This window comes from Anolis carolinensis, chromosome 1 (genome assembly GCF_035594765.1).
Source record: "Anolis carolinensis isolate JA03-04 chromosome 1, rAnoCar3.1.pri, whole genome shotgun sequence".
Taxonomy (NCBI): Eukaryota; Metazoa; Chordata; class Lepidosauria; order Squamata; family Dactyloidae; genus Anolis; species Anolis carolinensis.
Window position 1 is genome coordinate 174,243,206 of NC_085841.1, and position 144,179 is coordinate 174,387,384.

A 144,179-nucleotide genomic window follows, 5' to 3' on the forward strand; every position below is an offset into this window, starting at 1 on the left:
AGAAAAACATTGCAGCCACTAATTTTGCTACATGGCTGGAACCCATTTATGTGCTCCTTGCAATTATTTTCACAACCTCTACTGCAGGCACTATTAAAAATGTCTAAATTAATTTACTTAAAACACTAAAAAGTCATTGGTCTTAAATTTTTAACAGGAGCCTGGGCTGACTCCATTAAAAAAATTAATATGCTAGGATGTCTTTAATCAGAGGAACAGTGAGGCAGGTCCCACAAATCGATGCTGTAACTTTAGGATTCCTTTCACTTGGAGTGCTTTTATGAGCATGAAAGGCAGGGAGGGAAGAATCAAACGCAGTAAAACTTACATGATTTCTATCAGTAGCCCCTTTTTCATAAAATGTTATAAAAACAATCTCAGTCCAGAGGAGCAACATAAGCTTCCATTGCAGGAAGTTCATTTCCCCCCCTCTTGGCACATAGCCCAGTGCCATCAGAACTAATTAAAAACAGAAGCATGCTGGTAGGATCTCAGCATTTGGGCTTTACAATAACAGAGTAGCTAACCAGGGGGATGTCTAATGAGAATAGTTCCCGAATTTGTTTTCTAGCATTGGGCAACTACATCAATTACTCAAAACTGCAGCTCAAGGCATGTGACCCTGCTGAGATGGGAAAATCTGTTATTGAAGCAAAGACCAAGATGTTGTTTCAGTGTGTGAGATATGTGATATATGTGTCACCTGGGAATGGGTGTCTCTCCTTGGCTTTGGCTAAAATACAGAAAGAGGACTCTTCATCGAAGGCACCTTGAGCAAATCCTAATAGGCAAGGATTTCCTTCTGGATTGTGAGATCAGTAACAGCAAACACACACACACAAATTGAAGAGAAAGACCCAGAGAAAGAAGAAATGCCTCCTTTTGATCAGCCAAGGAGAGGCCTCTCTTGCAACTGGAAAAGGAACTATAAGAGCAAGGAAACTCAGGAAGCCAAAAAAAAAAGACATACAGTAGAGTCTCACTTATCCAACATAAACGGGCCGGCAGAATGTTGGATAAGCGAATATGTTGGATAATAAGGAGAGATTAAGGAAAAGCCTATTAAACATCAAATTAGGTTATGATTTTACAAATTAAGCACCAAAACATCATGTTTTGCAACAAATTTGACAGAAAAAGCAGTTCAATACTCAGTAATGCTATGTAGTAATTACTGTATTTAGCACCAAAATATCATGATGTATTAAAAACATTGACTACAAAAGGTGTTGGATAATCCAGAATGTTGGATAAGCGAGTGTTGGATAAGTGAGACTCTATTGTATTTCAAGATCTGTCATTGTGAATTGACCAATGAAGCTGGCCTCACAATAGAGATATCCCAGGGAAATGCTATCCAAGGTTCAGTTAGCTGGAACTTTTCTCAATGCCTGAAGTGAGGTGCAAGTAGGAACAGTACTGTACTTCACCATCTACTGTTTTCTCAGAATTTCCTATATGTATTAAACATGAATGCCCTCATCTGCTTTTGCTTGAGACAATACATCATATAGTGTTTAGGAGGGCTTAATATTGAGGGAGTTAACAACCCTAACTGGGTGTCACGACCCAGGCTGCAGAGCACCAATAACCATACACAGAGGCCAGAATCTATCTAATATCTTTATTAAGGAAATAAGTAAAGGCAATAAAAATAAGTGTAGAATATAGTTCAGAAGATGTCCTTTCAGGAAAGGTCAAATATAGTCCAGGAAAACAATGTCCAATATGAAATAGTAAGGTCCAAAGTTGTAATCCAGTAACCGAAACACTCACTTTGCCAAGCAGAGTGAGGGGAGATGACAAGGTCCTTTAATCCATGAAACTTAGGCAAGGCAAGGAAATAGCTTGATTCTTGGTACACAAAGCTTGATTCAAGGCAACAAGGAACGAGGAACAGGGACAAGATCCGTGGTAAATACTTGGCAAGGTCCGGGAAGCAAGGCAAGGTCCTGGAAGGCAAGGCTGAGTCCTAGGAAACAAGGCAAGGTCCGTGAAGCAAACAAGGCTGGGAACGTGAACGAAGGCTTGGAAACAGGAACGAGGCTTGGAAACGGGAGTAGCGCTGTCCACACACAACCTACTCCAGTAGCTGACGAATTGACTCCGCAAGATTCCTTTGGGGCAAGGAACCTAAATAGGGTCTCGTTTTCCCACCAAAGAACACTTCTCTGGGGAATCAGAACCGAAAGTCAATCTCTGTGTCCAGATGCATGACTCCCTAGAATTTCTCATGGAAGCAGTCTTAATCAGCTGAATGCCTGGCTGCGATTCTCAGGCTTCTGCGATTAGCCTGCTGAACTCCTTTTTGTTGTTGATAATAACTACGGCGAGAAAATGGGGGAGATTCTGACTCAGGGCTTGTTTGGCAGATTTCTGGAAGGCAAACCTCTTGCAGGTGCAAGGGCTCCAATTCAGGCTGGGAAAGTTCCAATTCTGGCTGAAATGGTGGAAAACCCAAGTTTTCCTCTTCATCTGTCACAACAGCGTTAGGAACGGGACTACATGGCCCATGAGTCATCACACTGGGGCCCTGGTGGCTCAGTGTGTTAAAGCGCTGAGCTGCTTAACTTGCACACCAAAAGGTCCCAGGTTCAAATCCTGGGAGCGGAATGAGCGCCTGCTGTTAGCCCCAGCTCCTGCCAACCTAGCAGTTTGAAAACATGCAAATTTGAGTAGATCAATAGGTACCGCTCCGGCGGGAAGGTAACGGCGCTCCATGCAGTCATGCCGGCCACATGACCTTGGAGGTGTCTTTGGACAATGCCAGCTCTTTGGCTTAGAAATGGAGATGAGCACCAACCCTCAGAGTCGGTCACAACTGGACTTAACGTCAGGGGAACCTTTACATTTACCTTAACAACTTCACATGGGTTTATGTATCCAAAAACAACTGAAACATCCAGGAAGTCAAAAGACCTGCTCATATTTGTCACCTATATAAATTATGGTTCCAATGTCATGTGGATTTCTATCTTCTCAGCAGAAGTTATATGAACAGCGTTCTACCATACCAAAGCACCAGATGATCTTGTGTCACAGGAAAACATGAGTCAAGTGTGATTACTAGTCCCAATGGTTGTCTCTGAAAGTACTGGGATTATATAGGTGTCTGGAGATTATGAGTGTTTGGTTGCTCTAGATCTGTGGTTCCCAACTTTTTTTTGACCAGGGACCACTTCGACCAGGAACCACTTTCCAACATTAGTACCAAAAGGGTTACAAATCAATTTTTGGTCAACTTTAGATTTGGTTTGGTTATTTGGTGCTGATTCAGAAAATTGCATTGGATAGACCACATCAGCTCTAGTTTCTAATACAGAACACATGCCATTCAGTAATCGCCATCTGCTTGCTCACAGAAAACTATATTTAATAATCTAGAGCTGATGTGGTCTATTCAATGTAATTTTTTGAATCAGCACCCTAAATAACCCCAGGGACAGGCCTAAAAACAAAGAAACCAAGGCACCCCCGCTTCCAGACACCACATGGAACGGCTCCACTCAGGGGAAGGGAGGGAGGGAGGGAGGAGAAGCAGCAGCAGTCAGGAGGCTTGTTGTGTGCCTTTCATGGGTAGTCAGCCTCTCCCCTCCCCACATCCCCATTGCCTTGACACTCTAAGAGGGTTTCACGAGACCAGTCACTCTCGTTGCAAGGGTGTAGTAATGACAAGGTCACGGACCATATTTTAGTTCTTGTGGACCATGGACCACATGTTGGGAATCATTGTTCTAGAAATAAGGCAAGCAAGTAGTGTTGAAATCCTGAATAGAGAACTGAGAAGCCAAGTGATTGTTCATGATCTTCAGTTCACAATACTGCTGTCTTTAGGATTAGCTGAAGTTTTTGCGGTGGTGGTGCATTATATTGGCTCCTAGTTCAACAACTTTCAGGCACCTTGTTTTCACTTTGTTAAGCCTTGCTTTGGATGGTCTGGTGCATTAAAATTGTTGGTGATATTGCTTCTTCCATCCCACATTTTTTTCTTCGATTAACAGCATTGCATGTGTATATGTTGAATTATGCTGGCTGCTGCCAGTTTCTCAGAGTGAGTGGCACAGTAGAGATATACTGTACTTGGCTGAGAGAAGGGACAACCCTAATGTGAGTGTCTGTGGGTAAGAGAGCATGCAGGTCCTTCATACCTATCAGCTTGCAGGCTTATTGTTTTGTTGAAGTACCTGGAGGTCTATCAAGTCATGCTAGGCTCCTGTTAGTAAGGTAGAAAAACGGGAAGCACATCTTTTGTATCTCTCCTGCTACCTGAAAATCATTTTCCTTCCATCATTCATAAGGGGAAGGGAAATAATTTACCTGTGGAGAAGTGATAGAGTTGCCTGCACCTTTCTTCCTCTGATGGCTGAGGGGTGAGGATGTTTCCACAAGGGTGGGGGGGGGGGAGTCAATTGGAAGCAGTCTCAGAGTGTGGTTTGGTGTCACTTTTGAGATTTCCCAAGGGCCGTACAATTACAATCCAACATATTTCTGCCTGAGAGAGTGTTCCACTGAACTCAGATTTACATTTGGCAAGACATACACATGATTATATTGTAAAGACATCCAATGATACCAAAGGCTGAGAGTATATACACTCCCTAAGCTCAAAAATCTCCCTGAAGATTATTTGGGAGCAAGCATCTTATGATCAGGCTAATAGTGGAGAATCTGAACAAGTACTAATACTATTACTCTACTAGTACTATTACCTGTTCTCCCTCATTGCACATAGAGAATAGTCAGAAGAGGGTGTCACATAACATAAGCTTCTTTATTATCTACTAGCTTGGGAACCTGGAGATGCCCGGGTTATTTGATAAAGGCATTATTTGTTTGTGATTGTTAGGTATTCTCAGTTTGGAGTAGGTGAACTACAATTCCCAGAATTGTGGGTCAATCCTCCCCAAACCCTGCCAGTATTCAAAGTTGGCCATTTTGGGTCTGTGTACCAAGTGTGGTCCAGATCTGTCGTTGGCTGGTCATCGCCTGGCTGCAGTGCTCTCTGGATGGGGGTAAACTGCTACAACTCCCAGATTCCAGGGGCAATTGTCCCAAAACATCTGCCACTATCCACAGCAGGCAATGTTGAGTCTGTGTGCCAAGTTTGATCCAGATCTGTCATTGACTGGGTTCAGTGCTCTTTGGATGCAGGTGAACTTACAACTCCCAAAATCAAGGCCCATTCCCACAAACCCCTACAGTATGTTCAGTTGGTCATGAGGCTGTTCTGTGCAAAGTTTGGTCCCGGTCCATTGTCAGTGGGGGTCACTGTTTCTCTGGATGCAGGTGAACTATAGCTCCCTTTCCTCCAAACTTGTCCAATATGCTCTTTTGGTTATGGGGGCTCTGTGCGCCAAGTTTGGTCCTGGTCCATCATAGGAGGGGTTCAGAGTGCTCATTCATTGCAGGTGAACTATAAATCCCAGTACCTACTACTTCCAAATGTCCAGGTCAATTCCCCTCAAACCCCACCAGTATTCAAATCTGGGCATATTGGGTATGCATGGCAAGTTTGTTCCAGACCCATCATTGTTTAGGTTCATAGCATTCTGGGTGTAGGTGAACTACAACCCCTCTAAATTCCCTAGTAGGAGTGACAGTGCTCTGACTTGATGTAGGGTGAACTACAACTTCCACCATGTGTAGTCAATCCCACAAACTCCTCCAGGAAGTGTAGTTGTGCTGTGTTTGTTCTGCAGCCAGATTTGAAAGGGAAGGGCAGTAGGTGGGCTCATGCAAATTTCACACCAACGGAGAACCCTGGGATGCCTGCCTGTGGTGGAGGACAATGCAAAATCTAGGATGAAATGATCCCCAAATGAAAGCATTCCTTGAGTGGTGGGCCACATGCTACATGTTCATGGAGCTCGCAGTAACCGCAATGTCAGTGGAAAAGAGTGACTTGCTGGCTTCTCAGCACTGGGGACTATAGCCTGTTTGTGGAGGCCAGAGGCTGTCTGTGTGAACAGACACCCATGCCACATACACACATATGAGTTTTCACTTTTATTATGGATGGATATGGATATAGAATATAGATATATAGATTCTCAGGAGGGCTGGCCAATTTTTGGAAATTAGGCCACTGTGAGGATGGGAAGGAAGGAGAGGATAAAAATGAAGAGGTGGAAAGACTGTGTGGTCCACAGCATGCTGCAGAATGTCCCTGGAAAACATCATAGGACAGATATTATATTGGAGCTCTGGATGCAATAAATATGAAAGAGCAATAATTAGAAATTGTTTAGTACTCTTTGCTTGGAAGTATCCTGAAAGGGAGAACACATTGTTTCAACTCCAAAGCCATTGCTGAAAGAGAGGCCCAGCCTAGGCCTCTAGGAAAAAAGAGAAATAAGCCCCAGCAGCCTCACCTTGGGAGCTCCTAGAATCTTGACAGACGGTTCCAAGTGTTACCAAGTCAAAAGAAAAAAGTAAGATGCGGGAAGTAGCAGGAAAATACAGAGTAGTTAGATGTGGAAGATAATGATGTCTGAATGCACTGAAAAATGTCAGGGCTTTTGCTTGATAAAAGCTGTGCCTGGAAGCAACCTATGCGTACAGACCAATGCGTAGCTGTATTTTGAATATTTATTTCCCTTAGAGCCTAATACTAAATAAGCTTCCTAAGAACTAGGCTCCATGGTAGTCCGTGGCATGGAGCTCCCAGTAAATATGCCTAGAATTGCAGCCTTTATCTCTCCCCAGTCCCTCCTATAATAGCTTTTAGTTTTGCTTTATCTAATAAAGCAAAATATCAGGCCAATTTTTTTTCTAGACAGTACCAAATTGGTCCCATGTCTATTCTGCTAAATGACATTTTATGGCAACAATATATTAGGGAAAATGCTCCAATAAAAGCAATAGGATGCTAGTCTGCTAGATTCAGGAGCAAACAGCAGATGAGTGTTCAGGGTACTATAATGCTGTCAAATAAAGGCAATGGCCATATCTTTGTGAGTGATATTAAAAGTGCAATGACACAGGGCATCCATTTGTAAAACTGCCTGGCTTCACTTCAGCAGCTTATGAAAAAATGAGGTACAAAAAAGAACTTTTTCACCAGAGAATAGGTACAGTGAAAGCTAATGGACGGAAGGTTGAATACAGAAGGGAATTCAAGGTGCTCACTGCCTTCTCCTTTCTGAGGAGTGAAATGACTGAAGCTTCATGTTAGGCACTCTCCATTTGCCTTACTAAGTAAACAAGTAAATGAGGCCTCCATAGTGGTGGTGGTGGTGGTGGGGAGGGGGTAGGGTGACCAATTTTTAGCTAGAATAGAAGAATGTTCAAAACAATGAACTGTTGTGCCCTGGTAGCCTAAAAACAGCAGAGATATCGGAGCTCCTTCAAACACTTCCTATCACGCCGGCACCATCTTGCATCCTACTTTTAATTGTTGGAATTTACAGTGTTTTGAATAGATGTTTGTTTGATGTTGTTTCTGTAAATGTATATGACAATTGGTCAAAGCATTAATAAATTGATTGATTGATATCAATTTTTAGCTATGAATTTAAGGGAGATATAGTTGCGACACATTTTGTACCTAGTTGCACAAATTAATTCCTGTAAATGTTCATGGAATGGATAATATTAAACAAAACAATGTATTATTTATTATCTGTTATTGATTTTTTTTTTATAAAGTAGCCTCACTCCACTTTTTATTCCTTGTCCTCTGTCTAGCTGGATTTTTTAAAACAGCATCAGCTTTGGGAAGATTTTGAAGGAGGCTGGAGAAACACAGACATTCAGTGTCAGGTTGCAGCAGCAGCATTGTCTCTAATAAACATTAAGTGGGAAAGAATGGGTGTCGGAAGGAATGGCTCACCTGCCTTGATTGTTTCATTTCATTTATGCACACTGTTAGATATGAATGAAAAAAAATATATGGGAAGATGGTGAGCATCTCCTTCTCTTCCCTCTCTTCTTTTTCCTCCTTCTCCTCATTTTCTCTGCTTTCATCTTCTGCCATCTTCTGCCCCTCCTCCTCTCCCCTTATTTCTGCTTTCATCTTCTTCCCTATTTCTTCTTCTTGCCTTTTTTCCTTCCTCCTCTCCTCCTTATGCATCTTCTCCAGCCTGCTTTTCCTCTCCTCCTCGGTTCCCCCTTCTTCCATGGCTTTTCTCTTCTCCCACTCTGTTAACTCCCCTTTCTAGAGCTCTTACCCAGCCCTTCCTCACCACATGAAGACATAGTGAGACTGGACTTCAATATATGTGAGAGAAATGCAAAAGGAATATGAGACCTGGGAGGATCCTAAAAAAAATAACTGAAATATGGGAATTCCCAGCAAATATGGGAGAACTGGTCACTCTAGATGGGGATGTACTTCCACCAGCAGGCTGCACTTCAATCTCTCACACCTTTTCTCGTCTTCTTCCTTGCTGCCTGATTTATGCCTTGGGGATCACTGAGGGCACTCCCACACTAGACTTAAATGTGCACTGGAGCAGGTTTTAAAACTCCACTTTGGTGCGCATTTAAGTCCCCTCCCAAAAAAAACCAAGCTTTCGGCGGGGTGTCTACATGCCATCTCAGTAACTACCAGGATGTCATGCACCCCCCCCCCCGAAGCCCCCCAAAATAATCCCTTTAAAAGTTTTAAAATCTTACTGGGCGCCATTAGCTTCCTCCTGGCATGAGGAAATGATGAACCAGGAGATGGGGACGGGGCAAAGAGGGATTTTCCTCCTCACCCACGAGAGCACGAGGAGGAAGATAATGGTACCCGGTACGTTTTACAAACTTTTAAGGGGTTATTTTAGGGGAGGGGGTGGGTGCCCTTTCAGTTGTTTAGGCTAATGGAGCAAAAAAAAAGACCGAGAAGGCTCAGGAATTATGTGACGTGGTTCCCAGGCCCAATCTGCACAGATCCCACATCTGGTAAGGCTTGGATTGTACGTTAAATCCAGGTTTTACCAGGTATCTAATTAATTTGGAACAAAGCAGAAAAACCCTGCTTTGTTTCCAAAATTATTCGGGTTTACCAGAAGGATCATTTGGACACCTCTGGTAAAACTGAGACAGCTCTCAGTTTAAAGGCCTTTCTGGATGGGCCCTAAGATGCTGTTGAATGACTATTAAATGGCAGCCTTGTACCATTTTGGCAGTTGTTGCTAGGAGTATCCTACTCACTTGACAGTAACAGCGCAAAGATGCTCATCCACCGCCATAGCCTCACATGTTTTTGAACTCCAGGCTCTGAACTGTGGCTGAGGCAAAGGTCTAGTTTAGTGGACAGTGAAAGCACTATGCAAACTGTATTTACCTCCCCAAAGAACGAACCGGAGGGAGGGGCCCCTGAATCATCTGGCACAGTGGTTCCCAACCTTGGTCCTCCAGATGTTTTGGACTTTGACTCGCAAGAATCCCAGCCAGCTTATCAGCTGTTAGGAATTGTGTGGGCTGAAGTCCAAAATACCAGGAGGACCAAAGGCTGGGAACCACTGGTCTACCATAAAGACTCTTAGGAGACCAGTGATGGGCCAGAGGTCATAAACATTGTGACTGAGACAATGTTTATGTCTTCCCACAAATGAGAGAAGAGTAGTGATGTTCTTTTTTTGGTCTTTTCTGAATAAGATGAAGTTTTTATGTTTTTATAAGAGTTTCTTTTTTGAATAAGAGGAAGAAGTGAAAATCCTTGGTGGCTTTATTTTAAAAGAAATTTTTACGATTTTAAAAGAAATCTTTTACCCAGAATTTATGGGACCAGAAGTATTCCATATTTCAGAATCTTTTTTTAGGGGGAGCATTGTGGAATACACACACACACACACACACACACACACACACACACAAATACATATAAGGAAACATATTGTAGATGTCATCCAAGTCTAAATACAAAATTCATCTGTTCTTCACACACACCTTATAAACATAGCCTGAAGGTAATATTTCATGCACAACATTTCAAATATTTCTGGGCATGAAACAAAGTCTGTACATTGAACCATCAGAAAGTAAATGTGTCAGTATCTCAGCAGTTAATTTTGGATTTTGGTGTATTTAAGATTTTGGAATTCTGGATAAGGGATTCTCAGCCTGTTATTGTGCTTTGAACATTTGTGTTAGGAATATTCACATATGTTCCAGTGTGAAGGAGAATGAAATCTGACCGATTGCTTTTAAGTTTTAGATTTGGAGGGCTGTGTTCTCTATTTGTGCTCCAGAAGTAGTAACACTGCCAGAGGCATTGTTGGCTACTGTTTATCTGAATTTTATTGAACCCATTTATCCTGCCTCCTACAAAAAACTGGCTTGCTTCTGTTTGCGATTGTATTCTTTTGCCTCAGGTAGAAATCACTGTGCTATTTTTTTGCACACTCTATACAACTTATATGGAGAAATTCCACGTAGTAATAATCCAAAGAGTCTTAGATTACTGCAACAGACACTTTCTTACTTCTCAGCCTTACTAATCCCCCATTGAATTCTAAGCCACTATGATCTGCAGCAAAATAGAGGTCAATAGGGACAAAAATGTACTTTAACTGTTGATATGGCTAAGTAATTCTGTGTGTTCTTCCAAAGGATTTTTCAAGATTCCATGCAGATTCCACAGAACATGCAGAAACTGTGACAAGCCCCCTGCTAATCACAGCTCACACTCCCATTGGCAAATGTTGCATAAAACCTCTTGTGATCCGAAGTCACTGTTTTAGATGTATGAAGCAATCTTGACTGAGCCAGAAATCTTGATCCATTTCTGATGAGCACTGTGTAGTCTGTCAGTGAGTCTTCAGAGATCTTCAAAACTCTTGTGACTGGAATCATGAAGGCCTGAAGCTGTGACCTTCTCGTGTCTGCAGAGAAGTGATGTCCAAATCAAATGCTATCCACCTTATGTGTGATTCAGCAGGTAAGGTGCGCTCAAAATAATACATTTTTTTCTACAAGGAGCACTAATATGAAGCCACTTACATGCATTTGAATACACAAAACTGTGATTTTTGTATCATTAATCAACACCCATTACTTTTAAAACTTAAGGAATTTTTAAAACATAAATATACATAAGCAACTTTGTAAGTTTGGAAGGCAGAGATTCCTGTCTAGCTGTATATTCCATTGAGTCAAGACCATCTGGCATTGTGAAGATACTTCAGCTTTGGAACAGGGAACAAACTCCCAACTCAAGATCGGAAAACAGAATTTTGGTGGACAGGAAAAGAGATTTAAAGATGGGCTTAAAGCTAACCTTAAAAACTATGGCATAGACACCGAGAACTGGGAAGCCATTGCCCTTGAGTGCTCTAGCTGGAGGTCAGCTGTGACCAGTAGTGATGTGGAATTTGAAGAGGCATGAATGGAGGGCAAAAAGGAGAAATGTGCCAAGAGGAAGGCACATCAAGCCAACCCTGACTGGGACCACTTTCCACCTGGAAACAATGTCCTCACTGTGGAAGAACATTCAGGTCAAGATTAGGACTCCACAGTCACCTACATACCCATCACCAAGATTTATCTAGCATCTCTAGTGTACAGTTTAGACACTTCCAGTAAGTTAGGACACCAAACAAATTAGAAATGAAGATCTCCATCTGTCACTCAAATACATTACTACCAAAAGGCTTCTTCTGAGTTTCCTAATAAATGACTGCAAAAGGACATAACTAATATAAATAATATCATTATTTAGCTGGGAACCAATGAAACCAAGAAATAACCTTCAATATCACCATTCTAGTGATATTGAAAGACCTTGTCTAGGAATATTTCCTATCTATAACAGATTATAGTGCTTTTTATGAACTTATTTTAGGAAACAGGTGAGAAAATACACAAACTGCTCTAATAAGGTTTAAACAAGATAAAAACTTACTTTTATTGTTTCAGATAATACATCTCAGATAAAAGAATAGATAGACAAAAGACATTCACCTAATTTTGGTAGAAGATTCTCTAATGCTGACTCTCATGTCTATGTGTGACATCTTGAGGCAGAAAGAAGCCTTGTGAACTCGGCCACATTAACAGGAGCTTACGTTTCAGCAAACACCAGGAAAATCAGCCAAAGTCAATAGTCTGATATAAGAAAAGCCCATATTCTGGAGTCTTGGAAGTCAGGCCAGAATAACAGAGGTATAAATCAGAAAGAGTTATGCGTGAGCCAGTGCTGAGTTTTAAAGTCCAAGTAGCCAAAGTCAAGCTGGTGAAGCAACAAATGAAAGCCAAGGTCACAGTCCAAGGTCAGAAATGCTGGTAGTCCCAAAAGCAGGAGAGTCAGGTTTCAAAACAAGAACCAACGATGTTATCCACCACAGCAAGGCTCAACACAGACATACTTTTTATCCTACAATCAAGGCTGATGCCTATTTGACTATTGTTTCTCTGCTAATCTCTTAGAACTGCCATATTCTGCTCGGTCCCTCCTATGCTGCAAAGGTGGGGACATATTTAACCCATATCTATTCTATTCCAAGTTGCTTGCTTCTGCTTGCTCAGACTACTGGAGACTAATTGCAGCTAGACTAGTTACAGGAGCCATAGAAGTGAGCATATCACACCCATACTGAAGCCACTCCACTAGTGGCCAATTAGTTCCTGGGCAAAGTACAAAGTGTTGGTTTTGACCTTGAAAGCTCTACATGATTTAGGCCCATAATCACCTTGTCCTGTACAATCTGCCCCAAACTGTGAGATCCTCTGGAGGGCAGCTACTCCAGTCAGCCAGAACCCAACTAGCAATTGTCACCCAGAAGGACCTTTTCATCGGCTGCCTTTAGACCAGTGGTGTCAAACCTGTGGCCCTTCAAGTGTTTTGGACTTCAGCTCCCAGAATTCCTGGCCATTGTAAAAGTTGGCTAGGGTTTCCGGGAGTTGGAGTCTGAAACATCTGGAGGGCCATGTGTTTGTCATCTCTGCTCTAGGCTCGAATGATCTGCTGGAAGAGATTTGACAGCTAAATCAGCTGTCAGAATTTAAGACACACCTTACTTATCTCTTCTAGTCAGCTTTAATTTGTGTATTTTAATCTGCATTTTAACTGTGTGAATCTTTTTATATGCATTTTAATTGTGTTTTCTCTCTGTGTGTTTTACCTCACCTCAGCCTCAAGATGAGGTGGGTAATAATAATATTGTTGCTGCTGTTATTATTATCGCTACTGCGGAAGATTCGTCTTCAGCTTCGCCTGAACTAGGCTGGGGAGATTACTGGGCGCTACTGGCCTCCATCTTCCACACTGGCCATCCAGCAACTTCTTGTCTTTACTATCAGAGCTGGCCATGACATGGAGATGGAAGCAATAAAGCGCATGAACAGGGACATGGAAAAGATGCAAAATCAGGTAAGAAAGAGAGTAAAATGAAGACATGAAGTGAAGAAAGGGGATATTATGAAGTTATGCAAGAAAGAGAGATGTGGAGAGGTGGAGTGGAAAGCTGCAAGGAACAAGTAAGGTAGGAACAAAGGAAAGCTAAGCACAAGGAACAAGAATCGGATTACAGATGAGAAGACTTGTGACTTTTCTCAGTACTTTATGACTGAATTTAAACAGGTAGGCTTACTACCATCAAAAGCTTTGGGACCTGAGCTTATTTTATTTATTTCGTGTCAAAATCATTGCGTAATAAGCAAGTTTAAAACTGATAAAATAAAGGGATCACAAGCAGCTAAATAGTTTTGGACCATAAGCGGGCAACAGTGACTGCATTGTCTGTAGCTTTAAACAACTCTTCCTCTGTACATGAGGCAGGACATTGTGGGCAAGCATACAGATGCGGAGTTGTTTGTTCTGCTCCACAGTCACACAAGGTGAAGGATTTCTCCAGGTAGTGCCATCTTACCAGGTTATCATTTGATCTGCCCACTCTGCTTCTGAGTCTGTTCAGGGACTTCCAAGTTGTCCATTCTTTGTTTGTCCCTGGAGGCAGACCCTCGTGGGGGACCATCATGGGGGATCTAAGGTGAAGCTATCAATGTTATTGCAGTCTTTCTTTTCCTCACAAGCTGGAAATGGTGCTTTTTCTTTGACATGAAGTTTCGTACTGTTCATGTTTCTAAGGTTGCTAGACTGAAAACTGGAGAGGGTTTCCGTATCTTTAATTGTTGTGTAGAAGGGGAATGTCAACAAGTGTTGCTTTTGCTTCAAGCTCATAGTATGCAATGATTATGCAGTTTCAAATGAATATTGCTAAATGAATAAGGGTACTCGTGCACATGTGGTATCAGTGATATGAATCAGAAAAAACTGAGCACAGGATGTGCCATGAGAAGGAGAAAAACACACACACACACACACACACACATGTTTTTATTGAAGGAAAGGAAGTGTGCAGGATAATAATCACTGTCTAAATATATGTATTTAGGAAAGGGGCCTAATTTCTTTGGAGAAAGGGGGAAGATTGCCTGGGGCATAATTTAAAAAGATGTTGCTCTAATTTTTATCCTCTGTTGGCTTTAATTAAGTTGTGAATTAAAATAGTAGAGAGAAATAAAATCTATCAGACATCAGATAGAACTCTGTTTTTTCTTTAGGTGCACATTGCTGTCACATCTACAACTAGGGCTTGCGATATCTTCCTGTTAAAGCTAAGGTCGTCCAAAATTCTACTTTTTCTTTTCAAATTAGAAGATAAAAGATTCTACCTAGGAAAAATTTCCAGGCAGTAAAATCTACTGCACTGTGGAACATACTGCCTTGGAAAATGGTGTATTCTTCTTTGTTGAATTTTTAATATTATATAAATGTAACACATACACAAGCTATTTCATATCATAAAAGAGAACTACAGAAGAAAATAAAAAATACGCAAAACAAAACAAAAAAACCCACAAATCTACAAATTACTAAAACACACATAGAAACAAACAAAAGGGGGGAATAAAAGATAATGTGTTTCACTTTTTCTGCTAACTTTGCCACTAATCTTTTCATGTTAACATACTTCCTGTACAGAAATTTATAAATAAGTGTTTACATATTATAATCCTACTAATCTTCATATCCCCATTAATAATTTCCCTCTTAATCCTGCAAGAAAACAATCAATAATTTCCAATCTTTGTTAAAAATACTTAATGGTTTTCTGTAATCAATTTTTTTTGTCTCTGCAAGATCATACAATTTTACTCATTAATCTTCCTGCAGTGGAATAGTCATGTCCTTTCATTTTGCCCATACAGCAATCTGGCTGTTGTAATCATATAGCATCCTTTGTCTATAGTTCTTCTCAATATGTTCATCCATCAGGACCAACAAGAAAAGTTCTTGTTTCAGCTGAAAATGTGGTCTTCAAAATCTTTTCATCAAAGATTTTGACCAAAATATTGTCTTTTCCATGTGCTAATACAGAGTTCTCTCTTGTTGACATTTCACATACAAGTCAACCTTTATGTATCTTAGATAATCGTTCTGGTGTTAAAAACCATCAGCATTTTATATATTTTTCTCTGAGATTGTAACTTAAAGTAAACTTCTAATTCTTTGACCATATTTTCTCCCATGGATTCATTTAGGCCCACCTAATCATATGTTCTTTAACCTTTTCCATTTGCGTTTTTAACAATATTTTTTACATTACCACATCCACCCTTCCTCCCCTCCCTAAGTCACAAACTTGCAAACTATTTCCTTCTCAATCCTATAATGACAAAATTATCCAATATGGAGAGACAAGATAAAATAATAATGACAATTTTAGATTTATTGCTTTAGTGTGATATTGTATATATTGTGGAAAGTTAATAAAATATAGAATCTGAATATTAAAATAAAAAACAATAATATCTATGTATATAATAAAAGGGAACATGTGTATATTGGCAGCGGATATGTGGGCGGCAAAGTGTGTTTGCGGCAGCTTTCCTATTGGTTCCAATTTCCAGAGACCACTGTGACCCCCACTAATGATGGATCTGGACAGAACTTGAGGCACAGAACCCCCACAACCAAGAAAAAATACTGGATATGCTAGAATTTCTCGCTTGATGGTGCTAATAATTGGACTGAGAAATTTGGAAGTTGATATTCAGCTAACTAAATTTTTGAATACATTTCTGTTGGCTTACTTTTTGTTATTCAACTGTCTAAAAAATGCTTTGGGTCTAGTCCAATGACTGCTCATGCCACCGAGTGTTCATTTATTTTTAACTAGCTTGGGTACCCGGCAATGCCCGGGTTATTTGAAAAGGGCATTGCTTGTTTTAGTAATTTGTAATGCTATTTATTAGAAAAAAAGTCAGTCTTTGCATTTCTTTTCCAATATACCTCACAACCTTTGAGGATGCCGGCCATAGATGTGGGTGAAACGTCAGGAGAGAATGCTTCTGGAACATGGCTATATAGCCCGGAAAATGCACAACAACCCTGTGATTCTAGCCATGAAAGCCTTCGACAATATGTTCTAAAATAAACACAGAATCAAAATATATTATTTGGAACTTCAAAAGTTTGAATAGTTTGCAAAAAAAAAGAAAAGAAAAAAAAGAAAATTTCACAACTTGAGTAAATACCAACACGATGCAATTTGTTTGCAGGAGATTCACATTGAAAAAACAGATAGGAGATATTTACACTATCATAGAACTGGAAAGAAATACATTACAGCAACAAAAGACAAAAAGAAAGGCGTGAATATTTACATAAATGTTTCAATAAATTCAGAACAAAATGTTGAAGAAGCGACAAGGAAGATTTGTGGGTGTACAAATTCAAACAGGAGATATACTAAGATCATCTGAATATTTGATAACCTACTTCATTCCTAACGTTAAACAACACTAGACCAAAACTGAACCATGTTCCACTTTTGTTGAGTTCATATTCTCAAGATGTTCTTAAAATTAGGAGGTGTGTGTATGTGTGTACACTTACCTACCTTGTTGGGCTCATTACTTTGCATCCCACTCTGTAGTCTAACAGACAACAAATTTCCTTCACCATCTACTTACAAACTTTGTATATTTGTATATTACCACCTAAAATCAAGCAAATAGTTTTCCTTTAGTGTAGGTTAAACATATAATCATCTTTTCCTCATATAACATGGTCCTGAGGACTTTCACAATCTTCATTGCATTTCGCTGGGCATATTCCTACTGTCAATGCCTGTTTTAACCTGTGGTATCCACAACTGAATACAGTATCCAGCATTGTGACTGATTAAAACAGAATAGAAGTATTATGACCACATCTCAGAATCTTGACACAGTATTTTTATTTTTGCAACCTAGAATTGCATTAATCTCTTAAGTTACTGCTTTCTTAACTAGCATCAAAATATTTTCAAAATGGAAAAAGGTGTAGGGGACAATGACTTCCTTAGAGAAGAAAGGTACATTTTGTTGCAATGGTTTGGAAAAAGATATTTGCTTCCCTTTCTGTTTTGCTGGTAAATTGAAATATAATTCTGCATTTCAGATAGCAAACACTGGTTTCTTCATCTATCTCCTAAAGATAATAATCTGTAATGATATTGACCAGGCTTCTCTGAATGGACTGATGCTCCTCGATGCTGCATGACAGCCCACTAACCCCCATTTTTTCTATTGATCTGTTTGTACTCTGGTGAACTCCATGAACGGTGCCTGAACAATAAAGGTCAGTCTAGTACAAGACATGTTAAAAAGCATGCAATCTAGTTTTTAGTGAGAGGAGGACGTTTACGTCCATCATCTCAACATTTCAAGCACAGCCCTTTTTCAGATTATTGAAGACTTACAAAGCTGAAAGGGACTTTTGCACCAGGGTATGTTGATGTGAAATAGACAGCCAAAGAGAGATTCAAAGGAGCATTTACTGGAAACATAAATATATAATTTATGTATGATGCAGATTATATTTTATAACAACAGATATGAACAAGAGCTGTTTTTAAAACTATTTGGCTGTGGGATGGTGACATGAATCCAAAAGATGATGCTGAGAGACCAGGTGAAGCATCTGAAAAAGGTCCACTTGAAATGGAAAAGTTTTATAACGAGATACTGGACTACATGAAAATATTTTCTTAATCTTCATTATATAATCATAGAGCTGGAAGAGATTTCAAGGGCTATCCAGTCCACAACCCTGCCATGTATTTACTGGAAGAATTAAAATAAAATATACACTTTAAAAATATAGGGGTGGTGGTTATGACTTCTATATGGCTCAGGTTCAGGCTATTTGGCAGATCGCATTTCCCTTCATGAACTTGCCCAAGCCCTGAGATCTTCAGGAGAATCCCTTCTTTTAGTGTCGCCACCATTGCAAGCAAGGTTGGTGGGAACACAAGAGAGGCCCTTTTTGGTGACTGCCCCTTGACATTCACTGTTGTCTTTCTGGCATCAGACTCAATGTTTTTATTCAGGCAGGTTTTTAAACAACACAGTTTTAAAGAGTGAATTGGAGGTGCTCTATGGTGTTTTATGTATTTTGAATAAGTTTTTCATGGTTTAAAATGTTTATTTTAAAATAGTGATTAGTTTAATTCTATTTAGTGTTGAGTCTCTAGGTTTTATATTGTATATTGTACTGTTTTTAGCACTGTTTGTTGGTTTGAGTATCAGTTTAAGGAGAAAACACCAAATAAATAAAAATTATAATTCCTTTTGCTAAGGAGCCTTTTTATCATTTTTATTTTCTCTAGTTAGCTTGAATTCATTCAAATTTTGGTTTCTTTTGAGTCCTCTTATTTTTTTCCTGATTGGAACTATTTGAAATTGTGCCTCCAATATCTTGCTTTTTTATTCATTCCCATATCTGAAGAACTTTTTTTTGTGGCATTCCTGACCATGGTATCACACTCATTTCCCCCCTAATTTTAATGAAGTCTGTTCTCCCAAAACCTGTCTCTGTTTTGTCTTTCCCATTTTCCAGATCATCAGGGCTGGTTAGGATCAGATCTAAAACAATGAAATTGTCTCTAAGCCAGGTGAAGACCTGATATTTTTGAGTTTATCCTCCACAAATATCAGGATATCTGATATCTCTCATTACTGCTATATCTCTCTTTTCTGAATATGTGGTCATCTGTTCTAGGAAGGCATCATTTCAATCTGGCTTGTAGGTTTATAGTAGACCCCCCACAATGACAACACTATTGTTTCTTTCCCTCTTAATTTTATAGTATGGGAGTTGCCTGACATACTATATTAAGCTCTATAGTATGGCAGTGGCCTTGTATTCATCCAAATTGACACATTGGCTTGTATCCAAAGAATGCAGAGCAGAGTTCTGCTTGTTTACTGGATCTTTCCCTTCTGCCTTTCTAATGCAGCCTCCGCTCCTCATCCCTCCGGCATATGCTCCAAAGTCATTCCTGGGGGCAAAGTGCCTTTGGAACAGAAAACATTGTCAGCCGCTCTCTAGATGCTTGCCATTGAGCCTTGACCAACTCCACTGGTGTAGAATTTATCAGGTGCAAGAATAAGTAATGATGCTAAATTGGGACGCCAATCTCCTTTTCCAGGAGAAGCTGCACCTAAGTAAGCCAATGCAAATTAAGTTCATTCTTCTCTGAAAGTTAATATCTCAACGACCTCATCAGATGGTGTGAATTCGGCAGCATTATTTATTTATTTATTTATTTATTTTTCAAACTTATATGCTGCCACTCCCCTAGGGCTCAGGGCGGCTTACAAGAACCGGCTAAAATCAACAATTTAAAAACTTCTTAAAACATCTTTAAAACATCTTTAAAAAACATCTTAAAACATCCTAAAAGCACCTTTTAAAACATCTAACAGATGCTCTACTTCACCTTCCTTTTAGGCACAGAGCCCGCCGGCTCCCATTCTATGATGCACAGCTACTTCCAGCTGGATTCTGTGCTTAAAGAGAAGGTTAATACCACCACCACCACCACTACTACTACTAATAATAATAATACTTTATTTATACCCCCCCACCATCTCCCATAAGGACTCGGGGCGACCTACAAAACAGCACACAAAGATGCTATACATAAAATACATAATACATAAAATAAAATACATCAACATGAAAACAATCCTAACATTACATAAGCCAGATACTGTAGAGTCTCATTTATCCAAGCTAAACCGGCCGGCAGAAGCTTGGATAAGCGAATATATTGGATAATAAGGAGGGATTAAGGAAAAGCCTATTAAACATCAAAGTAGGTTATGATTTTACAAATTAAGCACCAAAACATCATGTTATATAACAAATTTGACAGAAAAAGTAGTTCAATACGCAGTAATGTTATGTTGTAATTACTGTATTTACGAATTTAGCACCAAAATATCACAATATATTGAAAACATTGACTACAAAAATGGCTTGGATAATCCAGAAGCTTGGATAAGCGAAGCTTGGATAAGTGAGACTCTACTGTATATAAATTGGATAAAACAACCACTATTAAATTAGAAACAGTTAGATCCATGAAATCGATATTACTGCCCAGCTGAATGCACATAATGTAAATATAAAGTACTAAGTGACTGGCAATCAGTTCTGATTACTGTTAAACGATATCAAATGTCTTCTGGAAAAATGAAGTTTTTAACTCTTTCCTAAAGTGTTGTAGTGTAGGGGCTTCTCTAAGTTCCCTGAGGAGGGTGTTCCAGAGCCGGGGGGCCACCACCGAGAAGGCCCTCTCCCTTATCCCCACCAACCATGCTTGAGATGGAGATGGGAACAAGAGGGGGGCCTCCCCGGCAGATCTTAGAGCTCACACTGGTTCATAAGGGGAGATGTGGTCATGAAGATCGACTGAACCCAAACCGTGTAGGGGTATATAGATGATAACCTGCACTTTGAATTGGGATCCGAAACTTATCTGCAGTCAGTGGCGCTGCTTTAATAAGGGCATGGTATGCTCCCTATAATTAGCTCCAGTTAGGTGAAGTGGAGCATACAGAGGCTGTGGCAACATGGGAGGCTTTCTGTGTTGTGCCAGGAACATTGGGGGGATGTTGTGTGGTTGAAGTTTCCCCCGTGAGATGTGGACTCGAGTGAGTTGGGCAATGCGGCGTATGAGGTGACGGGTTCCCCATGCCCCCTGATGGGCTGGAATCGCCAGAGTATGTGGTGATTCCAGAGGCCTTTGTGATGAGTTTGCAATGATCACCTATATCTGGCTCCTTAAACAATGATGCAAAATACATACAATGAAAGATTCTCCTATATTTTAGGCTGCATTGCTATGCACATTGTGATGGGAAATAAGCCCCACAGAAAACAATGGGAAATCCTTTTGAGTAGGCAAGTGTATAAAAATGCATAATAAAGAATATAATTTTGGCGACACCAGCCATGCCCCCTCAGGATTCCCAGAACTACCTTGTTGTTGTTCTTATTGTTGTGTGACTTGACTTTAAGTTTTTTTAATTTATGATGACCCTAAGGTGCCCAGAAAGGGATTGCCATTGTTTTCCTCTGAAGCAGAGAAAAAGGCTAATATAACCCAGTGGGTTTCAATGGCTGAGTCAAGATTTGAACCCTGGTCTCTTGAGCCATAATTCAGTGCCCAGACCACTAGGACCATGCTGGCTTCTAAGTAGAAGAGGATATACCTGAATAATGCAGAACATTGTCTCAAGTGGTACTAAACAAAGGTAAAATTCCACCAACGAAAAGAAAAAGAGGTTCCAGAGTTTGTTACTAATGCCATCTAGTTTATTAATCTCTCTTTGCTTCCTTTTAATCCCTTTGCATTTGATTTCAAATCATGTTGTTGGATTTATTCAAAATTTTAATTGATTTTATGGTAGTGGATTCAACATAATTGTGTTCAATGCTAATGCTAAGTGAACTAAAATGTAGTATCAAATCAAAAGACAAATAATATTGGTACATGATTAATACCCCATTGATGTCAAAATAATGTAATGATGATAAATATTCACCTTTGTAATTCATCCAGCCAGGATGGAAAACCCCCCAACCATAACGAAATAGCAGATCACCCCCCACTGCTGCGCAACTCAAAGGTTCTTCATTGGATATAATTTTAATTCAATTTCTTTCAGTTTCTCTTTATTGTTCATAGGAACTGATATTGGCAATCTAGTGTGGGAAAATAGGGTGTATGTGGGGATGGTTTATACTTCTATAAGCATTTATCTCTTTTCCTCAGTAAGTTGTACAAGAATGTTGACTATAAAAAGCTGAACTTTTGAATTGCTTCTTGGCCACTCAGTATTGAGGATGCAGAGTGTGTTAATATATGTTATTTGCATTTTTTAAAAGAAATTATAACTCTTATACAATTATTTGTGTTTATAAATATATGTTATGAATCCTTTACATCTTTTATACATCTGACTTCCCCCTCCCTATCTTAAAAAAGTTCTCTTTTGCTTTAAATTCTCCCGTTGGATTACATTTGAGACTTTGCTACATGGGGCACATTATAGGCTGCTGTCACTGGGAGGACATGGTATAATTCAACATGACACATGGCAAGCAGAGATGTGTTGAAATACCTGAGACTATTAGATCCAGGCAGTCCCCTGTTAAATTTTTTTACTGCCACATAAATATACTCCTAGCTGACTAAAGTCTCAGGGGGATAAATACTCCATTAGAGGAAATACAAGAACACAGGTAGGAAAGTAGAATTGTATGCAGACTACTGAGTAATGACCACCCTCTTAGAGATGTCTCCTTCCCTCTTTTATGCCTCTCTAGCTTTAGGGAGAGACTTGCTTTTATGTGACTAATGTTCGTGGAAATAATAGAAATAACCCATATTGATTACATACAGATTAAGGTGTTCTAAAGCATTTAGACTTGCATTCCCTCTGCATGATTCTCCTACAGATTACTTGTATATGCTTAAACTCATGTCTCCCCCCCCCATCACCGCTGGTTATCCTTTTAGTTGGGCCATACACAGCGCGAAAGGAAATTTGTGGATTCTCATTCTATGAGTTATTAGAACTAAGGAATTTTACTATTTTCTTGTCAGCCAATTAGAAGAAGAAAGCCACAAAGAAAACATGTCATGTTTTATATGTAGTAGTGCTGTGCAATTGATAAAAATGTTTCAAAAATCATTACAAAATTAGGGAGTGCCAGAATTTCATTTCTAAAGAACTGTTTCTAAAGTATCAGGGGATAATTTAGAAGACACAAGATCAGGAGATAATTTCCCCCCAACTTTCAGAAATATTTATACATCTACTGATTATACATCTTTATATATTTATTTCTGATTATACAGAAATATTTATACATCTACTGATTACAGAGATTTACTTATTAGAAGTATCAGTCAATCCTCCTCTTTGCAGATTCAACAGTTTATTGGAACTCTAACTGGTTGCTCCTATGGAAGGACAAATCTCTCCCCTCTCCTGATTGGGGCTTTCTGATGTGAGCAGAATTTTGGGAAATGTAGTTTTAGGGCAGGGCCTTTTGAATTCTCTGGCATAGGACTCATCATCTCCCCAAACAATATTTCCCAGAATTCTGTGCTTTCTCTCTCTTTCCCCATGAACTCTGCTTTCTTTCTGCTGCTTCCTTCTCCTAATGGTGAGAAGCCATTAATTTAAAGAGGAAAGGAAGCCTTTTTGGTTTCGCTTTGCTTGCTTGTGCTAAAAATGAAACTGACTGTGGGAGACTTCTGAGAGTTACAAAATTGGAACAAAAAAGTATTTAGTAGGTTTTTATTTTTAAGTTTTTGTTGCGGGCCACACCCACATGTCAGATATTGCATCATAAATATGAGTTTAACAAATTTGATATGACTGATGACTACTAATGAAAAAAATTGCACATCCCTAATGTGTAGAGGTCATTTAACAAATTTGGAATTTGAAATGAAGGACAAAGTCCTGTACTGAGGTAGACGGAATTCTATAGTGCTAAAATCAAGATTTGGAAGTGCTTTACTTTGCTTGATTGTGCCACATTTAACTTATTTTTATATAAGTATTACAGTAGAGTCTCACTTATCCAAGCCTCGCTTATCCAAGTTTCTGGATTATCCAAGCCATTTTTGTAGTCAATTATTTCAATATATCGTGATATTTTGGTGCTAAATTCATAAATACAGTAATTACAACATAACATTACTGCGCATTGAACTGCTTTTTCTGTCAAATTTGTTGTAAAACATGATGTTTTGGTGCTTAATTAGTAAAATCATAATCTAATTTGATGTTTAATAGGCTTTTCCTTAATCCCTCCTTATTATACAAGATATTCGCTTATCCAAGCTTCTGCTGGCCCATTTAGCTTGGATATGTGAGACTCTACTGTAATTACTTACTCAGAGGGATTTACTTTTATATTGTGTGGTTATAGATATATATGTGTGTGTGCGTGTGTGCGTGTGTGTGTGTGTGCATGTTCTCTTTTTGCTCAGGACAGAAAGAAATGTGTAAAGGCAATTTCATTATAACTCAGATAGTTAGCATGCTATGAGCACCCTTGTGTTGAAAATGATGAGATTTTGAGTATTGAAATGTATTTAAAATATTCAACATTTGAAATTATTTTTTTAGAATCACAAAAAAATCCGGATAGCCATAAAAATGATGGAAAAATGATCTTTGCAAGTTTCCTCATTGGTGCTAATGAAACAAATCTTATAAAAAAAATAACAAAACTCTGGATTTCAGATTATGAATTAAAATGCCCCCTCTGAATCTTCCTAAATCTTCCCCAAATGAAACTGGGGGAGGGGAGGAAATCCAAAATTCGACATGAAACAGAAACAGATTTCTGATGTTTTGCACACCTCTTGAAGTCAAGGGAGGTGCTGACAAGCTGGAAAGCGTCCAGAGGAGGGCAACTAAAATGATTAAGGGTCTGGAGAACAAGCCCTATGAGGAGAGGCTTAAAGAGCTGGGCATGTTTAGCCTGCAGAAGAGAAGGCTGAGAGGAGACATGATAGCCATGTACAAATATGTGAAGGGAAGTCATAGGGAGGAGGGAGCAAGCTTATTTTCTGCTGCCCTGCAGACTAGGACACGGAACAATGGCTTCAAACTACAGGAAAGGAGATTCCACCTGAACATCAGGAAGAACTTCCTCACTGTGAGGGCTGTTCGGCAGTGGAACTCTCTCCCCCGGGCCGTGGTGGAGGCTCCTTCTTTGGAGGCTTTTAAGCAGAGGCTGGATGGCCATCTGTCGGGGGTGCTTTGAATGCGATTTCCTGCTTCTTAGCGGGGGGTTGGACTGGATGGCCCTTGAGGTCTCTTCCAACTCTACTATTCTATGATTCTATGATTCTATGATTCTATGAATTCTGTTTGCTGTAACTCCCTTGCTATTTCTCAAGTGGGCATAGAACTTGAAATAATAATTTAAAAAAACAAAGAACAATTTTGGACCTTGGATCTGTAGTTCCCTAATTATCTTTAAAGACAATTAAAACTGATATGAAGCAAGCCTTCTTCTGACTGAAGCACCCTGTAAATCTAGGACACATTGGTACATTTCCTTTTCTATTTCCACAATTTCTCTTTTTAATATACTGTTAACTAGTGTCCCCTAACAAAGTTAGCCTGAATTGTAAATTGGTAATTCATATGTCACATTTTTCTCCACTTTTCTCATAATTTGTAGACATATTTAGTCATATTCCAATGCTATCACTGCCTATGTTCAGCCTTCTATTTCACATTATTTTCTACTGATAACAAGGGCTGTTAAATATAATGGAGCCATATGGTGATGTGTGCCTAAGCATTCTGGGCAAGGAAGGAAAAACTCATTCTGGGGCATGGCAGTTCACAAATGGCTCATAACATGATGTAACACAGTTTTTGTTCCTGGGTTGTAAATGTAATTTCCTAATTGATTCTATCATAAAAACATGGTAAACTGTGAAACCTTTGTTTTTGCAGAACATCCTGCAGCAAATTTTGCGATAGTTTTTCAATGAATATCTAATTGAATCTCTACCAATACAACATAGTTCATGGCAGCCAAAAAAATGAAGTTTCTGGAGTACAACTACAGTAGAGTCTCACTTATCCAACACTCGTTTATCCAACGTTCTGGATTATCCAATGCATTTTTGTAGTCAATGTTTTCAATTCATCGTGATATTTTGGTGCTAAATTCGTAAATACAGTAATTACTATGTAGCATTACTGCGTATTGAACTACTTTTTCTGTCAAATTTGTTGTATAACATGATGTTTTGGTGCTTAATTTGTAAAATCATAACCTAATTTGATGTTTAATAGGCTTTTCCTTAATCCCTCCTTATTATCCAACATATTCGCTTATCCAACATTCTGTCGGCCCATTTATGTTGGATAAGTGAAACTCTACTGTACTTTCAAAGTAAGTACTGCACAATTAAACAGGAAATAACACTTTCATACCAGAAACAGAATTTTCAAAAACATTTTGTTGCATAGCGTAATTTCACATTAACAATGGAACAAAATCATTTTAAGAACTCTTGCAATCTAAAAAAAAAACTGCCTTAACATAAAATAAAATAAAAGATGGGCTTGTGGAATAGGGCTTAAATGCTTCAGGTACCAGGCCATATGAGAGTTCTCCACTGCTGCTCAAACCCAACTTGTTCCCTTAGGCTAATGTTAGGAACAAAACCATAGGTCAGACTGAGTTCCCAAATATAAAAGTAATTGTGAGAATTGAAAGATGGCTGTGGTGGGAAGAGAATCCTCCTTACTCTCAGGGCTTGTTTCTTCCTCAGTAATTTTTCATTAATAAATGGTGATTACAAAATAACTTTTGCTGATTCTCATTTCCATGAAGCTTAAACATCTTTGAAAAATGATTGCCAGGGGAAAATTGACTGTGTACTCTTCAGCACTTTGCATTGTCAAAATGCCACCTTTTGTAGCTTGGAGTTCTGCACGTGGAATATTCAGAAGGACTGCAAGCATTTTTCTGTTTGAAACAAAGCCTGACCAGAAAAAAAATCTATTTCCCCTGCTACTAACATTTACATTCTGTCATAAACTCACTGCAAATAAGTGGCATCTATCCAACCTAATTCTCTAGTCTTAACATCCCACCCCCCTTGCCATTTTTGTTTTCAAAGATCTACTCCAGTCTCATGATCTCTCTTGCATTCATTCAGTCATTTCAATATCCTGGGCAGTAAAGAGAATAGAAGCAGAAATCAGGATTGCTCTGTTAGATTGATAAACAGATGCTAAGTCGATGTGACACAGCTGCTACTGCTGAGCCAGGAAAAGCAGGTCAAGGTTATTAGGAGAGAGTGCCGAACTGCCTCATAGCTGTAAGCGAAAAGACTCCACGTGGCGTGTTCCTCCCCCTGCCCCTTCCCATTTTTCTGATGGCAAAGAATAGCATTGACTATCTTGGGGACTTTTAAAATTAATCACTAGCAAGAAGGAAATGGTATTCTTATTCATCTCAAATTTGACATGTGATAACATATAATTTTACTCACAATCAATCTATAATGTTAACAGTTTATGTGAAGGATATTAATGTTAATTTTAAGTTTTTGCAAACTACTTCATAGGTTCTGATTTTCTTCTGTGGAATAAGGAAAGTATTGAGGTAGAAAAAAAATCATTGGACTAAAATTACTGCAAAGCAAAGAAGTATTAGAGCGTGTCCTTTAATCCTATCAAACCTCTGCAAATTTTTGCAGAAGCTCTACAGCCGGTGTTATGCAGGAGGTGAGATTAGATTATTCTAATAGTTCCTTCTGACCTTAAATTCTGTGAAATTTGCAATATGATCAACCAGTAGGAGCATTTTTCGTAAAGGCAGTTTTCCTATAAAAAGAATACGGCAATATTTAACTAGGGGTATAAAAAGTTCTATATATATTCAGTGCTATCTATATTCTGCATAGCCATTTGCATACTGCACAAGCATAGAATTAACTACATAGGGCAGAATTTAATATTCAAAGTGCCTTAGCTTTTGCTTTTTCTCATTCCAATTTCCTTGGTTGTAGCAAAAATATGGAAATCTGCCTTACAGTATGGATTCTGACCTCCAACATTTTCAAGCTGCTAATTCAGGCATGATCAGACTGAGCATTGCCTCTGTAAAAAGATAACCAAATTCCAGACTGGGCATAATAGAATCACAAGGGCTGTCTCTAGTTCAACTCCTTACCATGCAGGAATATACAACTATAGCACTCCTAAAGGTTGACCTCCTAACCCGTAATGATTTCCAAAACAGTCTACTCCACCGACCAATAGCTTTTACATTAAAGATCTTCTTCATGGTTAGGTGTGGTCTCTTTGCAATATCTCTTAGGGCACATTTATACATTTATACTAATCGTTTAAGTCACATGGGGCCCAGATCAGCTCTGTAGCAGCCAAATGCTGCAAGGAACTGATCCAGGATAATGCAGGGCAAGGCCACCTAAAATGGCATTGCCCCATGTTAACTGAAGTCTGGGGTTACTCTGGTTCACACCTCTGACTTTGGGACCATCTGATTAGATGAGCTGGTTCTGCCATCCTATGTTTCCCAGGCTCAGGTGGCCCAGGGACATGAATGGCACTTGATGTCCCTTCTTGTATTCCATGTTGTGGTGGTCTCCAGCTGTGACATGGGTACTATCGGTCCGTTGTCACCTGCAATGGCAATGCTGGGGATGAGGACAATTGAGGAAGAGAGTGGGGACACTGGGTCATCCCTGGTATTGTACGTTACCGTAAATCTGCCCTAACTTTATTTTCTCCAAGATAACCTAACCATCTCCCTGGATTGTTCTCCTAAGACTCTTAGAGGAATTCTACTGCTAACTAATGGTACAAGCTTCTGCACTAGGTTTGCATGCTTTTTTGAATTTTGTGATACAATACCTGATTTATATAAATTTGTAATGTGCACATATAGGCGTATGTACAGGGGGATTTCTGGAGAATCTCTAAATACCTAAGAAATGTTTATCTATGCCTGGTAGATTTATGGCTGTAGTTGCAAAAGGGAGGTAGTAATTGGCAAACAGTGCCATCTTTTGAGTTTAGAGGATGTTTTTTGAAATGCATGATATATTGAAAACATTGACTACAAAAATGTGTTGGATAATCCAGAACGTTGGATAAGCAAGTGTTGGATAAGTGAGACTCTACTGTATTTCCATCTTTATCTTGTTTTTGTCTTGTAAACCACCTTGGATCCCTTGTCGGTGGTATATAAATGAACAGGCAAATGCATATATATATATACACACACATACAGTCATACATTCTTGAGAATGTTTTAGAGAAGAGCTTATAAATTTTAGTTGCATCTTACTGAAATTTCCATTATGTAATCATTCCAGCTGGGACCAACACATATGCCCCTGTCTATGGTGACCATTTAACACAGTTCGAAGCTAGCTTCAATGGCCAAACAACAAACTGGTTCCAGGTTTTCTTATGTAATTATCTGTACAGTGGAACTACTTTCCTGAAATAAGTTTGAAACTGAATGAAATGGTCACTGTAGATGAGGCCTATGTGTAGACCCCAGTGCCCTACTTATGGGTAGGTAATCTCTGCAGCCAAGGGAGTAATCAAGGAAATTCGACATGCATACCAAAGCAAAAGTCTTGTGACTTTATCACATGGACCGATTTGCCTGTTGTATGCTGCTTCACCTGCCTTTATGAAATGGAGCCCTTCACACAATGTAAAGGGATTTCTGGCCAGGCTCCATACCAAAAAGGGAGGTGAAGCAGCGCCCGCCACCACCACCACAACACAGGAACCTTCCCGTGTTGCCCTCCCTTCAATGGGGGGAAGTTGGGTGGTGACGATTCTCTCCATGGGATGAGGGAGAAGGTAATGCAGGTGATGTGAGGCATGAATTGGCAGCTTCTCCATGCCTCACACCAGGAACCCATGGATTCGCCCTGACACAGGGTGAATCCATGGGCCTTTATGATAAGCTCATAAGATCATCCAAGTTCAAGCTGGCCATTTCTCATCAAAGAACAATAAGGTCTAACATGATACGTATACAAAGAGGATGGAAAAGGAGTCTCATTATTTCAGCATATGTGTTCATTCACTATATCAATGTTCTTCAGATGGTGACATAAATTATTCATCATGTTACCTGAAATTGTGGCTTCCCCAGTGTGATAGATCTGATCATATCCAATGAACATGCACAAGGTTGAAGGCAGAAACAAAAATCAATTTATTCAGCAATAGCCAAGGTAGATGATAAAATGCCAAATCCAAAATGTTTTCCAGTTACAAGCAAGGGTTTTATATAGAGCATTTGCACACATTTGAGAACATGAAAAACATACAGTTCCATGATTTCATTGGGTGCAGAAGCTTGTTCATTCCTGGCTGGTTTCATTAGGTGTAGGCTTGTCGATTCCTAGCCATTGATTGGCTGAAAGTTTAAAGGTCTGTGAATACCTGCCAAGGATTGGCTAAGCAGCCTGATGGGAAATGTAATAAACTATCATTGTTTGTATTTGAAGCTGTCTGTTGTCCATTTCTGTCAATTCTCTGGGAAGGTGGAAGGTTGGGAAAGAATGTGGGGTTGGTTTTGGGAACCAAGCGTGGCTGATGGGCTTATCTCTGAAGTATGGGTCCCAGGAGATATCCAGATATAGGATACCCTATATCTGGATATCCTATATATGGATGGCTAGGTGTTCCGACATATTTTGAGATCAGGGCAAAAGGCAGCTTGATGGGCTTATAGCTTTTGTCCAGCCTGGGTTTATGTGAGAGAACCGGCTAATGTCCAATCTTTTATGTGAGTCAGGAGATGTGTAGTGACTGTGCACACTTGATGAGTGAATAGGAAAGGTTTGGGAAAGAAGATTTGGTTTGGTTTCTTGGGGATTTCCAGAATTGTGGCTGGGAGACCGCCTTGAGTCATCTATCCAGGTTTCAGTGGTGGCTCCGATTTGGGGTGTGTGTGTGATAACAATCTTAGAGGTGTTACAAAACTCTTTTTTCCTTTCTTCCTTGTTTTTAGATTGAACTAGCTGTGCCCGGCCACGCGTTGCTGTGGCGTATGGGAATTCTTTGTTAGGTAGATGGAATAACAGTGAATAGCTTTGTAGCCTGAAAGCCTGGCCATTTGCTTATGTGAATCCTTGTTTGGTGAGGTGGAATAGAAAGGAATAGGCTTGCTGCTTGGAAGGTTAGGTAGTTGCCTTTTAGGGGAATGTTTTTTTGGGGTGGTAGAATTGTAATGAATAGCCTTGGTGGTTCAAAGTCTGGGTGCTTGCTACCTAGGGGAAATCTTTGGTTGGTCAGCTTCAGAGTAGTATCACTGTTTCAAAGCCTGGTCACCTTTTATGAAGGTTAATCTTTTATTGGTCTGGTTGAATTGCACTGAATATCCTTGCAACTCTAATGTCTGGCTGTATTTATTATTTTGTAATATATATATATATATATATATATATATATATATATTACAAAATATAGAAAGCATGGCAATAAGAATAAGAATAGTAGAAGTTCGCTCCCATGGTAGCCCCCTCCCGAAGAAAGCCCCTCCTGTAATTCCTCGTCCTGTTTTTCGTTGTTTCCTAACCTTGTGTTCTATTGTCGTGTCTTTCCTTGCTTTTGTTTATATTTTGTTTGGAGGGGAGGGAGTGTGACCCCCCCCTTCCCTTCCCTCCTCCCGCTTGGGAAGCCCATTCCCCTTCCCTCTTCCTCCCCTTCTGTCACACACCAAGGCAGCGGAGCACCAAGAACCAGACACGGAGGCCAATAAAACTATCTAATATCTTTATTAAGGAAATATATAAGAAGGATAAAAGCAAGTAGAGAATATAGTACGGAAACAAACCTTTCAAATGAGGTCTAAAATAGTCCAGGAATAGTTTGTCCAATAAATGATATTAGGGTTCAAAGATAAAATCCAATACCGAAACACTCACTATTGCCAGGCAATAGTGAGGGGAATTGTCCAAAGTCTTTCAAGGCACAAGGTTAAATCCACAAGGAAGCTGGGAACAAGGCTTGAATCTAGGAAACAAGGTCCGTGGTTCAAAATGAGGCAAGGTAGTCTAAAAACTTGATTCTAAGAACAAAATCCGTGGCTAGGGACAAAGCGAGGCAATTCTTGGAGACTTGAGCAGGCGAGGCAAGGAAACTGGATTGTGGACTTAGCGAAGTCCACACTAGGCTGGAAACATGGAATTCACTCCCGAAGCTGAGCTGTTGTCTCCGCAAAGAATCAACAGAGCCCGATACTTTTATCTGGGTCTCATTTCCCGCCAAACGGGCGTCCAGCGTTCTCTTTCCCTAGAGAACAGGGAACGAAACCCAACTTGCAGGTGTGAGACTCACTGGATTTTCCCAGGGGAAACATGGCTAATCAGTCTCTTGCTTGGCAGCAATTCGGGCACTCCTCCGAATTCTCTCTCTCACTCCCCTATCTGCCGAGAAGGATTGCTTTCTAGCGAAGGGAGGTGAGCGTTGATCAAGGTCAGTTTTAATTGGTTCTTGGACAAGAACCTCAGGCATCTGGAAAAACTCTGGCTCTGGCTGTGAAAACCCCATGTTTTCATCCTCATCTGTCACGGTGACACTAGGCACAGGACTACAAAACCCATGAGGCATCACACCTTCATTCTCCTTTTCCTCCTCTTCCTTCACTCCTATGGGGCAGCCGAAGGGGGAGTGGTAATTCTTCCAAAGGAAGAAAGAGAGCAGGAGGAGGAGGAGACCCTTGCTTACCTTTTTCTTTTCCTTTTCTGGCCCTGGAAGGGAAGGCCGGAAAGCCCATGGACACCAGTATGGCCCTGGGAGTTGGAAAGCCATGGAGGTGGCGGGGCCAGGGGGTCCGGCGGTGGAGGGATGATCGGGAGGCCCATGGGTGCAGGAAGGTGTGGGCCCGAGGTCCCGGAGGAGACCGGGTGCAGCCTGAATGGCCAGAAGGAAGGGGCCGGGGCCTGCCGGGAAAAGGCCAGGAGGCATCTGGTAAGGGTTCGCAGAGAAGGAGGGGGACCTGAGAGAGGGAGCGAGCTGATCCTGGGCAGCCATGCTGTCCTGAAAAATACTTTGAGTTCCGCGCGCATGCGTACATTACCTGTTGTGGGTTTTGGCCTTTTTTTGGTGTTGTGATTGTGTTTTTTGTGTGATTGTGTTGTATCTTACTGGAGGCAGGGATGATGGATTGTGTTGCCAATTTTAGAGTTTGGGGGGCGTTGGGTTTTGTTGTTTTGTGAGTCGCCGTGATGCCAAAAGCCTTTTATATATAGAGATAGGAACAACAGGGCTACCTCTCTGGAAATGAGAATAGCAAAAGAGAAAGAAGCATTTCAGTTTAAGGCCAGTAACATCTTATCAGGAGGGAGAGGATCCACCATGGGAAATCCTGAGAGAGCGGTTCCAAAGCAGGCTGAAGCAAGACATGAAGGCATATAGCAGAGATTGGTAACTATGGAAAACTAGGGGGTACATTAGTCCTTCAGGAGACCTTGGAAAGCTACATCCTTATCGCATCTGTTCTTGCAGTAAGGACGGAGTAAGTACGTAAGTAACATTTAGGGCAGTGGTTCTGAACCTGTGGGTCCCCAGATGTTTTGGCCTTCAACTCCCAGAAATCCCATCCAGTTTACCAGCTGTTAGGATTTCTGGTAGTTGAAAGTCAAAACATCTGGGGACCCACAAGTTGACAACCTCTATTTAGGGCATGTGGAGGGTATGTTTTGGGATCTTTCTAGATCTCTAGGGAGCATTTTAAGGCAAAGGGGTTTTTAATAGAAATTTTGTAATGAGGCTATAAATGTGGGGTAAAGGGCCTTCACACCTTAAAGAGTTCACATTTGGGCATTTAAGAGCAAAAACAAAAAAAACACCAAACACATTTCCATAATCCTCTGGGCAGCCACACCCACAACACACCCACTAATAATTTATTCATGGAAGAGCTGTGAGATATCTGCAACCAAATTAGTTACTGAATTGCTGTGGGGAAAGGGGCTCATTAAGAGATTATTTCCATTGTGGACCCCTCCCCCACCACCATTTTCAACTATTATCCAATGCAAGAATGCCTGAGAGCAACGGCATTGTGTGATAAGGCTGAGACACAAGCAAGACTAATGTAGTATAACAGCATAGTGTGATGATGCCCTTAGAGAGGAAACATGGGTTCAAGACGACAGTAAATATACACCTTTAGTTTTCTGGGTGTTCTGTACTTGCAACTGTCCCAAAGTCTGATCCACATTTGCAGCATTTCCAAAACAACATATACATTTTCCCAGAGGCTTTCCCCCTCTCCTTCTTTCTCTTTGTATTTTTCAATTAAAAATGATTTAAGCAGTTATTGGAAGCTATAATTTAGATGGAATTTTAGGGGATTTGAATGATCATTCACTACATTAAGACAAAAAGAGACAAAAAGTAGCTTTGAAAGAATTGCCAAACATGATCTTGAAGGGCAGAGACAAGCATCCCTTTCCTGTCCTGCACAAATTCCAGGTTCCCACTTTGGATGGAGAGAGAAAGAGAAAAAGAAAGAGAGAGAGAGAGGGAGGGAGGGAGAGAGAGAGAGAGAGAGAGGACACACACACAGGACTGTTAGCTAGGGGGATAATTGATTTCTCATTAAGTTTTAGTATTTAATCATTTTAATAATCAAACCAATTAAAGCTCACAGTCCCACAATGTAGTTTAAATTCTTCCATTCCTGATTCACACTTTCATAAATAATATGTTGAAACTGACATGCATCATTTTGCCCCCTCCCCAGCAGACTGTTAAGTGCATTAATTTAGTGTTACAAATGGCTCACAGAGCAGTCTCATATACATCAACTCAGAAGTAGGACTCTATCAGTTAAATAAGACTTTCCAAACAACATGTGATTGAATGAAAGGGACAGATGTCTCCAGTCAAAATGTCTCATTTATCTGCTGCCAAAACACTTCATAGAACATAACTTACCATACATCAAGGGAACCACTGACCGCATAGGGAAGCTGATGAAGAAACACAATCTACAAACTATCTACAGACCTACTAAGAAAATCCAACAAATGCTATGTTCAGCAAAGGACAAGAGAGATCCTCTCACCGCTGACCATGCAGCTGTGGACAAGTCTACATAGGGACCACCAAACGCAGCATTGCCCAAACATGAGTCAAGGAACATGAAAGGCACTGCAGACTAACTCAACCAGAGAAGTCAGCCATAGCAGAGCTCCTGATGAACCAAGCTGAACACAGCATATTATTGAGAAACTGCAAGTCACTTTTGGTGTGAGAGAATTGGTTGTCTGCAAAGACGTTGCCCAGGGGATGCCTGGATGTTTTTGATGTTTTTACTATCCTTGTGGGAGGCTTCTCTTATGTCCCCACATGGAACTGGAGCTGATAGAGGGAGCTCATCCACGCTTTCCCCGGGTTGGATTCAAACCGGCAACCTTCAGTTCAGCAACCCAACCTTCAAGTCAGCAGTCCTGCAAGCACAAGGGTTTTAACCCATTGTGCCACCTAAGCTCATTATGTGCTTTAGATTTTCTGACTTTTTCCTTTTTCCATTCTTGTATATGTCCCTTTTAGATCTTAGCTCAATAGACTGATCCTTGATTCTTTAGACATCTCCCATTTTTCTTCCACATTGAAATTATGAGTTCAATAATTCACTTTTAAGAAACTGCCTCCCATCATGAACTTCCTTCTCCTCTAATATTTCTGACCATGGGATTATGTACAGGATGTCCCTATATTTATTGAAATCAGCTTTCTTAATGTCTAAAATATATACATGCCTTATGCCTGTCTTCCCTTTTCCACTATATACAAATTCCAGGGGAATATGTTTACTCCAACCTAAGGTTCCTAGTGCTTCCACCCCGTTAACTAGATCATCACTATTGGTTAGAATCAGATCTAAAATAGATAATCCCCTTGTTCCCTTTTCCATCTTTGTGATAATATAATTGGTTTCAAGGCAAGTCAGGAATTTGTTGGAACTTACATTGTCGGCCCCAGTGGTGCAGCGTGTTAAACCACTGTGCTGCTCAACTTGCTGACTGAAAGGTTGTCTGTCATAGACAGAACGCTCCAAGTAGAATACAACACAGTTTATTGAGGTTACAGAACTAAAAATTGCCCGTAGGAAACAAAGGACTAGGCAAACACTTGTCTTCAGTGTGAAAAGTAACAAAAATAACTTCGTTTGAGTCTAGATAGTTCAAAAGAATAAACCGGATTAAACAGAAGTTTAATCCGGATTAAAACAAAGGTGCTTACTTCAGCCTGGCAATTAAACAAACAAAAACTGGTTAACAAAAGGTCAAAATGAACACAAAACCCAGCAGCAGATTCCCCTCTGCTACTCAAGAGCTACAGAAGTAACTCGGGCTGTTGCTCCTCCGTGCAACGGGCAAAAACCAGGTCCAGGCACTTCAATCAGGGTAACGACGGTCAGCGGGGTCCCAATCCGGTCTGAGGTCGAAAGCCAAATGCAGACGTCTAGGTTCCACAAGTTCCACCGATAGCCACAGAAGGGTTAGTCCAGAGTCGTAGTCAGTCAGTCAGTCCAGCGTCAATCCAGAGTTGGCAATAATGTCCGTCAAAAAGACGACGGAGGTCCAAGCTATCAAGATTAAACACAAGTTGCACAGGAAAAGCCCACACAGTTCCTCCCGCCATCTATGCCCAGTGTCCTTGGTAACTTACGTATACAGCAAACGAATCACACCCGTCTTCAGGAAGTTCCCCAACAAGAGCCCAAGCGTTCGTCCAGATTACCTTGCCCAACGCAATTAGCCATTGATTCTAAACCCCATTTTATGCCAGTTCATAACTCCTCATCGCTGTCAGCTGCTATCCTAATTCCAGGTGCCTCCTCATCATCATCCTCATCAGAACTAACACACCTTTGACTACGCCCCACAGCATCCCCAGCTGTGGATCCCGTTCCATCCCTCCAGCCCGTCCACGGGTCCGATCCTGCAACCCGCCAGTCGCCTCCCATGCTATCATTACCAGGAACACCCAAATCCTCCCTCACACGAGTCCATTCCATGTCATCCTCCTCTGAGCTAACCATCTCTTCCTCCATTCCCTCGGTAAAACCCTCGAAGGAGTCTTCGTCAGTTGGTTCTGCAAATAAGTCCCGGAGCCGCTTCCTTTCACGCTCCTCAAAAGAGTCTGACTCTCGAGGAGTCTTACGACCTCGTCTCCTAGTATCGGAGCCAGAAGGCTCAACCATAACACTATCCCCTCTCACAAAGGCCTCCTCCTCCACAGGAGAAGACACAGCAGTGATCTCCTCGGCTACAGTGTTACGGCGCCCAGAAGTATCTAACTTCAATAAAGAACGATGAAAGACAGGGTGGATCTTAAAAGAAGATGGCAAGCGCAATCTAAATGCCACAGAAGAAATCTTTTTAACAATAGGGAAAGGTCCCAAATACCGTGGCGCAAACTTTCCCCCAGTATGTTTAATATATTTAGAGGACAACCAAACCAGATCCCCTTCCTCCAACTCCTCCCCGGCTTGTCTATGGCGGTCGGCTTGAGTCTTTTGCGCTGCCTTAGCTTCTAATAACAAACGACGAGCAACATCATGTAAGGCAGCCATTTCAGAGGAACGGTACACCGGATCAGAGGAAACCACATTAGTCGATGGCGCCACCCCTCCCCGCGGATGAAAGCCATAAGTTAACTCAAATGGCGTGTGTTGACTAGATGTATGCACAGCGTTATTATAAGCAAACTCAGCCACCGACAACCATTTTACCCAAGTACTTGGTTGTTCTAAACAGAAACAACGCAAATACTGCTCCAACAACCCATTAACCCTCTCAGATTGTCCATCCGTTTGAGGGTGAAAAGCAGAGGAGACATTCAATTTGGTTCCCAAACACTCATGGAAGTGCCGCCAAAAACGAGACACAAATTGAGGAGCTCTATCAGAAATAATAACCTCAGGAGTCCCATGCAAACGGAAAATATGCTTGGTAAAAAGTAAAGCCAATGTAGGAGCCGCTGGAATTGTTGAACATGGTATAAAATGAGCCATTTTAGAAAATAGATCCACCACCACCCAAATACATGTATAACCCCCAGATCTAGGCAAGTCAGAAATGAAATCCATGGAAATAATCTGCCATGGTCTCTCAGGAACGGGCAAAGAAGATAGTAATCCCCTAGGGCGCCCGACAGGCGTCTTACTCTGCTGACATACTGCACAGCTATCACAAAAACGGAGAATGTCTTGTCGCATTTTAGGCCACCAATAGTTTCTAGTAATGAGTTGCACAGTCTTAAACCTGCCAAAATGCCCAGCCATCGGTTCGTCATGATGTGCCCTAATGACTTCCAACCTGAGAGCACCCGCTGGTACATAAACCTGTCCATTACGTACCAATACTCCCTCCTGGTCCTGTAAATGAGGCAACACCGTACGGGTTCCTACTGAGAGTAATATGAGTTGCTCTTGCGTCCAGTTATCGTTCCTCTGAGCCTCTAGGATTTGAGCATGTAAACCAGCCTCGTTTTCTACCATGCATAAAGAGGCAGTAGGCAATACTGTCTGACACACTGACTGCTCGCAAGTCTTAAATTCAGGCTTACGAGATAATGCATCCGCCCGTAGGTTTACCTTCCCCTCCACAAACTGAACCTTAAAGTTGAACCTAGAGAAAAACAAGGCCCATCGAATCTGACGTTGATTCAATTTCTTGGCAGTTTGTAAATGTTTTAAATTCTTGTGGTCAGATCTGACCACAATTTGATGACGTGCGCTCTCTAACCAGTGCCGCCACACCTCAAACGCCACCTTGATAGCCAACAACTCCTTTTCCCAGATGGTGTAATTTTGTTCAAAAGGTGTTAGTTGTCTGGAGTAAAATCCACAGGGACGCAAAGTCCCTGATGAATCCCTTTGAGATAATACAGCCCCCAACGCATAACTAGAAGCGTCTGCTTCTACTATGAACGGTTTATCAATGTCTGGATGGATTAGTATATTGTCAGCTTGGAAACTAGATTTCAACTGTAGAAACGCTTCGTGAGCCTCCCGTCCCCATACAAACGGCTGCTTCTTACGTAAGAGTTGTGTTAAAGGTACAGTAAGTTTGGCAAAGTTTGGGATGAACTCTCGATAATAGTTAGCGAATCCCAAGAATCGCTGTACATCTTTTTTAGACTTGAGTTCTTGCCACAAGTTGACCGCGTCAACTTTGTGCGGGTCCATTTTTAGTTCCTTTCCCGAAACTACATGTCCCAGGAACTCAACTTCAGACACGTGAAATACACATTTGGAAGCCTTAGCAAAAAGCCCATTACCCCGTAGACGTAGTAATACCTGCCTCACATGCTGCTGGTGTTCCTTTTCATCCTTAGAGAAAATCAATATATCGTCCAAATAAACCACTACAAATTGATCAATTAAGTCCCTAAATACATCATTTATGAATCTTTGGAAGACAGCAGGTGCATTGCATAATCCGAAAGGCATCACACGGAACTCGTGACATCCGAAACACGTGTTAAATGCCGTCTTCCATTCGTCACCTTCCCGTATTCTAATCAAGTTATATGCCCCCCGTAGATCAAGTTTAGTAAAGATCTTCGCTCCTTGCACTCTCGATAATAGTTCCGAAATCAAAGGTAGCGGGTATCTATCACGAATGGTGTGTTTATTAAGAACCCGGTAATCGCATACTAGTCTAAGCTCCCCTGTCTTTTTAGCCACAAAGAACACAGGTGCAGCAGTTGGAGAGCTAGATGGGCGAATAAACTCTTTGGCTAGGTTCTCGTCAAGAAATTCCCTCAAGACTTGTCTTTCTGGCACCGTTAAAGCGTACAACCTTCCTGCTGGTAACTTGGCGCCCTCTATTAATCTAATTGCGCAATCGTATGGCCTATGAGGCGGCAACTTATCCGCTTCCTTCTTACAAAACACATCTTGAAATTCCCTATATTCATCCGGTACACCCTCCATGTCACTCTGAGAGGAATTTAAAGCAAAACATCCTTGTCTTCTAAAAGCTATAGTACGCTTCACCCAATCCACTTGAGGGTTTACTAAAGTTAACCAATCCATTCCCAGGATTACATTGTATCTTGGCAACCATATAATGTCCCATACAAACTTTCCAGTTACCCCTTGTACCTCCCACGTTAATTCTGAGGTTTCACGATTAACCACCCCAGACTCCAGTAGTTTCCCGTCCGCTCCTTCCACCCATATATCGCATGCTTTACGTACTGTAGGAAGCCCATGCTTCCTCGCAAACCCAACATCCACATACGAGACCGTAGCCCCTGAGTCCAGCAGTGCCAGAGTAGAAGCAAGTTCTTTTCCCCCAACAGATAAGGAAATGGGTACAAAAACATGTTTCTTCCCCTCAAGTGACTGCTTTATAAGCCCTAATGCGTTGGACTCATGTCGCACTAGGGCTGACCTTTTCCCGAAAGCTGAGAAGGCTTAACATTACAATTTCTAGCAAAATGCCCAGCAGTCCCGCAATACAAACATAATCCCAATTGCCTTCTACGGTCTTTTTCTGCCGTTGACAACTTTCTAAACACCCCGAGTTCCATTGGCTCCTCTCCCTTTGCCACAGGTGCCCTAGGCGCAGATACAGATGGCGCATACGTTGCTCTAGACTGTTTGCGAGATTCGAACCGGGCTTCTAAACGCAAAACTTTAGCCACCAAAGCGTCCCAGTTTTCTGCCGGCTCTAAATGCGCCAATTCATCCTGGAGATAATCATTCAAACCAGCAATAAACAAAAGCATAAACGCGTTCTCCCCCCAGTCTAGTTGATGACGAAAAGAGTTAAACTTATTTAAATAATCCAAAACAGACCCCTTTCCCTGTTTTAACCGATACAGAGCCCAGCTAGCATTCTCCATACGGAGGGGATCCCCAAAAGTGTCAGATAGTAATTTCTTGAAATCATCTAAATTGTCCTTGACTGGGTCATTTCCCAAAATCAAATTAGTGGCCCATTGTCCCGCAGGACCGGTCAACAGACTCAAAATAAATGCCACCTTACTGGTGTCCGTAGGAAAAGCTTGTGCGCTAATCTGAGAAAAATAAAGTTCAATTTGTGCCAAAAAAGTGGGCAATTTGTTTCGAGACCCATCAAAACGCTCCGGAGTCATTACATGTCCTTTAGCTGGCTGTGCTGCTTGTGCAGCGTAAAATGCAGCCTGCAGCTGGTCAAAGCGGGCCTTAAGTTCCTCCATCGTCTTCTTGACGTGGAAACCTCACTAGAAAAACTTTCTTTTTAGGGCGTTGGGCAATCTGTCATAGACAGAACGCTCCAAGTAGAATACAACACAGTTTATTGAGGTTACAGAACTAAAAATTGCCCGTAGGAAACAAAGGACTAGGCAAACACTTGTCTTCAGTGTGAAAAGTAACAAAAATAACTTCGTTTGAGTCTAGATAGTTCAAAAGAATAAACCGGATTAAACAGAAGTTTAATCCGGATTAAAACAAAGGTGCTTACTTCAGCCTGGCAATTAAACAAACAAAAACTGGTTAACAAAAAAAACACCAAACACATTTCCATAATCCTCTGGGCAGCCACACCCACAACACACCCACTAATAATTTATTCATGGAAGAGCTGTGAGATATCTGCAACCAAATTAGTTACTGAATTGCTGTGGGGAAAGGGGCTCATTAAGAGATTATTTCCATTGTGGACCCCTCCCCCACCACCATTTTCAACTATTATCCAATGCAAGAATGCCTGAGAGCAACGGCATTGTGTGATAAGGCTGAGACACAAGCAAGACTAATGTAGTATAACAGCATAGTGTGATGATGCCCTTAGAGAGGAAACATGGGTTCAAGACGACAGTAAATATACACCTTTAGTTTTCTGGGTGTTCTGTATTTGCAACTGTCCCAAAGTCTGATCCACATTTGCAGCATTTCCAAAACAACATATACATTTTCCCAGAGGCTTTCCCCCTCTCCTTCTTTCTCTTTGTATTTTTCAATTAAAAATGATTTAAGCAGTTATTGGAAGCTATAATTTAGATGGAATTTTAGGGGATTTGAATGATCATTCACTACATTAAGACAAAAAGAGACAAAAAGTAGCTTTGAAAGAATTGCCAAACATGATCTTGAAGGGCAGAGACAAGCATCCCTTTCCTGTCCTGCACAAATTCCAGGTTCCCACTTTGGATGGAGAGAGAAAGAGAAAAAGAAAGAGAGAGAGAGAGGGAGGGAGGGAGAGAGAGAGAGAGAGAGAGGACACACACACAGGACTGTTAGCTAGGGGGATAATTGATTTCTCATTAAGTTTTAGTATTTAATCATTTTAATAATCAAACCAATTAAAGCTCACAGTCCCACAATGTAGTTTAAATTCTTCCATTCCTGATTCACACTTTCATAAATAATATGTTGAAACTGACATGCATCATTTTGCCCCCTCCCCAGCAGACTGTTAAGTGCATTAATTTAGTGTTACAAATGGCTCACAGAGCAGTCTCATATACATCAACTCAGAAGTAGGACTCTATCAGTTAAATAAGACTTTCCAAACAACATGTGATTGAATGAAAGGGACAGATGTCTCCAGTCAAAATGTCTCATTTATCTGCTGCCAAAACACTTCATAGAACATAACTTACCATACATCAAGGGAACCACTGACCGCATAGGGAAGCTGATGAAGAAACACAATCTACAAACTATCTACAGACCTACTAAGAAAATCCAACAAATGCTATGTTCAGCAAAGGACAAGAGAGATCCTCTCACCGCTGACCATGCAGCTGTGGACAAGTCTACATAGGGACCACCAAACGCAGCATTGCCCAAACATGAGTCAAGGAACATGAAAGGCACTGCAGACTAACTCAACCAGAGAAGTCAGCCATAGCAGAGCTCCTGATGAACCAAGCTGAACACAGCATATTATTGAGAAACTGCAAGTCACTTTTGGTGTGAGAGAATTGGTTGTCTGCAAAGACGTTGCCCAGGGGATGCCCGGATGTTTTTGATGTTTTTACTATCCTTGTGGGAGGCTTCTCTTATGTCCCCACATGGAACTGGAGCTGATAGAGGGAGCTCATCCACGCTTTCCCCGGGTTGGATTCAAACCGGCAACCTTCAGTTCAGCAACCCAACCTTCAAGTCAGCAGTCCTGCAAGCACAAGGGTTTTAACCCATTGTGCCACCTAAGCTCATTATGTGCTTTAGATTTTCTGACTTTTTCCTTTTTCCATTCTTGTATATGTCCCTTTTAGATCTTAGCTCAATAGACTGATCCTTGATTCTTTAGACATCTCCCATTTTTCTTCCACATTGAAATTATGAGTTCAATAATTCACTTTTAAGAAACTGCCTCCCATCATGAACTTCCTTCTCCTCTAATATTTCTGACCATGGGATTATGTACAGGATGTCCCTATATTTATTGAAATCAGCTTTCTTAATGTCTAAAATATATACATGCCTTATGCCTGTCTTCCCTTTTCCACTATATACAAATTCCAGGGGAATATGTTTACTCCAACCTAAGGTTCCTAGTGCTTCCACCCCGTTAACTAGATCATCACTATTGGTTAGAATCAGATCTAAAATAGATAATCCCCTTGTTCCCTTTTCCATCTTTGTGATAATATAATTGGTTTCAAGGCAAGTCAGGAATTTGTTGGAACTTACATTGTCGGCCCCAGTGGTGCAGCGTGTTAAACCACTGTGCTGCTCAACTTGCTGACTGAAAGGTTGTCTGTCATAGACAGAACGCTCCAAGTAGAATACAACACAGTTTATTGAGGTTACAGAACTAAAAATTGCCCGTAGGAAACAAAGGACTAGGCAAACACTTGTCTTCAGTGTGAAAAGTAACAAAAATAACTTCGTTTGAGTCTAGATAGTTCAAAAGAATAAACCGGATTAAACAGAAGTTTAATCCGGATTAAAACAAAGGTGCTTACTTCAGCCTGGCAATTAAACAAACAAAAACTGGTTAACAAAAGGTCAAAATGAACACAAAACCCAGCAGCAGATTCCCCTCTGCTACTCAAGAGCTACAGAAGTAACTCGGGCTGTTGCTCCTCCGTGCAACGGGCGAAAACCAGGTCCAGGCACTTCAATCAGGGTAACGACGGTCAGCGGGGTCCCAATCCGGTCTGAGGTCGAAAGCCAAATGCAGACGTCTAGGTTCCACAAGTTCCACCGATAGCCACAGAAGGGTTAGTCCAGAGTCGTAGTCAGTCAGTCAGTCCAGCGTCAATCCAGAGTTGGCAATAATGTCCGTCAAAAAGACGACGGAGGTCCAAGCTATCAAGATTAAACACAAGTTGCACAGGAAAAGCCCACACAGTTCCTCCCGCCATCTATGCCCAGTGTCCTTGGTAACTTACGTATACAGCAAACGAATCACACCCGTCTTCAGGAAGTTCCCCAACAAGAGCCCAAGCGTTCGTCCAGATTACCTTGCCCAACGCAATTAGCCATTGATTCTAAACCCCATTTTATGCCAGTTCATAACTCCTCATCGCTGTCAGCTGCTATCCTAATTCCAGGTGCCTCCTCATCATCATCCTCATCAGAACTAACACACCTTTGACTACGCCCCACAGCATCCCCAGCTGTGGATCCCGTTCCATCCCTCCAGCCCGTCCACGGGTCCGATCCTGCAACCCGCCAGTCGCCTCCCATGCTATCATTACCAGGAACACCCAAATCCTCCCTCACACGAGTCCATTCCATGTCATCCTCCTCTGAGCTAACCATCTCTTCCTCCATTCCCTCGGTAAAACCCTCGAAGGAGTCTTCGTCAGTTGGTTCTGCAAATAAGTCCCGGAGCCGCTTCCTTTCACGCTCCTCAAAAGAGTCTGACTCTCGAGGAGTCTTACGACCTCGTCTCCTAGTATCGGAGCCAGAAGGCTCAACCATAACATTGACAGTTCGAATCTGAGGAGCAGGGTGAGCTCCTGCTGTTAGCTCTTGCTTCTGCCAACCTAGCAGTTCGAAAATATGCAAATGTGAGTAGATCAATAGGTACCGCTCCGGTGGAAGGTAACTCCGCTCCATGCACTCATGCCAGCACCTGACCTTGGAGGTGTCTTTGGACAACGCCGACTCTTCAGTTAAGAAATTGAGATGAACACCAACCCCCAGAGTAAGACATAACTAAACTTACTGTCCGGGGAAACCTTTACCTTTACCTTACATTGTTGGCAGTTTGAATTCAAACAAATATCAGGATAGTAAAAATCTCCAATTATTACTACAATTCTCTTTCTGAATGTTTGATTATCTGTTCTAGGAAGACATCATCCAGGTCCTCAGTCTGTCTTGAAGGTCTGTAGTAGTCCCCCCACAATGGGATTCCCATTGTTTCTCTCTCTCTTAACATTTACAGATACTCTCAACCTGGTTTTCAAAATTTAAGATGTATAAAGAATCCCTCTGGCCACACATCAGTTTGCGGAGAGCAACAGTGGGCCACATCTTTGTCATTTGTATCTAGCCATGGAATTGATCCTTCTGCCATGCACAAGCTACCTTGAGAATGCCCTTTTCCATGTCCATATATACACATGTTCCATGTCCATGTCCATATATGCACATGCACATCAGTCCACTTTTTGTCAAAGCTAATATCCTAGTCCCTGTGCATATATAAGCCGCTCTGAGTCCCCTTTGGGGTGAGAAGGGCGGCATATAAATGTAGTAAATAAATAAATAAATAAATAAATAAATAAATAAATAAATAAATATATGTGGGTGTCCTGTACACAAAGAGGGCCCTCTTTTCCCTCCATCATTCCCATTCTTTTCTAAAAGAGTTAAAAAAAATGAGTGTTTTTCCTCTGGAATATATATATATGTGGCATGCAATTTTCCAAACTGCTATTTTCAGGGGCCAGTTCAATTATATCACTGCTGCTCTAATGTGATAGTTCAGCCATTTCAAGTTAATTGTTAAGCGAGCCCAGAAATAATCTCTCTTACTGTGAGCTGTGAAATGAGGTTGGAAGAAAAAAAGTAGAGAGAATAGCAACTCTTTTATTACTTTTGTCATCTAAACAATCTGGAAAAGGTCTTAATAATAACAACTGGTACAGCATTAAAGTTGTTATAAGAATGGAACAATCTCAGCAGCTTGTCTCAGTTCCATTTTTATATCATTCACCTATTAGGAAAGATTGGTGGCAGGGGGAATGAAGCACCTCAGTGCTCCACAATAGAAAACCCCCTCGGTTTGCAGCAGGCGGAATTATTAACCCTTGCAGCAGCAAGCACCCGATGGTTCCTGGGGCAAGCTACTGAATGTACAAATTATTGTACAGACAAGAGGAAAAAACAATAGCCATTAATCAGGATTTACCAGGTCACAGATCCCAGTCAAATTGGTGAAAACAAGAACAACATGCCACCTTCATTAGTGCCTATTCATTTGTCGAGTTCTAAGGAATCTTGCAATTCAGTTAATAAATGTTCTGCACTTCTGTTTTTCCAGGAGCCCTCCCTCTAGAGCCAATTAACACCAATTTTATGGAAAACAGAGCAAGTAGTCACATCCACCATGTGTGCGGACTCTCTAAAATGCTTTTAATAGATTGAATTTCAGGAAATAATACAGTCATTACCAGTTGTAGCTGTTTTTTTAAACCCCCACCATTTTGGGGAGCCACAAAGAGATTCATCCCATTCACTGTGTCCTGTGATAGAGGGGAAGTGAGTGTGTCTCTGAATTTGCAAATTGTTTGAACTAAGTAACAAAACAGTGATTCCAAGTGCTCAGACAATATTTATATTTCCCGTATTATCAATAGTAATGTAATGAAAGTTAACCAGTATTGCATGTGACAGAAAGAGTGCTTCTCACACATTGTTTGGACACATGCACCTTTTTTGTGAGGATGCCTGCCTTTGTGTTCATATTGACTCATATCCAAGAACAAGAAAAATCTCTTCAATCTGAAGTACTAGTATGCAGCTACACATGAGAAGAATGAACACAAGTACGCTTATGTGAATACATGAACACAACATCAATGCTGCTACCTACAGCTTATATGGAGTATATCCTCCTTTGATCCTAAAGAAATGCCACAGCAAATTCTGTGGAAGGTATCTTTTGTGGCCACATGTCCATCTGTTGGGGGTGTTTTGATTGTGCTTTTTCAGCATGGCAGTAGGTTGGACTAGATAGCCCATGTGGTCTCTTCCAACTCTATGATTCCATGATTCTTCCTCCTCCTCTTCTTCCTCCTCCAGCCTTTCCCTCGGCTTGGGACATAAAGCAGCTTGCAACACTTAAACCAAACACAGTTAAAAATTCAGAGCATACAAATGATAATAAATTAAACTATTAAAAAGTTAAAACCAATTAAAGACATAAATCATCATTGAAAATATAGAAAATCCAGAAATTACACAAATGCCTATTCCCCTTAAGCAAGCAATCCTCATATCGTATTCTAGTTTACTATACGTACACTAGAAAATCATATTCTATTTTACATTAGTAAAACAAACAAACAAACACTATTAACTGAGTTATACCCAATTATATCTTACTTCAAGTAGTGTATTTCAGGATGCTTCCTGCATACTTCGTACAGCAGAATACGTAATCTTCTTTCATGTATGCCAATGCAGGCTATGTATGACTTCTAGGGCAACAGATGATTTCATGTTACAGAGTCTAATCAAGATACATTTCAGTTTTATCAGAATGGAATGCTCCACTGGGAGTACTATATCTAATTGCCCAGTATCACCTCTGTCAGATGTCAAATTTTGAAGCTCCCATGTTCTTTAACACTTGCCTTGGATGAGTCTTTGTAGTCAGGGTACTTTGGAAAGAATGGCTTGAGAATTCACCTGTGCTTTCTTGATAGAAATGGTCCTTTATCCAAATGATTTGACCCTGTAGGATCTTGGCCTTCTATCTGAAACAAATAAAATTTCAGTTACATATATAATTTAGAAATAATTAGCAGACTGATAAATTATGTTCTCCAGAAAATCATGGGGATCTATGGAACTTTGTATTGCGGTAAATGCATTCTGATAACTTAATCAATTGTTTTTGTTTGTTGGCATTATGTCATATTTTCTTTTTCTATTTTGATTGTATTTAATATATTTTTCTGTTATTGATTTTTAAAGATTAGCTTTCAGTGTTTTGAACTTGTGTAAGATCTGGAATTCTCTATTCAAATATGAATAGTAAATCTTAGATCTTATGCTGCTTCATAATCCTGAAATTGCGGGATAATGAGACCTGAGATTCTATTTTCTCTCCTCAGACCCATAATTTAATATTGAACAGACATGAAGACATCTGAGTTGAAATGATGCCATACTGCATCCTCCTTTAGTAGTTCCATTGATAGGACAGGCACCAGATCAATGTTTTTTTAAAGTTTAAAACCATTGGAAATAGCCGACCTGGCATGGGAGGCTTGGAGGTGTGCACACAAGAATCTGATTTCTGTTTCAGGTTGCACAAGTAAGTGTCAGTGAGGTATGAGCAGAATGAAGGGGAATGGAGAGAGTTGTTGTGCCCAGCTGCATTTAGCCGCTCTAGACAACATTATTGCTATAGATTCAACTTTCTTAGCTCCCTTTTTGCCTTGCAATTTAAAGAAAGGAAACCCTTCAGTGAACATGACAGTTTAAACTTCCCGCATTGCCACTTATACAAGTGCAAATGTGAGGGAATCATAGGGGAAGATTTTTCTATTTATAAGGAGAAAAAATATCTTCTAAAAAATAATAAATCAACTGAAGTGCTTTGATGAACGTTCCCTCCTCTTTTTATATATTAATTGGACTACAAGAATTAGTAATATTTTTTAAATGTGTGTGTGTGTGTGGGGGGGAAGCATTATTTATCTGTATGTTGATAAGTTCAGTTTTAGGCCAGTAGAATGGGAAAGGGAAATGAATCTAATTTGACCTGAACTGCATCTTACAGCTAGACAAATAGTGAATTTGATGCTAGAGGAATGCTAAATGCTAAATTACTCAACCACAATCATTCTTGGATGTTTGGTAGTTTAAGTTCGCCATTGCTTTTACACAGGAAACTATTAAATGATTTCCAAATTTTAGCAAATAGAGCAATTTATGAGTACATTACAATAATTTTATGTAATGGAGCCTCCGGTGGTGTAGTGACTTGAAGGTTGGGTTGCTGACCTGAAGGCTGCCAGGTTCAAATTCCACCTGGGGAGAGCGCGGATGAGCTCCCTTTATCAGCTCCAGCTCCATGTGGGGACATAAGAGAAGCCTCCCACAAGGATGGTAAAAACATCAAAACATCCGGGCGTCCCCTGGGCAATGTCCTTGCAGACGGCCAATTCTCTCACTCCAGAAGCGACTCAAGTTGCTCCTGACACAATTTTTTTATGTAATGGATAAAATTACAATAATGTAGAAGTAATAGGATTTACAGTGATGTATTTTTACTAGGGCTGAGCAAAAGGTCATATGTGCTTTGAATGTTCTGTATATTCAACACTGTTTTTGAAACATGAGCGGTGTCCATGCAAAAAACTAAGGATTTGAAACACTCACCTACAACTTTTCAGAAGAGTTAAGTAAGTCTTGGAAGTCTTTCAAATTGATAAAATTAGAATAATGTAGAAATAATAGAATTGACAGTGATCTATTTTTATTAGGGCTGTGCAAAAAGTCATATGTGCTTCAAATGTTGTTTGTATTTTGGATGTTCTGTACATTCAAAGCTATTTTCAAAATGCAAGCGATGCCTACGCAAAAATTAATGATTTGAAACACTCACCTACAACTTTTCAGAAGAGTTAAGTAAGTCTTGGAAGTCTCCTAAAGTCAGTTACAATTTCAGCAGAAGCAAATTGTACCAGGGGCAAAGCCAGACACTATATGTCTTTCAGCCTATCAGGGCTGAGGGAGAGAGGTGTGCTGTACTGTACTAACTTCATCACATTGGAGCTTTAATGTGAATAGAATTCGAGGAAATGTAGTTTAGGGCAGGGCCTTTTCAATTCTACACCACAGGAGTCCTCATCTTCCCAAACTATATTTGCCCAGAATTCTGTTTGCATCAGAAGAATGAGGCTTAATGGGAGAAAAAGTTCCAAGTAATATTTTGAATCTGCAAAGAGGACTGTAGGCAAGTAGTTAATCTGTGCTGGATGGACTAGATGAGAGGAAAATCCCTCAGTTGAAATTCGATATTACTGTATTTTGATTTTTCCATCTGTGTTTTGTGGGGTTAGGAGAGAGAAAGAAGAAAACTTTTTAAAACTCCCTAAAAATCAGTGTATGAGCGAAATGTTCTGAAACTTGTGGCAAATGTGTGCTATAATTGTAGCAAATTTCATCATGATCGCCTAAAACTGAGGGAGGGAGTAGCCCCGTTAATGTCTCCATTGGCATGAATAGGCAAATAACAACAAAAAACTAACTTCCTTTTTGGAATTCTGTAATAGTTTTGACATTGATCCCTTACAATTTTTCCAAAACACGTTAGAATCAAAACTGGAGTCACACAATTCTCGTTAAGACAGTTTCTGGGTCATGCACACCCTAATTTTTATAATGCTATGTAGGTAATGGGAGTGTTGGGGGGGTATAGATTTGGGAATAGAAAGCGAGATAAGACATTTGTATTATGTTTCAAATGTTTAAATAAAAGTATTTAATTAAAAATTCTGAGTTCAGGTCCAACATTACGTTTTTATGATTAAAAAGTCATTTTTTTGTTTAAACTATTTACTTGAATTGAAAGCTCAACTTTTTTGGACTAAATTATTTATTTATTTATTTATTATTTATTTATTACAATATTTATATCCCGCCCTTCTCACCCAACAGGGGACTCAGGGCGGCTTACAATAAAACAAGACATATAAAAACAGTACAATACACTATAAATCAGTTAAAAAATTAACTTACATAAACATTCATAAAATGCATTTATAAAATATAGATAGGCGTGTACAAGTTTAAAAGACTGGGTCTGTCAGTTGAGTTCCAGCATACATAATAGTAATTAATGCTGCTGATTCTTATTCGAAAGCCTGGCCCCACAACCAAGTTTTTACCTTCCTACGGAAGGATAGGAGGGAGGGAGCCTGCCTGACTTCACTGGGGAGGGCGTTCCATAGGCGGGGAGCCACTACTGAAAAGGCCCTGTCTCTTGTCCCCGCCAGCCGCACCTGTGAGGCTGACGGGACCGCGAGCAGGGCCTCATCCGACGATCTTAAGCTTCGAGGTGGGTCATAGCGGGAGACACGTTCGGACAGATAAGCTGGGCCGGAACCGTTTAGAGCTTTATAGGCTAAAGCCAGCACCTTGAATTGTGCTCGGTAGCTAATCGGCAGCCAGTGGAGCTGACGTAACAGAGGAGTGGTACGCTCCCTGTACGCCGCTCCAGTTATTAACCTGGCAGCCTCCCGTTGGACTAACTGAAGCTTCCGAACAGTCTTTAAAGGCAGCCCCACGTAGAGTGCGTTGCAGTAGTCTAAATGGGATGTAACAAGGGCGTGGACCACTGTGGCCAAGTCTGGATTCCCAAGGTACGGTCGCAGCTGGCACACAAGTTTTAATTGTGCGAAGGCTCCCCTAGCCACCGCTGAGACCTGGGGCTCCAGGCTCAACGATGAGTCCAGGATCACCCCCAGACTGCGCACCTGCGCCTTCAGGGGGAGTGTGACCCCATCCAGCACAGGTTGTAACCCTATACCCTGTTCGGCCTTCCGACTGACCAGGAGGACCTCTGTCTTGTCTGGATTCAATTTCAATTTGTTGGTCCTCATCCAGTCCGACACAGCGGCCAAGCACCGGTTCAGGACCTGAACAGCCTCCTTAGTGACAGGTGGGAAGGAGTGACAGAGCTGGACATCATCTGCGTACAGATGACACCGGACCCCGAAACTCCTGATGATCTCTCCCAGCGGCTTCATGTAGATGTTAAACAACATGGGAGACAATACAGAGCCCTGCGGGACCCCACAAGTCAACGGTTGTGGGGCCGAGCAGGCATCCCCCAATGACACCATCTGGGACCGACCCTCCAGGAATGAGTGGAGCCACTGCAGGACAGTACCTCCAAGTCCCATTCCCGCGAGGCGTCCCAGAAGGATACCATGATCGACGGTATCGAAGGCCGCTGAGAGGTCCAGCAGAACCAGCAGGGACACACTCCCCCTGTCCAGTTCCCGGCGAAGATCATCGACTAAGGCGACCAAGGCTGTCTCGGTACCATGTCCCGGCCTGAAGCCAGACTGTGCCGGATCCAGAAAATCAGTGTCAACCAAGAATCCCTGGAGCTGCGAAGCAACCACATGTTCCAAGACCTTGCCCAAATAGGGGAGATTGGAAATAGGCCGAAAGTTTCTGAATTGAGTAGGATCCAATGATGGCTTTTTCAACAGCGGCTTGATCACAGCCATTTTTAGGCTCGCTGGAAACTTGCCCTCCCGAAGGGAGGCATTCACCACCACCTTCACCCACTCGGCCAAACCCCCTCTGGCTTCTCTCACCAGCCAGGATGGGCAGGGGTCCAGGATGCATGTGGTCGGTCTCGCCTCTCCAAGGATCTTGTCCACATCCTCGAGCTCAACCAATTGAAATGAATCCAACAAAACTGGACAAGCAGGTGCACTCGTTACATCCTCAGAGACTGCCGTTAATATGGTGTCAAAGTCGGAACGGATCAGAGCGACTTTGTCCGCAAAGAACCGAGCAAATGCTTCACAGCGGGCTGCCGAGTTATCAGGGCTCCCACCTTGATTGGTGGGAGTTAACAACCCTCTGATGACACGGAACAGCGCCGCCGGACGGTTCTGTGCGGACGCAATGTTGGCCGCCAGGTGGACTCTCCTTGCAGCTTTGATTGCCGCGGCATATGCCCTAAGATAGGAGCCTAGCCGTGTTCGGTCTGACTCATACCCTGATCGCCACATGCACTCTAGTTCCCTCTTCTTTCGCTTCATCGCTGCCAGCTCCTCAGTAAACCAAGGAGCTGGTTTAGCTCGGTTACTCGAGAGGGGACGCTCCGGAGCGATCGTGTCTATTGCCCTAGTCATCTCTCCATTCCAGAGAGAGACCAGAGCATCAACAGGATCACCTGCCGAGGAAGCGGGAAATTCCCCAAGAGCCGAAATTAGGGTGCCCTGCCCATAATACCCTAATTCCCATAATACTGTAATCTTAGCGCTGAAGCAAAGCAAAGGAGAAGTTGCTTCAGGAGCAGCTGGAGTTCCTTTTTGAGGGACCTCATCTCTAATGTAATATTTATGGCTCAATACTATGCTATCCTGGGATTTGTAGTTTAGTGAGGCATCAGCATTTTTCAGCAGAGAGGCTCAAGATCTTGTAAAACTAAAGCTCTCATGACTCCATAGCATTGAGCCAGGGCAGTTAAAGTGAATTCATTTTACGGCATAGATGCACTCCAAGGGTTTCTTTAATGTTGCTGAAAGCTTTGGTGTTCTAACATGTTTGCTTTCTAAAGCAGGAATTCTAAGCATGGAGCACTGTAATGGCCAAATTACAAAGAGTGCACTTTTTGCTGCTCTTTCATCCGGCAGGGTTTTGAAAATTAAATTCAGATAAATACGGAATTTTCCTCATTGCAACATTGTATTTTCAAGTAATGTGATATAACCCAAATCAACTTACCTCCATTTCAGATAACAATCACATCTAACGTGTAAACCAACTATTTTGAAGACTTAAATCATTGTATTGGTACAATGTTTACTTGTAAAATATCATCAAGTCCTATTTTCCAGCTTGCCAGAAAAATATGGAGAAGACTATAAACAAATAAATAGGAATGCTACACAGAAACACCCAATGATGGAGAAGTTAAACAACAGTAATAAGAATCTTTGTCTCGTGTTTAATTTTGGACAGTATGTTGACAACTGTAAAAACATATGCAGGATAGAAGTGAATCTGTTAAACAATCCACCAGCTTGATGGTTTTAAAGGAAGAAAATCTTGAAGAACTGAAGATGCAGAGAATTTCTGTGATTTTGATGAGAGCAGATTTGAAGAGAAATGTGCAAACTGGCATCCAGGAGAATCTGAAGGACTTTGGGTCGATGTTAGAGCAACCAACAAGTACAGAACCAGGTGACCCAGAAAGCATCATTAACAGAGGGAAGATCAATGAGCCGGAGGCAGCTGCAGAAAATAGTGCTCTTCTTGAAGATATTGAGACAAATAATGAGTTTGGGAAGAACCATAAGGAACAGCTTTGTGAAGAGATGCTGTTAGAAATCAAGTACATTGAATGAAAGAAGGAAAAAACAGAAAAGAGCACAGAAAATAAAATAGCCCTTGATGGCATGACCAGACTGTAGTGTACACATTAAAAACTGTGAAACAAGCAAGAAAACACAGTGAGAAGAGGAGAGGAAGGGTTAGACTACAATAATGATAAAAACAAGATAATGTTATCACTTTTTAAAAAGTATTGCATGAATTGCTACTTTCAGAGACTGTGGTGAGGTATTACATTAGGTTAATAAGATACCTATATGAGCTAGCTTTGGGAAGTGGGGAATAGTAATAAGATTTGAAGAACATTGTGATTAAATCATATGTAGATGTTTCGCTAACAGTCATTGTAGAAGAAGTAAGATATTTTAGTACTTAACATCATTGGCTGAAAAATTGGAAGTCATTTGTTTTCTCCCATTTTCAATTTTGTTATTTCTATTAAAGGCTGAATGTTTTCATTTAGAATAGTATGTTAGATAGGCCTGTGTGATCAATAAAAATGTTTTAATACTCATTATGAAATTAGGGGATGGGAGGAAAATAGTTTCTAAAGTGTTTCCAAAATTGGATGGGGTCCATTTTGTAATTATAATGAGTTAACTACTTTTTTGTTTCTTTTCTTTAAGTAACTGTGCCAATGGGGAAACTTCAGGGGTGCCTTTCTCTCTCATTGTTAGAGCTGTTGGCATAAAACTTGCTACCATTATAGAACACATTTACCATTTATCCCATCAAGTTTCAGAATATTTCACTTATCCACAGATCGTTTACAAACAACTTAAAAAAACCCCACAGGAGTTATTTTCTTGAATTTTCTATACAATGACACAAGATAACAGGGGATCATTCCCCCTGAAGTTTCAGAAATATTCATATATCTACTGATTTTTTTAATGAAAACTTTTTTAAAAGCCACAACAGCTATCTCATTGAATATCTTTAACCAATAAAATTTCAATGTAGGAGTTTCTTCCCAGCCCAGCACAGATTTACTTACTAGTATTAAAGAATTAGTCAATCTTCTTCTTTGCATATTCAACAATTTATTGTAACTGGAGGGACAATTCTCTCTCCTCTCCTAATTGGGGCTTTATGATACTGAGCAGAATTCTGGGAAATGTAGTTTAGGGCAAGGCCTTTTGAATTCTCTGCCATAGGGCTCCTCACTACATTCCCCAGAATTCAGTGCTCTCTCAGTCTTTTTTCCAGCTCACTCAGTTCATCCTGTCCTGCTCTTCCCTCTCCTCATGGTGAGTGGCAGACTATCTCTTCTTCATTTAAAGAGGAATGGCAACCTTTTTGGCTTTGCCTCGCTTGCACTGAAAATGAAACTGACTTCCAATCATTATAGAATTCAAACAAAAAAGTAGTGGGTGAATTTTGATTCTTAAGTTTTTGTGTGAGCGGCCCCCCTCCCCATGTTTCTTAATATCTGTTCTTATATATAAAACATACTAATTACAGTAGAGTTTCACTTATCCAACATAAACGGGCCGGCAGAACGTTGGATAAGTGAATATGTTGGATAATAAAGAGGGATTAAGGAAAAGCCTATTACACCAAATTAGGTTATGATTTTACAAATTAAGCACCAAAACATTATGTTTAACAACAAATTTGACAGAAATGTCAAATTACTGACATACGCAGTAATGTTATGTAGTAATTACTGTATTTACGAATTTGGCACCAAAATATCACGATGTATTGAAAACATTGACTACAAAAATGCGTTGGATAATCCAGAACGTTGGATAAGCGAGTGTTGGATAAGTGAGACTCTACTGTAGCTACGACTAATGATTTAAAAATGAAGATTTTCACACTCCTAATGTTTGATCATGCAGTTTTATGTTGTATGTTGTTTTATATATTGAATATGGTGTTTGTTAACAGAAATATTTTAAACATTTAAGCATGCATGTAATACAGGAGTGTCAAACTTATTTTCATGGAGGGCCACACCCGCCTTATGGTTGCTCCCTAAGGACCAGTTGTAATTGTAAATCTGAATAAATTTAACAATGTTCTCCTTGCATTGAAAGCCTCACAAGCCACATAAAATGATGTGGTAGGCTGGGTTCAGACCATGGCCTTTGCTTTTGACACCTGTGATGTAAGATATGAAACATTATTTTAAGGTTGTTCTAAACCAAGGCAGAATGATCCCAGTCAGAGTCTTGCTTAAAGACCTTAATAGAAGCAAGTGAGTTGGAAGCTGTCTCTGCCTTATTCCTCTTGGCTCTGTGCCAAGCACAATCCAGACAGACAAATGGACATGGCCTCTAGTTTTTATCACTCTCCTCTGAAAGGTAATATCTCCACCTTAGTCCTTTTGGCACCACCGCATCCTCATAACCATCCATCATCTTATATGAATTTATGGCAAAAGTTTCATGTGAAAGGAATTTGAGACAGCTGAAAGAAGCATCTACCATTCCTGTCTTTCATGCAAGAAGAGGAACTATTGTAGCAGATGCTTTTCTCAAGATAGTTTTATGACCATAAAGCATTCTCCTTTCACTTTAGCCGTTGCGCTACTTTCTGGTACAATAGTTCAGCTTTCTTTTCTCAGTCACATTTAGCTTAAGGGTAGACAAGCAAAAGGGAATCAAAGAGGTTTTATGGCATAACTAGGAGACAATTCATGGAATATTGAGGTGAAATCTCACTGAATGGCATTGTAAGTGGAATTTCAACACTGTCTTCATTTCTGAAATCCTGAACATTTCTTGATTGATTATATATTGATTATATATTATATATTTATTATATATGGGACTTGTGTAGCTTCTCTTTCCGATCCTTCATGCATTCGTGGAACACAACATAGAAATAATAGGTATATTTCATTGCTGTATGTATGAACCGACCTGCTTCCTTCCTCCTTCTTATAATTGTTAATTGTGTGAGAAAAACACCTGAATATGGTTAGAGTTCATGAAAAATCATGGGCTCTCTTGGGATATGTATAAGTTCACAGATCAAGTGCCCCTGACCACACATCAAAGGAATTATGAGACTTTAGAGTCACCACCTAAAAATAGTTAAATTGACTTAACTGAGATTCGGATTAGCTAAACAATTCATTATATTGTAACGTGGAAACACACTACACCATTTGCAATTGGGAAATGCCTGATAAAATCCTCCCATGCTTTACAAAAACCCAACCACTCACTGTTAGTGATGACAACGTAAGTTCAGTGTGGTTTGTTTGTAATTCTCTTTGTAATGACCAAAATAAAGGGTCATACATATTTTTTAAAATATGCTGATTCTTTGTTGTTCTAAATCCAAAAAAATACCTCAAATTTCCTTCACCATGTACAGTCCCTCCAACTTGCTTCAGTGTTTTTATTCTGCATTATGTAACTGAGTAAAATGCAAAGAGCAACAGTAAGAAAGGGTTTATTTATTATTATTTACTTAGTTACTTCACTTTTCTTACCCCGGATGGGGGATTCAAAGCAGTTTCCAAACATATATGGCAAAATTCAATGCCTAGACAACAGTAATAAAATACAACTATCAATTGAATTGTAAAAACTCAGTAACATTAACATTAAAACATAGAGTTAGAAACATATTAATTTAAACATTAAAATCACATAATTCAAAAATCAAAGGCCAGGGCTGTTCCAATATCAATCTCTATTGCATGTAATCTCTGATCCAAAAGTCCAAAACCCTTTCATTTACAGATATGAATCACAAAAATCACATGTTTATTTGTATTTTTTAATTTGGCACTCATTAGAAAGAGCTGCGTTAATATTTAAATAAAGTGCTAATCCTCTTCCCAGGGCCGGCCCTAGGTAATTTTCAAGTGTAAGCGAACAGAATTTTGGCACTCCCCCCCCCAACCAATCACTGAAAAATAAAAGTGTTGGATAAGTGAAAATGTTGGATAATAAGGAGGAATTAAGGAAAAGCCTATTAAACATCCCATTACATTATGATTTTACAAATTAAGCACCAAAACATCATGTTTTACAACAAACTAGCTGTGCCTGGCCACGCGTTGCTGTGGCATATGTAGAGGGTCGATGGCCATCTGCCAAGAGTGCTTGGATTGTGTCCTGCATGGTAGAAGAGTTGGACTGGATGGCCCTTTGGGGTCTCTCCAAACTCTTGGATTGTATGGGTGTATTATGATTATTATTGTTTTTATTATCTGTCATGGAGCCAAATCCCAGGGCTGGATTTCCAAGCCCTGAATCTGGCTTCATAACATAAAACAACCCTGCAAGCACCTGGCGGGAGAAGATAAAATGAGCCTGGGAACTCAGGGTTGAAAGTATAAACAATTATTATTGATGTAGTGTGTGGGAATGGTAGTAATGTGATCCGGAGGGTGGGGTTTGATGATGATATTTGCGTGTGCTATTACGTTGCATCAGAAGTGATAAAATTGAATGTATGTAAACATTAGGTCATTCTCGACTTTTCCAAAGTCATGTATTCTTCAATAAAGATTGGATTTGAGAGCAGCTATCTTTGATCTGCGTTCAGACTGATCCTTTGAAGTGAGCGTGACATTTAAGTCGAGAATCCCGTTCTCACCCTCCTGCGGAATTCGCAGTGAAGTGATAATGAGTGGAGAAGGAGATCAAAGCCCAAATGGAGCAGGGAGGCCTTTGCAAGGGGCCCGGCCGTTGGGAGAAGAGACGCTGCAAGCCATAGCTTCCTCTACGGGGTACCCCAGGCCGGACGGCGTGACCCAGAGGATTCCCAGGGGAGGAAGAGGCGTCTCTGCGGCTGCGGAAACCAGTTGGGGATCTGGAGAAAGCATGCCGGAGACCGTGGCCCTGCGGTTATCCATCCTGGAAACAAATTTATCCAGGCTGTCGGAAACCGTAGGGAGGTTGGTGCCACTATTGGAAGAGACTCTCCAAAAGGAGCCCATCCGATATGGCGCCGAGAGAGAGCCAAGTAAAGAAGGAGATTGGAGCCAGAGGGGCCAGCGAGCATCAACGCAGAGTCCCGTGGCGGCGAGGGGCGAGGGAGATGAGGAATACTGGCAGGAGCTGGAGTTCCGAGACAGAATGGCACGCGAAGTGGAGCGCCAGCGAGCTCTGGGAACTCTGAGGCCGCCATCTCCAACAGAGCTCCCAACCCCCCGAATGGGCGTCGGGGTGGAAAGACCACTGGGGCCAGGGATCGGGTCCAGTGGATTAGCAGACGAAGGCGGAGAGGAGCAGGAGATCCAGGAAGAGGAGGAGAATGTGCTGTACGACGAGGGAAGACGAGATGCGGGGGCTACAGCGAGGCCCGTATGCGGATGGGTGGAAGGGCCAACAGCGGCGGCAGAATTTCGGGAGCCGCGCAGAATGACCACCGGAGTGGGGCGCGGCGTGTTCAGAGGGGCCGTCCAAGGAAACCCGATGCAACCCTTCCCCCTGCCTCCCAGACAGCACCAACGGGCCGCAGAATGGATGCCAAGGAGGGAAGATCTCAAACTAGAATACGGAGGGGAATCAGCTGAATTGAACTTTTTTCTAATTAGCATCAGAGGATACATGGAAGACAATGCACACACATTCCCCTCCGAAGCAAGCAGGGTTCGAGCCATCGGCAACACACTAAAGAGAGGAGCTGCAAGCTGGTATGTGCAACTACATGCCAGACGCGACCCATGCCTGAGGTCAGTGCCCCGCTTCCTCGCCGCACTGGAAAACCGGTTCAGAGACCGGCTAGAGCAATTGAGGGCTCGAGACCAGCTTAAAGGAATAAAGCAGAGGGACAAAACGGTGCCCGAGTACGCAGAGGAATTCCTCCACCTCGCGGAAAGGGTACCAGAGTGGTCTGAAGTGACCAAAGTGGAAATATTTAAAGAGGGACTACGCCCCGAGGTTTTCAGCTGGGCAGCGCACAGAGATGACCCCGAAACGCTCCAGGGATGGATTCAACTAGCGGGGCGCGTTGAGTCCACCCTGGCCCAAGTGAAGCGCTTCAGGAGCAGCGGCGGCCAGCAAAGACCGGTGGCAAGAGGCCGAGGAGAAACGAGGAAGCAGGAAAGGTCCGGAGGGAGGCCGGGGATTCCCTCCAGAGGAGACGACAACAAACCTAAACCGGGATGCTTTGTGTGTGGGAAGACGGGCCATCGAGCAGCAGAATGTTGGGCACGGAAGGGGGAGCCACCAAAACCCTCAAAACCCAAGCCAGCAACCGGGAGGCGTGCGGAGGAGGAGGTGCAAGCCCCAGAATCTTCGGAAAAACTGGTGAGTCGGGACAAACGCATGATAGTAGTGCCAATCTGCATCTCGGGGCTAGAGAATCGGGCCACCTGCAAGGCATTCGTGGATTGTGGTTGTTCTAGGAACATTATAACTCCGGAACTAGCAGGAGCGCTGAAGTGCCAGCAGATGGCGCTTGACTCCCCAATTGCATTTTCGCAGCTAGATGGATCAGTTGCTGCTGGGGAAGTATCTACAAAGGAAATACGGGGGGTCCCATGTAAAATAGGCAAATGGGAAGGAAGAATATCCTTTGTGATAGCCCCTATTGCCGCATACCACGTAATATTAGGGATACCATGGCTCGAACAGGCTAATCCTGAAGTAGATTGGAGAGGAAAGAGCCTAGCATTTAAAGAACAGCAGACGCAATGGGAGATAAGCAAAATTGCAGAAGAGGAGGACGAGGGAGATGAAGCAGGTGAAATAGACCCACAGCTATTGCCACCTGAATACAGAGACTTTGTGGATGTTTTCAATCAGAAAGAAGCAAGTAAATTACCTCCCAAAAGGAATATAGAAGTAGAAATTGAAATAACCCCAGGAGCAAACTTACCAAAACCAAAAGTGTATCCCATGTCTGTGCAGGAGAAGGAGGAATTGAGGAAATATATTGATAAAAACCTGGCGCGAGGCTTCATTAAGCCATCCAATTCTCCTCTCGGGGCCCCAGTGTTATTTAGGAGAAAGAAAGACAACTCCCTAAGATTGTGCATTGATTATCGAAATTTAAATGCAATTACTAAGGACAATAAATACCCTATGCCCTTAGTAAAGGATTTAATTACCGTATTGAAGAAAGGGAGCATATTTACTAAACTGGATTTAATTGAAGCATATCATAAATTAAGAATCAAACCGGAGGATACTTGGAAAACTGCATTTTCCTGCGCATTCGGCCATTTTGAATATAAAATTTTGCCTTTCGGATTAAAAAACGGAGGCGGTTGCTTTATGCAGCTTATAAATGAAATACTACACCCATTGTTGTACAGAGGGGTATTCATATTCCTTGATGATATCTTGATTGTGAGCGAAGATAAGGAAAAGCACGTGAAATTGGTCCGGGAAGTGTTGCAGAGACTAAGAGAAGCAAAGCTGTACGCAAAACTGTCCAAATGTGAATTTAATAAAACTCAAATTGACTTTCTGGGGTATCGGATATCTCCAGAAGGGTTAGCTATGGATCCAGCTAAAGTATCAGATGTAAAAGAATGGGGAGTGCCTCAAACAAGGAGGCAATTGCAATCATTTCTGGGGTTTGCAAATTTTTATAGATCCTTCATAAAAGGCTTCGCGCAAATAACCGCACCCCTTACTGAACTTTTAAAAACAAAAGGGAAAGGGGAGACAGCAAAAGTGAAAGCTCCTGGCGCCAAACTGAGTTGGACGCCAGAATGCCAAAAGGCATTTGAAACCCTAAAAGAATGCTTCACAGAAGGACCCATCCTAAAACATCCAGATATCAGAAGCCCTTTCATAATCCATTGCGATGCCTCAGACTGTGCGTACGGGGCAGTACTATTGCAAAAAGATCAAAATGGGAACTTAAAACCCTGTGGATATTTGTCCCGGAAGTTCAGCGAAACTGAAAAATGTTGGCCAATATGGGAAAAAGAGGCATTAGCCATATTAAAAGCCTTAGAATGCTGGCGACACTTCCTCGAAGGAAGCGGAATCCCATTTGAAATTTGGTCTGACCATAAGAACCTCCAGTATTTAAAGTCTCCTCGAAAATTGTCCCCCAAACAAATTAGATGGGCGCAATACTTCAGCAGGTTCGATTTCCAATTAAATTTTTTTCAAGGGAAGCAGAATGTCTTGGCAGATGCTCTTTCACGCATGCCTCAACACGAAGGCATAACCACAGCAAAAGAGGGGACAATATTCTCTGATAAACAATGGGGCTTAGCTGTCAGGACAAGAGCGCAAACCCAAAAGGAGAACACGGCTATTGTTGAACTCGACGGGGAAGATAATTGGGGAAACGAACTGAAACAGTCTTATGAAGGAGATCAGTGGATCGCATCCAACGCAGAAAAGGGGGAGCAGAAGGGGGGATTTTGGTTTGTTAACAAGAAACTGTATATCCCAGCAATATTAAGGATTAAGATTTTGCATCGTTTTCACAATAACCAGAGCGCTGGTCATACAGGAATTACAAAAACAACGAAGGCAATAGCAAAACATTGTTGGTGGCCAGGAATGAGGAAGGACATAAAGAATCATGTTGTTCAATGTGATGATTGTGCCAGAAATAAATCGAGAGGAGGGAAGCCTATGGGATTATTACAAACAGTAGCGGAACCTACCAGACCTTGGGAATGTGTAGCTATGGACTTTGTGGGGGAACTGCCGGTTAGCAAAGGACATCGTTATATTTGGACAGTATTAGACCTATTTTCTAAACAGGCCCACTTTATAGCACTGACGAAACTACCATCGGCCGAGAAACTAGCTGAATTGTACATAAACCATATTTACAAACTGCATGGATGTCCCAGTAGAGTGGTCAGTGACAGAGGAGTACAATTCACAGCAAAATTTTGGGAAAAATTCTTGGAAATGCTAGGAGCAGAAAGGAGTCTAAGTTCTGCTTTTCACCCCATGACAAACGGGGCAGTAGAACGTACTCAGCAGACACTTGGGCAGTTCCTTCGAATGTACTCTAACATGAGACAAAATGACTGGTCTAGGTGGTTGGCTTTTGCAGAACTAGCTTTTAATTCGACTATACATTCAGCAACAAATAAAACCCCCTTTGAAGTAGTTTACGGATATGAAATACAGCCTTTGCCCCAGTTGCCAAGATGGACAGAGAATGAGGAAACAGAGGCAGGAAAATGGAAAACGCAAATGCTAGAATGCTGGAGTCAAGTGACTGCATCCTTAAAGGAAGCACACAAAAAGTATAAAGCGTTCGCAGACAGAAAGAGGGTGGAAGGCGATAAATTGGATAAAGGAGATCTAGTGTGGTTAAGTACCCAAAACATCAAATTGGGGCTACCTTCGAGAAAATTGGGCCCCAAATATATTGGACCATTCAGAATACAGGGTGTTATCAATGAAGTAACTTTCCAGTTGGCATTGCCAAAAAGTTTAGGGAAAATACACCCAGTATTCCATCGCAGCTTACTGAAAAAGTATATGGGGACTTTGGACAAAATGGACACATAGAGTTATTGTTTGATTTGTTTCAGGACTATGATGAAAGAAGAACCGGAGAGGAGGACGAAGAAAACGAGGGCGCCATGTCATGGAGCCAAATCCCAGGGCTGGATTTCCAAGCCCTGAATCTGGCTTCATAACATAAAACAACCCTGCAAGCACCTGGCGGGAGAAGATAAAATGAGCCTGGGAACTCAGGGTTGAAAGTATAAACAATTATTATTGATGTAGTGTGTGGGAATGGTAGTAATGTGATCCGGAGGGTGGGGTTTGATGATGATATTTGCGTGTGCTATTACGTTGCATCAGAAGTGATAAAATTGAATGTATGTAAACATTAGGTCATTCTCGACTTTTCCAAAGTCATGTATTCTTCAATAAAGATTGGATTTGAGAGCAGCTATCTTTGATCTGCGTTCAGACTGATCCTTTGAAGTGAGCGTGACAATTATCTTTATGTTTATTATCATTATTACGTAGAGGTTGGATGGCTATGTGTTAGGAGTGTTTGGATTGGTAGAAGGAAGTTGAACTGGATGATCCTTAGGGGTCTCTCCTAACCTTAGAATTCCATGATATTATTATTATTGTTATTGTTATTATTTACAGGCTGGATGGCCATTTGTTGGGTGTACTTGGATTGTGTCCTCTATTGCAGAAATGGTTTGGGCTGGATGGGGTTTAGGGGTCTGTCCTAACTGTATGATTGTCTGATGGGATTATTGTTATTATTGTGGAGGTATTGGATGGGCATCTGTGAGGAGTGTTTCGATTGTGTCCTCCATGGGAGAAATGGGTTGGACTGGATGGTCTTTAGGAGTCTGTCATAACTGTTTGATTCTGTGATGCTATGTTGATTATTATTATTGTTGTTGTTGTTGTTGTCGTTATTATTATGGAGAGGCTGGATGGACAGGAGTGTTTGGATTGTGTCCTTTTGTATGGATGAAGTAAGTTGAACTGGATGTTTCTGAGGGGTGTCTCCAAACCTTAGGATGTTATGATATTACAGAGGTTGGGTGGCCATCAGTGAGGAGTGTTTGGATTGTGTCCTATTTTATGGTAGAAGGAAGTTGAAGTGGTTGTTGCTGAGGGGTCTCTGTGAACCCTAGGATTTTATGATATTAGAGTGGTTGGATGGCCATCTGTCTCAGGTAAAAACATCAAAAACATCTGGGCATCCCCTGGGCAACGTCCTTGCAGACGGCCAATTCTCTCACTCCAGAAGCGACTCAAGTTGCTCCTGACACGAAAAAAAAAAAAGTCTCAGAGTGCCATGGGACTAGTCTGTCTGGCAAGCCGGCTGACCTTGCAATTTAGTAAAAGAGTTGTCATGCTCTGGTGAAGATGACTGCAAAATGTTTAAATTGCACCAAAGACGAACAGCTTTCTGTCATATGCTTTTTATAGGCAGAAGGCATGCCAGGAGCACAAATTCATCTCCGTGTGTGCACTCAGTATGGGGATAAAGTTTTCTCTCATAGAGTTGTCTATGCGTGGATTGAAATCTTCGAAAATGGCCGAACTAGTGTGACAGATGCAGAGCGCTATGGATGTCCAGCTACAGCCACAACCATGAGGAATGAAGAAAGAACCCTGTAAATGATTCAGTCTCTACATGCTCAACCAAAAACATTCTTTTTGCTGATGGTATTAGAAAGTTGGTACAACGCTGGTGGAATGCATCACAAAGGAAGGTGACTGAAGAAAAATGATGTAATTTGTTTTTGAAATTCATCATAAATGGACTTTAAAAGTGTGGAAAAACTTTTGCAGAACCTTTGTACATCAGGTTTTCACTTCAGACCTTATGGTCATGTCATGAAAGTAGCTCCCAATGTAAATTGCAGTCATTGCTGCACCCAGAGGCAAAGCCTAGCATCAGAACACCTCCCTCATGAATGACAAGACATTTTTGCTGAAGCTGTAAAACTGTTTAATTTTAGGAAATCAAAGTCCACAAATTTGAGGATTTTCAAAGCATTGTGTAAAAGATTATGAGTCTTCATTCTATCCTCCTCCTTTATACAGAAATAAATTTGTCAGTTCGATAACACTCTTCAAAGTTTCAGAAAAATTAGGTTTTTGGAGTTCATGCATTGAAAAAGTTTTGCCTGAGAGATTTGAAACTTTCCATAATTTCCGATCATAGAACAAGCTATAGCTCTCTGAGAAATTGAGCAAGAAAATAACTGAAAACTTGAAAGGGCTAAAATGATCTTTCAAGAATTACTTTTCAAAACCTGGAGAAGAGAACAATTGGACTGCAAATCCCTTTGAAGAAGAATACTTCCAAGTTACCAATGTCAATCATGGAAAAGGAGAAGTTGATTGAACTTTGAACTGATACTACTTTAAAAGCTGAATTCAGAGAAAAGGTCCTTATTAATTTTTGAGTAGAAATCAACAAAGATATGGACAGCTTTATGACAATTGAATAAATTCGTGTTGCCATTTACAAATAGGAGTTAGTCATGAGGACTTTTTCTTCTTATATCTTTATAAAAAATAAATGCCATAGTAAATGAATGCAGTTCAGTTTTAAGACTGTATCTACAACAGCAACAACAACAACAACAACAACAACAACTCTTTATTGATTAGTCAGTTTTGACCATATCAGAACATGTAAAACATACAAAACGTACTCCCTTACCCATACATACAGTAAAATCATGTAAAACAGTAAAACCATATAAAAGCAAGGCATCCTGGCCTACTAGCCTACCAACCCACTCCTTGGTTTTAAGACTGTATCTCACAACAGTTGAACCTGGTTATAGAAACTTACAAAACAAGCCCAAAGACTTCACTGAGCATTTGTTGCATATAAAATATGTGTAATATGTTTTATAAACAGTATTTCAAAACATGTTAATTTTTTCACAGTAACAAATGTCATGCATTAATTAATGTAATACAGTTTTATGTAATCTGTGATATATTTATTTTAAATCTTTGCATCTTTTGAATTTTGAATGTAAATATACATATATGTACTATCTATTATGTCATTGTTTTTAAATCCCATTGTTGGTCTATTTACTTAAATTTTATTTATTTATTCAAATTTGATATAAAATAGCAGCTACATGCATTACAGACATTATGTTGATATGGAGGGTACAATTTATGGAAATGACCTGCCAAGGGGTATACAAATGAAAAACCAGAGTGCCCTGACTCCTGACTGGATCAGTAACATCTGGTTGTGAGGAAATTGACATAGCTTCCCCTATAAGAGGAACAACCATTGATGATGGGTCGCATATGCATCATACATGTCCTTAGACCCAGCAATGTCTGGATGTTCATTGCTTACACTCATAATTGTCACGGATTATAAAATGTACTAATGTGGCAATCCACATTACCTGTTTTGAGATAAATATGTGTGACCCACCATCACATCAAGGACAGCCCCTAGAAACCTCACAGACCATGTGGGTTCTACTATTGAGTTGTCCTGTTTTATCGTGAACTGTATGTCTGTTAGCAGTGGCGATGTTATGTGAATTCTACAATATAACTGGGAGTATATCAGCCAATCAGCAAGTAACCTAGGTGCACCCCCACTGCAAGGTACTTTGTGAAGACATCAACATTGATGTGAATCTGAATAAAAGGACCTGGTACCGAAAAGTCTACTTGCCCCATGTGAAGTGAAGGGATTGTCTGTGTTGGTGGGTGAGGATATGAAAACAGGCAAGTTTTAAGGTCAATTTTTGCTGACCAAGCCTTTATTCATAACAAGGGAAGAATAGTAGAAAATGTGGACATCAGAAGCATTTGGGAATGACAAACTTGTTGAGGCTGAAAAGACTAAGAGTTTGACAAGTTTCTCATATATGGGTTTTGGGATGATGAAGCACCTGAAGAAGAAACCATGGTGTTTTGGGGGTGGTGAGAACTTTCTCAATGGCCCCTTTGCAGGGAAGAGAATGTATTTCTTCTCAAAATTGATGGGACAGGGAATATTTTCCTCATCTGGAACAGAACCATAGGGTATGGTAGGGTGATGATACCTACTGAAAATGGAAAATGGAAATGTTGGTGGACAGGAAAAGAGATTTAAAGATGGGCTTAAAGCTAACCTTAAAAACTGTGGCATAGACACCAAGAACTGGGAAGCCCTGGCTCTTGAGAGCTCTAACTGGAGGTCAGCTGTGACCAGCAGTGTTGTGGAATTTGTAGAGGCACACATGGAGGGCGAAAGGGATAAACATGTCAAGAGGAAGGCACATCAAACCAACCCTGACCGGGAATGCCTTCCACCTGGAAACCGATGCCCTCATTGTGGAAGAACATGTGGGTCAAGAATAGGGCTCTACAGTCACCTACATATCCACCACCAAGACACTACACTTGGAAGGCCATCATACTTGGACAACAAGGGATGGCCTAAGTAAGTAAGTAAGATACCTACTGCATAATCAATACAATGTGAAGTAAGAACCCTGTAGTAAAAACAACCCCCAGATCAGCACCAAAAATAGAATGATCAAATGGCAGAATAGTTATGGTGTAAAAAACATGGAGAGTTATTTAGTTTGTAAAAGCAGAAAAAAGAGCAATAGGTTTGTTTGAATGCTTGAGCTGCAGTGCTACCTAAAAAACAAATGTGAGAATATCATTGTGATGTACTGGATCCTGGTCAAGCCCAGTGTGCAAACTGGAAGGACTGTGTACTGAGATTAAGAAGATTTTGACGAAACAGAAACTCTAATCTTCTTTGCTGAGACCTTGAGCTTTTGATTCTGCTCAAGTTTATCAGCTGTTTTGGTATTAATTCATCTTTGCTTATTAAAAGGAAGATCTTTTATCACTTCCTTAATCTCAGACAATAGCCCTGATTACTAGAGCTGCTCATGGTATTGTAGAGTGACTGTTCGTGCCACTGAAATCTGCCAGATGCCTTGATGCAGTTATCTGGTGATTCCCCAATGTAAGCGCTTCTTGCTGTATCCTTCTTTTCTTCCTCAGGCAACGTGTCGATGAATGAGGCAGACCTCTGCCACAGGTATTGTTGATAAGCTGCCATGCATGCTTAGTAATTTGCAATCTGGAGGGAGAAGAAGCTGAAGAGTAAATTTTGTGGGTCAGAGCTAACGTCCTTCCTTATCAGAGGGAGTAGAGAGTAAGATTTTTTTCTGTGCTTGTGTTGGGCTACTTCTACTATAATAAAATTTGGGCATAGATGTATTAAACAAAACAAAAAATCACAAATGCTCTATCACAAATGTACTCTATATAATAAAGTTTCAAACCACAAAAACTAGAAACAGAAAATAAAGGGTTTTTCAATTACTGTTAGGCAGAGGGAGGCTTTTTCTCTAACCCTTTTAACACTGGAGCTGAAGTGGCTGCACTGGCTTTTCTTGTAAATCAAGACATTTTTTGCCATCCAGTATAGTGCATCTTGTATATATGCCCTGGGATGGAGTTCAAGTTTGCATCAGTAGCATTGGTAAACAAAGCTTCCTCCTCTGTGAATTTTAATTATTCAGAATCATCATCATCATCCTCCACATCCATCAGAATCAAATTCTTTTCTCCAACTGGACCTAATGTTCTGAAGATTTTAAATTCTTGTAAGTCTTCCCTCATAACAGTTCTTCTCTGTGTATTAGGACTGAAAGGGGAGAACCAGCTGCTCAGCATCTCCTGGCTCATTCTTATAAACTTTCTTCTTTAAAAGCCTGTCTGAATAAAAGGCTTTAGCCTGTCATTGGAAGAACAGCAGGGAGAGGGCAATTCTAGCTTCCCTGAGAAGAAAGTTCTGGAGTCGAGGAGCCAGCCACCGAGAAGGCCCTCTCTTGCATTTCCACTAACTATGGTGGTGGGACCTAAAGAGGATCTCAAGGCCTGGACAGGTTTGTACCGGGAGATAAGATCCGCTGAATAATCTGGACTAGGGATCTCTTCACACAGTCCATCCGGCCATGCCGTTTTGACAGCAGTCTCAGGCGAAAGAGGTGTGTGGGGTGACTCGTGACAACCCACACACCTTCTCTCCTTCCCCATCATATGGTGGGGATGGGACACAGTGTGTTGGCATCTTGTTCCTGTCACCATCAGGTGGGAGAAAGGGAGGCAATGAGCATTGCCCCGCTGCCCTTTCCCCATTATATGGGGAAAAGGGGAGGAAAGTGCTTTCCATATTTTCCTCCCTGTGCTGGTAGAGGAAGTGCCTTCCTGCACTTCCCCTCCACTTTGGGAGGAATGTGGGTGGGGCCTGCCGAGTGTCCTCTGATGATGCTTGACAGTCTCTATCCAGGCCCAGCCAAAAGTTGCAAAACAGGTGTTGTGGTAATCTCTGAGCGGTTAGACTCAATTTAACCCTATCTGGGGGAGATTCCACCAAAATCAGCAGAGTAGCAAAAGCAAAGCTTTCAAATGCAGCAGTTACTTACACTGGCGAGCAAGAGTAGCCTTTAGGATTGCAATGGACTGCAGAGTCTCAATAAAAGTTCAAAAAGTATTTATTTAGGTAAAAAGAACTCCATTGTAGATAGAAAGGCTTGGGAGCTGTCTAGATTACGATAGACTGGATTCTAAGGAAAATAAGAAAGGAAAAATAACAAACATCTACATAGTTACATCTTGCCAGGAGAGATGGCAGGATGCTGCTTGTTAGCTTGAAGAACAAAGGGAGAAGAAGGCCAAAATGGTTCCAACCGCATGGTCCAGTTTATTGGGGCCATAAAAGACACTCTGACCAATAGGAAGTTAGTGTCCCTAAAGATTCACATTTCTACCAACTTCAAAGTAAGGGATGTGACGTAAACAGGATAGAGTGAAACACAGTAAAGCCTGTCTAGGCATGCTTTGGAAAAGAGGGAAAGGATTCCCTCAATCTAACTCTATCATCTATCTAACTACATTTGGACTTGAGTAGTCCAGGATGATTTCCCAACAACAGGAACTTAAGGGGCAGTTTAATGAAATCTAGAACAACCTGGATCCCTATTTCGTGATCTGCGTTACAACTGACCAGAACTCTGTCTTGCCTGGATTAAGGACAAAGTTTCAATTTGTTTGTCTCATCCAGTACATTACTGATGACAGACACTGGTTTAGGACCAAGACAGCTATGTGTTAATTGTTTAATCATTTTGTTAATTACTCATCAGTACTTTGAAAGAAATATTAGGCAGTCTTTACATTAGAGCACCTTTTCCAGTCTGTAAATGACAGCTTCTTTTCCTTTCATAGTTGCAAAACAGAGTTCCCCCACACTGCATGACCTCCCCACTGTTTCAATATAACTCTTATCTGTGATCGTGGTTTGCTTTGCATAAATGTAAATTTCAGTCAAAGAGAGATGGTAGAAGAGAGTGAGGGAGAGCGAGAAAATTAAAACCAGTATTCATTATGCCAATCCCCCCCCCCCCAAAAATCCAATATAAATCCAGTTAAGTTAAAAACAAAATTTAAAGTTATTTCCCTTTATTAAAGCTGTGGCAAATTAACATAAAACACAATTTTAATATGTCACTTTTGAGATCTGTTCTTGTTGTATACCTCTAGGGATGAGTGAAAGGGTTGAATGGGACAATACTCCAGATTCAAAAGTAGCAAAGCCACAATTAAAGGAAGCCAGCCAATGTAGAAATGGCATGAAAGTTAGGCTGTAGTAAAAAAAAACACAAAACACCAACCATTATTTGGAAGGTGCTGCAGATTCAATTAAATTAAACAAGTCATATTCTGTATTATGTAAGTACAGTAGAGTCTCACTTATACAAGCTAAACGGGCCGGCAGAAGCTTGGATAATAAGGAGGGATTAAGGAAAAGCCTATTAAACATCAAATTAGGTTAGGATTTTACAAATTAAGCACCAAAACATCATGTTTTACAACAAATTTGACAGAAAAAGTAGTTCAATACGCAGTAATGTTATGTTGTAATTACTGTATTTACGAATTCAGCACGAAAATATCATGATATATTGAAAACATTGACTACAAAAATGGCTTGGATTATCCAGAGGCTTGGATAAGTGAGACTTGGATAAGTGAGACTCTACTATACTATATCAACTTACAGAACTAGTTACGTAGAAATACAGGAACTCTCCAGGAATATTCATATGTGGTTTGAAACACTGTGGGATTAGTGATGTTCCTCTTTCCTAGATGATACTAACATGATACAGAATTTCTCAAGATAATAGATGTCTTCATTACATTTTCTAATATATTTGGGAAGTTAAGAAATAGATGTCTGTGTGTATGAACATGCATTTTTCGTGACAGGACACTTTCAAAGAAACCAGCATTTCTAATCTCCCTGGCATCTTTTCCTCTTGACTTTATTTAAAGAAGAGCAATAATGTTTCCACACCCTTTGACATCCAGTACTCACACTCGATAAGGCCAGGAATGCAAATGAGTTGCAATTCTGGCTTCACTGCAATCTCAGCCCCAGCACTGAGGTCCGTTTGATGTTCTGTTGAGTGGCGGGACGGTGGGAACATTATTTCCTGCTAACTGCAAGAGCTTATTAAATCCCTGATTTGAAATCTTGCTGTCAAAGAGAACACAGTCAGCTGGTGCTTAAAAAGGGCTGCATTGTCAATTCTTGCTGAGCCTTAAAACTGGCACGAAATATAAAGCAGAGGGACGTTAAACGAACTGACAGTCTTGAGGTTTCTACTGTAAACCTTCAGGAAATAATTATTTGGGTTTGCAATGTTAAAAAAGGTGACTTCCTGTCAAAGAAAAACGAGGGCCTTTGTTTAAGAGGGATTGAGAGATCACACAAAACCATGGTAGACTAAAATGGTTATACAGGGTTTTAAAAAAAAATTAAAAAGAGAGATACGATCAAAAAGATTCATGAGAAAATTCTTTAAGGAATATGTGTCCTGTGGCAATCCATGTGAAATTACAAAAATTATATTTGTGACAATAAGGTACATGGATTAAATTGCTGTGCTAGGAAATATAAAATAGTTGCACCAGAAATAATAGTTCTCAATAGAGCAGAGAGACAAAAACAGACCAGTGTCACAAACACTCTTTCATCAAGCTTTTCTATTTTTAGAAAGTTTGCATCAACAGAAGAAAAAAATACGTTTTCACAAAATTTATAAACATTACGCAGACTGATTATGCTTATGACTATTGTCATTATGGATTTCATATGACTAGTATGACCAATCTTAATAGTTTGTGCTTTAAACTTATGCACAACAGACAGGAGAAGGACAGCTTTTATTAAAGAACATCTTTAGTGAAAAAAGTTGTTGGGACATATTTTTGAATAAAGGCTTGGGAAAAAGATTGGACAGGGGAACAGTACATTTAGCACAGTTGACTGATTAGAGTTTAATTCAATGGGATTTCCAGCTCCCAAACTCAAATCCATCTACATACCTATAATTTATGAAAGCTAATAACATATTCAAACAACAGTTCTACACAAATAAGTGTTGTTAGATGTTTAAAGACACCAACATAATTTTAATGACAATTGCATAAATAGTCCCTGAATGCAGCATACATTTCGGTGTTAACTTTAAGGTTGTGGTTCAGTGGGGCTTGAGCCCATGCTGAAATATTACGCTTTGTTTAGTGGATTTGTGAAATGGGAAGCTTGGAAGGAAGACACATGTTGAATGTCACATCCTTTCAGGAGATTTCTCAGTATTAGGACACAAACTGCAAAGCCATGGAAAGGCCTGAACAGTGGTGGCTGCTCGTATCAATCAACAGTTTGCTTGCTATTCTGTCACCTGTTCATGGAATACTTACAAAGAGAAAATGAAAAGAATGAAAAAAATCTCACTAAACATCAAGGCAGCTTTCATTTTGTGCATGAGTGTGTGTGTCTCGGCCACTTTATTTCATGTGTGCAATGTGGGAAATTCACGGATTTCCAGTCCATTAAAACACATTTCAGAACTGTGTTGTTTGAAGTTACTTTACTTCAGAAACAGCTCTTTTCAATTAACTCTGAAACCTCTTTCAACAGCCTTTCATAAATAGGCCAACATCAATGGCAGGCTCTGAGTCAGTGTGTATCTCTAATGGAAATGCACAATGGGCTGCGCTCCATGCCTGCAGGGGGAACATCTTCCATTTCAGACACAGTCAATGAGAGGTTTTGCCAGCTATTCTGGGTCTCTTACTTTTTTCATGTGTGTGTGTGTGTGAGAGAGAGAGATTTAGCTCATAGTTGATCAATGGTTGTGCTTTTTAATTATATTGTGCAGTCTGTAATGATTAGTCACTCATTCAACCTGGGTGTGCTTTTTAGTCAGCATGGGCAAACACAGAAAAGGAGAAGAAAGTCATGTTAAATCCAGTGAGTGAAAAGTTTGGGAGTTTGACTTTTGTCTCCCAATACCAGAGGGCAAAGGAAATTGCCTTGTTTTTGAGGGCCCAGCATCTCCCACAAAGCTTATACTATTTCAGGATAGTGTCAATCCCCACAGGCCCATCACCTGGAAAGATCAAGACCTTGCAATAAGGTGCAGATCTTTCCAGATGTTTTATTAATCCAGAGTAAACTCAGTTTACTTTAGATTAATCCAGATAAACTGAGGTGTTGTATGGACACCACAGGTGAACCTGCAACCTATCATGGGCTTTGGGTCTGTGTAGAAGGGCCCATAGTTAAATTCAGATCTGTAGGACCAGATGAACTGCACCCCAGAACATTGTAGGCATTTGCTATGTACTTGAACCACTTCCCATCATATTTGAGAAATCCTGACAAATGGGTAAAGTGCCAAAAGAAATATTCCTTTCTTCAAAAAATAAAATAAAATTGGGGAGCAGAGTTAGGGAACTACTGATCAGTCAGTCTGACCCCAAAACCAGGAAAAATATTAGGTCATTATCACACACATCTCCCAAAAACAAGTTCTCCTGCTATAAAACCAACTTGCCTAAGATGGGAACATGCCTGCCTAGCCTTTCTTATTATCACACAGATAATTTTTGAACACACAAACTATGTTGATCCTATTGCACAGTACAGGACATCAGTACTGTCCCTGTCTTCATACATGGCCCTCTTTTCAAAATATAAGAATTGTGCAACTTTGAGGGTTAAAAGATTTAAAGCTGCACCCCCCCCCTCCCGAACTCTTATATTTTTAGTTTACAAGCTTTGATTAAACTCATTTTAAAATATTTTTTAACATAAGCACCTTGCAATAGAAGCACTTTTTGTATTGTGTCCATTTGGCAAATGAGAGTTGTACTTCACACTTTTTTAAACTTTTGAACTAAGGCTTTTATTTGGATTAAAGCCAGGTATTTAATACAGTCCGCAATGGTATTTTGATAAGTAAATTTAAATATGAACGAGATGGGAACACTGTCAGATGGGTTGATAATGAAATCAGGGGAGTTGTAGTTTTGCAAAGCACTCACTGCTTAAGCGTATCCCTTTTTCCATATCTTGTACACCCCTTTTAAGTCTTAGCTAAATTGAAAGTTCTGACATCCATTCTAGTTCATTTCAATCAGTGGTTCTCAACCTGAGGGTCCCCAGGTGTTTTAGCCTACAACTCCCAAAAAATCTGGGGACCCACAGGTTGAGAACCACTGATTTAGATGCCTCTCACTTTTCCTCCTCATTGGAACTGTTTGAAATAGTGCTCTCAATTAGGCTTCTGCATGGATTCGGAGTGGTTGGTTTACTTTGGCAAATCTGGCTTGTTCAGCTTGGCTGGATGGCCATAATAGTAAAGGCCCAGCCATCACATATTTTTTGCCATTATGGGACCACGTGGCAGCCGATCAGGCTCCTCCTCCCCTATTTGGCACCATGTGGCACAGAAGGGCTGCCTACTGCTTGTATGGGGTTTCCCTATGAGCCCTGCCTGTTGGACCAATCAGAATAGAAGAACAAGATGACATGTGTTACACAAGCTGTGTCTAGGGAAAGGGTCCTAGGGAGGATGCTTCCTTAACCCCGTTCTTCAAACCCAGACTCCCCTGAAAAGAAAAGAGGAAAGGGTCACAAGAAGGATGCTTCCTAAACCCAGTTCTTCTACATAGTTTGACGTCCAATCAGTATCAGGTTGACTCAAATCTATCACTGCTAAAGCTCTATTTTCTGTAGGTGTGGCCATTGTTCCAGGAACGTATCATCCAAGTCCTCAGTCTGGTTCATTGGTTTATAGTAAACCTCCACAATGACATTGGTGCAGTTTCTTTCCCACTTGATTTTTGCCCAGATGTTCTCAACTTGGCTTCCAAGATTTAACTTATAGATCTCCTCACAAGTATAAAAATCTTTGACATATAATGCAACTCCTCTTTCTTTCTTGTTTGGTATGTTTTTCAGAAATAGGTTACATCACTCATAGAATCATAGAATTGGAAGAGACCTCGTGGGCCATCCAATCCAACCCCCTGCCAAGAAGCAGGAAAATTGCATTCAAAGCACCCCTGACAGACGGTCATCCAACCTCTGTTTAAAAGCCTCCAAAGAAGGAACCTCCACCACACTTCGGGGCAGAGAGTTCCGCTGGCAAATAGCTCTCAGAATTAGGAAATTCTTCCAAATATTCAGGTGGAATCTCATTTCCTGTAGTTTGAAGCAGTTGTTCTACATCCTAGTTTCCAGGGCAACAGAAAACAAGCTTGCTCCCTCCTCTCTATGACTGTTCCTCACATATTTATACATGGCCATCACGTCTCCTCTCAGCCTTCTCTTCAGCAGACTAAACTTGCCCAGATCTTTAAGCTGCTCCTCATAGGGCTTGTTCTCCAGACCCTTGATCATTTTAGTTGCCTTCCTCTGGACACATTCCAGTTTGTCAACATCTCCCTTCAATTGTGATGCCCAGAATTGGTGCATCAGGTGTGGTCTTACCAAGGCAGAATAGAGGGATAGCATGATTTCCCTGGATCTAGACATTATACTCCTATTTATGCAGGCCAAAATCCCGTTGGCTTTTTTGCCACTGCATTGCATTGTTGGCTCATGTTTGACTTGTTGTCCACAAGGACTCCAAGGTCTTTTTTCACACATACTCCTGTCGAGCCAGGTATCCCTCATTCTGTATCTTTGCGGTTCATTTTTTTCTGCCTAAGTGGAGTATTTTGCATTTGTCCCTGTTGAAGTTCATATTGTTAGTTTCAGCCCATCTCTCTAATCTGTTAAGATTATTTTGGATTCTGCTCCTGTCTTCTGGAGTGTTAGCTATCCCTCCCAATTTGGTGTCTGAAAACGTGATGATCATGCCTTCTAACCCTTCATCTAAGTCTTTAATAAAGATGTTGAACAGAACTGGGCTCAGGATGGAAGCCTGCAGCACTCCACTTGTCACTTCTTTCCAGGATGAAGAGGAAGGATTGGTGAGCTCCCTTTGGGTTTGTTCACTTAGCTAATTACAGATTCACCTAACTGCAGTTTTGCCTAGCCCACATTTGACTAATTTGTTTGCCATAAGGTCCTGGGCAACCTTGTCAAAGGCCTTACTGAAATCCAGATACGCTACATCCACGGCGTTCCCTGCATCTATCCAGCTTGTAGCTCTATAAAAAAGAGATCAGATTAGTCTGGCATGACTTGTATTTGATAAATCCATGTTGACTTTTAGCAATGACCGCATTCCTTTCTAAGTGTTTGCCGACCACTTCCTTAATGATCTTTTCCAGAATCTTGCCTGGTTTGTTACTCTGTTACTACATTCCAATCATGAGACTCATCACACCAGGTTTTGGTGATACTTTGCTATGTTCATGTTCATTCCCTCCCCCCCCCTCCCCAAATTTTTATGTTTGTCACATCATTAGCCATGTCTATTTTCTTTTCTTTTTTGGCAATAATTCATTAGATGATGTAAACAACAGAGGAAAAATGGCTTCTATCCAGCAAATATAGTAGTAGTAGTAGCAGTAGTATGACTCATGGTAACCCTAAGGGAGTTTTCCTGGCAAAATCTTTTCATACTCGGTTTGTCTTTCCCTTCCTCTGAAGTTGAAAATATGTGATAGGGGTGTGCAATTCAGCAAAAAAACCATGCTATTATTAGTGCCTAGTTTTCAGTGGCCCCCAATCCATATTTAGGGAAATTCCCAAATTTGGGAGGAGTTTCTGTTTTCATGCTGGAAAAATTTGGTCCATTGCCGCCAATGGGGAAACTTTAGAGGCTCATTTCTCTGTTATCTTTAAGCCTATCAGCTTGAAACCTGCCTCACTTGTAGGCCATATTTATTTTTGGAAGCCTGCCAAGTTTCAGAACATTTTACCATTTCATTAAGTTTTTGGAAATTTTTAAAATATTTACAATAACATTTTAAAAAAGCACAAGACGGTGTTCTGGGAATTGAAGTCCCAAGTGCATGCCATAAGAGGGAAGGAGAATGGAAACAGTCAACCAGGCTTCTGATTGTCTGAGAACAAATGTGGGAAACACACAGAAAGAAAATCCTCAACTCCCATCATGCTCCGGGAGGGCGCACAAGTCTCCTTCATTGTTCGTCCAGCATAAAGTGCTGCTGGGAAATCAAGTTTCCATTTGCCTCTAGAGGACACAAAGTGGAGGGGGAGGGTGCTTTGGGAAGGGACGCAGGAGGCTGCTGGGGAAGAAAGCAAAGTAGCAGCAGCTTTCCTAATTTGCAAGGCTGTCCTGTCCACACGCTTCAGGTAGAGTGCTGCTCAGCCCCATTGGTCCCTATTAGTACTCATTGGCCAAAAAGATCCAGTTGATATTACCTGTACTAGCTAAGGCTTTGGCTGCCCTGCGCCAGACTCATTTTCATGGATTCAGCATCCAAATTCATTGAACCATCCAAATCCAGTATACAAAAATGAAATTGTGCACACCCCTAGTGCGTGATACACCCAAGGTCATCCAGTGGTTTTTCATGATTGAGTAGGAAGTCAGATTCTGGCCTATAGTGCTCAAGCCATTATACCACATTGGCTAGCCACACATACAATATAGCATCCTATTCCACTGCTCTTTCGTGTGTTTACTGAACAAAGCGCCAATGCAGAATACTTTATTGACATATCTCTTATAGTGGCTGAGAGTGTGCATTGATGGAAAATATAACTTTAATTTAAAACAGAATTAACCAACACAAGCACCATGCCAGGGCAAAAAAATGTGGGCCCTGATGTCAATAAAGAGAAACATTGCTGTTTAAAATATGGAAGGATCATTAAAAGAGGCAATGAGATTTATCAAAAACCTAATGCAAAAAGCAAGATTCCTAGAAAAATATTCTTTAAAAATCATAGCTCATCAAATTTTTATCCAAATACAACAAGTAAAGAAAAAACAGAGAACTTCTAGTAAAGGAATTGCTGTTAATTATAAAAAATATCCTTAGGGGATGTCGTTGTGAATCAATATCACAAGCATATACATTGGTTTTATGTTCATGAGAGCTAAGTGGGTACAAGACATAAAAGTCCATCCACCAATATAAAAGATAGACATCTGTTTTAAAGAGATTACCGAGGTTTCCTGTCTTTGGTATTAAGCTTCGTTTTAATAGACCAATTCCAGAAATATTGCTGCCAAAGAAAAATGCCCAAAGTTGATATGTACTTCCTATGGATTTTACAGACTATAGTCTCAAACTGACCAAATGGAGAAATTAAGTTAATGCTCAATGTCACGTTTTATTGATTTTTTATTTTTTTTAAATAAAGTAATGCATTTCAAGTAATACATGTATTCATAAATACTCTTTTAAAGGTTGTATTAAAAGAAACAATGCAGACTGTTTCATACATTGAAGAACTTCCTCTTTAAAAACAATCCCTATTAAAATATGTATATATAATCAAAGAAGTGGTTTTCTTTTTTTTTTCAGAAATACTGTTTTCTCCAAATGGAATACAAATGGACATGTTTCATTCATGGACCAACTATTGCCATGATATACTTAAATCCGTTTTTTAAAAGTAATCCTCAGAAATTATTGAGGACACCATGGTCTGATGGTGTATTTAGGTGTCACAATCTCATTCTCAGTGAAAATGGGAACAAACCAGCATTGTTGTTCTTCCCTATAATAGTGTTCTATTAATACAGATTGAGCTATCTGCTTACTGCATCACCTCCCTACCTCCCCTTTTAACTGGAAAATCTGCACAATTCTGAGATTTGGCTCATTATTGTGACAATCTCCTAGTTTGTGTTTTCATCAGTATGCAATTTTGTAGTTGCACAGTAACGCTTTTCCAGCTTGCTATGCATGCATTCATCTTGCCGTATCTCCTATTATAATAAATATGGATGACAATGTATTGCAAATCCCAGAAATATGCACATTAATTTATGTTGCCAGAGTGTGGCGTTATTAGCAGTGCTAAACCTTATTTTTAGGTTCTGGGACCACAACAGCAGACATCAAGGGTTCCAATTAGTTACAATGTTTATCCATTTGAATTCAGTGCACCAAATCACAATTAAAGGTGTATGGCCATATTCAGAAGGCAATCCCTATTAACAAATCAATACTGTAAGCATTAGGGGTGTGCACGATTCTGTTTTGAGATACCGGGTCTGGAGAATTCTGGTGATCTGGCAACCTGAAATGGGCCGGGGGGGGGGGGGGAGGAGGGTGGCAGCCAAAGGCCTGGCATCTGGCTGCCATATGATAAGAATGTAAATGGAATTTCTAGCTGGCGGATCATTGAATGTTATTTTCCCTCTTCTGGTTTCTGGAATTTCCCAGTAAACAGAACTGGAGGGGGAGGCGAAAACGGGGCACAAAAACAGAATGGGTTTTTCACGAATCACACACCCCCAGTTAGCATGTGTGTGAATGTAGCTGAACACATGAAGTACGAAGCTTTCTAAAAAATATAGCTGCAGTATCTCATACATTAAGGGAATGAGTGTACAACAAACAAAAAAGCAAGAAACTGCAAAATTTTGTAGTTGACTTTTTAAAAGTGGGTGAACTGAGCAAAAGGATCAACTAATGACTATGCACCTGGAAGTCCTCTCTTCTGTTCACTAGAGACTGAATTGCTACAGTTTGGGCACAGGGAAGTGGAGCACAGAAAGGTTGCATCTACAACACACCCACGCCACTGCGTGGATTTATACACGTGATGCTAGTCTCTAGCAGCTGTGCTAGTTACTTATCACACCAGTGACAACACCAGAAGGAAGTTCTTTTAGGAGCCTATTCACAAGTTTCCTCCATGAAACAGTATGGCCAAACACAGGGGAAATCCCAGGCTTAGCCGGGGCATAACTATCAAAGGGCACTTCCAAACTTGACTCAAATCTATACCAAAGTGGATTTTAAAAACCCACTTTTGTGTAGATTTGATTCCCCACACCTCCCCCCAAAGCCCGGGCTTTCCTAAGGTGTGTGTAACTACCGGGAGGGCACCCCCCCCCAAACCAGCCTTAACATTACACAAAAGCGTCTCAGACTGCATCAACTTTCTCTGGCAGACTTCCTGGCACATAGAAATGATGCACCCAAAGGTGAGGAAGGGAGGAGTGATTTTCTTCCTTGCCCCCCCCCCTTCCTGATGCATCATTTCTATGCACCAGGAGGTCTGCTGGAGGAGGTTAATGGTGGCCTGGTAAGTTTTTGTTTAATGGCTGGGTTGGGGAGGGGGTGGGTGCCCTCTCGGTTCTCTGGGCTCATGGAGCCCAAAAAACTGAGAGGGCTGTGAGGACTGACCCCTGGGGATTTGCAAGACTACCTAGTAGTCAGATTTCACAGGCCCCATATTTACCTGCTTTCTCCCAAATTAATTAGATACCCCATTAGACGGAAGCATTCCTGAAAGACCTGGGTCTAATGGAGTATGGAACCTGTGGGGATTGAGAAAGAAACAAGTGGGGTATCATTGTGTGGTTCTACTACAGACCTCCAAGCTAGACTGAGGATTTGAATGATGCCTTCCTGGAACAGATGATCACACATTCAGAAAGGAGATATGTAATAGTAATAGGTGATTTCAACTAACCTGATATTTATTGGAAGACAAATTCTGCCAAGAATATCAGATTCAACAAAGTTCTCATTGGCCTTGCAGACAATTTAATGGTTAAGAATCTAGAAGAGGCAACAAGGGAATCAACTATTTTAGATCTGATCCTAACCAATAGTGACGATGTGTTAAATGGAGAGTAAGTAGCAGCTCCTTAGGCAGGAGTGACCATGTTTTTCTATAGTTTGTTATACAGCAGAAAGAGGAAGTCTAGCATAGTAAGGCACACATTCTAGACTTAAGAAAGCTGACTCCAGTAAAATTTAAGGAAAAAAAATGGTTATGATCCAATGTTCAGGTATACCAAGGGTGCTTCCAGACAGTGCCAAAATGCGTGTTTTAAATATGGGGCAAAAAATCCTGAAATCTGACAGCAGGTCTACACAAGACCTATCCCCTGCCAGCCTCACATCTTCCTTTGAAGTGGATCAAGATAGAGGGTGGATGGAAGACATCCAGTGGAAGTGTTTTTTGTTTTGTTTTTTGTTTTTTAAAAGATTCACTCCATTATGTGTTGAACCTCATATGTGAACATGCAAATATGTTAATGAAACACAAACATATTTCTTATCTTTCTCTTAAACCCTTGTGCCGGCAGGACTGCTGACCAAAGGTTGGCGGTTCAAAGATGGAGAGTGGGGTGAGCTCCTCTCTGTCAGCTCCAGCTTCCCATGCGGGGACATGAAAGAAGCCTCCCACAGGATGGTAAAACATTCGGGTGTCCCCTGAACAATATCCTTGCAGACAGTCAATTCTCTCACATCAGAAGCTACTTGCAGTTTCTCAAGTCACTCCTGGCACAAAAAACTCAATGGTTAATTCAAGATTGTTTTAATGTTATAAAGTTTAAAAGAAAGAATTTCAGAGTTTTAATTCTCTGTAATCTGAACATATCTGCCCCTATGAACCTGTAAGAATGTTAAGATCTTCTGGGGAGGCCATGCTTTCGGTCCCACCTCTTTCGCAGGCACGATTGGTAGGGATGAGAGACCGGACCTTCTCAGTGGAGGCCTCACGGCTATGGAACTCCCTCCCTAGTGAGATTAGACTGGCCCCCTGTTTTGTTTGTATATTGTTGAATTGCGACATCGAATTGTGCCAAATTATGTAAGCCACTATGAGTCCCCTTCAGGGTGAGAAGGGTGGGGTATGTAGTAAATAAATAATAAATAATTGTTTTCCATTTATGCCAATACTTTTTGTTTTTGCTAGGTAAAAGACATTGTGAATGGAACTGCTTTATAAAATAGAATATGTATAACAACACCTCCCTTCCTCATTCTTGGATGTACATTAGACTTATGGATAGGCCTAACTTACTAACAAAACTCCTTGGCTTTATCCCGCACTCTTATGATACAAAAGTTCATGATGTTCCTCCAGCAACAGCAAGGGTGTCTCTCTGGGCAGCTAAACCTGGCAATTCTAACTGGATGGCCCCCCAAGAGGGTCTTCCTCCAGGGGCAAACCAGGAATGGGCAACTTGGAAGTCCCTGAACAGACTCCGAAGTGGAGTGGGCAGATCAAAAGACAACTTGGCAAGGTGGCACTACCTGGAGGAATCCTCCACCTTGTGTGACTGTGGAGCTGAACAAACAACTCAGCACATGTATGCTTGCCCACAATGCCCTGCCTCATGTACGGAGGAGGAGTTGTTTAAAGCTACGGACAATGCGGTTGCTGTTGCCCGCTTTTGGTCCAAAACTATTTTGTTGTTTGTGATTTCTTTTCTTTTCTATTTTATTTCCATTATTTGAAATGTATTTGCTGTACCAATGCTTTTGACACGAAATAAATAAAATGATACGAAAGTGTGAAAATGAAATAAAAACTCTTTGAAACAAAAAAAATGGAGGCTTAGCAATGCTGAAAATAACAGCCTTCTTTGAAATGGCTAAGCCATGTTGGGAAAAGAAAAAACATGGGAGACAAATAAAAGTAATTGCTTAGATGATTAATATGGGGAGTCAGTAGAAGGTTGAAGTCCATTGCATGTGAGGCATACAAAAATCAAATGCACAAGAGGATTAACATTCCCACATTCACAAGTGGAAATTATTTATGACTTTATCACTATAAAGTTAAATGATGTCTATGCTGTATGAGTTAAGTTGTTGCAATGCCACAAAATGCCATTCTTCAATTCCATCCACTGCGGATTGAACTTCCATATTGTTTACTATGATTATATTTGGAGATGTATATGCCTATGTGAATCAACCTTTAAAAAGCTACTGAAGTGCCCTTAGGCTTCTAACAAATGTAGTTTCTCCAATAGTCAGTCTATTTTTTCCTGCCATGTCTCTCACCCCACCACACCCCACCTTTTTCTCTCTAATGACTCTCTCTCTCACACACACAAACATACATATGATTCAGCTCCATCAAGGGTCCTTGCATAGTTCAGGCTTTTAAAAAATCTTTCCCTTCCGATTGCCCGACCATCCATCCATATAGTTATTCATCTCTCTCTCTCGCTCCTAAAAAAGCAACCCATCTGTTTTTTTTTTGTTTTTTTAAAACAAACTTAAAATCAAATATAGAGTACTGTGAGAAAAGAGTAAACACCAACCAAGCAGTGTATGGTTAACAAAGTGGAAGGTTACTGTAAAGGTCTGCGAAACTCTTCTCTGTATAATTACCACCTAAAGAAATAAGACAAACCAGGCTTGATTTACTTTTGAAATGAATGTATTTTCTTCATCCTGTTAAGACTGGGACATTTGTCTCCAGTCTTAGCCTCTCCTTGTGCATTCCAGATTGCCTATACTGTAATGTTAAAATACTGGAGGTCAAGATGAACCCAGACAAGTCTGGAACTTGATGGGTTAGTACTGGGCTTTGTGAGAACTAGATGCAACAGGAAGTTCAGATCCAGGAAAGAAACTGGTGACAAACCCACCAAAGTCTGCAAAAACTTACAGAGAGGAGGTGGATCAGTTAGTAACTTTTCAAATTTTAGTACTGATTTCTTGATACCATTTTTTTTTGTTCTGAGCAGGAAAATATTATTTGCCTACCAATCATATTTGCAATTGATTTCTCATCATTTAAAACAGGGGTCCCCAAACTTTTTAAACAGGGGGCCAGTTCACGATCCTTCAGACCGTTGGAGGGCCCGACTATAGTTGGCTACCGAGCAATAATAATTAATAATAATAATAATAATGAAAAAGAGGGTTGGAAGAGACCCCTTGGGCCTTTTAGTCCAACCCTCTTCTGCCTTTCTGCACCAAAAGCACAAGCAAAGCACCCCTGACAGATGGCCACTCAGCCTCAATGTTAATAATAACAACAACAACAACAATAAAGAGGGTTGGAAGAGACCCCCTTGGCCATTTAGTCTATTTAGTCCTACTGGGATCTGCGCACATCATCCAAAAATACATCACACAGTCCTAGACACTTGGGAAGTCTTTGACTTGTGATTTTGTGATATGAAATCCAGCATATTTATCTTGTTTGCTGTGTCATAAAATAAAATAATAATAATAAAGATGGTTGGACTAAAAGGCCCAAGGGGTCTCTTCCAAAAGGCACAAGCAAAGCACCCCTGACAGATGGCCACCCAGCCTCAATGTTAATAATAATAATAATAATAATAATAATAATAATAATAATAATAATAATAATAATAGGGTTGGAAGAGACCCCTTGGGTCATTTAGCCCAACCCCCTACTGCCCTTGTGCTGTGGGGGCCAGATAAATGGCTTTGATGGGCCGCATCCGGCCCCCGGGCCTTAGTTTGGGGACCCGATTTAAAACATGCAGAAATGGAAACGAAACTGAAATTGAGCAAAGCTATATATTTTGGAGCCTGCCTTTCATTGCAAAGGTGGTGACTGCGACAACAAATACAACCATATCACACAGACAAAATCTAAGGTGTTAAACATGCAAGGAAATTAGCAAGAGGATTAAGAGCCAGGCAGAACAAGATGCAAGATGTTGGGCCTTTGGAATGGAATTTGTAAACTGAGGCAATTGATTTTTGCTGGGAAATAGTAGCAATGTCTAATTTATTAAAACCGAAATCAGCTTCCTTTGAGCTAAATGGAGCCATTCTATTCCAAACCCTTTAGTGAAGTATTAACAATTTGGAGGCATTTGGACGCATATCTTAAAAAGTGCTACATTAACAGAAACAAGCTTGAAGAGGGCAGAGAAGAAAAGTTGAAAATTCTCCCCTCCAGCCCCCCTCTCTCTTACACACGCACACGCACGCACACAGAATATGCCTCCAGCTCCTGTCCTTTGCTACTGAAGCATTTTAAGGTCTATGTTTAATATTGCCAAGCCTACTTGAGTGATAAATGCAACTGTATAAAAATTACTTATTACAAGCTGTCATGTTGCCTCACTCACATTGCACGGCTAGAGGCACTGCTACATCTCCACCTTGACAGCATCAGCTTTAAAATAAAATGCTTTCAGTCATGAATACAAAACATAATTTACCTTTTCATAGTACTTCACTTCAGAAAGCTCATGCTGCTACCGTCAAAACTTTACCTGAGCAATGCACCGTCAAATCCACTCATTCCAGCTTGTCAGTTTACCTCAAGAGTGGCTTTCCATTGACTCACCTTTCAAGGAAAGTTAAGCTGTTTGCTTTAATTGCCTCCCTTTTCATTTTGTTTTCTTTTTTATCCTCAGTTGTCTACTGAGACTAAAGCATTTAACTGGAGCAGAGAATTGCTCTTTCATGGTTTACTGCGGCATTGGAGGTCTCCCCCAAACCCCGCCAACCGTTTGTCACATGCTTTCCTCTCCACTGCCCTTCCAGTGGCGGCCTCCCCTTACCGCTCCTCCATCCTTCCAAACAACTGGCTGAAATCTGTGCTTGAAATCTGCACCATGGAGATCCAGAAGAGCTCCTTGACTCTGGCATTAATACTGTACCAGTGCTTAAACACAAAAGCTCACTGTAAGCTATGGATGTCAGCTAGATTGAAATTGGATGTGAAGGTTCCAAGGAGACTTGCTGTGTAACAACTGATTCATTGTGACTCTTTTTATAGTTGGTCATGATGCGTACAGTATGTGAAGTTCCCATCTGCGCTGGTGTCTGCCCACCAGCCACCCTGCCATGCTGGCAAAAGTGGATCCAGCGCTGAGCGCAATTGGAAAGGAGCCGCAGATGCCTCCCGTTAGCCTAAATTCCTTCTGACAATGTTCACATCCAGTTAGGGCCCAAAGTGCTTGTACTTGTCAGTTGGGATAAAGCATGAAGAAAATAGTCCTGTTTTCCCCCAGAAAGGGAAACAGGATTGCCAAAGGAAATGTTTTCTTGTTCTCCTTTCCCACAATATCCTGACATCTCTATCTCCCCTCTCCAAATTCTCTTATCCCACTCTAAGTAGAAATGTTTCCCCCCAGAAATGCAATGGATGATGAAGAAGCTCAGGCTGACATGCTTAGCGCTTGTCTTCAGTTCTGCTTTGTTCATTTGCTTACTGGGGATATCATCGTCGTCGTCATCACCACAACCATCTTCATCTAGTGGATAAAATTTGTTACATAGGTTTTTGAAAAAGGAAAAGAAAAAAATTACAATCTTTCTATACACAGGCAGTCCCCAAGTTACGAACAACATAGGTTCTGTAGGTTTGTTCTTAAGTTGAATTTGTTTGTAAATTGGAACAGATACATTTTTGAAGTGTAATTCCAGCCACAAATACAGTAGAGTCTCACTTATCCAAGCCTCGCTTATCCAAGCTTCTGGATTATCTAAGCCATTTTTGTAGTCAATATTTTCAATATATCATGATATTTTGGTGCTAAATTCGTAAATACAGTAATTACAACATAACATTACTGCGTATTGAACTACTTTTTCTGTCAAATTTGTTGTATAACATGATGTTTTGGTGCTTAATTTGTAAAATCATAACCTAATTTGATGTTTAATAGGCTTTTCCTTAATCCCTCCTTATTATCCAAGATATTCACTTATCCAAGCTTCTGCCGGCCCATTTAGCTTGGATAAGTGAGACTCTACTGTATATACTTTTTGACTTTAGATAGCATAGGGAAGGGTTAACATACCTGTGGTATTTTTGTCCCTGTTCAGAAGATTTCAGCTCCCTTTCTGTCCCTGTGAATTTTGGCTTGTTGTGGAAACAAGGATCAGTGATAAAGCTTCAGTGGAGACACCTTTCCCCTGTGATAGCTCTTTCAGGAGTGAATTTCCCTTCCTAGGAGTAGATTTCCTCTCACTTCTTGTTGTCTCACCCCCATTCTAAACTATAAGTCATTTGTAAGTTGGATGTTTGTAATTTGAGGACTGCCTGTACAGCACTCTGGAAAGACATCCATTCAAACACTGCTGAAAGACCCCCAGAGATGGAGAGTACACCATTCTCCAAGGCAATCTATTCCATGTCACAGAGTTCTTATAATTAGGAAGCTCTTCTTGCTGTTTATATGGAATCTCTCTACTTCCAATTTAAATCCACTAGTTTATCCAGGAGTGTCCAATCAGGGTTGTTGTGTGTTTTCCGGGCTGTAAGGTACCTCACAACCTCTGAAGATGCCTGCCATAGATGTGGGCGAAACGTCAGGAGAGAATACTTCTGGAACATGGCCATACAGCCCGGAAAACATACAACAACCCTGTGATCCCAGCCATTAAAGCCTTCGACAACACAGTATCCAATCAGTCAGATAGGCTGATATTGAGGCTGTGGCCAGAAGCTGATGTTAAACAGCATGGGAGACAAAAGAGAATGTGAAGGACCCTCCAGGTGAATGTCCAGGGCATCAAACAGGAATCTCCCAGCACCACCTTCCGAGTTCATCCCTACAGGAAAGGCCTTAACCACTGCATAACGGTGGCCCCACATCCTATCCAAGAGGGGATAACATGATTGATGGCGTTGAAAGCCTGCTGAGAGGTTCAGTAGAACTAAAAGGGGCACACTCCCCCATCTAGTTCCATCTAGGGCACACCTGTGTAGGTTTTCCACCATGGCAACAAGAACTATCTCCATCCCATAACCAGGCCCGAAACCAGATTGAAATGGATTTGGATCATCTATCATGCCCAGAAATCCCTGCATCTGGAAGGGCACCACATGCTCAAGAAGCATGCCCTCAAAATGGAATGCTACAAATGGCCAATAACTGTTCAGAGTTGTAAGATCCAGGGAGGCCTTTTTCTGTAACAGTTTCACCACAGTCTCTTTTAGGCAGGATGGAAAAATTCAGTACATTTCAATTCCAGATATTAGGAAAATTTCCATCTGTAGATTTATTTTATTTGTTTGAAGTCATTTTAAGTGTTATCCTTTTGATGCCTACATTCAGAAATCTATGGTAGCTGGATGGTTAGTTTAAATTATTTCAGTTCATTTGAAGTAAATTTACCATAAGTATCTGAATAGGTATTAATTAATGGTTTCTTTCTTTACAAGTCACTGGTGGAAAGTTGATAATGCATGAAGGTAGACAGGAAGTTAAATTTGCACTACTTTGAAATTTAAATAACAGTTGCAGCACCAACCTGCCTCGCCAGCAATGATGCTTCTCTATCACATGTGGGAAAGCGTCGCAGTTTCCCCTCGTACTAGTCCCATGATTCCTTATGGAACATGGAACCTGTGTTCTGGGCCAAGCGTCCTAGGATGCTTGCACCCCAGTTCATCCACTGAGCCCTGCCAGGGGTTAGCCTACTTTGTGTGATGGGTGACGTGGGGCTCCATCAATCAGCTATACTACAAGTATCCTAGGACACTTGCAGCCCATCATGTGATGAGGTCGTAAATGTGTTAGGCCCCTTCCACACAGCTGAATAAAATCCTACATTATCTGCTTTGAGCTGGAATATATGGCAGTGTGGACTCAGATAACCCAGTTCAAAGCAGTTATTGTGGGAATTTCTGCCTTGATATTCTGGGTTATATGGCAGTGTGGAAGGGCCCTATGAAGGAGTTTAGCATTAAAATAGAATTTGCTCTCCTGGGAGCACTGGAAAAATCATCAAAACATTTGCAGAAGATAGAAAAATATGAGACTCTTAGCAAATGATACCTGCTTTCCATAAATGTGCAGTTCAGAGCAGTATTACAAAACCTTGTCATTTTCATGCACTTTAAGGATGGATTAAAAGCATAAAAGCAGAATTGTTTTCATACAGAATATCTAAAAGCATTTCACAAAGGACCATTGATAAAGAGCAACTTCCATCTCTAAATATAGCCATTCGGCTTTCTATCTTTTGCAATCTTATTATTGTTAATGCTTCCCAATCAACCAGTCTTCCTCTTAGGTCAAAATGTTTATTTGCTTAATGTATTGTAAAAGTCCATTCCCCACTTATCCAAAATGTAGAATGAACAGAATAGAACATCTTCACTTTGATTTTATGGATCATATCATGGGAGGTCAAGTTGCAAATGTGAAAACTATATTTTCCAGCAGACATTCATCTACATGAGATCACTTTAAAAGAAAACTACTATAAAAGCCCTGTAATAATAACAATTTCCCTGCACATATTGTAAAGCAATGGTAAATATAGGGGATTTATAGATGAATGCTGCAAAAAAAAAAACTCTGAAAGAAATATGCAGTTATATATAAATAGACATTTCTGAGGGGTAAACACAAAATGCAACCTTTTACTGAACAGAGAGAACTGTCTATGGGTCTGAAAAAAGTGTCTTTCCTGAAGCCTTATCTGGAAATATTAGGGACTGAACAGATAGCCTACCACATGCTACGTTGCACTGTAACCTGAGGCTATTGCCTTGTGGTTCCAGAAGAGGGAAAGGATTTAATTAACCTAAAAACTGACTGCTACCTTCTTTTTCCTTTTGTAGACTCTTTTTTTCATGTCAGGAGCAACTTGAGAAACTGCAAGTCGCTTTTGGTGTGAGAGAATTGGCCATCTGCAAGGACATTGCCCAGGGGATGCCCAGGAAGCTTCTCTTGTGTCCCCACATGGGAAGCTGGAGCTGACAGAGGGGAGCTCTCCCTCTCCCCGGATTCGAACCACCAACCTTTTAGTCAGGAATCCTGCCGGCACAAAGGTTTGACCCATTGTGCCACCAGGGGCTTCTTTTTGTGGACTCTTTTACCCCTGAAAACCTATTCTCATGGGTTGAGAACCCTCCTGAGTATGGTTGTGCTATGTAGAAGGGGAACTGTATCATGGTTTGCAAAGGCACTGTGCTGTGTGTGTTAACTGGAAAATAAAGTGCATGAAGCCAATTGGCTGGCTGAGCCTGCAACAACCGGGGGATTGATTTGATACTGTTTCTGTTGTGCTACTGCAGAACCAGTTTGGACAATTTTTTCAGTGCTGACTGAGTACTGCTGATGAAGAGAGCAGTGTGTACTTAGAGATGCCTTGCTATTTTGAGGCCTATTTGCTGCTGAGAAAAGAAGGTGAAGAACAAGGACTGTATTCTTCTCTGAAGCAGATTTGTGGACTGAGAAAGGACTGTTTATGACTGTGGACTTCTGTAAGTGATCAGAAGGACCATTGTAAATACTACTGGTTTTTTATCTCTTGGAATTAGTAAAGTTCCTGTATTTTTGTTCTGCAAATCTGAGTGGTATGTTATTGTTATGCGGGTGACTCTAGATTGCGGTCACACGTAAGAGTTTCCATTTATCATCAACAATCCGTAATAAACTGCAGCTGAGAGTAAAATTCACTGGAATTAGAGATAGCTTTCTAAACACACAGGCCATCATGGATCACAACTTTGGGTCCAGAAACACAATGTTGCACCAAAATAGAGAGATTGAACACTGAGGTATAGTTAAATGGGATGGACACAATTTTAAATACATCAAATACAAGTCAATATATTTAATTACAAGAACCCTCTTTATTAAACCATTTGTTGGAAAGCAGGGAGAATACACATGGCTCCAACGATCACTTCCAAATATTCATAAATTTCACAACAGCTTAAAGATACTGCTACAGTAGATTCTCACTTATCCAACATAAACGGGCCAGCAGAATGTTGGATAAGTGAATATGTTGGATAATAAGGAACGATTAAGAAAAAGCCTAGAGGATTATTAAAAGTTGGGATGCAGAGAGAGTGAGAGAAATAGTAACACCAGCTTTAAAATATAAATCTCAAGAATCCGAACTGAAGACAGGAGAAAAAAAAACAAATCAGGAATGCTACTCAGCAATATTGGTCCTACTCTGTGGAAATTAGACGTGAGAGAATGTGTATGTCTGAGGTAATGCTTTTACACTGGCACTGGGGAGTGTAGCACAGAGAAACCAATATTGCAAACCAGAGGATGATTCTGGGCCTTTCCCTAGAGACCTTGGTTGAGTAAGGACAGATCCCCTGCCTCCAAAATCAGAGCAGTGCATAGCCCATTTTTACCAGTGTACCCTATCTGCATAGCTGGGTTTCTTTGGAAAAAATATTACAATTTCTCAAATGGCTGAAATCACTGGGATGTTGGGTGGTTTCCAGGCTATTTGGCCGAGTTCAAGCAGCATTTTTTTCCTGCCATTTTACCTGAATCTGTGGGTGGCATCTTCAGAGGATCTGATGGTAGTCAAGCAAGAGGAATATACTTATATATCTGTGGAATGTCCAGGGTGCGAGTATGATTAAATTACAATTTAATTATTGCATGATTTCTTTGTATTTTGCTTTTGGCTTGCTAAGAATGAAGAGTTGATGCTTGTTATTATACATTTTGGTGTTCTTAGGGATCACAAAGGCTTGTTTCTTTATGCAACACTCACCTCGCTACTCTTCTCCAAAGAACAATATCTAAAATTTCTCCCATGAAGACCTGCCATCTATTAGTGGTGAGAAATCTGAATGTTTTGATCCCCATTGCTGTACGGGTGCAATCAACCGATCTGGCATTCAGGATCATGACAAATGGTCTGCTTTGCCAGTTTGTTTCACTGAGATTGGTTCCTGCTGGGACGATATGCTCTCACACTTGTTAAGTTGGCACTTGACCATTTTCTGGGTTCTGTCTTGAATGTGGCACATCTGTTGTAGCCACACAAATGTATTCTGCTGGTGCAAAGTGCCGTATGATCATCCAATTTAAGGGAGTGATCCAGGCCTCATGTGCTCCTGGGTGAGCAATTCCATAGCCTTGGTTACACTTGATGAACTAGGTTGCCATTAGCAATCCTGTCTCTCTTCTGCCCTCTTCACCCCCCTTTTCACAAGGCATAGCCATGCACAGTTGTCTTCCCATTTTCTGAATGGCTCAAACACACGCAAATGTCAGATGGCTGACTCACTTGAGACATATTGGGTCTTATGGATGTGATGGCATCTCTCACTGTTCTCTAAATACACTCTATGGCTAAGTGCCTGTTAACAACAGAAACTGTACAAGAAGAAAATAAGCACATTCATCCCTGTAATCAGTTGTTGTAAATTCCAGCTATTGTTTCACAACAGAGTGCTTTTCTCTAGTGGCCTGGAAAAAAAGACTGCCAGAGTATAAGCATGTTATTTCCGTGCTTTATTCTCTGGAAAATTTCTTTTCTTTTCCCTTTTTTCTTTGTGCTTTGTAGCTAGCAAGAGTATTCTACTAGGAGAAGTCTTTAAATTGGGCACCCTGTGATTCCATATATTTTGTTAAAAAGTTTTGTTAGGCTGACAGTAGCCTGTTGTCTAACAGAATAAGGCTAGGATCATGCGGGAAAGACTTTCCATAGGGCCAGGGGTGGACTCCTAAGTCATTCTTGCAGTTCTGAGACCAATTCTCCCATATTTCCTGGGCCTTACTGTATTTCAACTATTGGGGGGGGGGGTATCCTCTTGGCGCTCATACTGCATGCTATTTTTCCAGTATATTTAAAAGTACAGACTCAAACCCACAACCTCCCCTGGTGTGGGGGATGACACAACATATATGCACTACATATATGAACTCTGGGAGGAAAGAGGGAGCAGTGGGGCAAATCTGTCGCCCCGCATGCAGCTTTCCCTCTTGGCATCACATGGGGAAAGCATTGCCCTCTTGAAGAGGCCCTGTGCTCCATGGAGATTGAAGCCAGCACAACACGGGAAGCGGCCCCAAGATCCGCAGGAGAGGCCCTTCTTTCAGTTCCACCTCCATTGTAAGCATGGTTAGTGGGGATACAAGAGTGGGTCTTCTTGAGGGCTTCCCTTCAACTGTGGAACTCTGCCATAGTAAGTCAGAATGACCTGTTACCTCTTGTCCTTCCAGCAGCAGGCTAAAATCTTGTTACGCAGGCAGGATTTTAAAGAAGAAACATTTTAAGACCGAGTCAGGTGGTATTGTATAGCAATTTTAGGTATGTTGATATGTTTTACATGATTTTAATGGTTTAAACTGTTTATTTTTAAAATTATTTTGATGTTTAATCCTATCTTAGTGTTTGTATGTATTTTAGGTTTTTAAACTGTATATTGTATTGTTTTTAGTGTTGTTAGTCACTTTTTATCTCTTTTTAAAGAGATGAAGCAGGATCTAAATAATAATAACAAATGATGATGATAAAAATAATAATTCTTTCCCACTTCAAGTTTTATTGCAATGTTAATTACAGAAAATCCTGCTTCAACCAGACACTGAATGCTTGTGTTCCTCCAGCCCTACTTCACAATCCTTCAAATGCTGCTGCTGTTTAAAAAATCAACTAGACAGAGGACAAGGAAGAGTGGGGCTTGTGGCAGAATGAAAATCACCCATAGCTCACATTTGGCCAGTCCACACACTGTCTTGCCAGAGAAAAGATATGCCATGCAGATGATCAGTAAAGAACAAGAAGTTTATTTTTTTCAAATGCAGAGCAACATATATACAGTCATATGAACAGTTGCATTGACTCACACAATGTTCTTTGAGAAAGATTCAAATAGTCCTTAAGCATCCAAGTGAATGGTCTTCTTCCAGCAGCCAGAAGCAAACCTCTCTTGGTAAGCTCCTGCACAGAAAACTATATGTAACACTGTTGCCAAAATTCCCAGGCTCCGTTAGCTCCCTGGTTGTAGCACAACCAATCAGCTTTGTGCTTTGCATTTTCAGTTAACACACTCACCAACTTATTTTACATGCTCTAACAGTGCTGTGGGCAGCCTTTGTAAAAAAAACAAAAACAAAACAAAAAACCACAGAGTGATATTTTCTTCACTGGAGGTTCATTCCATGAACATTTGATGAAATGACGCCTACAAAAAATGTCCAAAATGTGTTGTGACTAAATCACCCATAAATTCATGGCTGTAAGCTGGTCACCCTCCAAATCATTTGGAATATCTAATGAGAGTAACTACATGCTATACTGTACTTTTAAATGTTCCACTGCAGCAAAGCTTTTGTTTAGTTACAAATACAGTAGAGTCTCACTTATCCAACATAAATGGGCCGGCAGAATGTTGGATAAGTGAATATGTTGGATAATAAGGAGAGATTAAGAAAAGCCTATTAAACATCAAAATAGGTTATGATTTTACAAATTAAGCACCAAAACATCATGTTATACAACAAATTTGATAGAAAGAGTAATTCATTACACATTAATGCTATGTAGTAATTACTGTATTTACGAATTTAGCACCAAAATATCATGATATATTGAAAACATTGACTACAAAAATGCGTTGGATAATCCAGAACGTTGGATAAGTGAGACTCTACTGTAGTTACAAATCTTCACTCCCGGTTTTGTTCCACACCACTTTGTTTGCTTGCTTTGCATTTGATTAAAAGCTTCTTTTTGGGGTACTCCACAAAGCTGAGTGTATACATGTTCATGTGCATACACACATGCATTCTTATGAGGTATAGGTCAATCTTCTCCATTGCTGTCTGAAGTGTTTTCACCATTCATATTTGACCTGCTCTGTTATTCTGAAACAGGTCAAATGCTACACTGAAGCAGAGAAAGTAGATGTGTGAAATCCATTTCTGCTTTTCTGGTTTACATGTAGCAACTGAAAGGGATCTTCTTGATCTCATAGATTTCAGCCAACACTATCTGACACTCTCAAAGTCTCCATTGACAAATTCTGCATGTCTTTCATTTGCAAGGACTGTATATTGGATTTTGGAAGACTCAATTGTACATCTGTTTTACCCAGCAATACTATTTTAACATTTGAACTTGGTCAAAGTGGGCATGCTGTGATTTATTCTATACCCCTTTTAAGGGCTGAGAATAGCAGCCCACTGCCTGCCTGACACATTTAGAGTGTTCAGCTGTTAGATGGACAGCATTCTGTGGGCATGAATCACAGCAATGATGTTAGATAAATATAGCAACATCATGGACCAGCCAGCCTACTTCTACTTTTTTCTGATCAGGTTTCTTCCCTCACTGTACAATAATATCTATAGCCTATGCAGTTATAGTTTTTTTCCTGAGGAGATGTAACCAAGTTGTGTTCAGTTCCATCAATTTGCGTTCAGTTTCATCCCTGACTTAGAAACATCAAACTTACAAATGACTCATAGTTAAGAAAGGGGGTGATACAACAGGAAGTGAGAGAAATCTACATCTTGGAAGGGAATTTCACTCCTGGAAAAGTTATGGAGAAAACGTGTCCCAACTGAAGCTTTATTCACCAATCCTTGTTTCCACAAAAGTTTTTTTTTTCTTCAAAATTCATCATCGCAGGAACAGAAAATGAGCTGAAATCTTCTGAATAGGGGTACAAACAGTAAAACAAACACCACATGGGTGTTAATCCTTCCCTATGCTACCCAAAGCTAAAAGGTATATATTTTTGACTGGAGTTACCTGTTCCAACTTACAAACAAACTGAAATTAAGAACAAACCTACAGGGGATAGCCTGTATGTACATGTATTTCTTGTCTGCATAAGCAGCAATCCAGTGTGAATGTGAACCTATACAATAATCCAGAAAGAGAGAGAGAGAGAGAGAGTATAGCAACATTTTCACAGGCTTCTTCAAACTCAATTCTTAAATACAGAATATTACTCATTTCCTGTATCCTTCTTTCTTTGTTTCCTGCCTCTTGAAAATATCTGCTGGTGATGTTAGTTTGTTATGAGCTTTCAAGCTGAATTATGACAACCCTCTCAGAGAGTTCTCCTGGCAAGATCTGTTCAAAAAGGCTTTGCCATTGCCTTCTTCACAGTATAAGAGAGAATGACTTGCCCTGAGGGTCACCCAATAGGTTCCTGTAATTCAAACCGTAATACAATTGGTCCTCTTTATCCACACATTCAGCATCCATGGATTCAACCATGCATGACTTGAAAAAATCCACCCTCCTGACCAAAAGGCACAATTAAACAATGTCTCTTATATACCCTTTTCTATAAGGGGCATTGTTTTATTACATATACAATGGGACTTGGTATCCATGGGATGTCCTGGAACCAAACCTCAGAGGATACTACAGTGTTTCCCTGAAAATAAGACAGTGTCTTATATTAATTTTTTGCTCCCAAAGATGCTCTAGGTCTTATTTTCAGGGGATGTCTTATTTTTCCATGAAGACGAATTCACATTTATTGTTGAACAAAAAATGAATATTTATTATATACTGTACAGTAGTTGTCATCACAAACCAGCATAACCAGACAAACTGTGAATCCTATCAATAATTTCTTGTTACTACCATTATTTCCATGTACAACGTTCTATGCTAGGTACATTTACCGATCCTGCATGCTCTGGTGTTCTGTTCGACGGGCATGCTTCCAAACAAAAACTTTGCTAGGTCTTACTTTCGGGGGAGGCCTTATATTTAGCAATTCAGTAAAACCTCTACTAGGTCTTATTTTCTGGGGATGTCTTATTTTAGGGGAAACAGGGTAAGGAACCACTGTAATGATAAAGGTAATAATATTCCCAGGCTCAAACTACTACACCACATTGGCTCTAACTCCATGCTATCATTTCCTTTAACTCATTAGTCCATCAGTGCCCCTTTTGCCAAGCAGGTTACTTAATACCAAAGTTCTCAAAAGAAAAGAAACGCTAAGAGCTTCCTTGATTTTTCTGGAAGCAAGCCCCTTCCATATCCTTCATTAAGACCTGGATTAAAAAAGCATCAGTTATCACTCTTAAGTTTCTGGATCCTTTTCCTTCCGTTTGTAGAGGTGGGGACTGAGTTTAATGCTTCTTAAAGCTGTGTTGTCGAAGGCTTTCATGGCCGGGATCACAGGGTTGTTGTATGTCTTTCGGGCTGTGTGGCCATGTTCCAGAAATATTCTCTCCTGATGTTTTGCCCACATCTATGGCAGGCATCCTCAGAGGTACCTCACAACCTCTGAGGATGCCTGCCATAGATGTGGGCGAAACATCAGGAGAGAATACTTCTGGAACATGGCCACACGGCCCAAAAGACATACAACAACCCTTCTTAAAGCTGTTCTACTCTAGAGGAGAGGCAGGTGTACATGCTTTCTTCTCTCCTAGTATGACCAGCAGCACACCAAGCAGCTTTCCAAGACATTTTAAGGAGGCCCAGAAAAGGAAGAGATGATGACATGAGCTCAGTGTAGTTATCCTCCCTGGACTACCTTAAAAATCCCCTCACTTGCCTGCAAGGCTGCAATCTTCTTTCTGCTTGAGGTTTTCCTTCCTTAAAGCTGTTTCTACTTTCTACTCTAGAGGTGAGGTAGGCTTCTCTTTTTATTTTCTGGGATTACTATTATTAATAATTGTTATCTTTTAGAAGTATTTGCTGAAGGAGAGGAAGGGAAGAAGAAAAAGAAGCTAAAAGCCCCCAAACGCACACATATGCACCCCATCTACCATCCCTTAGGTCCCCAACTCCCAGTCAATCCCACCAAATAAAAGGAATAAAAAAAAATAAAAAAGATTAAACGTTGATGCCGAATAAGGGAGGAAGAGCTGAGACTGGTTCCCGCTTCCTTTTGTGTTGGGTGGGTTTTCGTACCAAAGAGCCCTTACCATTATGGGCTTCTGGAGGTACCAAAGGTATCAGAGGTATAGAAGGAAACAGAATCCACACACTCTATTATGTAGTCCATTTCATTTTTATATCTGTTGTCAGGTGATTTCCATGCATGCAGTCATCTCTTTAATTGCTTGAATTGTTTACTACCAGGTTACCATAGATTTCCAGGAGCAATGCCCATCTCTAAGAAATCATTTCAATTTTCCCATGTCCACCATTTAGTTTGAAAAATATCCTAATCATTCTATGATTCATGTTACTAGACTAGTAACTGCAATATAAATTAACAAAATAAAAGGAAGCAGTGTGTTCTTGTTCCTAACTTCTTATTTACAACAGTAATCTCACTAGTATTTTCTATTTACAGATTATGTTTAGTTTCATTTTGTTTAATCGTATCCCTTTTTGGTCTCTCCAAGACAGTATACTATAAGACACCTCTTGACATCCAGCAATAAGTGCAGCATCTTTGATTTGACATGTAAACAAAAACATCCCCATTTGCTACCAACTGGAGCCTTTGAAAGATAAATTAGAATTCCTTGCCCTAATTTCCCCATTGACAAGTCTTAAAGGCAAAGTTAAGACAAAATTCTTGAGCCAGCAAACTTGCTTCTACAAGTACAAAGGAATTTAAACAGTGGCCTGAGGAAGGAATGGATTTAACTGTCAGTCACATGAAAAGGATTTGGGAAAGGAATACTGATGCTTTGTCAAATGGTGAGATTCAAATGCGGTGACATGTCATTGACCCTGGTGCCAAGCACCTCAAGATGAAGAGGGAAGGTGCTTAGAGCCCTAGCAGCTGCTCAAAGGTGTTCAGAGCCTTGGTTTTAATTACATGTTTTTATACAGTTTTCTTTTTTTTTTTTTTTTTAAAAACTCTCCTTACATTCATTATAGCCTGTAGAATGCAACAATTCTGAGCATTTATGAGATTCAAGCAATTAAAAGTCTAAACTTTCAGATGTTTCCAGATGGCACACTGATTAACAATTGTATGAATTTAATATTTGTTTAAATGCACTGTGCTGTAAAAATATTTCTTAATAGTAGCTGAATGTATTTTTGGCAATCTTTGCAGACAGTAACTTGTCTCATTGCCTGGAGAGGTGGAAATCTCATTAGCTGATTATACAGATCAAAAGCAGCATATGAGCAAAATAAAAAGGCCTTCTTTTAAAAACTCTCCCTTTCTCAGCAAATTATGTGGAGGGTGTGTCCTATTTATCCTAATTTCATACTCTCCAGTTTTCAGTGGAGGCCTAACTATGACATTAAAATACCTCCACACTGCATCCTATCTCATGCTACAAAAAGTATTCTGTGAGTTCCTTATCTTATAAACGTTCCTGGCCCTGAAATCAATAGACAGTGATCTCGGGGAAAGTCCATGAAACATACAGTCACAAAGCTGTGAATAATGTGGATCTTTAAACCAGTTCGAGGTCATCCTCTATATAAACAGTAAGCACCATCCATGTCTTGAAACAGACTTGAGACCACAAAACACACTGCCAATGCATGCTGAAGGATCAAGACAAAAGGAGTGTGTGAAAAGTCACAAGAAAGTCTGAAGCAAATCATATTACACTCAGGTGTAATGGGTTATTGATCGTAATGTACACTTCAGTTATGAAGTGCACATTACAAAAAAGGTTTGTTGCCCTATGTAATGCAGTCCTTTCTTTGCAAGTCGGTTGAGGCTTCCATCAGACCTTGGCTACATCCTGATAGAGAGGTGGCAGTTTCCTGATGATGATGACGACGATAATAAATTTAATACCCACCTCTCCCTGCCTCCCAGAGGTCTTGAATGCCCCATGATGAGGCCAGTTGGGAAGTCACCACTCTTCCATCAGACTCAGGTTTCCCGTATCTATCAGCCATTTGCTTTGGCCTGACAGAGGGGCACCCCTTCTCCGAACATCTCTGCCTTTTTCGTCAGCTGATAGGCAAGGAGAAGGGCACCCTTCTGCCAAACTGGAGTTGGCAAACTGACCAGGCTTGGCTTGATGAAGGAGCGCCATTTCCCTTGCCTCTCAACCATTTTGCCACACAGTACAATATTGTCCTCAAAAATGGAAGGTTGGCCACTGTCAAATAATTGTCCATTATAGAGAGGTTCAGGGATGACCTTTTAAATATAGGTCTCACAGCGGCCTCCTTCAGCCAACTTAGAATTCTGTCTTGTTCTAAGGAGGCATTGACATGTGTCCTTCACTCACTCACCTGGTTACACTCTGGCCTGTTTAATCAGCCAGGATGAACAAGGACCTAGAACTGCCATATATCCCAGTTCAAATAACATAGCGTGTGATTTTCAGGCTCTGGCAACAGTCATCCATGCCACGGTCACGTCTAGGCTGGACTATTGCAACGCCCTGTATGTTGGCCTTTCGATGTCCACGACCCGAAAGCTCCGTATTGTTCAGAATGTGGCAGCCAGGCTACTCACAAGAACACCCATGAAATGCCATATAACACCAGTGCTGCAGCATCTGCATTGGCTTCCAACTGATTACCGTGGTCTATATAAGATGCTAGTTCTGACCTTTAAAATTCTTTACGGCCAGGGCCCATTGTACCTTAGGGACCGTCTCTCCTTCTCCCATCATCGGAGGTCGCAATGACCATCTCAACGCGACTTACTTTACATACCGGGTCCTAGAGAAGTGCATTATTATTATTATTTATTTGAAACACAACAAGATGAGTCCACAGCAGACACTCTGCTGGCTGTTGTACTGGATCACACGCCGGACACTTCCCAAGTGTCTAGGGCTGTGTGATGTATCGGCGAATAATGCGTGTAGATCCCAGTAAGGTGGCCTTCTGCACCTGGCAGATGTAATTTTGTCAGTGCCGATTGTGTTCAAGTGCAGGCCAAGGTCTTTAGGCACTGCACCCAGTGTGCCGATCACCACTGGGGCCACCTTGACTGGCTTGTGCCACAGTCTTTGCAATTCGATCTTTAAATTCTCATATCGTGCCAGTTTTTCTAGTTGTTTCTCCTCAATCCTGCTGTCACCTGGGATTGCAACATCGACAATCCATACTTTGTTTTTTAACACAATCGTGAATCCATACTTTGTTTTTCAACACGATCATGATGATGATGATGATGATGATTGTTATTATTATTATCATCATCATTATCATTATCTATATTCAGCCTTTCTCCTCGAGTGGACTCAAGGTGGCTAACAACCACACACACTGATCAATTTAAAACAAATTTATGAATACCTAAATTAAGAAACAATTAAATAGTACTGTGTATGCTAGATTAAAATTCAGTTAAAATATAATAAAACAACTAAATTTCAGTTAAAACAACTAACATGTATTTTTAAACACAAAATTCCCCCAAAAATCCCACCTACAACCTCCACAGCAACATACCCCTTATTCTTCTCCAAATGTCTTGACTTTCCTCTGTCAGTAGAGGATATCTTAAGGTAGCTCTACATCAGTGGTTCTCAACCTGTAGATCCCCAGATGTTTTGGCCTACAACTCCCAGAAATCCCAACCAGTTTACCGGCTGTTAGGATTTCTGGAAGTTGAAGAACAAAACATCTGGGGACCCACAGGTTGAGAACCACTGCTCTATATTGACCTTTTTTAGGGTTGATAAGGAGTGGAGAGTCAGATCAGCCCCCAGGTGGTTTCGAGTGCTAGCCTTCTGGCTGTTCTAGAAGCACAAGAGTCCAAATATTGCTGTTGCCCATCACCTGGAGTGATGTTGAATGGGGTGCCAGAGTGTTGCAGGAGAAGGAAGAGGGCAGCTAAGGAAATGCCCCTCCTTTCCCACTCCCTTCTCCAATTGCCCTTGTTCTCTGGCCAACGCAACATGGAGTCATGCATGAGAGACACTAACTCTGTCACACCCGATGATCACTGTTATGATGAGAACAGGAGAGGGGTCAGTGACTGCCATCCCATGTCCCTCAAATCCAGCCCAACTGCTTACACAGGTCCAAAGTCACAGTTTAGTCTGGATTCTTGGGGAGACTACAGAGTAACCTGTTACTTTTGTTACTGTTTTCAAGAACACTAACTCGAATCAGCTCCATGCATCATTTAGCCACCGTGGAGTTAATTTGCTTTCTTTTCAAGTCTGAGTAGATATGCACTTTCAAGTCTATGTAGATGGTGACATTTTCCCCTGTGTGATGGGGAAAAATGCAATATGGGTGATGCAGGGTGTGGAGTGACTGTTTTCCCCATTACTGTTTTCCCCATCACCCCATGGATTTGCCACACTGACCAGCAAATCTGCCCACTGTCACCCATATTTGGGACCTCAATGTGATGAAGTCCTTAGAAGTAAGCATTCAATAAGACACATTCCCAAGTAAGCATATAGGCAGCCTGTATTTATGCTGCTGCTCTGGAACTGTATTCATCAGTTTGCTAGTTTGTCTAGATGGACATTCTCTAGATGGAAGCTAGAAGAGTGTAGAATAGTGTCTATTTCTTGAATGATCCATAATGAAACATCCCTCTTGTATAAGGGTTTGCTAATTCTCTGGGGAAAAAATATGAAGATCTTAAATCTGAAAATGTTCACTAACTCAAAACATTCCTCATCTTCCAGATGAATGAATGGTCTGACTTGAACAAGAAAATGTCATTTTTTTTAAAAAACAGAACAAAGCAGAAATTATATTTTAGGGTTTCTTTAAGGCATTTTAGAAATTGTGCTTTTAAAAGGTTTCATTCTCAGCTATTTCACCACTTGGGTCATTATTTATAATCACAAGGATCAAATTCCCAAGTCAACTTTCCTTCAAAATAATTTGGTATTGCCTTTTCACAAATATGTGAGTTATGGATGCATGTTCAAATTTCAAGTTTTCATATTTTTAAAGGATTTATTAAGTACATTGATAGGTTGAAACATTATTAATATTATTATTACCACTTAGGCTTGGACCCAAATCAGTTTGAATGAAAATGATTTGTCGTTTCCAGTGGGCCGTTTAAATGATATCAGTAAACAGAATGGGGAGGAGGGAGATGAAAAGCCTGGCAAAATGGGTTGAGAGAGCCAGATTTTATTGGTTCTGGAGAGGAAGGAGTTAATACCTGAGGCAGGTATCTGCCACATTTCCAGAAGAAACAGGGTCCTCAGTTTCTTCTTGGAAAGTTCCTTCCTCCTCCAAAGGGGACCCTGGGAACTCGCATTCCCAGCAGCACTTGCATAGGGTGGGCATTGAAAAGCATGATGGGAGCTGAAGTTTCTCTCTCTCTCTGTTTCTCAGCCAATAAAAAGCCTAGTGGTGTCCATGCTCTGATTGGCTGAGAATGGACACAAATGGCAACTATAATTCCCAGAACCCTCTCTTGTAATTTGTCTTATTTTTAAAAATATTATGGTTAAAACATACAATAATTCTAAAAAAATAGTAGATTGGTAAATTCTTTTGAAACTTGGCAGGCCTTCAGTTGTAAATGCGGTCTAAAACTGAGTTAGGTTTCATGCAGATAGGCCTTAAAATGGCTGAGGATTGAGCCTTTCAAGTTTCCCATTGTAGCTACCAATGGGCTGAATCTTTGCCGAATGAAAAATGGCAAAATGCCTCCCCATTCAAGTAACTTCCTGGTAAACAGAATGAGGGGGCAGCCAACAATGGACCCCAAAATGACTTGCCTTTTGGTCGAATAGCATACATCTCTTACCATTGCAATTAGATTCTAAAACACTATAAATAAGCCACTGATTTCCCTTCTTCCGTATTCTCTAAGCTGAGATGATGGTGTGACTGACTGCTCTTGAAATTCACCTGCTTTGAATGCTGCTTGTATTCCAGCAACAAAAGTGACTCCCAGAATTGCACTCTGAACATGCATAGTGGATCTTCTTACATTTATTCTTGTTTTATATATTCAGTAGCTGAACACTAGCACTGCAAACAGATGAAAACACTGAATGCTAGGAGAAAGTAGCGCCAGATCAGGTCTGCAACTGAACTGATCTTTGAATCAGTTCTGGCCAGGTCTATCACCCTGGCTGTAGTGTGCATGTAATATCCAAATCATGTTTATTTAATGCATGTACAAGATTTTATTATTTACATTTAAATATTTATGACATTTTTCATAAGGAATCCTTCCCACTCCCTCACGAAAGAAAAACTTTATCTTGTGCCCTTTAGGAATGAAGCAATTTCATTTTACTAGGTAGATTTTATTCTGTATAAATAATTGAGACTGCAGGAAAAGAGGCCCTGATCTATCATTCCATCTTTATGCTATTTCCTAAGTGAAAGGTAATAAAACTAACAAGCTCACCCTTCTGTGCTGGCTGCCCCAAAAGCAAAACTCTAACAAGCGAAAAGGAAAGGAATTGGTTAGAAAATAACAAATAAAGTATTTGAATATCATTTTAAAGAAGTTCACATTCCTGGTACACAGGTATTGTTATTGCTCTTCCAAAGGTGAGTTTGGGGAAGACAGGCGATTTATTTTTACTTGGTATCAGACTTTAATATTTGCTTCTATGGCATGCTAACGAAGGCGTCCCTGGGTTCCTCAGTGCTGAATAACTTAAGGCCAATTTCCAACCTTCCCTTCTTGGGCAAGGTTTTGGAGTGGGTGGTAGTGTCGCAGCTTCAGGAGTTCTTGGATGAGACTGATTATCTAGATCCATCGCTGTCTGGTTTTAGGTCAGGCCATGGAATGGAGACGGCTTTGGTCGCCTTGGGATGACCTCCGAAGGGAACTAGACAGAGGGAGCGTGTCCCTGTTGGTTCTCCTGGACATCTCAGTGGCTTTCAATACCATCAACCATGGTATCCTTCTAGAGTGGCTCTCTGGAATGGGGGCATTACTTTGCAGTGGCTCCACTCCTTCCTGGAAAGTCACTCCCAATTGGCGAAGCTGGAGAATACCTGCTTGGACCCCTGGCCATTGACCTGTGGAGTCCCACAAGGTTCCATTCTATCCCCCTTGCTTTGTAACATCTACATAAAACAGCTGGGTGAGGTCATCCGGAGTTTTGGAGTTGGGTGCCATCTGTACACGGATTATACCCAACTCTACTACTCCTTTCCACCGAACTCCAAGGAAGCCTCCCGGACCTTAAACCAGTGTGATGGACTGGATGTGGGCTAACAAGTTGAAACTTAATCCAGACAAGACAGAGATTCTCTTGGTCAGTCGTGGGGCTGATCGGGGTATTGGGTGGCAAACTATGCTCGACGGGGTTACACTCCCCCTGAGGACACAGGTCCGCAGCTTGGGGGTCTTCCTAGATTCAGTGTTGACGCTTGACACTCATGTGTTGGTGGTGGTCGGGAGGGCCTTTGCATAGTTAAAGCTTGTGCGCCAGCTGCAACCATGCCTTGGTTACATCTGGATTGGATTACTGAAACATACTGTATATGGGGCTGCCTCTGAAGATGGCCCAGAAATTCCAACTAGTACAAAGGTCCGCAGCCAGGCCTTTGACCAGAGCTAATTATAGGGAACAGACAATGTCCATATTAAAACAACTCCACTGGTTGCCAGTAAGTTGCCGGGCCCAATTCAAGGTGCAGGTTATGACCTATAAAGCCCTAAACAGTTCAGGCTCTGTCTATCTCTGTGATCACATCTCCCCCTATGTACTGGTGTGGACTCTTAGATTTTCCAGGGAGGCCTTCCTCTCACTCCCACCACTGTCTCAAGTGTGGTTGGTGGGGACGAGGGAGAGGGCCTTATCTCCAAAGAGATAAGGCAAGCCCCCTCACTATCCTCCTTCTGTAGGAACCTGAAAACCTGGTGGTTTCAGCAAGTGATTAATCTGAAACCCTAGGCTCTACCCTGGCCACCAGATAGGTCCCCGCTATGCACTTTACCCACTTCCATGGCCCATCGATATGTGATTGCACTAGCTTACCCGCCCTATGGCTACTCAGCAGGCCTTGAAATTGAGTAACCTAGGCTCTATTCCTTGTCATGAGTTGTACTTTATTTCACCCCCTGGCTCTCAGTTATTCCGCTGCAGAAGCCCTAGCTGAGTCCCTACAGTTGTCTTGACTCATTCTGGAATTCTGTCCATTGGTAGCTGAATATCACCCAATGGAGTAGTCTTGAAACTGGTTTTATTTTAAATGGGTATATTTGCTTTTAATAGTTAATATGATTATATTTGATTACAGTGATGTTGTACATTTCTATGTGATATTGAATGCTTACCTATGTTGTAAACCACCCTGAGTCCCTTCCGGAAGATAGAGCGGTATATAAAGTTTTGTTGTTTTTGTTGGTTATTTTGTCCATCCTGAAGGTATGACAGCCACTAGTTCCCTGGTTATCAGTCTTTCAGATATATGATCCTTCCCAGTTGAATGCAGAAAAGTGAAGGAAAGATGAAAGATTGGGGAGGGACATATCTTGTCAGAGTCTTTTATGGGCTGTTGCCTCCTTAGCACTTCTCCTGACATTACTAAGATATATTGGATCTGCTATTTAAACCTTAGTCCTGCTTGTCCAGCACTCATCAACTGACATTGTAGGTCACTAACTAAAGGCATACCTACAGTGATTTCAGTGTGAAAATGATTAGATGGAAAGTCCTAGAACTGGTCCAGTGTCTGGATGGAACTTATATGCACCACAGATCTTTATTGATTCTGGGATCTGTAGTCCAAGGCTTCACAGTTGCAGAGAATGTGGGATTTTTAAAACTCCCCATTCTGTGATGCGCATATGTGAATTGCTGGTGCATACCATCTCCTAATCACTTTTGTAATGTAATGTGATTTACACTAAAGTACGCTGACGTGCATTAAGGACACAATTTCAGAGTATTCCCTGATTTTGGTTATCATGGTTTAAAGTGTTTAAAGTACACTGCAGTACACATTCATGATGTGAGTCATATAAATACTGCTTTGTCAATCTACTTTCAAACTGCATTAACCATCAGAGTAGGTAGTATGACCCAAGAAAAACTATTTAATCCATGATTTATATCCGGATATCATGTTAGGGTGAAATTGCTGTGAAATGTACTGCAGTGGAATGTTGGTGAACCATCCAAGGAAGGAAGGGTAAAAAATGGCTGATATCAAGTGAAGAAAAATTGAGATACATAGCACCAACGCAATTGTAAGTTTATGTTGGTTAAATTTGTTCCTCATTTTAAATATTGTATTGTTCTTTCATATGTTTTTTTCAAACAATAGTACATCCCCACTACAAAAGTTTGAAGGATGTGAACCAGCTCAAAATTTGAGGACCCCTGATCTAGCACATTTGCCTTAACTCCTGCCTAGGTCTTAAAGGGAGGACCTCTGCAGGGTTTTATTTTTTAAAAGACTACCTTTTTAGCCTGCCCAATATTGAAAGCATGTATTTTCTAGACGAGAAAGGGGGTGCAGAGATTCATGGATCATGGATCATGACCTGGTTAGGTTTAGGCTTCCTGGGACTCAAAAGTTCCGCAGGGGTAAGAGACCATCCCAGAAAGCAGATGATAGATAGATAGATAGATACATACATAGATACATAGATAGATAGATAGATTCCTGGTGCCTCTTGGGGATTTTCCTGACACCTCAGCAGGTGATTCTGTCAAAGCCCTAGCTGGCTTTCAGAATGCAGAAATAGCCAGGGTGGTGGACACAATCACCCCTGAGCATCTCCTCTTATGGAGAGGAGCCAAACCAGCACCAATGTCCCTCAAGGGGAAAATATTGACCACTCTATAGCTTACTGTAAAGAATTTGCATGAGACTTTGTAAAAAAAAAAAAAAGACTCTCAAGGCTCTTCTACACAGACTCTAAAATGCGGACAAAACTGGGATAAAAGGGGGGGGGGCTAGATGAAATTTGCTGAAAATGCATGCTGGATCACATTATTGGCTGGAAAAGTGTGTTGAAAAGGTGCCCTTAAAATCCTATTTTTACCAAAAAAAATATGCTATTTGCATCACTGTATATCCCTATACATTGGTATGGACTGCTCCAGTGCATGTGCATATTTCAAAAATCTGAAACAGCTTATGAGGGCTGTAAAAATGGAGGCATGGACACACAGGTGGCTAAATTTGAAAGCAATCCCCATGAGAACTCTCTGCAACCATTCATTTGTTCTCATATTTATGAAATTAAACAGAGTTTGAATTTACACAGTGGGCACCAACATGGCAGGCTAGTGAGCCCAAAGGATAGTGGGGTTCAAGTGGGCAAACCAAAGGCAGTAGGTGGTGAGGAGGGATAATGACAAAAAAAATCTGCTTGTGTGTACATTTGTATATCTGCATCATCACTTATGAAGTCCAGTGCATGTCGGAGAGTCAATTAAAAAATTCAAAGTAAACTTCTGGTGGATGTCCCATGTCCATCTTGCAGATTTTTTATAATCTGCTACAGCCGAACCTTACAAGACACCGGGGAAGCATTTACCAGAACTGACAGTTCCGTGTCTGGACTCTTCTTAAGGTCTGATGATTTCAAACCCACTTCTTTGTCCTGAATTATGAGGCTGCCTTGAAGGGCCCTCAGATTCACTCTGACTTGGATGCTGCTGTTGATACAGTTCCAGTGCATATAATTTTGGTTCCTGCTTGACCAGTGCTGAAGGATACTTTTCAATTTGTGCAGCATAAAAATGTGGACAAGATCCTTGTAGAGGTAAGAGCTATCACTTGTGTGGACTCAGATAACCCAGTCAAAGCAGATATTGTGGGTTATTCTGTCTTGATATTCTGGGTTATATGGTTGTGTGGAAGACTCAAGAATATTGCTTGCAAAATTATTCTCCCCTATAATTTGAAGTTTTCTCTTCCACAGAAAACTTCCTCAAGTAAAAAACTTGATCTCCCAGTTTTGATATTCTGCCAGAAGTTGAGTTTCTCCTCCAAACATGATTCTTGGGAACCATGAGAACTGAACATTCAGACCCACCTTGAAACACAAGGGAACTAGTCTCGGGAAGCCTAATGGTGATTAACAACCCTCTCTTCTCTCCATTCTGGTAATAATATAGGGTATCCTTCATTTTCTGTGCAATGTATACAGCACAGTCCTTAAAAGACCACAATTTTCCCCATGCTTATATTTCCTCTAATGAGTATTTAAGTATTTACACAAGACATTGAAAATGTCAAAGAAAGCATGTGTTGGTTTAAGTTAATTATTGTCAAGATGACTGCCAGATAGCAAAACTGCTTATTAAACATTAGCTCAGAGAGATTGTAACAGGAAGGGTTTCTGGTGGAAGAGGATAATGTTTCTTGCTTGTTGAAGTCCTCAGAGTCTACTGATGTAGTCAGAAGCTATTGCATATACACTTACATGTGAATGTCATCATTTGTCAACTGAAGTGCACACTGGATGATCAACTTGCATTTCTTCAAGGTGCTAAAGTCAAGCATAATGAATCTCTTTGTGGTAGAAATGATGGGTGAAGTTCTGACATGCATTGTCTTTATCTCTTGCTGAGAAGAGACAGCTAGAACAGCTGTAGAGCGCTTGGGTAAGAAATGTGTCTGTGATCTAGAAATTAATTCTAAAGGAAAGACTCTTTCATACACACTGAATGGGAAGAAATGATATTCACAAAGAAAGATGAGTCACATTGTCATGTATTTTGGTTTCTTTTATGATTATAGAAAATTTCAGTTTTGGGAAATGTTCCTGAAACTCAGTTACCATAGATCCTCTCTCTTTGCACATTAAAGTCTGCCCCAATAATGCTCTACCTATAGTTGAATATGCGCCTTGCACTGATGGCAAGAGAAAGGATGTTTGGAGAAAGCAGTGGCCAACTATTGTTCTCCAGCTTTTGCAGATCATGCTGCTTCCCCTTTTAAGGGCTCTCGCAGCTATTTATTTCCTCAAGTATTGCACATTTCTGGCCACTCAGGTACAGAACCTGTGCCTAGAGATTGCTCTGAGCTGGATATATTCAATTCCTGTGACTGTTGCCATCTCTTTGGTTAGATTGGACGGCCCATGTGGTCTCTTTTAATAACTGTTGTTAGACTTGCGTTTTGTTTGTTTATGTCTTGTTGGCTTTCTATAATTCTATGACTCCTCAATATGATGTCCTTTCAAATATTTAAACATGGCTGCCACATCCCCTCTCAATTTTCTCTTCTCCAGGCTAAACATACTCAGTTCCCTAAACCAGTCATCATGGGATATAGCTTCCAGACTTTTGACCATTTTGGTCACTCTTCTCTGGACACATTTTGAAATGGGACTCCAGGCATTATAGTAACCCACTGAACTATTGTACAGATCTCTCTTACAAGTAAAGTGATACTCAAGATTTTACAAGAATTTTTTAAATATATATTGTATGAGAAATGTTAGATATGAAAACAGGGATTGAAAAGAGAAGAAACAGTAGGGCAGTGGGGCTAGAATTTACTCCGCTGAAAAAGACTATGTGGCGACTGAAAACAGCTGCTTTCAGTTCCTTCCAGCTGTGCTGTGGCAGCAGCTGTGTGCGCGCGTGTGGAGGTGGGATTGCCCCCATAGCCTTGCCTGAGCCAATCACACCAAGAAAACAGATCACATGTCTTTTCCTCAAGCGAGTCTATATATACCAGGGCGAGCTCCTCCATTTTCCTGTGGCATTCTGACTTCTGAGAGAGAGAGAGAGAGAGAGAGAGAGAGAGAGAGAGAGAGAGAGAGAGAGATCATGTACTTGCTAGCTCCATGTTCTATCTCAGTGCCATTACTGCTTAGGATTGCTTGCTTTTGGACTTTTTAATTTAATTTTCTTAGTTTAATATTTTTCAGTCCTTTTAAAAAATATTTTGCTCGGGATATGAGGATGGGCATGTGTTTTGGGGGGAGGCTGTGAAAGGACATTTGGGGGGGGGGGTTGCTTAAATATTGGGGTGCTTTTGTGAAGGGTTCAAGAGATAATGGCTCTGGGCATCTAGCTCTTCCACATGGTGTATAAGCCAGGGTTTTGTTGCCTCCTTGGCAATGTGGTTCCCTACTACAAGATCCCCTCCTGCACCACATTCTCCCACGTGGTGACTCTCTCCATGTATCAGGGCTGTAGGGACCTGGTAGAGAAGTCCATCCACTTCACTTCAGACCTTTGGTCTTGCACTGGTGTAGTCCACAGTTACCTCTCTCTGACTGGGCATTGGTGGGAAAGAGAAAAGACCCTGGAGACAGGGCATCGCTGGGCCATGCTCCATGTAGAAATGATGGATGAGCCCTACACTTATAAGGAGAACTGCCGGGCTATAGATGGCGCGCTTAAGGGGTGGCTGTCTGGGAGGCAGCAGCTCAGGCCTGGTTTTGTGGTGTCAGATGTTGGAGCCAATGTTATGGGGCAGTAAAAGAGTCTGGGTTAACAAATGTGTTGTGTCTGGCTCACAGGCTCCACTTTATTGTCCGTGAAAGGCTAGGGTTGTCTACTCAGGAGTCTAAAAAAGCGAACTGCCCAAGCAACATCTGACAGATCAGAGACCTGATTGAGGGTTGCTGAAAGATTGCAGGCCATTTCTACCACAGTGTCAATGCTGGAAGGCTTCTGAGGGAGAGGCAGGATGTGGAGGGAGTGTCTAAACGCAAACTGTTACAAGACGCCAGGATCTCTTGGAACTCCACATTCCTAATGATCCAATGAATGTTGGAATAGCAGAAGGTGATCTACAGCCTGTCTCTGAAGGTGCAGTTCTTTTCTAAATAAGTTAGACAACTCAGTCTACATGCTAGATTGCGTCTGCAAGCATTTTCTTTACCTTCGCTAGACAATCTGGGGGTAATTGGAGTTTCAGCCTGTCATGAAGACTGTGGCATCTGACTGGTTAGGAGGAAAGCCACAAGTCACAGGGCAGCCAGATCTAGGGGTGATGGGAGTTTGAATCCTGAAAGGTCTAGGTTTGATGGGAATTGCAACCCAACCAGGGTTGGGGGAATGAAAGGAGATGATGGGAGTTGGAGTCCATCCACATCTGGAGAGCTACATGATTCCCATCCATAACCAACCAACATCCAAGACTGTATCACTCAAAAGCATTACCCCTTCGCTAGCAGGCTGTGTATGGTGAGAATTGCAGCTGTATGATTTTATGAATGGCACCATTACAAAACACATATGTTTGTAATAGGACCTTTTACTAAACTATGAACTTTTAGAGGTAACAATTTTGAGATTACAATTAATGACACTTGACAAAATGGATTGTTATCTACAAATACCCACACTAAAATAAACCCATTAGTCTCAAAGGGATCTCTTTATCCCCTCTTCTTCCCATTTTATGCTGAAACAGACTAATATGACATTGTTTTGAAAACTACAGTATTACAATACAGATTATATGTGACTTAACTGGTGCTCTGGGGGGCTATTATGGAAATGGAACCTAGCCATATAACATTCAGCTCAAACAGTATTTCCACCACCTTCTGTTGGTGTTGGGCAAATCAATTATATTGCACTTAGAATATAAATATTGAGCAAAATATTTGATCATTTTGTTAAGAGAAATTAGTACTTTCAGCAAAAATCATGTAGTGTAGAAGGGACATCCCAGTTGCTGAACCTATTTGATACTTGCTTGTTGCAATTAGCCTGATCAAGTGCCAGGCAGCAGCAACTAGTAGCCATTCATCTGTCATGGATCATGTTGAGACTACAGCAGCGTCACAATGCCATGAAAACAACATTTGAATATATTGTTGTCAAAGGAACTGCTTACGAAGACAGTGTTTCTATTCTAACTCAACATTGTTCACAGTCTGAATACCTTTCATATATAGTCATAGGTCAGCCTCATGTATGAGCTGAGTCAGGTTTGGGGGCCACAATTATGTATTTTATTATGACCCATGGATAAATAAGGGTCATTCCAGATTGAAGGGAAAACATCACTGTCACCGCAGGGGACCAGCTCTGGCCACCACTATTTCCCCATTCAAAAAGGGCAGAACCAGTGCCTTAGTGGAGAGAATACCGGGGTTTGTTGACTTTTAGGTTCTCCCTGGCCCTATTAACCTCTTGCTATTTGCCACTCTATGCAGAGAAGGGGTAGTTATTTTTTTAAGATATATTACTTATACTTACATTGACCTATGGATAAATCAGCCCAGGATTTTGGACAGATTGTAAGAATTAATATTCCTAGATTGATACATGAAGTTAAACTGTAATAATTTTGCTCACTTACAGAATAAAACTGAAAAAGCCCATACATAGCATTGGTTTCTTATTGCCTAGGTATTCCTGAAAAGCATCTAATCTTGCAGTCAGCCTTATAATGCTGCATTTGAAAGTAGGCTTACTTGAATGCATCAGAGCTACAATAGTTATGTCTGGCAGCATTACTGAATTCCATTCCACAGAGTTTAGTTGGAAGGTTCAAATGAATTAATTCTGTTCTTCTAAAGTTCTGGAATGGATTGCAAAAGCTCAAAAGGACATTTCTACCACAATGAGACTTCCTACTTCATTTCCCAGTGCTAGAATGAGAAGCACATTCTCAATCTCATGAATTTAAAGCATTCCCTTCCTGCAGGACAGGATTGTTTGGGGATGGAAAGCCAGCTTAGGAAGCTATGCCAGATTTCTACCTTCACTAAGGCTTTTGTGAAAAGGAAGGGTCCTCTCAAAAGAGTGCTAGTTGAGTCTGGAGCATAAGGGAAAGCTGAAAGTCTCTAGCATGAGTTCTGGACTGTTTCTGTTTTTGCCACCATAAAGTATGGTTTCAGCTTGGATCACAGAAGTGCATAGCTTTACAGAATAACCCTAACTCTTCTCTAGCCCCACAGAAAGTTGTTGAGGCATCGAAAAACACTATGATTACACAAAAAGAAACATGAAGAAGTTACAACCCAATACCCAGGAAGGTTTTTTTTGCTGTTAAGTCAGCAGACTTTTATGTCAAGCTTGGCTGAGTAATTATTGCTTATAATTTGCATTAGGATTAATTAACTAATTAGGGAGTAATGTCTGAAGGCAAAGTTATGGCTCTGCTTGTCAAACTGAAGACTTTAATTATTCTGATATTTTTAATTATAATCAGTTGCTGAATGAGTATTACATTGTCAGTGACTATGCAGCAGGAACAGAGGTTGGGGAGCTGTGGGTATTTGCACCACCACTTCACCTAGAACTAGTGGAAAGGTAAAGTGGAAAATGTGAACTCTGGGCTGCTGCAATCATTTTTAAAAAGCAGATACACTATGCTAAGCCTGGCGGGGTACAAGACCTGCCAATAGCATGGAAGAAGTGAGGAATCACCAAAGAGGAATACAAACAGTCAGTATTTATAGGGGGAAAGTCAGAAAAGGGAAAAGTCGGAATGAGCTCCAACTTGCTAGAGAAGTTGATGTCAATGTGTAGAGAAAAGAACACAGAAATGGAAGGGCCACCACATAGAGAAGATGGTGAAATGTTAACAGCAGACACAAACAGGTTGAACTGCTATTTTTTTCCTCAGTATTATCCCAAAAGGAAAACATTGCTCTTACTGGTGGAAATAGTAAAAATGTTGCAGTTAAGGATTGCAGCCTAGAATAGCGAAAGAGGTTCTAAAGAAATCTCTAACTCGTTTAAATGAATTTAAGTCTTTTGGGCTAGATGAACTGCATCCAATCCTACTAAAGGAACTTGCAGGGCCCAGAAGACTGAAGAAAAGCATTTTTTTTCAAAAAGGGGGGGGGGAAAAGAGAAGGACCCAAGCTACTGCCAACTATTCAGGTTGAAGTCAAGGTGTGGGAAAGATTCTGGAACTGATAACTCAGGGTCCTTCCACATAGCCATATAACCCAGAATATCAAGGCAGAAAATCCCACAATATCTGCTTTGACCTGGGTTATCTGAGTCCACACTGACATATATTCCAGTTCAAAGCAGAAAATGTGGGACTTTATTCAGCTGTGTGGAAGGGGCCTCAGTCTGTGTTTATGCAGAAAGGAATGCCATGATTACTAATAGTTGGGTTTCTCCAAGAGCAACTCATACCAAATTAATCTTTTTTTTCTTTTTTGGATAAAGTTACAAGCTTAATAACTCAGGGGAACACTGTGGATGCAGTATATCCTCATCTCATTAGGACTTTTGACAAGGTTCCCATGATATTTTTGCAGGGAGGCTTGTAAACTTTGGTTTTGCCAGTGCTGTGGTCAGGGAAATATGTAATTAGTTGAGAGACAGAACCCAGAGACTACTCATAAATGGTTGTTCTTCATCCTTAGAGAATGGGATGCCTCAGGCTTCTGTCCCAGGCCCAATGTTGTTTAACACTTTTGTGAATGACATAAATGAAGGGAATCAATGTATGATTATTAAACGTGTAGATGACACAAAACGGGGTTGAAGGTGGGATAGCTAATAACAGAATTTGAATTCAAAATGAATTTGGCAGATTGGAGAACTGACCAAAACTAACAGAATGAATTTCAACAGAGATAAATGTAACATACTACACCTAGGTAGGAAAAGAGACATGCACAAATACAGGCTGGGTAACACCTGGTTTGATTTGAAATTGGTAGATATGGGGGGGGACCAATTAGAGGTCTTAGTAGATGACAAATTAAACATGAATTAGTGTGGTGCAGTGGACAAAAAGTCAGTGCAATAATAGATTTCATCAGCAGGACTACAGTGTCCAAAAACAAGGGCAATACTAATAGAATGGCTTGCCTTACAAGAAAAGCATTGAGATGAAATATAAAAATCTTTACACTGTTTGTATTAATACAATTTTTCATCAGTTGTAAAATGCCATCAATACCAATATGCACCCCCTTTTCTGAGCTTCAGTTTAGAGGGGGAAATTAGTCTCATAAGCAAAGACTACAGCGTCCTAGCCTAATGGCTAGCTTCTGCTATCCACCCCTTTGAATATTTACAAAAGACTCGGGAGTCTGGTACTCCTTTATAATTTCACATTTTTCTAATGCTGACTAGATACTTTACTGAATTTGAAGGAGTAAACAGAAACTATCGTTTAACAGAGTGCCACTGAATATAATTAAGCTGAAGTTATGTTACATCCCACACATAAACTTGAAATTGAACCCCATTGAGTGAGGTAGGATGTGTGTGTGTGAATGCATGCAGGTAGACTTAGATTCCTCATCTACGGTGTTCTAAATGCTGTAGGCTTTTGGCCGTTTTTCAATGGACTGCTGAGCAAGTGTTAGGCATTAGGTATGGAGGCATATGCACACAATAGATTTTCTATATTTCCAGAGGGCACAAGCATTGATGGTTCTCAATCCTTCTCATCTTCCCTTTTCTATTAAAAGTTGCTTTCAAAGTATTTGGGTTGTCCTTTGGGATGCTTTGACTGCCGCCCAGATGAAGACCGCAGTGGCTCAGTCACGTATGACTGACATTTTATATTCTTCTGAACAATTCACTCACTCCTATCCAGGTCTTTAAATAACAAGAGGGTGATTTTTTCTCTCTTTTTCCTTCCTTTTCCCTTTGTACATTTGATACATAAAATCTTCATTGCCTATATTCATTGCCCAGATAAAATATTTTTGCACTTTTGTCCATGTAAACACAGAATTAGTCTCCTGCAAGTTTAGGTGGTTGGCAGTTCCAGAACAGTTATATTTTTTGCAGATAACAGGATTAGCTTGGATGTGGGTAATAAGTTGGTGAATCTCCCCCTGGCCATTTCTCAACACTGTGAGAGCACTAATCCTTTATGCTTTGATGTCTTCTAGTTTTCCATCAGGTGCAGCTCAGCACATTTGTCCCGGGGCAGTCAGCGCTCTTATAAGATCTCGGAGTGTCCTCATTAGCTGCGCCTATTTACCCAGCCAGCCTGTTGAACCCAATTTATAGTTTATGTGATTAATTCCCAAAGTACAGTAAACCCTAGCTTTGAGGCTCAGTGTTATAAGGCAGCATCTCACATAAAGGCAAGCACTGGCTAGTGCACTTTTGTTATATGTCTGCACAATATATTAAAACTGCAATGATTTTGCTCCAAACTGTACATGGAATATCATTATATACACCTCCTTTCGAACATATAACCCATTGAAAGTGTTACCCTGTGGATAATAAAGAAGTCATTCATATCTACATTTTTTTTTAAAAAATTGCTTTTTAAGCTCCATATCACATTGTTCTGCAAGCCTCCAAAACTCCATAATTTGCAGGGTTTTTTTCACCTTTGGAAAATTCTTCACAGTTCCCCAATCAAAACAGCAACCTACATTCCCTGTATTTTTAAAAAGTACAGACTTTGTAGATAGCAAAGTGTAGCATCCCTAATGTGTCTGCCATCATTTAAGGCAGCAAGCAACATCTGTCAGTCCCCTGCATGTGGTGGCAATGTCCATCCAAAATATATGGCACTAATTCTTTTGTGGTGCTGCTAATTAGTACTGCATGCATACTGTTAGTGCAATGGCAACAAAAACCATAAGACTAGTACCAGCAGTGATGTGAACTGGAGCATTCCCATTGATGCACAGCTGCACAAATTGTCATTGGGAGTGATGTGAGACATTCAGCAAAAAGAAAAGGAAGACCATCTTTCCCCTCTCCATTCTGAAGCCGCAAGGGAACCAAACTGTAGATACGATCTGTCAGAAAATGGGAAAACATATTTAGGTTTTTTTTTAATTTTGTATCAAAAGCAATTGCATACATTAGTAAAAAAACTGATAAAAATAGAAGGAGCATAAGTGGCTAAACAACACACACGCTCGCTCTCTCAGTCGCATAGTCGTTTCCGACTCTTCGTGACCTCATGGACCAGTCCATGCCAGAGATCCCTGTCAGCCATCGCCGCCCCCAGTTCCTTCAAGGTCAGGCCAGTCACTTCAAGGATACTGTCCATCCATCTCGCCCTTGGTCGGCCTCTCTTCCTTTTTCCTTCCATTTCCCCCAGCATCATGATCTTTTCCAAGCTTTCCTGCCTCCTCATGATGTGGCCAAAATACTTCGCCTCTAATATACTTCCCTCCACACAAATATAGCACACAAAGACAAAGTACTGGCATCCCCAAAAACAGATGACTTATGCAGTATTTGGACTGGAACTGAATTACATAGGGAAAGGGGAGTAGCTGTTTCCTCATGTCTCTATTCCATGGTAGTTCATGATGGGATAACACTAAAAGAAGGTGCACATTAAAGCAGGTGCTAACAATAGAAGCAAGCAACAGATCAAAAGCTGCCCTGAGGACACGTTTAAATTGCTCAGGTAAGAAACCAAAATGATGACTTCTTGGCCACATGCCCTAGCAATTTTATCCTAACTATATTATTTTTTCAATTGTAGTGTTGTTTATCATTGTGTTCACCAACTAACTCCACACCCATTAGTCCAGATAATTGTGGAAGTATTATAGTCAGCAAAGAGGAACAGAAGTGATGCAAGGTGCTGGTGTTTACATTATGACTATCACATGGAAGCTGATTTAAAATTGCATTCCATGTAGTTATTGATATCTGGCAAGATATTCACAAACAAGCACCGATGAAATTATATATAAACTAAGCAAGAGACTCTGGTTTATTACAGTATGAGTAGACACTAAATACAAAGAAAAATATACTGCACTATTGTTCTGTCAGAACAGCATATGTTTGATGTAATAATGAGGGGTCTCTTAAATTTCCCATAGCTTATAAACTGAGATCACCCTGTGAAGAGTGGATTAGGATATCATGTCCACTATGACAACCACGGGTTGGTCCCAAATTGCATCTGGCCCCACAAATGCTGCTGGACATATTCTAGCGACCTAATCACATTTATTTATTTCGTGTCAAAAGCATTGGTACAGCAAATACATTTCAAATAATGGAAATAAAATAAAAAAAGAAAAGAAATCACAAGTAACTAAATAGTTTTGGACCAAAAGCGGGCAACAGCAACCGCATTGTCTGTAGCTTTAAACAACTCCTCCTCCGTGCATGAGGCAGGGCATTGTGGGCAAGCATACATATGCGGAGTTGTTTGTTCTGCTCCACAGTCACACAAGGTGGAGGATTCCTCCAGGTAGTGCCACCTTGCCAAGTTGTCTTTTGATCTGCCCACTCCACTTCTGAGTCTGTTCAGGGACTTCCAAGTTGCCCATTCTTGGTTTGCCCCGGGAGGAAGACCCTCATGGGGGGCCATCCAGTTAGAATTGCCAGGTTTAGCTGCCCAGAGGGACACCCTTGCTGCTGCTGGAGGAACATCAAGAGGAGTGGTGGTTCTCATGAAGCCCTTCCTTGATTTGAGTCTGGTGGGAGGAGGGTGATAGCCATGCAGTGGGTGGCTTTCACAATGTTCAACCTTTTTTCTCTCACAGTTAGCAGCAACTTCCCGTTGCTCGTCAGGAGGGGCAATGCCAGCTAACTTGTAGAGTTTATCAACAGGTGACCTAATCACATTAAGAAATACTCTGTTTCTGAGGCTGTTTGAGAATTATTTCAAAAGGGTCCCATCACATGATGTTTGCTCCATCCCGTCAGTATTCTGCCAGAATCCGTCTGCAAAGCGTTGCAGAAGCAGATTATTAGCAGATGAAATTATAATAGTGTTTTTTTGAAATACAGTAGAGTCTCACTTATCCAACACTCGCTTATCCAACGTTCTGGATTATCCAACTCATTTTTGTAGTCAATGTTTTCAATACATCGTGATATTTTGGTGCTAAATTCGTAAATACAGTAATTACAATGTAGCATTACTGCGTATTGAACTACTTTTTCTGTCAAATTTGTTATATAACATGATGTTTTGGTGCTTAATTTGTAAAATCATAACCTAATTTGATGTTTAATAGGCTTTTCCTTAATCCTCCCTTATTATCCAACATATTCGCTTATCCAACATTCTGCCAGCCCGTTTATGTTGGATAAGTGAGACTCTACTGTACTACAGATTCTTCAATTCCTGAAGCACTGTTTTTATGTGTGATAGGAAAATCTGTCATCTAATCAGCAACAATACAATTTGTCATCTGTGGGCAGTGTCTCATGACCACAGACCTTTCATGATGGAAGTGGCTGCCATTTCTGTTTTTGATGTCGAAGGGGAAAGTTCTCCAGGATTACTGAAATCGTGTCATTTACCTCATTATTATTATTATTATTATTATTATTATTATTATTATTATTATTATTATTATATGTTTTAGCCAAATTTGAGCAATGTGTAACAGAATGTTAATGTTTAAAAGAACTTTAATTAGTATTAGTTTGGGACTTCAAGGCTACATCACTCTGAAATCCCAGAAAAAACCTTTTAAAAGGTCATAGAGTCATGTGTGTTTTGAATGGATTGGGAGGAGCCAGCCTTCCATGGTGTGATGAGTCAAACACAGTATTTACAAATCATAATAATCAGGTGTGATGAGGTGAGTATGCATGCCATCTCAATACAGTATGCATCCAGTCCTAAAAATATATGGGAAGCATACTGATATAAACGGTTTATATCCCAATGTGATAAGGTCCTAAACCTATATAGGGGGAAGAAGGTGATCTGGGAATTGAGAAGCTTTCTGTTGCATTATTGTCTTTTTCTTTAAAAAAAATTACGTTTTCACATTATATACAATATATCAATCCTGTTACAAATAACTATTTGCAGTTCTACAGTATCATATCCCATCCGTCCTCCCTTCTCTCCTCAGATTACAGATGTTTATGGACTATTTTTCTGTCAATCCTAATAAATTATTCTCTACTATGCAATGTTCTTAATAAAAGGCATATTTTCTCATAGTTATTTAACCTAAATATCACTTGATCTGACAATGGTTTGAGTTTGTTATTAGTCTGGCACATATATCTAATAAATAGTTGCCTTGAATAAATTCTCTTTTCTTTCTCCTCTATCTAATCTTACTTTGTATGTTAATTTTTCAGATAGAGCTATGGCTCATATTCTGTTTATCCAATTCTGTATTGACACATTCTTTGGTTTTTCCATGCTTTTAATATTTTCATCCTTACAGCTCGTACCATAATATGAGTAGATAGTAATACCATTTATGGATATTTGTCTCTAAGTTTGCTCTAATTTGAACTGATACTGATTTTAAGGTAGGCATTTCCAAATTGAGTTCAATTTGTTTTCATCAAATTTTCATCAAAATGTTCAGGTCTGATTCCAAAGCAAGTTTCATTTCTTTAAAGTTGCCAAATTTTCTGTTCTACACTATTTATTTACATTAATTACAGCCATTGTGACTTTATTGATTCCACTTTGATTTTAAGTTGGTCAGATTGTATAGGTTTATTCTTTGAAAATAAATGTTTCTGTACATTCCTCCATCTGCCTGTCTATCTATCATCTATTCAATTGAATATAGTCATCTTCCTGTTTAAATAGTCTTCTAAAAACAGACAGAAGTGTGCTAGTGCGGGTCCTAGCAATCTTAATTCATTTGCTGTAAAATGTAATTTTCCAAACCCTGTATCAAAATGATTTTGATCTGTACATAATATTTTACTCCTAGCCAACAACATGCTGCCAACTATAACTCATTTTTCATTTTTTAAAATTTTGGACCTTTTGGAAACAAACTCCAGATTTGATCTATTAATAATTCTAAAGCATTTCCCTAACCCATTTCAAAGTGCTGGTTTTGATCTATAAATCCATGTATGGCTGGGACCGAATAATCTGAAGGACTGTATCTCTCTATATTCCCTTAGAGTTAGATAAACCTATTGGAATCTCATAAACAACCATATATTTATAATTCTTTAGTTTTTGCTTAAACATTTATCTATTATGAAATATCAGTCTTGAGTTCGCTCTCTCATATGGGTATGATGGAATAAAATTTGAAGAGCTACTTGGTCCGTTTGCATAACATATATTTATACATTGTATTTAAAAGATCACATGCCACTTTAAAAGTAACCAGACAAATTTGTAACAGAAACACTATAGTAGTAACAAAAAGCTACAACAACAGACTTCTTCCATCTTGCCTTACCTAGTGTCATCAGTGCATACCTGATGACCAGGGCTCTCATTTATAGGGTTGCCATAAGTATTTTCTTATGTCAGTCAGACTTATCATAAGTCAGTTTGATGAGAACTAACAACAATAAAATTTGAACCATCTCATTATACTTAGCCAAGGCTAGACTTAGATAAATAACCTTGGATAAAGTCTTCCAGTGTTCTTACACAAAACAAAATTATGTAGAAGTCAGTTCTTTTTTATTTCAATGTACTTTACAACCAAGTAAAATTTACCTTACAGCCAGTAGGGTATGTTTTATTGTGGCTATTTCCAACCAAAGCATATTTGAAAAAAAATCTAAGAAATAGGTCTAGATTTTTCTTTCTTTTCAGAAGTATGAATATGTGTGCACCTCTCTCTCTCTCTCTCTCTCTCTCTGTGTGTGTGTGTGTGTGTGTGTGTGTGTATGCAATAATTATGCACATATTTACACAGACCATTATAATACATCCAACTTTTATAAGCTGTTCATATGTTTGGCTTTCCCCTCCCTCCCTCATATTCAGATCTATCTAGAGGTTTTACGGCAGACACACTGAGTCTGTGCCTATAGGATGACACAGCCTCGGTTTCCATGTCTTCCTCAGGCATGTCTTCTTTCACTTCAGAAAACTTCCTTTGACTCTTCCAGCTTTCTCTCCCTTACATTTCTGTTTAATTTACTTCTCATCTCCACTCTACCCCTTTGGCACTTGCAATGCCTCCAACTCCAAGGATTGCAAGTCACAGTTTTCAACTAAATGTTTTCTTCAGCCATGCCCATGCAATTGACATGTCTTGCTTGAGGGAAGATTATACTGCCTACTTGCATGTTTCATAAGGTTCCATGTGCACATTTTTGCCAATTTGCCAAGTGCTATGTCTTTTCAATATGCACCACCTATACAATGCATATTAGTTGTTCAGGCAGGCAGGGGTTGCTCTGGATTTTATTCTGCCCTTGAATTGAAGCATAAGGTTATTGTTCTTAAAGCACAATTCCTGGTTTAGCAAGAGTTTCTTAAATGCCTGGTAGCCAAGAGGGTATACTTCAACATTATATCCCATACCATTTATTCTTACTATGCATCTACATGGCAAGGTAGGAGCAGGCAACCTCATTACTTTAGCCGTGAATTAGCCCTATTCATGTATTAAAATAAGGGAGAAAAAAATCATTGGCAGAGCTTGAAATTATTATTGAAAAGAAATTTGTTATGCATTATTGTCTAGTGAGATATACTTTTCTGTTGCATTAAAAATACTAAATATACTGCCAAATGCCCATTGAAACAATGTTTCATAATTAAGAAAAGTAATAACGAAAATTACTTAATATGCCAGAATCTTTTTATTGATAGTTCTCACCTTATTTTTGAAACTAATGCTGCCCCCTTACTACCCTCAAAGTAACACGTACTAAGAAACATAATTTGTAACCTATTGCTTGCAAGATCCACACATTTGAAAGGGGTGATGCGGTTATCCTCCTGATACAGGCTGGATGCTAATTTGGATTACACTTTGCTAAATTCACGTGATGGGTTCAGAAGATAAACATGTCACCAGAAAGCTGCATGTGTATTGCAATTTGTGTGTTTGTTACTGGGAATAAAGAAACAGTCTACTAAAATGTGAACAAAGAGATGAGAACATCTGTATTTCTATCAACCTTGAGGTATGAGTAAATTTTATTACTAATAAACCCAAAGCAGGCACAATGGCTGATGTAATCCAATGGAAATCAGCCAGAAGCTAAAATTTAGCTCTATCCTGATTTGTATAAAGGCAATCTCAGAGTTACAAACATCTAACTTACAAATGACTCCTAGTTAAGAATGAGGGTGAGACAACAGGAAGTGAGAGGAATCTACCCCTCAGAAACTGAATTCACTCCTGAAAGAGTTATCATGGGGGGGAAAGGTATCTCCACTGAAGCTTTCTCATCAATCCTTGTTCCCACAACAAGCCATTTTTTTCAAAATCCAATTATCACAGGAACAGAAAGTGAGGCAATAAATTCTGAACAGGGGCACAGACAGCAAAACAAACACCACAAGTGTGTTAACCCTTCCATATGCTATCCAAAGCTTATATATTTATGGCTAGAAGTACTAGCCCATAGAACCTATCTTGTTTGTAACTTGGGGACTACTTCTATATTATCTCCAATAATCTATTTGAATAGATTATTGTTGACAGAAGTAAAACTGTTATCACCTTTGTTTTCATTGGACTGGATAAAACAGCAGAGCTTAGGAAGAAAAAAAAATTGAAACTAAGAGGAGATAACAATTAACATGAGTAAATAACCGCTTAACAGCTTTTTAATAGACAATCAGTAAAAAGGAGTAAAACTGGGAGGTCACCCTCAAAAGCCAGTCAGTCAAAAATCACAAGTTTTGAAATAATATTTATAACATCAGCTTTTCTCTTCATCAATATACATAGCTCCTAATTGGTTATATGTAAAATACTTGTTTTCCTACTTAATATAGACATGGTTACATTAGATATTAACATTGCACATGCTTATTTTTTTTTACACAGTGCCATACCAGAATCCATTAGTCCACTGACCATATCAATAACAAAACAAACAAAAACAAAAATACATAGACAAATAGAAACTAACCACTATGCTAAAACTCCTGTAATGGTTAACTAAAATAAATTAAAACACGATAAAAACTGATTAAATAATAGTAAAGGTAAAGGTTTTCCCTGACGTTAAGTCCAGTCGTGTCCGACTCTGGGGGTTGGTGCTCATCTCCATTTCTAGGCGAAAGAGCCAGCGTTGTCCGTAGACACCTCCAAGGTCATGTGGCCGGCATGACTGCACAGAACGCCGTTACCTTTCCGCCAGAGTGGTACCTATTAATCTACTCACATTTGCATGTTTTTGAACTGCTAGGTTGGCAGAAGCTGGAGCTAACAGCGGGCACTCACTCCGCTCCTGGGATTTGAACCTGGGACCTTTCGGTCTGCAAGTTCAGCAGCTCAACGCTTTAACACACTGCACCAATTTAATAAAATAGAATTAAATTACAAGCTAAAAGCAGGGGGAGTAGAGTGACGAATGTAAAAGCGTCAGTTGGAGAATTAAGATAAGTTCATCACCATGACAAGGGACCCCATTTTGTGAGATAAAGAGATCTCTCAGGTGGACGGCTTTTCTGATGAATTTGGCTGTGCAGCAGATTAAGTGTAGATTCTCCCCAGAAAGAAAATAAGACAGTTTGACAACTGGGTCCCAGTTGGTTGTTCTTACCAAAAGCAGTTGTAATTATTGAGATCTCACCTTGGCATATATACAACAATCAAACATTCTATGGCTGGTGTACCACAGATGCATGTTCTTTTGTAATAAGGCATTTTTGAAATCATCCTGTTCTTACTATTGAACTAAATTGTTCAAATCTAGTCCTGGTAAAAGTTATTCTCTGTCCCTGCATGAAGTTCATCCTAAGACACTGTTCTATGCAACTGTTGTTTTGTTTTTGGCTAACAAGTTTAGAGATTTGAAAGCTATATTGGAAACTTGCCTAGTTTCCAACAGACCTCACAACCTCTGAGGATGCCTGCCATTTATGTGGGTGAAACATCAGGAGAGAATGCTTCTGGAACATGGCCATACAGCCTGGAAAACTCATAGCAACCCAAAGCTATATCTGTTTGTGCACTGATATTCAAAACTCTTTGTTTGAATTTTCCTGGGCTGAATAGCCTAGAGCAAGTACATGGGAGGGTGAAAGGATTAGCTGATCCATTAGTAGGTAAAGTTGGAATACCCAGTGGTCAGCTCATTGCAGACCTAATTGTTCTTCTAGGCAGAGTTTAGGGAGCCTCTCTGGATTCATTTGAAGAATCTTTACCCAATAATTAAAGACTTCTTATCAAAACCTGGCACTAGAAAGAATGGATGCCAAGTTCTGCTCTCACTGCTTGGGCTGCGGTGCTTTTATCTGTTTCAAGTATTCTCCTTAAGAAACAGCACCGTGCCTGCTCCATTTGACCCCACAGTTCTGCTTCGTAGGATAATAAAGCCATGATTTTAGCCTTGTAAACTTTTAAACCAGGGAATATACTGAGGGGTGGTTGTAGTTTAGCAATGTATAACATACACTGGAATTGGCTATAGCTCTCTGTTTTTTTCGGAGGTAATTTGTCCATGTCGCTGTATTTGAGAAGGATAACCCTAGGTATAAATAGGACTTAACTTGCTCAATTCAGATCCCATCCAGATACCAATTGTATGTTTGTGCCTTTCTTAAATACCACCACCTTGTTAATAGCTAGTGAGTTGTGGGAACAGTCAATAGCAAGGTTCTGTAAGAGCCATCTCAGGCCCACCTGTGAGCGAGGGATCAACACCATGTCATCAGCATAGAGAAGGACATTGAGAAATGTATTGCCTATCTTTGGTATATGGGCCATTGGTGAGAAGAGGAAACCTGGGATGTCATTAACATATAAATCAAATAAGATGGGGGCCAAGACACATCTCTGACTAACTCCTTTATGCACATTAACTTTCTTGGACGTAGCACCATTAGCACCCATGTGCAGTGCCATACCACAATTTACATGTAATTGTAATACCAGGGGGAATCAACATTTCCATGTAAATGAAGATAGTTCACTCAAAGTTTATATGAATGGAATATATGCCCATCATATCAGTCCAGAACTGGTTTAGAATGGAAAGATACACCAGATATTTATTTATTTATTATGTATTACATCACTTCTACCCCGCCCTTCTCATCTATCAGGGGACTCAGGGCGGCTTACAATATAAACATACACATCAAAAAACAGTTTTCATCAAATTTAAAAATCCATCAAGATTAAAAATTACAATAAAATTAAGAATATACATTAAAAATATACATAATTATACATTTAAATATACATTTAAAGCACTTTCCATGTCCAGGTGGGGTCTGTCAGTAGGTCATATATTCATATTTCATTTTTGCTGCTACCCGTGCTCAAATGCCTGGTCCCATAACCACGTTTTTGTTCTCTTTCGGAAAGACAGGAGGGAGGGAGCCTGCCTGACTTCAATGGGGAGGGAGTTCCATAGGCGGGGAGCCACTACTGAAAAGGCCCTGTTTCTTGTCCCCACCAGCCGCACCTGTGAGGCTGACGGGACCGCAAGCAGGGCCTCACCTGATGATCTTAAGCTTCGAGATGGGTCGTAGCGGGAGACACGTTCAGACAGATAAGCTGGGCCGGAACCATTTAGAGCTTTTAGATACTCCTTTATCTTTTAGCTGATTATTTCTGTCTCCACTGCTCTTTGTTTTCAGCCCTGTCAGCCAGTATCCTTGATTAGTGGTGCATGTGTGATGTTTTTGGGATATCAGTTGTTCTAAGATTTGTTATAACAGCATCAAATCTGGATAAAATGCTAGCACGTTTGTCCACAAAGTGCCCAGCAAAGATTTCACAAAGGTAAGTAGTCTTGTCAAGTTACATATGGTCTTACTATGATCTTTTATATATGTTTGTTATTTATTCATTCAGTCACTTCCAACTCTTCGTGAGCTTGTGGACCAGCCCACGCTAGAGCTTCCTGTCAACTGTCGACACGGCCAGCTCCTTCAAGATCAAACCAGTCACTTTTAAACTTTTCTCTCACAATTCAGAATACCTCTGCCAAATGTCCTATATCTTTATTGGTGAGGGAATAATGTTATTTCTTTGTTGCCATCAGCATCACAAAATAGATTTTAACATAAGTTCTAGACTTATTCTCAAACTTGGGTCCTTCAGATGTTTTTGATTTTAGCTCTTAGAACCTCTGACCATTGGCAGAGAATTGAGATCCAGAGGATCAGAGTTTGGAAACCACTGATCCACTGTGTCAAATCATATTCATCCCAGGTTTCACTCCCACTTCATGAAATCTTGATTTGCTGCTCATGAAAGGACAGCTTCACCATGGTTTCTGAAATCACCCAGCGTCACGACAGAGTACTCCAGAATTAGCTCATTTAGAGAAGCATTTCTGCATCAAGACCAGTAGCACACCTACTTAGTATGCCTTCTCTTGGCCACCTATCCTCAAGAACAAAACTTCAGAATTGCAGGCTGTGCAATGGTGCATCTAGTCATGGTAATACAGCCTCCTTTCCAGTTCTAGAAAAATAATGGCTTTCTACAGAGTAGACTTGTGCACAAATCTGTTTTAGCCATTTTCCTTCAGCTTCTTCGGCTTCTCCAGATGGCCTTAATGCCAAGGGCTCGGCCACCATATTTTTTTCGCCCCAAATGGCCCATGTGGCTGTCAGGCACGACTTCTTCCCTTCTATTCAGGAATATGTGGCACATGCTTCCTTAACCCCGTTTGTCAAACCCAGGCTCCCTTGAAAGAAAGAAAGGAAAGGGTCCCAGGAAGGGTGCTTCGGTAACCCCGTTCCTCAAACCCAGGCTCTCTTGATAGGAAGAAAGCATCCCAGGAATGGAAAGGGGGACTTTGTAAGTTCACCATTGCTGCATTTTGGCCTGATCTACCCTAGCCAAAAACAGATTTTTCTATTAGTCGATTTATGGGAGGGTCTCAAAAACAGATTGGACTTGGAACATTTTGACACAAAAACTGCATTCTCTTCTGCTGTAACACTGTACTTACTTATTGCAATCATCATTTTTCTTCCTTGGTTGGTAATGTAGGATTCACCTCTACAAAACCAGAATCAAGGTTGGCTTCATGGAAGTCATTCCAAAGACCCAACAACAGTAAGGATAATTATGATCTCTTTTTCTGTTTCTCTCTCTCTGCATAATTTTGGGGGGAGGGAAACAAATGAAGAAAATGTGAACAAAGAAGGACAAATTAAAATGCTCATCATCCGGGATGAAAAATCTAAAACTCCATCTTCTGCAGGCCTCCTGAGTCTGATAGCACCATTGGAATTTTAAATAAGGAGAGGGGAAAATTGTACAGTTCCTTAATAGGCCTTCAGTGCCAAAGGGCCTGACATGTTTCCCATAATGAGAGGAAAGGAAGGAAAGAATGCATCCTTCCTTTCTTGCTATTTCTAGCATATTTTTTAATTAATTTGATGCTGTTACACAAAATTAATTGGGTTTTGATAATAAAATTGAAGGAACTATGCAAGCTCTGACAAATTAACTTTAAAAAATCCCTTAATAAGTGTTCCTATGCCATGCTGATAATGTGTGTCCCTCAGGTGATGAAGAAAAAGTGTAAATGGACCCCATGGATATCGTCAGGGAAGATATGCTAGGGGACTAATGGTTAACCAGGCTCCTCCCCTTATGATTAAGAAGATTAATTAAAACTTGAAAGGGCTGTTTTGTGAGCACAATGCTAAAGCTGTTCAGTTCTGTTACCATAACATGCTATTTCTGAAGGAAGTTAGAATTTCCTTTTGGATGTAAAAACATGCCTGCTTTCTTCCAGAAAAACCCCCAGCTCTTTGGTGTTTTTCTGTTTATTTTATGTGTTTCTTTTAAAACAGAAGTACTGTTTTAAAATTATAAACATTATTTGGAGAAATTGGCAGCCTTAGGTCATGCTGAAGTACATTCAACTAGTATTGGCTGTGTGCCATATATCATCTCTAAGTGAAACAAAAAAAGCCACTCTGCAATATTCCCAGTTAATATTTCATTTTTCTCTCATACAATAAATTTGTTTGCCAAAAAACCCGAGCAGAGAGTGGGAAGGGAAAGAAAGAAGAGGGAAAAGTGTGAGGACTGATGAAAGATTTTTTCACCCTCCATTTATCTGACATTCGTTTTTAAAAGAATCAGTTTGATAAATTATTTTGTCAGATTTAGTTGCTGATATTATTAATTACTCAGTAAATCATCATTATACAGTACTGGTTGCTATGAAAAGCCATAGAAGACCTGGAGATGATCAACACTGATGTGCTATCTTGGGACAGTGTGGCGTGTGCTTGGGATCGGTCGGAAAGGCAGCTCCCGGCTGCTGCAGAGGGAAAAGAGTTCTGATCAGCCAAACACATTTTGGTGCCACTGGACAGCTACCCTTATCATCTCCTGCCCTACGGGGTGATGGGCATGAGGGAAAGGGAAAGGTTGAGAAGAAGTCACCCCCGCTTTCCCCCTCTTGCTTCCCCGATTGCCCTGTCACTCTGGCCAATATCACTCCAGGCCAGTGCTTTCCAACCTTTGGTACTCCAGGTGTTTTAGACTTTAGATACAACCATTCCTTCAAGTCCATTCAAGTCCAAAACACCCAAAGGACCAAAAGTTGGGAACCACTGCTCCAGGCAAAGGCTGAGTGGTAGAACCAGGAGCAGATGATAAGTCCATGTTACAACCAAACCCAGGAAACAAGGGATGGCAATGAAAACAGTTGCAGCTGGTTCCATCTTGAAACCAGTCCATCTGTTTACATGGACTCAAAATCTTGAGATATTCTGAAGTTGGGGCCAGAATTTGGGCTGCCCCACTGAATTTGGTACACATGGAGAAAGGCTGTGTTAAGGTAGCCTTGCCCCACATTGCCCTGGATTAGCTCCATACAGTATTTAGCTCCACAGAGATGACACAGATCCATTCCACAGTAAGTGGCTAGCTAATGTGGTCATAGCTGCTTGTTAAAATATGAAGTGATATAGCTTTGGGCCTATTTACCACTACCAGCCTTATCTGTTGTCTATGTTTCACTTTGGCATTATTCATGTAGTTCCTGTGTGCCTGAGAATAAAATCCAGCTAATTTCTAAAATTTTGCAACAGATGACAATTTTGAAGCTGTGCATTTATCCACTGAACATCTTCCAACTGATATTACTTTAAACTTTTTACTTTTGTCTGGTTAAAATTGCATTTCAAGATATAGTACTTCTTTGACATTCACAAAAAAGAAAATAAAACCTTTCTTTTACCATATCAGACTGTCCAATTTGTATGGGTTCTCCATCAGTGGCAATCAGCTAGTCCTTAATTTGAGCAACTGTAACAAACGTATTAGCAAGGCATTCTTTTTTTTAGCCTTAGCCTTCACATCTTCAATATGAATGGTGACGATAGCTATTATGACCAAACAAGAGCAGAAAAAATTACCTTCTTCTACTGAATACAATTATTGCTCTGGGCCTGGTAAAGTCATGAAGGGCCTTTTAAATATCCTTTTGCTTCTATGTACTTGACTGCTATACATGTGTCCAAACCTTGTAATTACATTGATTGCAAAAAGGAGATCTATGTTCAGCACCCTAACCTTGTCCACTGTCCAGCAAGTGTAGACACATATAATGCAGTTCAAAGCAGATAATGTGGATTGTGTGCTTTGATAATCTGGATTATATGGCAGTGTAGAAGGGGTCCATGTCTTTAGAGGAACAACAAAGACTGAGAAGCAACATGGTAGCTATCTTTAATTATTTGAAGAGATTTCAAGTATATAATAAACTATGTTTGTTTTCTGATGCTCCAGAGACAAGAACCCAAACTACTGGATCAACATTACAGGAAAATAGATTTCACCTAAACATTATTTACTGTTCAGTCATGGGATGGACTGCCTCTATGAGTGGTGAACTCTCTTTTAGAGGCCATTGAACAAGGTTGAATTGAATCTTTCAGGACTACTTTCATTGTCTAGTCCTGCATGTCAGGATGTTGAACTCTATGGTCCTTGTAATCATTTCCAAAATTTTAAGCAAAGTAAAACTGTCTACAAACCATGTATTAAATTAATAGTATTTCCTAGACCAAATTGTATTGAAGTTATCTACAGCCACTTTAAAAAAACAAAAAACCCCTCAAAACTATATTTATTCTGATTACTAATTTATGCTTTCCAGTCTGATACCAGATAAACAATAGGTTTTGCTAATAACCCTGCTCTTAATGTCTGTTACATTTTCTTTCATGAAAGAAGGACATGGCTCTTTCAAACTCAGCAGCTGATTGGAGCCACACACCCTCCGGGCAGAACTTTGCCAGGCACAGCTAATGTAATTAATTAACCCTATTGAAGTCTTAATGTTTCAGGGAAAATTTCAGGTAATGGTATTTAGGTAGCAATAATAGTTATGGGTGTATTTATTTATTTATATTTCAACTTCTCAACAGGAGTATAATAGATAATTTTTAGCTTTTATTTGATTATCTTTTTAATAGCATTTTATCTTTTTATTCAGAGCCTAATTTTTATTATTGTAATTAGTTTAAATCTATTTTAATATTTATGTTTTCTTTATTTTTAATTCTATTGTATGTTCAAATTGTGAGTCACTTTAGGTTCCAATCTTGGGGCGGAAAGTGGAATATAAATAAATATTATCGTCATCATGAAAGAGATTGTATGCAAAAGTGATTAGGAAACAAACAAAGATTCATAAAAATGATACATGTTTCTAAATTCTATTCCAAGATAGCAGGTTTGGATCTCATGTTGAATGAAAATCAGGATATAAGCTCAATAAATAGATATGTGTAAATGTTGAGCATGTAACAAAAGAAACGAGAAACTCCAAAATCCATCCTGTAGTGATACCTTTACCGGGCCATCCAAAAGATGATAAAATACTCCATGCCACATTTCAAGGCTTCAATGTTCTTCAAGTGAAAGGAATTGTGGTAAAAAGCATGCAGGAGAAAGTGTATGAGGTGCTATTATGACTTCTACATTTTACATTGTGATGGTTCAGGGGACCAGAAAACTGGCTCCTCAGACAAAGCCACTGGGAATGATTTGGCTTCTAGGACCATGGTTTTATGAAGATGAACTTCTGGCAAGTGATGGGTTGCACTTCCCAGCAGTTGAAATGAATACTTTTGTTTTGAGTCTCTCCAAGCTGACTGGAACAGTTTTAAAATTAGTTATGTGGCAGAGGAAGACAGTATTCTTGAGGGCAGAACTACATCAGTTGCTGGAGATAATCACCCAATTGCTATTGTTGAGCAAATTGCACAGTGGAGGTGAGAAAAACCCTAGATAAGCAGCTATGATGAATAGCCCATGGTACTTGGTGTCTCTACACTAATGCACTGAGCATGGGAAATAAACAAGATAACCTGAACTCTGAATATCACAAAGCAAATATGATATAATAGGCATGACTGAAATGTGGTGGAATGAATCTCATGATTAGAATATAGTAATAGAAGGAATAAATATTTCAGAGAAATAGACAAACCAGAATAGAAGAAGGGATAAAATTATATGACGAGGATATTTACACCTGTGACGAGATTAGTGAGTAAAATTCTGGAAAGTGGGTTGACTAGCATCTGGGTAAAAAACAAGAGAGAAAGAAACAACAATGAATGCCATTGTGGAGGGCTTACTACAGATTCTTAAACCAGACTGAGGGCTTAAGATGATACCTATGTGGAACAGATGACCACACAAACATTTTAAAAAATGAAAGATGTAGTAATAAGAAATTTTACTTATCCTGATCTTTGTTGGAATTCAGTCTCTGAAATTAATACCAAGATTAACAAATTCCTGACTTGCCTTGCAGGCTGTATAAGTTTAGCCCAAAGAAAAAATGTTTAGAGATGACATAATAGCCAGCCATGTTTAAATATTTGAAAGATGGAGCAAGCTTGTTTTCTGGTACTCCTTGGACAGGCGCATGGAGCAGCAAATTCAAACTGCAGGAAAGGAGATCCCACCTGATCATTAGGAAGAACTTCTTGAGGGTAAGAGCTATTTGTCAGTGGGATACACTGTTTTCCTCTGTGATAGAGTCTTGTTATCCTGAGGTTTTTAAACAGAGGCAGGATGGCAATCTGTTGGGAATGTTTTGTTTATCTATTTCTGTTTGGCATGGACTTTTGTTGAGTGATTTCAGCCACCACAAGAACTATGGGTTAAGGGGCTCAGAGTGTCAAGCTCTCAAAGGATCAAATGAAACACAGATGGGTTGAAGATAAAATCAGAGGCATTTATTTTACCTTGGTCAAAGTGGATATTAGCAGAGCCTGAGCTCCAAAGACTGGCATACCTCAATGCAAACAGACATAAATATTTATAACTCGACAGTAGTTTGATACAAAGGACTTCTGCTGTCCTGATTGTGGTAGGCTAGGATCTGCAAGATGATTAGCTGGGATTGGCTAGGATGCGCTGTCTGTTGTCATTGTTGATTGGTCTATGGGTTTGGAAGTAGATGTAATAAACTGCCATTGGTTTACCATACCTCACAACATCTGAGGATGCCTGCCATAGATGTGGCGAAACGTTAGGAGAGCATACTTCTGGAACATGGCCACACAGCCCAAAAGACATACAACAACCCTGTGATCCCGGCCATGAAAGGCTTTGACAACACATTGCCATTGGTATGTTCGAAGGTTTATTTCTGTTTATTGATTTGCCCAGGAGATGGGTGTAGGCAGAAAGAAATGTAGCTGGGTCAGAGATGGGTTTTGATGTTTCTATTTCAGTCAATACAATGGGTGCCAGCCAGGTAGACAAAATGGTGCTCAGGGTGTTGGCAAATTCAATGGAGACTCCAGGGAGGGGGTCTGATCTAGCAATAAGGATAAGAAAATGTCCCCATGAATAAAACCAGATAATAACAGGTAACCCTTTGGCCCTTCTCAAAGCCCATTATGTGGTCCATGTGTCTTCTCAGACTATTGTGAGGGGATTATGCTCATCTTCTAAGATCTGTGGTGTGTATAGTGTCTTGAAAAGTTTAATGAAAGGTGGCATGAATCTAGAGAGAAGGTTAATGTGAGCTCCCAATTAATCCCTATGGAGTTGCAGACTCTAGGATTCATTGTTTTGGGGTACATTTTTTATAACCGTTGTACTGGATGGTTCTTGTCTATTCCAACTATATGCAGTGTTTTCTATGTTGAGAGAAATGACACCACAGAACAGATGACTAGTGACTGTAAGCAATCCCAGGCTCTTGTTCTGAATACAGAGCTATAACACTAATCCCTCTTGGCTTCTGGTTAGAAGCTATCAGAATATTAACAGAGACATTTTAATTGTGAACCTTTCAATATCCATATTAAAAGAGATCTGCAGTATAATCTTGCCAAAATGTTATTTCAATGCTAATAAAAACCAGCGAATAGACTGAAGGCCTTAGTAAATAAAAATCCTGTTATTTTACTTCAGGGATTGCAATTCTTGGCCAGCTTGACATTTTCCCCGAATGAAAATTAGATTGGTGCTTTCCTTTTAGCATTTAGTAGAAAATTCACAATGAAAAATACTTCAATAATTATTCTCATTAGTTAGCTTGGAGAGAATAGGAAAATAATATGAGCTAAGCAGATTCAAACGCTATTTAAGATGAAAAGGATGAGAAAAATATACAAGAACAATTCATAAAATTGAATTCAACTGTGAAGGAAAATTGCACAGTACAGAGTAGAGACCACGTGTCAAGCAGAGGGTTGTTCCTACAATTCCATAGAAAGTCAAGATAGGCAGTAGTAACATATTGAATATGTTTTTTATGAGATAAATTAAAATCAAACTTCTGCAAGGATTAGCAAGTAATTAAGCATTAAATTCAGTGTATATGAACTTGAGGATGGAGGAATAGGCTTCCAGAACCAGAAAGCTGTTCCTCTATGTCAGGGTTCTCAACATGTGGGTCCCCAGGTGTTTTAGCCTACAACTCCCAGAAATCCCAGCCAATTTACTAGATGTTAGGATTTCTGGGAATTGAAGGCCGAAACATCTGGAGACCCACAGGTTGAGAACCACTGCTTTATGGGAAAGATGTTTGCACACTCTAACAGCCCTACCAGCTGAATTACTGCTAGTAATGAATCCATGCTTCCCTCCAATCTAGATTCAGAGGAACTTCTTCTTAACAGGCACAGTTCTAAGACAGTAGTCTGATCAGAGAACTCTGCACTTTTCTGGGGATACTGGTGTGGCAAATGATTTCAAATTGCCCACAGTTATTAAGACCAAAATATTCATTTATCTCTACTTTGTCCATTGGTTTTCAACTTGTGAGTGGTAAGAGGACTATTACACCCTCGGCCTCAAGGGGAAAATGTTGACTGTTCAACAGCCCACTGAGAAGAATTTGTGCAAATAAAGTCACTCATATTTTCCCCTACTTAGATATCATCATTGATGCAGTTCCAGTAGGTGTAACCTTAGCTCCTTCTTGTCCAGTGTAGATGAATACTTTTCAATTTGTGTAGCCTGAGGATGTAGACAGGATCCTTGGAGAGGTGAGAACCACCACAGGTGTTCTAAGATATGTTCCCCTCCTGGCTTATCAAACAGACCAGAGGGAAACTGAGCAGGGCAGATGGGTGTTTTCAGTGACTCCTTAGAACAAGGCAGAATTTCAACTTGCATAAAGGAGTCAATTATGAGGCCTGTATTGAAAATACTGCTAAACTAAATAAACAAAGGAAGAGTGATACGTGGATAAGTAAACCTGCTAAATCTAATCTTCAAACCAGCACTGACTTTCTCTGACATTCCTTTAGTTGGGTGAATTTGGTCATTAAAGCAGCAACAGTTGCAATACCACAACTGTTATGTTGTGGAATGCCATTTCTCTAGAATCTTACATTCATACATCTAAAGTTCTCTTGATGACTACTTTATAGAAAATACAAAATTGTTGTTTCCTGTCTTGATAGTGACACTTTTTAACAAATTTATTTTGGAAATAAATAAATAAGAATTTCTTACATTGAATTAATCAGCCATTAGAATATCATTCTTATAACCAAGGTATGATTCGAAGATTGGGAACAGGGAAGAGTATGGATACAGTTTTCTTTGGCCCCATCTACATAGCCATATAATGCAGGTTGAAACTGCATTATATGATCAGTGTTGTAGATGGGGCCCGAGACACAGGACATTCTACTTTCAAAAGATCGAATGGCAAATTTTTGAACACCAGTTTTAATTCACATATCTCATATTATGCTAAATATGTGGAAACTACCTCCATATCTAGGGAAAATGTTAATTGCCTAATTATCACAAACTTAATTTGCAATCATATTTTTGCCCATGTATGTATATGTGTATGCATCCCATTCTTAACATGCATCCAACATATCACCAGACTTTTTTTTCTCAGAGATCGTAAACAAAAAAATGCCCAAACTCAACCACAAAATAAGTCAAGGGAAAAATGAAGTACTAATTAAGAAAGCTGGGGTTTTATGCAAATGATTCCTTCACCAAAGACAGTCTAATGAATGTGCCCCGAGTTGATCCATGTGCGTTTTCGCCAAGCTGACAGCTGGCTCGGAGGAAGGTCAGACGGAATCAAGTGTGCGCTGAGCATAATCCTTCAGATTGGCAGCTCTGCCCCCTGGTCACTGTTTGATTATCTCCCAAATTGCTGTATTTCACAGAGATAATGATTTTTTATGGTCACAGATTTGAAGACAACTGCTGTATCCTGAGGGTTGTCGTTCTGCAAGGAGACACTGCTGCTTCCTTCAGAGGAGAAGAGGGAGGAAAAGTTGCTCTCATTCTTATTCCCCACTCTCTCCTTCCCTTCTGGAGAGCTTTTTAATAAAGAAGAAGAATCCCAATTCAAATCAGCTTAGCTCCTTGTCCCATTTGGTTAGCTCCCTTCTTATGCAAGTGTTGGGGGTGTAGGTATCATTTGAAATTACAGAACACACCAGGGCTGTAACCTGATGGCAATTTATGCAGCAGAGTTCTCCCTTGAAGTTCAAACAAACAGATATTAAAGTATAAACAGGTATTCTGGATGGAGAAGATGTGGATATTGGTGGCACTGAAATAAGTTCTCCTATTTATTATTCTCATTCATTGTTATGTAGCAATTTGCAATCACAATACTGGAAAGACTGGCCTCCAAGAAGTTGTGAAGGGGAGCTTCTGCCATGGATCACTTACGTGCATTTGGATTTTCTAAGGCCTCTAAATTTCAATTTGTGCTTATCATCTTGGCATGCATTTTGAAAAGTTCAAGGGAAACACCCAGAAATGGTTCAGTGACTATGAAGCCTTCTAAAAATGTCCAAATATCTGTCCTCTGGGCAATGCAATGGAATTCATCAAGTGTGTCAAGGCCAACACAAGAAGGAGAGTTCCTCTGAAAATCAGACCATTCATGATGAAAAATAGTGTATTTGTGATATCCTATTAAATGGCTCACCAAAGTAATGTCAGTGAAATCTATGTCTTGTCACTCTACTGAAATCAAATCCTTTTACAGTGGATATAAGCAATTTGTTATAAGTTGCAATGACCAAACTATTGCATCCTATACCTGTTTTGTTTGAAACAACAATAATTTTGTTTGGAAACAAAATAGGTGTATGTCAGTCCTAGAGATGGAAAAAAATCAGGCAGATGGTATCTGTCAGATTTGATGGTCTCAACAAAGTAGGATTTTTTTTGTTCTTCCTGGGATTTGTTACAAGAAATTTTGTCCCTTGCAGTTACACATTTGCAAGGCTTATCTGTTGTTTTTGGAAATAAACTGCACTCAAATCAATGCAGATTTCAAAATTTCAAACAGCATACATCTGCAAAATTTGAAAATATATGCAAAAGTATGCTTTTGACTCAAAAAGAATAATTTGTAGATTAGATAAATTATGCAAAAAAGGTCCAGATTTAATAAAATCTATAAAATGTGCAATTTCATTGCAAGAAGGAAACTCAAAGCCTTTTGGCTTGACCAAAAACCAGGAAAAGAACAAAGTGCAATTGGTAAGAAATTCAACAAAATCAAGACTCAAAGCTTTTCATATCATCAGTTTATCTATCAATTTGAAATACTGCAAGCATGTTACAAGTAACAGTCCTATAACCAATAGATTTATCTAGTGAAGCCTGGCAGCAGCAATCATTTTTGTTTTTCATTACTGGCCACTTCCAAAGATAGCGTATAAGGTTTTTTTTTACAATAGGTTCCTTAAATTTATATGGGTTCAGGAAGTAATGCGAAAGTGATTTCATGTAAGAGCTGATCAAAAGGGAAAAGTGAAAATATTTCTTTTGATCTTATCATTTTATCAACAGTTTCTTCTTTGAACAGATCTCATACTCAGTCTCCAAAATGTACGTAAGAAAGTCTAAACAATCATCTTTCTGGTGGTGCTGATGGAAATCTTCTTCTGATTTCTTGACTATTTCCATAATGACTGAACCAACGCATACAAAACATTTAACTTTTTAATATATTCTCACTATCCACTTTAATATTATCTAAATAATTTTGGTGATTATTTTTGTTTTCTTAATGTTCAGCTGTTTCCTTGCTTTGGTACTTCTTTAACTTTCCGCAGTAGGTATTCCAAGGCACTGCTATTTTCTGCTGGTAGTATTAGGCTCAACTGACAATCCTAAAATGTTACTGTTCCTTCTTCCAAGTATCACAACTTCCTTCCTTCCTCTGAGGTAATTTTCTGAGACTTGTGCTTTGTCTGTCTCTTTTGATAAAACTTGAAAACTTGAACATCTTCCTTCCTGTAATGTTGTACAGATTCTTTGTTTTTCCTCATTCTGAAGGTGAATTTGTACCCACTTCTCTACAGCCATATCAGTGATGTACATAGTCTTGTTCAAACGTTGGATCTTCGTTATGAGCTAGTGATTGATCTGGTAATCCTTAATCAATCTGGTATGCAATATCTTGTTCTTGTTGTTATTTTGTAGTTTGCCTTGTGGGTGTTAAAATTTGTTTAGCTTCAGATATCATATGTTTAAGATCCTGCTTAATTCTTTCTTTTGTTTGAGGATTCCAATAACATTTCCAAGCTTTGTATGTTTTAATCTGTTTTAATTGTATTTATGTGTTTTTATCTGTTTTTATCTGTTTTATTGTTCAATGTGTTTATTTGTATTTGTAATATGGCATTGAATTTTGCCATAGCTGTAAGCCGCTCTGAGCCCCCTTCGGGGTGAAAAGAGTGGGGCAGAAATATAGTAAATAAATAAATAATAAATCATAGCTGTGACATCTTGGAGCAGCAGAAGCAAAGACTAGATGGCATTAACTCATACCTTTCTAACAAACAGCAAACATAAATTAGTTGCTGCTGAAATAGGTTAGTTCTGCGCAAATAGTAGAATTTTCATTTCTGGCAGCAAATATTGTAAATTATTCACTTATTGCAATTATTTGTCTTCTTTTGGAATTCAGGCTATTAATTAGTCTTTCTAGTTCAGGATATCTTAACTTTGTATCAAGTAGTGATAAATTGTTTTCAACTCGAGGCTAGCTGGCTATGGCCCCCCTCTAACAATTCAAACTGAAAGGGTCCCACCTCAAAGAAAAAGGAGGAAGAAGGAATTTGTTTCTTACCAACAAGATGGATCTTAAAGATTCCAAATAAATTTAAACAGAAACAAATGAGATGTGCAAAACCTGGCTTAATTTGAGGAGGTTCCCAATATTTGCCTATTCAGTAAAGTTTTTTCCTGGACTTCTTTAGTTTCTAGCTGAAACAATCATCACAGACGGGCTGAGAAGGTGACTAGAACATCCTTCTTATCTGTGATTACTACTCTTTTTGGGAAGGCAGATCATGAAGACAGGTATTAGCTCATGTGGATAATCCTCTTATGTCTTTTATACCTAAACCATATTTTCTTCCTGTTTTGGAGCCACAAAACAAACTTTTTCGCTGCAAATTGCTTCTTACCCACAGGAAGAGATGCTGAGGGAGAACTTTCATTCCAGGCCCCAAAGTCTGCTTTTAATTTGCCTTAAGCCTGCTTTTGTCTTATGATTTGGCAGCTGCCACACCTTCCTAGAATTGGAAGATCTAAAGAAGATAGTGCACGTGTTGCCAACTTCAGGATTTCTGCAATGCATTGTACATTGGGCTACCTCTCTACCAGCCTCCAGGAGATCACACAGGATTATAAGGCTATAGGTAGGAAACTGAATAGCTTTGATGCCCAGGTCATCATCTCATCTCTCCTCCCCATTCAAGGACGTGGCCCAGGAAGGAAGAGAAGAATAAAAGTGATTAACTGGCTTCAGATGGTATCACCAGAAACAATTTGGCTTCTTGGACTGTGGTTTGAGGTGTAATAAAGATGCCAGGAGATGGTGGCATCTCTCAGTGATTGGCAGGAATGCTTTGCTAAGAGTCCTACAAACCTGATCACAAGACTTCAAACTCATTTATTCGGAAGAAAAGATAGTACTCATGAAGGCAGTTTATCAGGAGAGAATACCTCAAACACTACAGGGAGAATTGGGCAAAGACTAGAAGAAATCAACAGAAGGAAGAAAAAAAGTAGCTAGTGAGAATGGTACATGATCTCTGGTGTCTCTGCACCAAAGCACAGAACATGGGAAATAAACAAGAAGAACCTGGATTCTTAATACCACAAAGCAAATAAGATATAATTGGCATCACTGAAACCTGGTGGAATAAGTCTGGTGATTGGAATGTAGTAATAAAAGTGTAATAGAGGTTTTTAACCTCTATTATAGCATTATAAGAGGAACAGCATTGTATTTCAAGAATGTTTACACCTGTGAGAAGGTCCATGATGTAAATCCTGGAAGACAGGCTGAGAGTATCTGGGTAAAAATGAAAGGGGGAGGGATGTCATTGTGGGAGTCTACTATAGATCTGAGGACTTGGATGTGTGAAGAGACCAGAATGGATGTCTAAGGGACTTTCAATTGGGACTAAGATTAAAAGGGGTTATATACAAGAAATGGAGCAATCTAAATGAATTCAGTTTTTCAGGGCCATATGTGTTACATCCAAAGGTATCAAAAGAACTGGCAGAAGTAATTTCAGAACCAGTGGCAACAATCTTTGAGAATTTCTGGAGAACATGAAAAATTCCAGGAGACTGGAAAGAGGATGAATAAAAGTCGACGTGAGTTTCTCAAAAACAATTTGTGCCACGCAGAACACATCTTTTTTGTTGTTGCTAGAGTTATAGATTCAGTAGATGAAGGGGATGCTGTGAATATAGCATACCTTAATTTCAGCAGTCCCCCCCCCAGATATTCTTGCAAAGAAGCTAGTAAAAAGTAGACTAGACAATGCTACTTTTAGGTTGGTTGTGAATCAGTTAACTGGCCAAATCCAAAGGGTACTCACCAATGGTTCCTCTTTATCCTGGAAAGAAGCGACTAGTGAAATGTTGCAAAGTTCTCTGCTGGACTCAGTGCTATTCAACATCTTTATCAAATGATGAGCTAGAATGCACGCTTATCAAATTGGGAGGGATAGCAAATACCCCAGAAAGCAGGATCTGAATCTAAATGACCTTAACAGCTTTGAGAGTTGGGCCAAAATGAACAAAATGAATTTTAGAAGAACAAAATATCCAGTACTGCACTTTGACAGTAAAAATGAAATGCACAGATATAGGATGGGTGAAGCTTCCATGTGAAAGGGATCTAGGAGTCTTGGTAGACTATAAGGTGAAGTTTGGAGCAAAGAAGGCTGTGTGAGGGCATGATAACCATGTTTAAATAAGTTAAAGGAGGAGGAAGCAAGCTTATTTTCTGCTGCTCTAAGCATAAGACACAGAGCAATAGATTCAAACTGGAGAAAAAGAGATTCCATCTAAATATTAGGAAGAACTTCCTGCCGGTAAGAGTTGCTTGGCAGTGGAGTATGCCACTTTCCTCAAAGTGGTGGAACTTCATTCTGTGGAGGTTTTTAATCAGAAGTTGGATCGTCTTCTGTTGATGGTGCTTTGATTGTGTGTAAGAAAGTCCAGCATGAAAGGGGTTTGGACTGGATGACCCTTGTGGTCTCTTCCAACTCTGTAATTCTAGCTTACAACTTCCAGAATTTTCCAACCAGCAAGGTGCATGCTAGCTGGGAAACTGTGAGAGACAGTCAACTGAGTTTTCCAAGCTCTGGTTTGAGCCCAAGGGCTTCATTCTCAATGGACCACACCACATCTCCTGATTTTCCCTTCCTGTTATTTTCACAGTTCAGTTTATGCCAGAGCATAGGGAGGAGAAGCCTCTTTAAAAGCTTCCATCATCAAAACTAACAAATTTCCTCATGAATATTTGTAAGAAAAACAGTGCTTTGTGTATAATACATTTCTAGCACAGCAGGGATTTGTGGAGGAGGGTATGTTCTTATTTTCTTGGCAGGAATAAAAACCTATTCAGATTTTTTAGTTCTGTTTGGGATAAACAAAAAACTAAACAAATATCTGAACACAGACATGCACACCCAAAGGCTTTGTATAGCTGGGGGCTTTCTTGATTCATATCCCACCCACATAATCTGCTGAATGTGCAACAACAATTAAGTGGGGAAATCTTCATGGGAAATTCTAGCCCTCTAAATTTATTCATTAATGAAAAAAAAAGCTTTCCTGAATAGCTTGAGAGAGCAAGAGGCGGGTGGGCATGTCCAAGGGGGAACTGTACTCCCTCCCTGAATTAGTATTGCTTGCATTTTTGTTAAAGAACTCATGAACTTAACATACCCACCATCTGAACTAATTCAAGGGAGAGCTTTCATGCCCAGTGAGAGCCACAGGGATGGCTGGGGTTTGGTCTAGAAAGAGACAGAGAACCCGCCACTCCAAGGCAATTTAGTTTACTGTTGAACTGCTCTTACAGCAAAAAGATTCACTTAGAATCTCTTTCCATATAATAAGAATCCAATGGTTCATGTTTTAGGGCTAATTTCCACTTGTGTTCCTTGGAGCAGACCCACATGACAAAGTACAAGATTAAGGGCTGCTGCTCTGCTGGGCCACTGTCACTCCTAGTTGGCCATAGCTTCTGGCCACTGTGGGCACTTCTGTTGAAATCTGAATGGAGTGCCCATTTGACCAGCACTGAAGAATGAGGGATATCATGTGGGTGCCCACTTCTGACATTGACAGAGGCAACTGCATGGTCAGAAAGAAGAAGATCACTTGGTCATGTGGGTGCCTCTGTCAATTTTGGAACATGAGAGACATACAAGTGCTGTCTCTCATGCTGGTAATGTGCAGAGGCACCCACAATGACCAGGAGCTTGGATAGAACTTGAAGCAATGATAAAATGAGCCTGATCCATCCCTTTTCCTTGTACTGATG

The 144,179-nt window shown here is 40.3% G+C and overlaps 1 long non-coding RNA gene across 1 annotated transcript; it reads right to left on the reverse strand.

The window, feature by feature from the left end:
* Positions 1–45,809: 45,809 nt before the first annotated feature.
* Positions 45,810–87,130, reverse strand: LOC134293041 (uncharacterized). Its single transcript, XR_010000105.1, has 2 exons — positions 85,997–87,130; positions 45,810–47,721 (listed from the first exon to the last, which is right to left on the reverse strand). It is a non-coding gene; the product is annotated as an uncharacterized LOC134293041 (long non-coding RNA).
* Between the last annotated feature and the right edge of the window lie 57,049 nt (positions 87,131–144,179).